Source organism: Oryctolagus cuniculus, chromosome 15 (assembly GCF_051225735.1).
Source record: "Oryctolagus cuniculus isolate XC-2025 breed Fujian yellow rabbit chromosome 15, ASM5122573v1, whole genome shotgun sequence".
Classification (NCBI taxonomy): domain Eukaryota; kingdom Metazoa; phylum Chordata; class Mammalia; order Lagomorpha; family Leporidae; genus Oryctolagus; species Oryctolagus cuniculus.
The window spans coordinates 86,945,379-87,048,856 of NC_142881.1; the positions used below are offsets into that span (position 1 = coordinate 86,945,379).

At 45.7% G+C, this 103,478-nt stretch overlaps 2 long non-coding RNA genes and 1 other non-coding gene across 5 annotated transcripts; 2 read left to right on the forward strand and 1 right to left on the reverse strand.

Annotated features, from left to right (window-relative positions):
- Positions 1–13,673: 13,673 nt before the first annotated feature.
- On the reverse strand, positions 13,674–29,652 carry LOC149122153 (uncharacterized). The gene is made up of 3 exons (XR_016221375.1): positions 28,513–29,652; positions 14,931–15,140; positions 13,674–13,949 (listed from the first exon to the last, which is right to left on the reverse strand). It is a non-coding gene; the product is annotated as an uncharacterized LOC149122153 (long non-coding RNA).
- Positions 29,653–35,415: 5,763 nt separating this feature from the next.
- LOC149122154 (uncharacterized) lies at positions 35,416–78,068 on the forward strand. Of its 3 annotated transcripts, none has more exons than XR_016221815.1 (5): positions 35,416–35,935; positions 56,834–56,952; positions 61,081–61,202; positions 76,799–77,005; positions 77,991–78,068. It is a non-coding gene; the product is annotated as an uncharacterized LOC149122154 (long non-coding RNA). The 3 variants fall into 3 exon arrangements; XR_016221814.1 differs by having other exon boundaries at positions 61,085–61,202; XR_016221816.1 differs by lacking the exon at positions 56,834–56,952.
- Positions 55,429–55,554, forward strand: LOC149122155 (U6atac minor spliceosomal RNA). Its single transcript, XR_016222251.1, has one exon. It is a non-coding gene; the product is annotated as a U6atac minor spliceosomal RNA (small nuclear RNA).
- Positions 78,069–103,478: the final 25,410 nt, after the last annotated feature.

Below are 103,478 nucleotides of genomic sequence, written 5' to 3' on the forward strand. Positions count from 1 at the left end.
ATCATTTCAGCGCGGTGCGCCGGCCACAGTGCACTGGCTGGGGCGGCCATTGGAGGGTGAACCAACGGCAAAGGAAGACCTTTCTCTCTGTTTCTCTCTCACTGTCCACTCTGCCTGTCAAAAATAAATAAATAAATAAAAAAAATAAAAAAAAGAAACAAATATACATGTAAGTTAAAGGGCACATTCCATATGGAAAATAAAGAGTCATACATACTAATAAGGCAAACAAATCTGAATTTTCTTAAAATAGAGATTCAAAAATAGAAACGAAAAAAGCCATCAACGTTGCGGAAACAGAGGCTAAAGAAATAAACACAATTCACAGGAAAAGAAACACAAATGAATTGTAATCATATGAAAAGATGCTCAAGCTTGTTTATACAGTGAGGGAAATGTAAATTAAAATTATAATGAGATATTATTTTCAACCACCAAAATGGCAAAAAAAAATCCTCCTAGTTGCCCAATATAGCCTGGTACGAATCTGTGTGGAGTAGGCACTCTCCTACAGCACCAGCAGAAAGCAAAGGGCTCATTCTCTTTGGAGGGGGACTTTGGCGATACCTGGAAAATTACATAGGGCCATTTACCCTCGGACCCAGCAATTCTACTTCTAGACTCTCTCCTGAAGGTACACACACTACAGTAATTACAATTTTATAGCTTAAAGACTTGATCTTGTTATTGAATGCCCAAATAAAAAAGCAATCTACCATAATCTCACAAATTAGCTTTTTAAAAATATTTTAATACTATCTTTCCTCATTATTTCAAATTCAGAATAAACCAAGTATCACTCCTAAGGGTGTATGTAGCTAGTGTACTTCTTAATATCTCTGTCCCACATCAACCCACACAGACAGACATTTTGAGAATTCTTAGACTGCACGTGGGAATCTATCATCGTAGGGCAAGAGAAGGAATGATCTGGGTTATGCACCACAGAAAAGTACTGTAACCAGTGAGCTGAGGACCATGGGTAGAACTGAGGTTACAGGGTGGCTGGAGAACATCCACACAGCCTTTCTGAAGTGGAAGGAAAAGGCAGTATGTCCTTCTGTTAAAAGAAAAATGTATTTTTGGTCTCCATTATCAAACATGGCTCTTATCCAAAATCAACTGAATACATTTAAATCTTATTTTGCTTGTGTGTTGTCCTAAGCATTAGTTTGGGTCATAAAAAGTTAATACTAGGAAAGATTATGGAACCTACCTCCTTACTATATAGATGACTACAACCTGAACTTGGGCAAGTGAAGCCCTGGGGGGCAGCACTTAAGGAACCGGTGCTCACAGTATTATGAAGGTGCAGGGCCAGCCCCAAGGTGAGTGCCTTCTGTACTTCTGCGCCTTGAGCACTTTATTCATCTTGCCTTAGGGTGAGCTCTAAAATGGATGCCCACAGAGACAAAAGGCTTGCTCAGCTCATAGCTCATATTGTTAATTGGCGATAGCAGAATTAACACAAGTTCTCTGAAGAAGTCTGGAGTCTGCCACCTCCACCCTTGCCCCTGTTCCAAGGAAAAGCCTGTAAGACAGAGTGGTCAGCCCCTCAGTCTGCATCAGACCAAGGGCTCCTACTGGGTATTGGCAGAGTGACCAACAAGAGCACACCGAGACTTCATCTGCAGCAAGACTGTCACTCCATTCCCGTAGTAGGACAATGTCCATCAGGTGAGTCAAGTCAGCCAAAAGAATATGTGTCATCTACATTGACAGCCAAGACACTTTTTAAAGTGCTAATGAAATTATTATGAACAGTGACTTTGCTAGTGAACAAACCATTCCTCTCACTGATCGAAACACATGGAAAAGTCTCCTGGGAAGAAAGTACTTTCATTTTGAATACGGCCTTTGTTATGAATTTAAAAGAAATAGTTGTGCATTTTCAAGAATGTGCTAAAACTTGGAGTTTTCAAGCAAATAGATGCAGCAATCCTTATTTACCCAAGAGAAATGAAAACTTGTGTTCACACACACACAAAATCTGTATATGAATATTTATAGGGTCTTTATTCTTAATCACAAAAAAAGTCTGCCCTTCAGGGAATGAACAGACAAACAGATTCTGGCACAATGATATACTGAATACTACACAGAAACAAAAAGGATTGAACTACTGATGCTATATGAGACAATCTGGATGAATCTCAAGTGCAACACACAGAGTAGAAGAAAACTGAGCCAAAAGATGACATTGCAGAACAGAAAAAAATTCATAGGAGAGAAGATAGACCAGTGATCACCAGGATTGGAAGCGGAGGGAAGGACTGACCACAAAGAGACTGGGCAAGTTCTTGCATTGATAGAACCGTTTCTTACATCTTGTCTATAGTGTTAGTCGATGGGCTGAATGTATTTGTCAAACATCACAGAATAACAAGGATACCTTTCATTGTAGGGCACATTTTGATAACTTCGTTAGTATAACTGCTTTCTTTTGTAGTTCTGCATATGTCATTTCAGACATCTAAAACAAAATACTTGGAATGCCTACATTCCATCTTGAAGTGTGCGGGTTTGGGTCCTGGCTCCATGGGCCATTCCAGCTTCCTGCCATTTCAGACCCTGGGAGGCAGTAGTGGTGGTTCAAGGACTTCGGTCCCTGAAACCCATGTGGGAGATCTGGGTTGCGTTCCTAGCTCCTGGCTTCAGTCTAGACCAGCACTGGTTTTTGTGGATATTTGCACAGTGAAACAATAGGTTCTCTGTCTTTTGAACAAATAAATTTTTTTAAAAATAAAAATTTATTGTGAAAAGAGCTCCATGAAATTCACCAGACTTCCAAAAGGGTCCATGAGGGGAAAAAAAAAACAGTAAGAATCTCTGTAAAATGAGGCATTGTCCTTGGCTGCTACCTTTGCTGGTGCTGAGCTCCACCTTCCACTCCTGTCAACTTTGCTCAACCTGAGTCATTTCTTAAGAGATGCACAGAGGAGGAACATGACGTGTACGTGTGTGTGTGCATGCATGTTGAGGTGGATTTGTTCTGAGAGGAGAAGTGTGGTGGGGGCAAGAGGCACGGAGTCACCACATAGACCCTGGGAGTCGGGTGAAAGCAGGCCAGAGGAGAGCAGCTTGCACACTCGTTTATTTCACTTGGCACAGCAGCTTATATAGCCAAGCCAGCCAATCAATCCAGTCAAGGGGTGGTTTATGCCCTAACCAATCACTGCCTGTTGCCAGGCAGGCTCCTTTGCCTGGTGGGTTTCAAAGCCATTCCTAAATAACTGACGCTCACCTGCCAGTGGCCACCTTGGCATGGCCTTCTCATTCCACCACATTTCCCCCATTTCGTTTACTTTTGAGCAACGGGAGGCATGATTCTTGGCCATACCATTGTTGACCCCGTTTCCATGTGGTCTCCATATGCGGCTGTGCCTGTCTTAGGTTGTCCCCCAGGGGATCTTACCCGTCACTGACTAACCAGCGCTCAAAACAGGAGACCACAGGAGTGCTTGCTCAGATGGGGGTAGGAATGAGGAACAGTGGTAATCAGGAGTAGCATGACTGCACACAGGCTACTGGCTGTTTGAATGACTGACCAGAGCTAAGTGGGGTATAAAGCAGTAGTGGATGTGGCTATGGGCAGTCCCTCAGGGTAGGATGATAGGGCAGCAGCTTCACAGTCGGTACAGGTGTGTCCACTAATAAAGCAGACTCTCGGTCTTGTTCAGCTGGTTCTGGCTGACTGTCAGTTGCAGGCTTGATGTTTCTGGCTGGGACCCAAATGGGCTGCCCCACATTCTCTGGAAAGACACAAGCATATCCTCAGCCCTTGGTTAGCAGAAGCCTTTTTACAGGTGTTGGAATCCAGGGCCTGAATTCTGCATCCGCCCCTACATTAACGGCAAACATGTGGGTGGGATGGGGTCTAGCAGCTGCCCTGAGAGCCTGGGGTGCCTGGGGACTGCCACAAACGTGGGAATCCTCACTGCGTGCAGATGGGATGACCTCGCATGAATTATCGTCTTGAGGTCGTCTAAGTTCACGCAACAGTTTTGGAGGTGCTCAAGGCACTGTGCTGTTGACTTTTTGGGGAATAAAGCGGGGTAACATCTGCTTCTTACGAGGCTGTTTCGAGAAAGTCACCCAAATGGTTAGCAGAAAAATGCCCAGGAAGCTTTATAAGAGAATCTTCCACGATGACAAAGCTCCTACTCATTGCTCTCATCAAAGAAGGTGATTTTGTGAGAGGTTCAGTGGAAAATAGCCCTGATTTGGCTCCTTTTTGGTTTCCTAATCTAAAGAAAAAAAAATTACAGAGACGGCGCTATGGTGTAGTGGGTAAAGCCACTGCCTGCAGTGCCAGCATCCCACATGGGCGCCAATTGAAGTCCCAGCTGCTCCACTTCTGATCCATCTCTGCTGGTCCAAATCCTTGTGCCCCTGCACCCATGTGGGAGACCCAGAAGAAGCTCTTGGTTCCTTGCTACAGACTGGGGCAACTCCAGCTGTTGCGGCCATCTGGGAGTGAACCAGTGGATGTAAAGCCTCATTCTCATTCTCTCTCTCTCTCTCTCTCTCTACTTCTCTGTAACTCTGGCTTTCAAGTAAAGAAATAAATCTTAAGAGTGGGAATGTGAGAGGGAGGAGGAGGAAGGGTTGGAGCACGGGCAAGACTTGGAAGGTAGGGGGCGAAGTGTCACTATTTTCCTAAATCTCTATCTAGGACATACACAAAATTTGTATAACCTGAATAATTTTTTAGAAGATTTATTTATTTATTTGAAAGAATTACAGATAGAAATCGTCCATGCTGGTTCACTCCCTAAACAGCCAAGACAGCCAGGGCTGAGCCAGGCTGAAGCCAGGAGCCAGGGGCTTCTTCAGGGTCTCCCACATGCGTGCAGTGGTGCAAGCGTTTGGGCCATCCCCTCTGCCTTTCCAGGCACATTAGCAGGGAGCTGGATAGAAGGAGGAACAGCCGGGACTCAAACTGCCCTTATGGGATACTGGCACTGCAGAAGGTGGTTTAAACCCCGGTGCCACGATGCCAGCCTTCTGTGCTTCTTACACCACACTATAAAGTCCAGTCTGCTAGTCCTCAAGGCCCAGATCAGTGCTGGCACACACAGATAATCAATGAATGTAAAGTTCCTTTGACCTCCTGTTATCAGCCCCCAGCCTCTCTCACGACTACAGCATCTCATTTCAGAAGATGTGAAATTCGGAGTTGAGTTTTCCTAACTGAAGGAGCCACACCACTCCATGCTTCCTTTGCCTACTAACCCTGCATCAGGAGTGCATGGCCTGTCCGTTCTCTTCTCCATTTCCTTACTGCCTGGAGCTTCCTGCGCTCTGCAGCCACTTCCCTTGCTAGGAGGAAGCTGGAAGGAACTAATTGCTCTCCCAAATTGCCATTCTGTCTTTGCGGCTCCAGGTCCAGCCCCCCAGTAAGTGTCTGTGTGTATGGCAGCCAATGGCTGGGAAACTCGAGGGCACCTATTGAGTCTTATGAGCCTTTATGACACTCAATACATAATAAATAATAATACAGTCATGCTGCCAGGGGATCACTCTATGACTGCCACTATGATGAACCACTCGGAAGGAAGTAATAACTGTGAGCAAACAGAAACACAAACAAAGAAACAATCCGTTGTGCTGCACCTAAAAATAAATCTAGGAACACAGAGAGATTCATCAGGGTTTGAAATATTTTGTTGACAAAGCCGCAGGGATAATAGGTGTGTTTAAATGGGCCCTTTCTGGCACAGCTTCACTCGGTGGTGCCAGCATATTGTTTTCTGATCCTCACACGGAGGCAGACAGGGACTGTGCTGGGGCCAAGGAGGAGGCACCTAGTCCCCTTGCCATCGTTTGTGACCTGGAGCCACGACTCGTCCAGGGGAAGCTGACTTCACTCTTTCTGCCACAGGCCAGCAGTCTGGCTCTTGGAAGCGGACAACAATGGGGCGGGGGAGGCCTTTAGCACCATCAGTTCATACACCCTGGACACAACGCCTCTTTTTAAAATATATGCATTTGCGGGCCAGTGCCATGGCTCATTTGGATAATCCTCCGCATGTGGCACTGGCATCCCATATGGGCGCCGGGTTCTAGTCCCAGTTGCTCCTCTTCCAGTCCAGCTCTCTGTTGTGGCCCGGGAGCGCAGTGGAGGATGGCCCAAGTGCTTGGGCCCCTGCACCTGCAGGGGAGACCGGGAGGAGGCACTTGGCTTCTGGCCATGGATCCCCAAAGTGCGCGGGCCGTGGCGGCCATTTGGGGGATGGACCAACAACGGAAGGAAGACCTTTCTCTCTGTCACTCTCTCTCCCTAACTCTGTCAAATAAAAAAAAAATTAAAATGTATGCATTTGTTCAAAGAACTAGAAGGGAGGGACAGCATTTCACAGTTTTTGTTCTAGCAAAGACATGTTGGCTAGGTGTCTGAATGCCATACAACAACAAAACGCATGAGGCCAAAACCTGGGTTCTGTTCAAATTAATGGATCTACTGCGCAATTCCATTTTTAGAACAAACTTGAAATGACAAAATTTTGATGATGGAGAACAGCCCAGTGGTTGCCAGAGTTAGGGTCAGGGGGAAGGTGTCATTATACAGAGGTTGACTGAAAGAGTTCCTTTGCAGTGATGGAGAGTTTGTGTCTTGATTGTGGAGGTCTCAATGCTGATTTACACGTGTGGAGAAACCCCACAGCATCACACACCAGCAGCAGCAACAACAAAAACTGATGAAAACCAAACAAGTGCTACAGTTTAACCAACAGTATTGTACCACTCCCCATTTCCTGACTTTAAAAATACGCTCAGGGATATAAGGTGTTGCTGGGAAAAGTTGCGTGAGGCACACATGCAAATTTTTGCCACTTTTATGGGTTTTAAATTAGCTCAAAATTTTAAAAAGTTTTAGAAATGCAAAACGGAAGTGCACTATTGGTACAAAGGTGAAGATGCTGCTTGGGATGTCCACACCCCTAGTCAGAGTGCCTGGGTCTGAGTGCGAGTTCTACTCCAATTCCAGTTCCTCCCTGATGCACATCCTGAAGGGAGCGGGCGGTGGCTCAAAGCAGCTGGGTCCCTGCCACCCATGTGGCTACCTGGATGGGGTTCCCGGCCCCCAGCTTCAGGCTGGCACAGCCCTGGCTGCTGTGGACATTTGGGGAGTGAAGCAGCTGACGGGAGCTTTTTCTCTGTATGTCTGCCTGTTTCTCTCCTCTCTCTCTCTCTCCCTCCCTCTCTCACAAATAAATAAAATAAATGAATTTAAAAATGTATATACTGTATCTGACAGACCATGAATTGAGCAGAAAGGAAGAAAAAAAACTCCATAAAATTATTCAACAACTCATGGACTCACCTTCAAGCTGGTCAGGAAGGGATCCGATTCTGCCGAGTGTACAAGAGATTTAGAACTAAATCAATCAACGAATCATTGCCCAAGTCTCAGACTGACCACAAGGTGGCACACATGTGGGCCAAGTTTGATCACAGTCCAAAGAAAATGAGTTGAAGCTTGTGGTAGAAATGCAGCCTGGTCATCCGCCTTTAAAAACGACCCAGAGTACAAGATATAATATTCACACTATTCAGGAAACAATCCTGGATTATGCAGCACTGGAGAATCAGGAAACTCTCAACCTGAGTGGGAAAAGACGATTATTAACAGGCACAGACGCCAAGATAACACAGATGTTAAAATGACTTGGTAGAGACAGTGGCACAGCTATTGTGCAAATGGCCCAACAAGCAATAGTAAACACTCTTGAAAAAAATGACAAATCAGAAGGTTAGCAAACAAGAATGTGTAGGAAGAATCAAATAGGAATTTTGGAACTGAAAAAAAAAATAACACACAAAATGTAAAATTCGTTGGATGAAGAAGAGAATAACAACAGAGAGAAAAGAAAAAAAAAAGAGTAGGATGAATAGCTGAACAATTTTGGTGATCTGTGTGACCACAATGAAGAATTCATGTCACAAGAATTCTAGGAATAGAGACAACTGATAAATATAACAGGTTTTTATTTTACAAGATCTATTTATTTATTTGAGAGTTAGAGTTACAGACAGTGAGATGAAGAGTCAGAGAGAAAGGTCTTCCATCCTCTGGTTAATTCCTCTAATGGCCACACTAGCCAGAGCTGTACTGATCTGAAGCCAGGAGCCAGGAGCTTCTTCTGACCCAGCCCCAGCCCTGGCTGTTGTAGAAATTTAGGAAAGTGAACCAGCAGATGGAAAATCTACACTTTTAACATTTAATAGAAGAAAGAGGGCACTAAGAAATATCTCTCTTCAGTAGAGTTCACTGGATGTGAAATTATGGGAACCAAAACCACACTGGAGTGGTTGAGGAATGAATGGGGGATGAATAAATGAGAACATTTTGAGAAGTTCAACGAACGAAGCAGGGAGACATCGCAATAGCTAGAAGGAATTTGTGGCTAGGATTTGTCTTGTACTTAATGGGAGAGCTTGAACACAATTTTAAAAGCCAATGGGAAAATCTAGTTAACAGGATGAAGCTGTGGATGAGAGAGAGTACATATAATTAATGTGTTCCAATGCTCCCAGGGAAGCAGAACTGAACAGAATCTATTATTCAATATGAGCTGTGGCTTTAGCTCCTGCGAGAGACGTCTCCTATATTACAAGGAAATTGAGACACACACACACACACACACACAGAGAGAGAGAGAGAGAGACAGAGAGAGAGACAGAGAGAGAGACAGAGAGAGAGAGAGAGAGAGAGAGAGAATGCAGATGCAAGTCACTGGCAGATCTGGGAAGACAAGCAAATTATACGGAAGCTATAATTTCAATGTGGTTTATTTCTGTGTAATGGATCTGGAATAAAACGACTTGAGCCAGGACTTCGGCTTCTACATGGCAGAGCAGATGTGCCTTCCCGCCCCCCAATGACAACTTGGAGCCCTGGATATCACATAGGGAAAACAGAAGACTCTGGAAGGTGGAGAGATGGAAGCAGACTGGCTGGACCTTGGGCTGTGAGGAACACATGTCAGATGAACCCCCCAGGTTTTCTATTTCTCTCTTATATCCTGGACTCGGAGCTGAAGAAGCACACAACTGGGCAACACCAAGGGGCACAGAGCAGCCCCTCCAGCACAGTCCTATTCTCTGTCTCCAAAGTACTAGGAAACATGCAGTCTTGCAAGACAGAAAACTGGGTAATAACTGTTTCACTACAACAAAAAATGACAGAGAAAGGACCATGGCCCACCCTCACCTGCACCAACAAAAACCAAGAGGCAAGCTTAGACGGTCCACCTTTGTGGCACTCGAGTGAGGCTTGTCTCCAACAAGGGCGCTCACAGAGAAGGGAAGGGTGAAAATCAGCCCTCTCCATCCATAACTGCCAGGGCAGTGTCAGAGGCATCGTGGTGGGAAACCAGACTTTCATGACTACCCATCAGGGGTAATGAGCAACCCCCCTCCCCCTGCCCCACATCGTGGTGTCCGTTAGGACCCAGGGAGGAACTGGAACTTCCATGTCCAAGCAGAAGTAACAAAGAATTCACCAGTTTTGGATATCAATGGAGGCTGAGCAGGGAAATATGGACCTCTACTCCTTATGCAGCAGTAACCAGGCAGCATCTACACCTTTTCCTACCAGAGAAGAGAGGTCAACCACACAGAGGATTTCATAATCCAGGGCATGTTTGTCGCACAGTGGGTTAAGGCGCTGCTAGGGATGTAGCCATTCCATATTAGAGGGCAGGCTTGCGTTCTGCCACCTGCACCTCCAGTCCAGCTTCCTAATGCAGCCTGGCTCAGGATGCAGTGCCTGCATCCCGTATGGGCACCAGTTCATGTCTCAGCTGCTCCACTTCTGACCCAGCTCCCTGCTGATGACCTAGGAAAGCAGTAGAAGATATCCCAGGTGTTTGGGTCCCTACACCCACATGGGAGACCCAGAGGAAGCTCCTGGCTTCTGCCTTCTGATCAGCCCAGCTCCACCCATTGAGGCCATTTGGGGAGTGAACCAGCAGATGGAGGACCTCTCTGTCTGCAACTCTGCCTCTCAAATAAATCTTTCAAAATAAATACTTAAATAAATAAATCTGGTTTCAAGAAATAGCTAAAGTAAGAAAACTGTGTGGTGTATGTAGATGGGTACGTGGATAGACGATGAGAAGAGAATAGGGAACTAAGAAATAAAGCAAAGATGTTCAACTTATTTTGACAAAAGTGAAGAGCAAGTCGACAGCGGAAAGGTAGACTTTTTACACTTGATCTCAGCGAAAAGGCCAAGAAGCGATAAAGGTAAGATTTTTAACAAATAGTCCTGCAGCAACAGGCTACCCAGAGGAAAACAATTAAACTCAACCTAAGTCTCACAGCTTGTTTAAAACGGAGCTCAAAATGAATCACAAACTTAAATATAAAATGACAAAATGTCTAGAAAAATGTAAAGCAGTAAAGAATGAGGTAGGGGCCAGCACCATTTTGCAGGCATCCTATATATGGGCGCCAGGTTCTGTCCCAGGTGCTCCTCTTCCAGTCCAGCTCTCTGCTGTGGCCCGGTAGGGTGTGGAGGATGGCCTAAGTGTTTGGGCCCTGCACCCGCATGGGAGACCGGGAGGAAGCACCTGGCTCCTGGCTTTGGATCGGCGCAGCGCCGGCCATAGTGGCCATTTGGGGAGTGAACCAACAGAAGGAGGATCTTCTCTCTGTCTGTCTCACTCACTGTCTAAAACTCTACCCATCAAATAAATTTAAAAAAATTTAAAAAAAAGAATGAGGTAAATACTTTAAGACATGTATTTACAAACACCACAGATGACAAAGGACTAGTATCTAGAAAATGTAAAAGACTCTCACAACTGAGCAGTAAAATAGCAATCCAGTTAGAAAATACACATTCCACCTAAGAAGTATGCAGTTGGCTAATAAGCCCATGAAAAGATGTTCCATGTCATTACCCATGAGGGAAATGCAAGTACAAACCACCCTGGGACATCAGTATACACTTATCAAATTGCCTCAAATAAAAATCACTTAAAATATGCAATGCTAGCAAGGATGTGGAGAAACTGGATCAACCCTACCTTGCTAATGAGACTATGAAATGGTACAGCTACACAGGCAAGCAGCTTGCTAGTCTCTCAACACTAAATTAATAAATTAAATTAGAATGCCAGAGGTTTTTATCCTTGAAAAAATAATTCCTACATGCATGTAAAATACTTCATGTCTACAGCAGCTTAATTTTTAATAGGCAAGAACTGGAATAAACCCTGATGGACCTTAGTGGGTAATGCCAGACCATCCATCCCACGGAGGTTAATACAAAGAATGGAACTATGGGTACGCACAGTGACCTACAGGAACTATGGGTACGCACACTGGCCTATAGGAACTATGGGTATGCACACTGACCCATAGGAACTATGGGTACACACAGTAACCTATAGAACTATGGGTACGTACAGTGACCTATAGGAACTATGGGTACGCACAGTGACCTATAGGAATCTCCAGAGAACCATGCTGACTGATAAAACCCAGTCCCTGGGGCACCTACTCTGTGTGACTGCACACAAATGACATTCAGGATGTGACTCAGTCATGGAGCTGTGGGACAGACTGGAGCCTGTCAGAGGGAATGGGTGTGGCTCTACGAGGGTGACGTGAAGTCTTGTGAGGTCCAAAACATTCTCTCCCTTGGCTGTGCCCATTGTGGTCTCCTGGCTTTGGAACTGTACTGTAACTCTGCAAGAGGCTGGTTCTGCAGGAGACTGGATACAGGGTCCAGGGACCCTCTCTGTACTGTGTCTCACCCCATTACGTGAATTTATAGATACTGCAAAATAAACAGGAAAGTTTGACTTTAGAATTACTGAGTGAGGGAGAAGAGGCATGCTTCCGCACATTAAAAGTGTGAAAACTTTCTAGCGACAGTAAAGGAAAAGTCAGCCCACAAGTTCTGGTAGGACCCCTGCTGTCTTGGAGATTGGTGATCAGGAATTTAGAATGCGGCAATCTGCTCTGTTGTGCGAGCTTTCATCACCTGTATTGTGCTGTCTGGGTATAGAAACAGAGAAAACAGGTGGTGGGGTTTGTTCAGGACAGGGCCATGACAACAAGGTGCAAGAACAATGAACAATCAAGGACAATTTTTCTCAAATCTCTCCCTGTTCTCTCCATGCTGCTTGGGCTCAGAATCCTGTTGGCATTTCTTATATGAACCGAGAGTGTGCTCAGGGCCACAAGGGTCCTTGGACTCTGCCACACTGCACTGTCTGCCCTCAGTGACCGGAAACTAGCCTGGGCTCAGTCCTCCCACCCTGCACTGTTGCAGGTTCTGTGGTTAAGGATGAAGATGAAGGGGGTCACAGCGACCCGGGTTGCAATGTGGACTTAAGCAGGGAACAGAAAATCTCCTAGTCTCTACTGTCTGATTTCATGGTGTAGTGAGAACTAAATGATAACACACACACACACACACACACACACGCACACAAATGAACACAGAGCCAACCATTATTAGGTCAGCACCCAGTATCTACTGACCCAAAGGGCTTGAATCTGGCCCCAGCCCCACTGCCACACATCCCTCCTGGGTGGCCGTTCCCTGATTCAAGTTTTACAACCAGCATCTGCATAGAACAAAGCCCTGGTTTATAGTGCCTGTGGATCTCCACGGTGTACGTGGCCCATACAATGTACTAAAGTGACCACACAACGTTCTAAAGTGACCACACATATACACACCATAGGCTCTTAGAAGTTGTTAGGAGCAAGTTCCAGCTCTGACACTGGAACTACCCTGGGCCACAGGTTAAGCCCTGCCTTGGCCCTTTCCTAAGAATTCCTTACTAGCCCATGCCCAAGAGGCCACCTGACCATGATCTGTTAGCAAGCTGCCCCCTTTTCTCTCCCAGGGGTGACTCTGGGTAAAGGATGCAGTAGTGTCATCTCTAGACACAAGAGAATGCCAACAATTGTGATGGACAGAGAAACACAACCTCAATTATAGCCAGGGGTCATCTCATTACTTGGATGGCCAACACTGCCCTCTGGGCTCTTTATACCACTTCTGTTTATCTCACAGTTGCTAGGAGCACCTGTCTGCAACTTTACTTCTCATAAGTAAGTTGCCCCAGGTCTTCCCTTTCTACTAAGACCAAAACTTCCAAGAACAACAACTGAAAACGCCGCATAAATCAAAAGCAGCTGGTTGCAAGTTATTTGGGAGCTACTGAAAGATCCAGAGGTTGAGGGCCACAGTCGTGTGTAGAATGGTGTGAGGTGCTTCCCGCTGGCAGTAGCCACTTCAGTCTGCAGCAAGGAGCTGAGAAGCCAGCCAGAGAATGGACCAGAAGCCAAGGGAAGAGCATTACCCAGGCAGAGCTTTCCACATATCACAGAACCAGGGGAACAAAAGGTGGAGTTTGGGCCAATGAAAACATCCAGATCTTTTCAATGGTGATGTTTACTTATTTCAGGGAGCTGGGAGAACTCCCATCCATTGGTTTACTCGCCAAAGGTCCACAGCAGCCAAGGATGAAGCTGGGAACCAGTATCCCCATCCAAGTCTCCCTTGAGAGCTGACAAAAAAGCAATTATTTGAGCCATTATCACTGCCTCCCTGGGTCTGTCTTGATAGGAAGCTGAAGCCAGGAGCCAGAGCCAGCAATCAAAACTAGATACCGTGACATGGGATGTGGGCATCTGAGCCACTAGGCTAACTGCCAGTTTCCAGCATCTGGACCTTGAGGGACCAAAATCCCAGAGAACAGCAGGTCACAGTAAAAACAAGCAGACCAGATGCCAGTTTTCCTACTACAACATTAGGTTAAAAAGACTAAGAGGTAGAGGGGAAGAAAGAATGGGAAAGAGGAGTGCAGGTTTTGGTCATTTTAGTAAGAGGCCAACTTACGGTTCTGAGAATCAGCCATCAGGAGGCGTTGGTAAACGTCGCTGATTTTCACTTGGGATCCCTGGAGGTCCACAGCCTAGGGGTGGAGACGAAGCCAGACTCTTCTAAGAAAGGAAATGCAGACTCGAGCCAGGGCCACCCCGAAAGATTGAGTGATGACCCTCATGCTATTCGCCTGGTCTATGATAGAGTGAATTATCTCTGGGCAATGAGATTATCATTCTGAGCCTTCATGATTTTTTAATACAATGTCCAACTTTCAACAAGATATTACCAGGCATGAAAATAAAATAACCTCGCTGGCATCTAGTCCAGCACATTAAGGAGCTTGTATGCCATCAGTTCATACTCATAACAAGTAAAAACACAGCACAAACTCAAAAAACAGAAAAACTCTTCCTAGCCTGGTCGGAGAAAGGAGCTCACAGGGTAGAACACACCGAACAAAATTATAGACAAAGCAGCAGGGGCAGAGAATCCCAACCCCCATTAGGGGCTCTGGAGAGGAGCGGGACAGGGAAAGTCTCCTCACTCTTCATGAGCTTACTTCCCAGAGTTCTACAGATGTGGGCCATGAACACATGAATGATTTTGAAGATTTATTTATTTACTTATTTGAAAGTCGTGGTTAGAGAGGGAGAGACAGAGAAAGGTCTTCCACCTGCTGGTTCACTCCGCAGATGGCCAGAATGACCAGGTCAGGGCCACGGGTGAAGCCAGGAGCCTCGAACTCCATCCTGGGGTCCCATGTGGGTGCAGCGGCCCAAGTACCAGGGCCAGCCTCCGCTGCTTTCCCAGGGGCACTAGCAGGGAGCTGGATAGGAAGTGGAGCAGCCAAGGCTCCAACCAGAACCCAGAATAGATTAATTTTGTTGCAGGATCCATTCGAGACAGAAATACAAAGCGCAGACTGGTCCCACGCGCAAAAAGGTTATGTAGCACCCAGGAAACAAACACACATTCAGGCCCGAGCCTGGGCTGCCCCACACAGAGAAATGCTCAACAAGAGCGGGCCAAAGAACTGCCTGTGGACAAGAGAAGGAAATGAAAATGGTACCTCCGGTTGAGGTGGTCCGTGCATGCGTCAGAGATAAAGAGAGCGGGAAAGCGCCAAGGTGGATGGCTCTGCGCAGGGAAAAGCACGCACAAGCGGTCCGTGGCTCCGCACGTGCAGCGCTCCGTGGAGAAGAGAGAAAACAGCAGCCTTCATCCGCGCTGGAGGTGGAGCTCCTTCCGGCTGGTGCGCCTTCTGAGGGGCTCCACAATCCTGTTAGGGTGCAAGCATGCATCCATGACCCGGATGTGACAGGTGCATTCTGGGAAGGCAGGTGTCATCACACTGACAGTTAAAGACACAGCCTTCCACTGCAGGAGAGGAAGAGTTCCAGGCCCCTAACCATGACTAGTGACACCTCAGACTTAACCCACTGCACCACAGTGCCGGCCCCAATAGGTTTTAAAAATGGATTCAATGGGGGCCGGTGCTGTGGCATAGCAGGTAAAGCTGCCTCCTGCAGTGTCAGCATCCCATATGGGCACCGGTTTGAGACCCGGTAACTCCACTTCCAACCACCTCTATACTATGACCTGGGAAAGCAGTAGAAGATGACCCAAGTTCTTGGGCTCCTGCACCCACATGGATGACCTGGAAGAAGCTCCTGGCTCCTGGCTTCAGATTGGGGCAGTTCTGGCCATTGCAGCCCTTGGGGAGTGAACCAGGGGATGGAAGGATGGAAAACCTCTCTCTCTCTCTCTCTCTCTCTCTCTCTCTCTCTCTGTGCCTCTCCTTCTCTCCCTCTGTGTAACTGTGACTTTCAAGTAAAATAAATAAATATTTTAAAACAAAATGGATTCAGTGATTGAACCAAAAATTATAACATGCATCTGATGAATTTTTAATGTGGGTTCTTGGGATATGTGGAATATGTAAAAAAACTATGACATAAAAGAGAAGAGAAAGAACCTACCTGATGGCAAGATTTCTCCCTGATAAGGCAAAATTGTAGGAGCCTATGAAAAGTGAAGTGTGTGTTGCAATTCTGAGGGCAGTCAATAACAATCTACAGAAACAGATACTGTATACATCACAACTGATAAATTAAAATGGAATGAAGAGCCATGCACATCACCTGACAGCAAGAAAGGAGAAACTGAAATAAAGGAGTTCGATGTCAAAAACCAGATGATGAAATCCAGCTAAATGAAAAACTATCAGTGAGTATGTTGAATGCAGCTGGCCTAAACACAGCAAGTGAAGGAGAAATTTTCAGAAAGGATTTTATTTCAAATGAGGCCTCCTGATGCTGTCTGTGACAAACATTGAAATACATAAGATTTATTTATTTTATTTGAAAGGCAGAGCTACACAGAGAGAGAAGTAGAGGCAGGGAGAGAAGAGAGGGGAGAGGGGAGAGGGGAGAGGGGAGAGGGGAGAGGGGAGAGGGGACAGGGGAGAGGTCTGCCATCCACTGGTTCACTCCCCAGTTGGCAGCAACGGCCCTTAGAGCTGAGCCCATCCGAAGCCAGGAGCCAGGAGCTTCTTCCAGGTCTCCCATGCAGGTTCAGGGGCCCAAGGACTTCGGACATCTTTTACTGCTTTCCCAGACCAGGAAGCTGGATAGGAAAAGGAGCAGTCAGGACTCAAAGCAGTGCCCATATAGGATGCTGGCATTGCCGGTGGCAGCTTTACCTGCTATTCCACAGCGCTGGCCCCACAATACACTTCTAAATCCATTTGTCAAAGAGGAAGTCTCAAGATAAATTAGAAAAGGATATAACTTTAACAAATTTAAAATGCAGATGTATCAGAGTTTTACAGATGCAACTTAAACATAATTAGAGTAAAATTCATAGCAATAAAAGCATTTATTAGAAGAGAAGAAAGCTATCTATTCAACAATAATTCTTAGTTTAAAAAAATAAAAAAAAACAGCAAAATAAACTAAGCCAGGCATGAGGGAGCAACTAATAATTCAAAGAGTGAAACAGAATAAAATTGAAAACAAAACAAAAAACCAGTGAACACAAAAACTGCGTCTGAAAACTGATATATCTTTATTGAGATGGTAAAGAAAAAAGAGAGAAGACAAATTATGGAGGTGCCACACACACATCAGAAGGATAATAAGTGGGGCCAGTGCTGTGGTGTAGCAGGTAAAGCTGCCTGCAACACGGCATCCCATATAGGTGATGGTTTGGGTCCCAGCTGCTCCTCTTCACACCCAGCTCTCTGCTATGGCCTGGGAAAGCAGTGGAAGATGGCCCAAGTGCTTGCACCTCTGCACCCACGTGGGAGACCCAGAGGAAGCTCCTGGCTCAAGCCTGGTCCAGCCCTGGCCGTTGTGGCCATCAGGTGAGTAAACCAGCAGATGGAAGATCTCTCTGTAACTCTGACTTGCTAATAAATAAATAAATATTTTTAAGAAGAGCTAGTAAGCTAAAATTCTGCGGAGCTTTATGTACTCAACACTTTATCTGAAATCATGCATTTCCCTAAAAGCTATAAACTATAAGTTCAAACAAGATGAAATAAATCAATGATTCTTATAAACTCTTCAAAAGCAAGGCAGAGAGGAAAACGTCCTCAGTATGATAAAACACATCTACCAATATAACCTACAACCATTATTATATGTAACAATGCAAGAGTCAATGCTTTCTTAAGATTAGGATAAATAAAAATTCCATTCTCAATACTCCTAGTCAACATGATACTGCAAGCTTCAGCAATGCAATAGGTAAGAAACAGAAATTATTTTTAAAAAATAGACTAGTAATGAATGATAAAATTGTCCATATGTTTATTGGCAACATGACTGCCTGCATAGATATTATTGGGCAATAAAAAACAAAACAAACATTCAGAACTTCTAAAAACAGTAAAGTAAAGCCGGCGCCACGGCTCAGTAGGCTAATCCTCTGCCTTGCGGCGCCGGCACACTGGGTTCTAGTCCCGGTTGGGGCTCCGGATTCTGTTCCGGTTGCCCCTCTTCCAGGCCAGCTCTCTGCTGTGGCCAGGGAGTGCAGTGGAGGATGGCCCAAGTGCTTGGGCCCTGCACCCCATGGGAGACCAGGAGAAGCACCTGGATCCTGCCTTTGGATCAGTGCGGTGCGCCAGCCGCAGCACGCCGGCCATGGCGGCCATTGGAGGGTGAACCAATGGCAAAGGAAACCTTTCTCTCTGTCTTTCTCACTGTCCACTCTGCCTGTCAAAAACAAAACAAAACAAAACAAAACAAAACAAAACAAAACAAAACAGTAAAGTAAGCAAGGTTGTAAAACACAATACAGAAAAACAAACTGTTTTCTACATAAAATTAGAAGTTAAAACAAGCCAAAAAACATTCACAATAGTGCCAATGAAAATTGTCTAAACAAAGGTCAAGGGTGCTGAAAACTACAAAGTGCTGATGCAAGGAAAACAGGACACTCGTCTCTGGCAACCAACCTCAAATGGTTACATGTCATATAGTTTCACTCACATGGCACCCCTCAAAAGGCAACCTTACAGTGTCGGGAAACATTATCAGTAGCTGGAGGTTGTGTCTGAGTGGGAGGTACAAGTATACAGAGACAGAGTGAGGGAGTTTTGGGGTGCTGGAATTCTGTAGGCTGGTTATGGTGGTAGCCACATAAAGCCATACGTGCATTACAGTTCATAGATTTGACAGTAATAAAGACCCATCTGACACTGGCAGAAAGACAGAAAATCAATGGAGCAAGATAGAGAGTCCAAAATAACACCCATGAATCTAGTTTACTGACCTTTGACAAAGGAGCAGAGGCAACTCAGTGAACAAAGGAATGGCTCTCCATTAAAGGGTGCAGAAATAACCTGGATACACACACACACACACACACACACAGACGAATCTTGATGTAGACTTTACACTTTTCACAAACACTAAGTAGAAATGGATCATAAACCTAAACCTAACACAAAGCTACAAAATTCCTGGAAGATAGCACAGGAGAAATTCTAGGGAGCTGTGAGTTTTTGGTGATGCCTTTTTTAGCTATAACACGTAAGCACAATCCATGGAAGAAAAATGGATAAGCTGGATTTCATTAAAACAATTTCTGCTCTGTGAAAGACCTGTTAAGAGGATGGAAAGATGAGCCATAAAGTGAGAGAAAACATCCAAAAGCTAATAGTCAGAGCATACAGAGGACTCTTAAAACTCACAAAGCAAACGATTAAAGTGGAAAAGATCTGAAGATAACATTCACCAAAGACATACAGGGGACAAGTGAGCATTTAAAAAATACTCAGGAAAGTATAGATAATTTCAGATTAAAATAACAAAAGCAACACCTGATAAAACAAATCTGTTAAAAATCTGTTAGCTAAAATCCAAAGCTCTGACAACATCAAATGCTGATGAGGATGTGGAGCAACAGGAACTGCACTCATGGACATTGGGAATGTAAAATGGTTTGGACATTTTGAAGACAGTCTGACAACTTCTTACAGAGAAGAACATAGTCTTATCATACAATCCATCAATCACCAAATGAATTTACCCAAATGAACTGAAAACTAATGTTCCACTCAAATCTGCACATCAATGTTTATAGCAGCTTGGTTCATAACTGTCAAATTTTGGAATCAACTAAGACATTCTTCAATAGGTAAACTGATGTATCTATAAAATGGATGTTATTCATACTAAACACATATGAACTATCAAACCAAAAAAACATAGAGGAAGCTTAAATGCAAATTACTAAGTAGAGTTTTTTTTTTAAAGAGTTAAAAAATAGGCTTTATTTTGGTGCTAAGAATTTAAAAATGCATGCATAGCTTTTCTACAATATGCATTTTCAATGAATTTTTGAATATCTCCTCCTATTATTTCAACTATGAATGTAGTAATTAGGCAAAACTATAGAGACAATGAAAAGATAAATAGTTGCTAGGGAATGAGGAGGAGGAGGCAGAGATGGATGGATGGAGCACAGGGGATTTTTAAGGCATGACATGATGGGGCTGGAGCTGTGGTGTAGTGGGTAAAGCTGCCACATGCAGTACCAGCATCCATATGGTTTGAGTCCTGGCTGCTCCACTTCTGATTCAGCTCTCTGCTATGGCCTGGGAAAGCAATGGAAGATGGCCCAAATCCTTGGGCCCCTGCACCTGCCTGGGAGACCTGGAAGAATCTCCTGGATCCTGGCTTCGGATCAGCACAGCTCCAGCTGCTGCAGCCAATTAGGGAGTGAGCCAGCGGATGGAAGATCTCTCTCTCTCTCTCTCTCTCTGTCTCTCTTTCTTTCTCTTTCCCTCCCTCCCTCCTTCTCTCTCTGTGTAATTCCCTCCTTCTCTCTCTGTGTAATTCCAACTTACAAATAAATAAATAAATCTTTTTTTTAAAAAGAGGCATGAAATGCTCTGTATGATATCACTATGATGGCAGGTATAGAATATTGGCATTTGCTGAAATCCATAAAACTGTATAACACACAGTGAGTCCTTTGGGAAGTATGAAATTTAATTGATGATGATACACCGATATTGATTCATCAATATAACAAATGCACATTAACGTGAGGTGTTAGCCGTGTGCAGGGTTTAGAAAACAATGATGGAAACATTCTACTTTTTGCTCTGTCTGTGAAGCAAAGCTGCTCTGGAAAGTAGCCCATTAATTTAAAAAGGGATAGAACTGTACACTGTCAGACAAAAATCTATTCTACTGTATTGATGATTTCAAAAACACACTGAAAATAAAAGCAATCTGTGTGGGCAACAGGACAAAGTTTATGTGTACTTATGGGCACGTGCACTCACGCATCATTAAACAGATATGGACTCTTTATGACATACTAGCATAAACACTTGGGGCTGGTGTTGTAGCCTAACAGGCTCAACCACCACATGTTGACACCAGCATCCCATATTGGAGTGCTCATTAAGTCCCAGCTGCTCTGATTCCGATCCAGCTTCCTGCTAAGGCACCTGGGAAGGCAGTGGTGATCACCCCAATGCCACCCACATGGGAGACCTGGAAGGAGTTCCTGGTTCCTGGCTTCAACTTGGCCAAGACCCGGCTGTTGTAGCCATTTTGGTGGTGAACCAGTGCATGGAAGATCTCTCTCTCTCTCTCCCTCTGTCTGTCCCCACCCGCCCCGGTCACTCTGCCTTCCAAATAACTACAATAACAAATCTTTTAAAAATAATAAAGTAAAACATTCACTCTCCAAGAGGTCACCTTTCTTTCTTCTCCTGTCACTCAGTGTCACTTAATCTCCATCTCCTGTGACTCCACTCCTGTTGGAGTATTTTTCCTTCCCCCACAGCCAGCTGGGTTTCCTGGTTGATCATTTTCTCCACTCTCTTGCCTCTCTTGTCCCTATTTGCACATCATCTGACAAGTGTGCAGCCATTCAGCTGTCTTCCTGCTGCACCATCACACACAAGCATAAGCAGGTCCTTGGGGGATGGTCACTCATTCTCTAGTTTCAAGGAGTTGAAGGCACTACTCAATATCGGTGCTATATCTTCGTGGGAGATCTCCACGGCCATGACTTTCAACCTTCTCCAGTTTTCTTAAATATCTGTCCCTACCACCTGCTTGTTCTCAACAGTTGAGACTTAACCACTAATGAAATAGGAGGTGTTGTGGGAGAGCTACCAGAACTTGCCCTTGCTCTGCCTGCAGACAACGTAGCTCCACCTGGCATCATTGTTCTCTGCTGGGATTCTTCTCTTCAGGCCTGCTCCGGCTCCCTCAGGACCTCATCCTACCCACTGCTTCTCTCCTTGTTATCACTTTATCACTTTTAGAGTATTTCTCTCTGCCAGTTTCTCCCATACAGCATTTACACGTCATCAATCTTTCTCAATTTGGTGGAGGGGCTGGGGAGACTCCTCTTCAAATAAACACTGGAGTTCTCTGCTTTCCTCCCTTACGGGTGGTTATCTGCTAGTATTATCTCTGGATTCTTGCTTTCTATGTCCTTCTCCACCCGTGTCATCTGATGCTTTTTCATGTCTCCATAAGTCACATTCCAAAAAGGAATGAATGAACTATTCGACGAAAACTCTAATGAGCTCTTTCTTTTCCATGTTTGAGTTTTATCTTCTCAGCACTTAAAATCTCCATTCCATTGGCTCCTGTGACTTCGTATTCATGTTCCAGTTTTCATTCCTTTCTTGGTTGTGCCTCCGCAGACTCCACTGTCAGCTCCTATTGTTTCACCCTTCATTGCAGCATTGGTCTTCCTACTCTATACAGTCTCTGAGCAGCTTGTTCACTCCTGAAGACCCAATTAAGAATCGCTAACTCCAGGGTAAGTCTCTCTCCTGAATTTCAGTTTTAGAACCAACTTCCTCCCAGTCTCCTGTACTTACATTTTCAAAAATGTCTTATAATAAAAATATGAATGCTTCTCTGCTATTCTTCTCCAACAGTTTCTGTTTTAATTATCTATGCAGTTATCCAAGCCAGAACCCAGGAGCCACCTCCATTTCACACTCTGCCAGTTAGTAAACTCTTTTTTCCACCCAACTCCCTGGAACACTACACTACTCTCCAATGTCAGTCACAACCTACATCTCATGCGGTTAGGATTCTCACCCCTTGACTCTCTCTTGGCTTCAGTATTCACTGCCCCTTGCAGGATTTTCCACACAGTAATCATGATTATTTGTCTTGCCCAGGGGTCCCACCATACCTCTCCGCTCCTCTAAATACATTCATCGCTCCTTTTGTGTTTGAGCCAAAATTCTATCTCCATGCCAGAGCTGAGGGTCTCCCCCAACTGGACCCCCTGACAACTCTGACTCAGTGCTCAGCACCTCCCATTCCCTCTCTGTTCCCCAGCAAAGCTGAACTAGGAACCGCAGCAGAGCTGCAGAACTGGCTGTTCATTCCACCGCCTCTCAGCCTTGAGAAGGGCGCCCCAACCTCCCCGAGTGCTCTTGAACTCTATCTGGAAAGCATGCTCGCTTCTGTCTACGCTTTCATGCACAGTTCGGATACCACCTGCACTTTTTTTCAGTTGAGGGCTGCTTCAACACTGTGCTTACTCTTCTCTCACAGCCCTTGTCACACTATGCTGTAATGGCTGGTCCCTTGTCTGCTCTCACATTAGTGGAACTTCTTCAGGGCCACTTTAAAATGTTGTCTTATTGATCTCTGTGTTCCTGTTTACCCCAGTAGACAAGCAAGAAACTGACTGAAGAAGGAAGCTATACAATCATGAAGGAAGGAAGGGCAGAGGGGAGAGGAGGAAGCTTTGCATATTGCAAATATCTTTCCTGTAGGTTACCTGTTCAATTTGCTTATGTTAATTAAAAATTTAAAATCCACCTTTTCTTTTTCGTTCACATTTTTTTTCTTGAAGTACTTATGAATTCTCCAATATCAAAGTCATAAGAATTGGCTGTATTTCGTGCTAAATATGTTAAAAGTTACATTTCACATTCACAGATCTTTAATTCCGTGGAACTGATTTCTTTTTATAGTATGAACATGGGGTCCAATATTTATTTTTCATATGAATAAAGCATTTCTCCAGAAACTTTCATGGAATAATCCTCTCTTCCCAACTGTGATGGCAATGCTGTCTCATATCACTTTTTCACTCATTCAACGTGTTTTAACTCTCTATCACATAGTCAACTCTGTTCTAAGAATTGTTTATATGTCAATGATAAAATACTATTCTTGAATCTCACTTTGGGTCTCCATTGTGTTCCTCTATTTATGTTGATATCTCTGTGACTAACAAACTCAAACCTACAAATGCCATGTTTACTTGGTCATGGTATCAAAAAACTCAATGCGGGCATTTGGACTAGCAGATAAGATACTTATCACAACACCCACATCCCAAGTCTAAAGCACGTGGGTTCAAGTCCTAGCTCCAGCTCCTGATTCAAGCTTCCTGCTAACAAGGATCCTAGCAAGGCAAAGGTGGTGGTTAACATTGGCTTCTGGCCCATGTGGGAGACCTGGACTGAGTTCCTGGCTGGGGTCATTGCAGTCATTTGGGGAGTAAACCAGCAGATGGGAGCTTCCTCCCACCTCTCAAATAACTAAATATTTTTAAAAAGAAGTTATCCTCCCCTTAATCCTCTTTTTTCAAATTATTCTGACTATCCTTTACCATTTTATCATTCACATATATGAGTCAATTTGTTAATTTTTATAACAAACTTGTGTCTTTGTTTGCATTCTCTGAAAGGACAGCCTGACAGAAGGTTTCTTGGAAGAGAGTTTTTTATTTTTCAAAAAAAATGAGCAAAGCAGCAACCAAGGTAGGGCAGGGGAGGGGTCCCCACTGCAGACAAGAGAAGGGACAAAGGCAGTGTCACTGGCCAGCATACAAGGAAGTTTAGATAGGGGACAAGGCATCAATATTAACCACTGTGGTGTGTAAAATTTTCTTTTTAAGAATATCTAGATATTCAAACCATGTAGATTTTACACATTGTGGTCACTGTCATGGGAGAACAAGACAGAATTAGGGATGGGTAGGTAAAAAGGACTAAAAGGATTTGTACTGGATGGTTGAATGGTGAAATTCTATTAAGGCACATGTCTATACCTGGGATTCAATAAAAGATCAATATAAATAAACACACAGTACTAATCAATAAATACGCACTCTCATCCCCAAACACACACTTATCCTTTAAAAACATTGACTCACTAACACAGAAGAGGCCTTGTGAACAGCTGAGGTCTATAATTTAGGTGATTTTAGTTGAGCTTTTTCAACTCCCTTCTAATGAGTCAGTGTTCAGCCACTGTTCAGCGGTAGCTTTTAATTGCAAACTTTGAGACACTCTAAATTATGGGTAGGTGAAGCCAAATGCACTAAAATCCAGTAAGTGCTGATGGGCTTGATTTCCCCCACCCCCCAGAGTGGACTTATTTTCAACCTCCGCTCTCACATGCATTTGCATCACCAAAAAGAATAATTTCACGTTCTAATTTATTTATGTTCAATGCCACAGGCACATTTTTGTTACGACTTCCTTGATAGCCATGCTGTCTCAGGAGTAGTATTTTTCTATGCCATCCATTTTGCAAAGAGAATAAAATTTATGTTCATGGTTGATCCATTTCACCTTATTTCCTGATCATCCAAAAGCATTGTTACATTACTCCAGATAAACTCTGGGTCGTGAACCAAGGTTCAATCAAGAGAATACGACTGACGCATGCAGAATACATTCCCCACTGCAAGTTTCAAATTAGAAATCAATAACATCCAAACACATAGAAAATCCCCCAATATTGGCCAAGTTAGTAATAACCTTTTAAATAACCCAGTCCAGAAGACAATCTAAACGTATTTCAAACTGAGGAATGATGAAAACATAAAACATCTAAATGTGTGGGTTGTAGCTAGAGAAGTTCTTTGAAGGAATTAAACGCCTTCAAACAATTTTATCAGAAGTAATACATTAACAAAGAAGGAAGAACTGAAGCCACTTGTCTTTGCTTTCACCTTAAGAAGAAGGCACTGTGACACAGCAGGTAAAGCCACCACCTGCAGTTCCGGTTCTAGTCCCAGCTGCTCTGCTTCCCATCCAGGTCCCTACTAATGCCTCTGGGAAAGCGGTAAAGGATGGCCCAAGTCCTGTGGGCCCCTGCACCCACGTGCGAGACCTGGAAGAAGCTCTTGGCTCCTGACTTCTAATCAGTCCAGCTCCAGCTGTTGGGGCCTTTTGGAGAGTGAACCAGTGGATGGAAGACAGACCTCTCTCTCTCTGCCTCTGCATCTCTAACTCTGCCTTTCAAATAAATAACTCTTAAAAGGGGGGGCACTGTGGCTCAGTGACGAAGATGCTGCTTGAGACACCCACACCCACAGTCACAGTGCCTGGGTTCAAGTCCATGTTTTGCTTCCGACTACCTGTTCCTGCTAATGTGCATCCTGGGAGGCAGCAGTTGAAGGCTGAAGTGCTTGGTCCCCTGCCACCCACACAGGAAGCCTGGATGGAGGTCTGGGCTCCTGGCTTTGTCTTGACCCAGTCCAGGCTGTTGCAAGAATTTAGGGAGTAAACCAGTGTCTCTCTTTCTCACTCACTCTCACTCTTTCAACTAAATAAAAATTTCATTAAAAAATTTCAAAGAATGTTTTAAAATCCACATATCTATTGAAAATTTAATTCATGGTAATAAAGTGCTTTTTTTTTTGTGGAAGCACACAGAAAATTCCAGGCCCAGATGAATTCATAACAATTCATTGAACTTTAACAGAGGAAAACACAAATCCTACACAATCCTTCCAGAATTAAAAAGAAGGATTCTACACAAACATTTTAAGAATAAAAAAAGGGAACTATTCCTAACATAGTTTATGAAACAGACAAAATGCTGATATGATCTCATAAAGATTTTTTTAAGAGAAAAACACTCACAAATCAATATCCCTCATGAACATGGAAATAAAACCCTTAATAAAATATTACTGAATATTTCTCAGCAATGTATAAAAAGGATGATAAATCATGACCAAATACAATTTATCTCAGGAATCAAGATTACATTAATATTTGAATACTGGGCATTTGGGAGCCACATCCTGGCACAGTGGATTAAGCCACCGCCTGTGATGCCAGCATCTCATACAGGCATAGGTTTGAGTCCCTGCTCCTCCACTTCTGATGCAGCTCTCTGCTAATGGGCCTGGGCAAGTAGCAAAAATGGTCCAAATTCTTGGGTCCCTACCATCCATGTGGGAGACCAGGATGCATTCTAGGCTCTTAACTTTAGCCCCAGCCTTCACAGCTGTTTGGAGAGTGAACCAGGGGATGGAACATCTTTGTCTCTCCCTTTGTCCTTTTCCCTCTCTTTGCCTCTGTAATGCTGCTTCCTAAATAAATAAATTGTTCTTAAAAATCAAGCAAGGTAACACCCCACATCAACAGAATGAAAGATAAAAGCATCATCTTGGTTAAAGCAGAAAGCATTTGATTAACCTTACAACCTCTTTATGCCAATAGTCTCATGGTTCTCAGTTTCCGGGGAAACACAAGAAAAATCCCTTATTCTGTAAAAGGACATTTGTAAAACACAGAAACAAAAACGCTATAGTTAACATCATGCTTAATGGCGAAATAGTGAAGGCTTTTCCACTAACAGCAAGAAGAAGGTAAACCTATCTACTCTCCTAATTTGTAATGAACAGTGTATTAGTGAAAAAAAGAGGGCTTGAGGAGAAGGAAGGGAGAGAAAACATGAACCTGTTAAGTGTTACAGTTTGTTGATAAGGATTGTGTATGTAGAAACCCTGATGGAATCTGCCAAAAATTATCAGAAATAAAATACATATTTAGTAGGTTCACAGGAGGCAATGCTAATCTACAGGAACCAAGTATATTTCCAACGTTAACAAGGAAGAACTGGCAAGTGAAATGCAGAAAACAATAATGCTATCCACAATCTACCAGAAAATGCCTAAGATGAACAAATAACATGCAAGACTTATGCATTGAAAACCACAAAAATATTCCTTTTAGTGGCTGTTATAGGAATTACAGAAAACATCTTCCAAAGGAAAAGTTCATATTATACTACTTTACCATGAGTATAAGAACCTTGCCACGGGAGTTTCATTTGTCCTCGTACTTCTCACTGTATTACTGCATGAGAAGTTGCAACTCTTATAGAAATTCAGAGAAGAAAAATTACATAGGCTTTTATATTTCCCCTATGTTGCATTACTTCCTGGGCTTTTCATTTTTTCCTGTTAATCTGAATCTCCATGTGTTGCCAATTCCTTGCAGTCAGAAGCAAAATCTTTAGCTTTTTGTAGTAAAGAAATGTGGAGACAGATCCTCTCAATTTGTTTTCCCTAAAATACTGTTATACCCTTCTTATTTTGAAGAATAGCTTCTCTGGATATCATTGTGTGTGCACATGTGTAGAAACGTTTGTGTATGTACATGTAGAAACACATGTGCGTGTTTCCCAGCACTTCTTTAGAGATGATATTTTACCATCTTACAGCCTCTTTGCAGGCAAGAAATATGAAGGGGTATCGACAACCATTAGCATTTTGGCGGCTTTAAACATTCTCTTGGTGCATTTTTTGACAGATATTTTAATTTATTTATTTACTTATTTTTATTAATGTATTTATTTTTTTGACAGGCAGAGGTAGACAGTGAGAGAGAGAGAAAGCATGTTTTTTTTTGACAGAGATTTTTTAAACACATGGTAGACACTTTGCCACTTTCCCTGTCTTCATGTATTTCCTCTGAATAAAGACCTTCATTGATACAACTGGAATGCAATCCTTCCATCCAAAATTTATAATGGTTACACAGTAAATTCTAACAGCAGTTCCATACTGAAAAGCAATTATTTGAGCAGTGACTGCTGCCTCCCTGGGTCTGTCTTGAAAGGAAGCTGAAGCCAGGAGCCAGAGCCAGCAATCAAAACTAGATACCGTGACGTGGGATGTGGGCATCTGAGCTACTAGGCTAACTGCCAGTTTCCAGCATCTGGACCTTGAGGGACCAAAATCCCGGAGAACAGCAGGTCACAGTAAAACACAAGCAGACCAGATGCCAGTTTTCCTACTACAACATTAGGTTAAAAAGACTAAGAGGTAGAGGGGAAGAAAGAATGGGAAAGAGGAGTGCAGGTTTTGGTCATTTTAGTAAGAGGCCAACTTACGGTTCTGAGAATCAGCCATCAGGAGGCGTTGGTAAACGTCGCTGATTTTCACTTGGGATCCCTGGAGGTCCACAGCCTAGGGGTGGAGACGAAGCCAGACTCTTCTAAGAAAGGAAATGCAGACTCGAGCCAGGGCCACCCCGAAAGATTGAGTGATGACCCTCATGCTATTCGCCTGGTCTATGATAGAGTGAATTATCTCTGGGCAATGAGATTATCATTCTGAGCCTTCATGATTTTTTAATACAATGTCCAACTTTCAACAAGATATTACCAGGCATGAAAATAAAATAACCTCGCTGGCATCTAGTCCAGCACATTAAGGAGCTTGTAGGTCATCAGTACATACACATAACAAGTAAAAAACACAGCACAAACTCAAAATAAAAACATAAATTCTTCCTAGCCTGGTCGGAGAAAGGAGCTCACAGGGTAGAACACACCGAACAAAATTCTAGACAAAGCAGCAGGGGCAGAGAATCCCAACTGTGGGGAGCAACTCGGACTACACTAAGTTACTCGAATTAAGACTTATTCTATGCATCTGCTCTCCCACAATATGGCGCTGAGAAGGGAGTAAACAGCTTCTACACAGCTGCCTCTCGCCAATTTGATTGAGCTGCAGGAGCTGTTCTTGCTCCTGATTGGAGGAGAGCAGCGTACTCGGCGTGTGGGTAGCAGAGTTGGGATTGGAGGAAGAGGACTATAAAGGAGGAGAGAGACAACATGCACCAGGAACATCTATCTGAAGGAACACCTGTGCTGCCCCCGAGAGAGCCCGCCAGCGGTGTGCCGCTCCCCCGCGGAAGTGGGGAAAGTGGCAGGGGGGCCCGCCCCTCCACGGAGGTGGAGGGACGGCAGCCAACCCGGGAAGAACCAGCAGCAAACCCGGGGAGGGCCGAGCAGACAAAACAACAGCACAGGGTCCTGTGTCGTTCCTCCACGAAGAGGGGGAGCGACACCCAACCCCCATTAGGGGCTCTGGACAGGAGCAGGACAGGAAAAGTCTCCTCACTCTTCATGAGCTTACTTCCCAGAGTTCTACAGATGTGGGCCATGAACACATTAATGATTTTGAAGATTTATTTATTTACTTATTTGAAAGTCGTGGTTAGAGAGGGAGAGACAGAGAATGGTCTTCCACCTGCTGGTTTACTCCCCAGATGGCCAGAATGTCCAGGTCAGGGCCACGGGTGAAGCCAGGAGCCTCGAACTCCATCCTGGGGTCCCATGTGGGTGCAGCAGCCCAGGTACCGGGGCCAGCCTCTGCTGCTTTCCCAGGGGCACTAGCCTTTGCCCCAACATCAACTATGGCAAGACACATGGTGGCCTACACCACCAACCTGCTCCTCCCTTTGGTGCCCCAGATCGTGCCGTCAGCCAATTCTGGGAGGCCCAGGACCTCCAATCATGCAGAAGAGCCAACACCAGAACAAGTGAGTGTGGGGTGTGGAGGGTGAAGCAGGAGGCGAGGGGATGGAGCAGCAGGCAGATCTAGAGCACAAGTTGAACCCCCTCCACTCTCCTCCTTCCAGGCCTCATCCCACAGGATGCTTAAATACAAAAAAAATGGGACTATTCCAAAGGAGATAGGAGCTGACTCAAAGAGCTCCTACTGGCCAGAAGTGAAACCGTAAGAGCAATAAAGTGAATATGTTAGGATTGGGTTATAATTCGAAGATAAAATATTCATGAACCTGTATTAATATAAATTAAGACTCAATAACTAAGTGACCAGGAGAGTTGATATAAAGCTCCCTTAGAGAAGAATTCCAGATCACCTGGTAGATGCTTCCAACTCCAGGAAGTGAAAATTAATATCCCCTCAATCCTGAGTGTGGGCAGTGCCTAATGACTTGCTTCCATAGAGTAGAATATTTGTTTCCACAAATACAAAAATGTAAATTCACTTTGGAGAAACCTGCCAGGCACGACCTTGGCCAGGAGAACAAGATTAACGTCACCAGTTGTGGGTAACGTGCATGGCATACAAACATGTCTTCATGGAGAGAACAGCTCTCCTTTGCAGTCTTCTTCCCCTAAACCCGCGAATCCAATCTAACCAGGAAACACACACACCAGCAAAAGACAACTTAAGGGACCTTACAAAATATGATTCAAGATTGCCAAGGTCATGAAAAGCAAAGAAAGAGGAGCCACAGGAGAAATAATGGCACACAAAGACCAAATACATAATGTGCTGTCCTGGATGGGATCATTTTAACTGGGCAGAAGTAGAGAAATCCATATAAACTATGGCATTCAGTTAATAATCCGACACCAATGTTGGATTTTAGCCAAAGGCAAATGTACCACAGCAATGTAAAAACATTAACAACAGAGGAAAGTAGAAACTTGGTACTATCTGTGTAATTTTCAACAAATATAAATTATTATAGAATAAAATCTTTACTTAAACAAATCATGGCAGAAAGACAGACTCTTTGATTAATACTTCTGTAAAAAGTGTTTATCTTACGGGTTCAATGGCAATCTCCAAAATAAATTCCAAATGGATAAAAGACACACATGTGAAAATCAATACTGTATAATTTCTAAAATAAATTCTATGACCTGGCATTAAAGATGATGTTTTTTAAGAGTGTACAAATAGAACAACCCCTAAAAGGAATAACTTAGCAAGTTAATTATATTAGTATTAGAATCTTCTCACAATAAAGATGCTATAAATAAAATTAAATGAAAGCCACGGGGTAGAAGAAAAGTTTAGCACACAGGTAACATATAAATGTAAGATGAATAGAATGCAGTCTTTAAAAAGAACAAAAATCTGTATAGGATATGTGTCAAAGAAGCCCAAATAGAAATAAGCTTATGAAAACATGCTTGGCCTCCTCTGTAATCAGAAAAATCCAAATTAATATAGTCACCAGATAGCATGTGATATCCATCAGATTTTCAAAAATGAAAAGTGTGAAATCAAGCATTCATAACATTGATAGACAATGTGTACTCTCAGACACAGCTACTGACAATGTAAATTTGCAAAACCACATTAGAGAGTAATTTGCAAATGTCTAATAAAATTAAGCAGGCCCATACCAATGAGCCAGCAATTCCAGTTCAAGGTATGTACCCAAAGGAACACATCCATCTGCTCACAAGATATATACCATAATGCCCACTGCAGGGCTGTCAATGCTAGCATGCTGGCAACATTCTGAAACAACCCAAATGTCTGCAGGCAGTCAGCAAGGCACAGGATGGGTGCAAAGTTAACATATATCTCATGATATGGAATCTAAATAAGTAGAGTAGACCTAAATGTACCAGATATTGATTGCCAAGGCAATGACATCGATTTTCCATTATATACTGATTATATAAAACCTAATACTGTATATTTCTGAAAACATATTAATAAAGATATGTTAAAATAATTAAAATAATATTACATGTTATCTTCCGATCCATTTATATGTTAATATATATTTCCATATATGAACTTGCTGAACTCTGAGTGGATGTCAGTAAGTGCCTATATGTGGAATAGAAAAACATGAAACTAGCTCTAAGTTCAATTTGTATTCAAAAGCATTTTATATAATTTTTATTTCAAAAAACATGAAGTGCAAATGAGTATTTTTCCTCCCTACTCCCTTTTTTTTTTCAGTGGTTAAGATTCCTGCCTACTACATCAGGGTGCCTGGGTTCCAGTGCTGGCTCCAGCCCCTGGAAGGCACTGGTGATGGCGCAAATGACTGGGTTCCTGCCCCCCTGATGGCAGACCTGGGTTCAGTTTACAGCTCCTGTCTGTGTAATAATATAGGTCTTGGCTACTAACATAAACATGAAGGGGACAACCTGTCACACCATCACTCAAACAATTACCACTCTAAAATGGCAAATGTGTCATTTCTTCGCAATCATTTTTGTATCTGGTACAGAAAGCCTAAGAAGAAAACATTTAGATGTGAAAAGTCAATTGCCTAGCCCAAGCAACTGTGGGGATCCCAACAGTGGGGCCTTTGTCTGTCTGTCTGCCTATCTCCATCACCTCCTTGTCTAACGACGGATCTATCTGTATCTACCTACTCTATCATCTCTCTCTCTCTCTGCCTTTCAGAAAGAAGGAAAAAGAAATAAATAAAATTTAGAAAAGCAAACTGATGAAGTAATATTGATTACATTTGGGAAGTGGGGTATAAGTATGTGTTCTACCAGTATATATAATATATCTTATTTTTCGCCTGTTTAAATATTTTTTACAAATACAAGATAGTTTAATGAGATGTGAGCTATGATAAAAATACAGTTAGTGATCAAGTCCTGAGTTCACTTACACGCAGAACTAATATGTAGCAACTATGGATAATTGTAGTATAGAAAGAAATAAAAATTCATAATTTTGCAGTGTAAATATCATAGATCAGAAAAATGCTTAAGGAAATGGGAGACTATTTGTGTATGAGAAGTCCCTTATTTTCCAGAGTAGAAATTCAGAGTTGAAGAAAGGAACTCAACAGGCACCAACTTATTTACGTTTCCCTGTCTGACCTTATCACTAGAGGAGGATAATTTAGGAACTAATATTCTTTGATTTAAAAAGTCTATCAAAGTTCAGCAATATCGTTAGTTTTGCTTGTAGTCATTTTTCCTCAAAGTCAAGTAAAAACAAAAGTAGTAATTTTTGAAAAGGAGGCTTATTATATGATCCCATATTTTCCTGTATTCCTCTGCCTCTGCGTATCCATAAGTATGCAGATCCAGATACCTAAAATAATTTTCTCCAAGTAGAAGTGTTGATGGTTTGGGGAAAGGGAAAATGTTTGACTGACTTATTTTTCAGGGTTTGAAATTTTGGTAAGAATAAGAAATGTAAAATACAACATGACCACTACTACTTTAAAACATAAAAGGCTGTGAGAATGAAGCACAAAGTTCTAGAAACAGTGGGTGACAAGGGATGTTAATGAAGATAGCACCAACTAACCCGGGGAAGTTAAAGGAGAATTTTCGGAGGAGCAGAGCCCACTGGGTTTGGGGTAAGGGAGGATGTGAAGTTTCAAAAAGAACTGAAGGAGTGAGTGTTTGGGAAAGGAAGTTGGGGGAGGTGAATTAATGGGAAAAAACTCGTTTACTGACAGCAGAATGGCTGTACTTACATATATACGGATACTGAACATAAATGATGCCGTTTCAAAGAGGGAATCGGCCATGCATGCAAGTCTGTGAGGAGTCCAGGGAAAGCACTGAGAAATGGATTGTTCAGAATTCATGGAGGATGCACCTAGGATGGAACTTGAGTGCATTCCCAAAAGGAAAATGAGCTTTTCAGGAAGGTGTGGGGAGCAAAGCATTCCAGGAAAGAGAGAAAACATTTCTGACTGCAAAAGCAGAGGAGCGAGACAACTGGCTGTGACCCACATGTCACAAAAATGCAAGGGTCAGGAGCCCTACGCAGACTTTTTCTTGGGGGTGGGCATGGAGCAGTTCGGAAGGCATTGAGCAATGATGTGATCAAACGTGGTTTGTGTTTTTAAAAAATACTGAGATGGTATTAGATTAAAAAAAAAGCATAAAGGATGGATTTAAACATGCAAAGACAGGGAGGAAGCCATCCAGGCCCTGAGCACCTGCTCCAAGATCTGGAGGAATATTTATGAGGCAGGCCGAATCTCTGGGAGGCAAATGGTTTCCTGTGGGAGATGAAGACAGGCTGGGGGTCAAGAGTGGCCGAGTAATCAGGTGGGTGCACTTCAGGCGCTGGGCAGTGTTGGCAGAAAGGCTGAGTCAAGCTAATGAGCTCACTGTGGCACAATGTTGCATTTAGGTGCCTGGCCTGGCCCAGGGCCCTAGGTGTTAACATCTTCAGCATCTGGCAGTAATTGCAGACTTCAAGGGTAGGTGACATTGCTCAGAAACGGCAAGGAGTGAACTCAGCAGTAAACAGGATGTGCAATCCTGGAAATACACAAGTCAGGACCCCCTCTCCTGCCATTAACTGACATTCTTTTCAGGCAGCCTGTCAGATTCCATTTATCCATCTTGTTGGTTCTAACACTTTGTTCCTTCCTGCTGGCATCATTTATAATCCTGATTCCATCAGTCAACATATTAGGCTTAGGCATCCCAGGCTTTCCAGTTGAAAATGGCTCCTGTAGAACACTCACTATTCTCCCCCATTGGCTAATAAGATAAAAATAATAAGATAAAGAGAATATTAAGTCACACCATCACTCGGAAATTACAGCTTTGTAAAATGGGAAATGTGCCCTGCCTTTGCAAGCATTTTTGAGTCTGGAACAGAAAGCCTGAGAAGAAAACATCCAGATGTGAAAAGTGAACAGGATAAGATGTAAAGGGAAACAATTAGCAAAATAAAAAGTAACAGGGGGATTGAAATTGGTGCAATGAAATCCACACAACAGAAAAAGAACAGTATAATCTGTGAAGGATGTGCTCCAAAAGTTGGCTCTGAATCCAGAGTGTAAGGCAATAAAGAAATGGAAGGAAACTGAACAGAAAAAGACAGTGTTAATGGAGCCTAAGGACCAGACCAGCACCCTCAGAATACAGGAACTGCTGAGACCCCTGCAGACAACCACAGAAGAAGTAGTAACCGCAGATATAACTGAAGAAAAAGATCCTCAAATACAACGAAATAAGTATGAACATGAGAGAGTTCACATTCCAAAGAAATCCAATGAGGAGGAACAAATACTAACACAAATCTGTTTAAAATATCCTATGTAGGGGATGAGTGCTTGACTCAGCGGTTAAGACACCAGTTAGGGCACCCACAGCATACACTGGAGGACAGGGGCTTGAGTCCTGGTTCCAATTCCTGGTTCCAGCTTCCTGCTAATGAGGGCCCTGAGAGGCAGCATGACTCAAGTAATTGGATTCCTGCCACCCACCTGTGGGACTTGCAGTGACTTGCGAACTCCCGCTTCGACCCCTGGCTGCTGTGGGTATTTGGGGAGCAGATGAGCAGATGCGTCCTCACCTACCTCTGCTTCCTCGCAGACCGCCGACCTCTCGGACAGCTGCCGCTCCCTCCTTCCTCATCGCTGCCGCCGATGAACTTAGCCGCCCCGCCCACGACGCCGAACGCGACCCCGACGCTACTCACGCCGACGCCGACGCTGACGCCGACGCTACTCACGCCGACGCCGACGCTGACGCCGACGCTACGCATGCTGACTGCGACGCCGACGCTGACGCCGTCGCCGTACAGGACGCTTTGACGCTGACGCTCACTGACTCTGAATCTGTGTCAGCGTCTGCTTTGTAACGTCGTGTACGGCCTCAGCGTCGGCGTCGGCGTCGGTGTCAGCGTGCGTAGCGTTGGGGTCGCGTTCGGCGTCGTGGGCGGGGCGGCTAAGTTCATCAGCGGCAGCGGTGAGGAAGGAAGTGGCGGCGGCGGTCTGAGAAGTCGGCGGTCGGCGAGGAAGCAGAGGTAGGTGGGGACGGTTTGAGTGTAGCCCTGGGAAGTGCGGCGGCGGCAGCAGCGGTGAGGGGTGGCAGGGATAGAGGCGGCGGTGGCGGCTCCGTGCCGGGCGTCCTGGGCGGGGAAGTGCGGCTGTGCCTCGGCCTCACTGAAGCCTGGGACTTCCTAGGCCGGAAGCCTCAGTGTTCGCTGGCGGCGGTAGCATCGGCAGTGAACCAGGAGGCCAGGAAGCGGCTGCTGTCGTGTGGGCGTCCCGTGGGACGTGGTGCTCTGGACGGCGCAGGTCGGTGGCGGGCGGGGCGGAGCGGAAAGATACCGCGGGGCGGCTCTGGTGCAGAGTCCGGGGTCAGCAGCGTCGGGCTGCCCGGAAGGAAGCAGCAGGTAGGGGCCGCGGAGCTGACGCGATGGGCAGCCGCGGCGAAGGCGGCGGGGCCTCAGTGACGCTGGGGCGGCAGTGAAGCAGGCGGCTGTGGCTCTGCGTTGGGCAGCAGAAGAGAGAGAGGGCGCGGTGGCGGCTTGAGTTGGCCGTGGCGTGGGCATCAGGTGGGCAGTACGGATTAACAGGTTGGGTCCGGACACGTCACAGCAGTCGTAATCTACTAAATGAAGGGGAAGGAAGCTAGGCAGGCAGTTGCGAGGGGGTTTTCTCTAGCTTGGAGAGTGCCCCTCACCCTGACTTCAGGCTCACAGCCTGTGGGCGTCATTTGTCAGATGCTTGGGGGCGCACGTTTGATGTGGGAGTTCAATTTCTGCTTGGGATGTCTGTGGCCTGTGTTCCAGCGTCTGGATTGGAACTCTGGATCGTTTCCAATTCCAGCTTTCCTGCTGAGGTGTGTCCTGGGGAGACAGCAGGTGATGGCAAGTGTCTGGGTACTTGTCAGCCCCATGGGAGACTGAGTTCCTGGCTCTTAACTTTAGCCTGACCCAGTCCTAGCTGCTGCAGGCATTTAAGGAGTGAGGGAGTAAATGGGAGAGCTCCGTCTCTTTGCCTCTTAACCAACTAAAGTTAAATTCTTCAAAGTGGGTGGTTTCTATGTATTCTTAAGATTTATGTCAGAGGCAGATACTCATACCTATGCATGTACATGCACACACGCACACACACACACACACACACACACACACATAGGGCAAGAAACAGCCATAAAGAGGATTCTCATCTGCTGGTTGACTTCCCAATTCCCACAACTGCTGGGCCTGAGCCTGGCTGAGTTGAGGACTGGAGAACTCATTCCGTGTTCCCAGCAAGGGTGACGGGTACCCAAATGCCTGAGTCCTATCCACTGCCCTCCAGGTCCACATTACAGGAAGGTAGACGCAGGAGCCAGAAACAGGTCCCGATTTCTTGAGCCATCACAACTGCCTTCCCCATCCACCTTAACAGGAAGCCAGAGTCAGGAGCCGGAGGTGGATACTGAACCCCGGGTACTTCAGGGATGGGATGCAGGTGACCTTAATTGACTTGGTAACCAAGATTTCAAATCCTTTTCCCTCTGAATTCTAAAAACCATGACAGTTTAGTGACAGTTTTAAAAGGAAATTAAGAACTTACAATGTGTTTTAATTTCATTTCCTTCATATATTTATTTCTCTGCAAATAATCTTCATCTTTTCCATGTGTACACACATTTTATGTAAATGCTTTGGTACTATGTGAAGTTTCATGATATTATGTGTAGTTTTCTTTAACATATTGTGTTTACAGTTAATACATTTCAGTAGTTATTTATTGAATGTACCTTATTTTCTTAGTTCTGTACTGCGTTTTTGCAGTTTGTTTGGCAAATGTGTAAGCGGTGATGTGGGGAACAAATTATTGTGCATCCGTTTTCTTTGTATTTCTTTTCTTTTTTTTTCTTTTAATTAGTGTTTAGCAGACTCAGTGTGCTTTGTAGACACAGCTGTAAGAACACAGTGGAATTGCCTTACTCCCTCCCCCTTTCTCCTTTCCACTGTTTTTCCTTCTCCTTTTTCTTTCTGTCTTTGGTTTAGACTTTGAGCCAATTTTCAAATTACATTACAGTAAAAAGGCTTAATACTTTACTAGATAAGTTTAGCGAGTAAAAAACAAAATTATACCAGTTTAGTGAGACTATAGACACTGAGTGTAAACAGTAATTGAACGGAGAAATGAGCGTTTCATCCCTCTGTGGTAAATGTTTAAGTAGTTGTAGATCATTGAAACTGTGGTAGGATAACATTCTTAACCACTGGTTTCACGAAGCATAAAACAAAGTTTTACAAACTGTGTTTGCAGCAATACTGATACACACAAACATTTCTTTCTGCTTGATTCCTTGAGATTCCTCCCAGCAGTGCCTAAGTGTTCCCCTTTCCCCACATCCATGCCAGCACTTGTTCCTCTGTTGTTTGGATTTTAGCCATTCTAATAGGGGTAAGGAGCTGTCTCATTGTGGTTTTGATTTGAGTTTCCCTGAAGCCTGGAGATGTTGAACATTTTTTCATATGGTTGTTTGCCATTTGTATTTGTATTTCTTCTTTCTGAGAATTGTCTCTTGAAGTCCTTTTCCATTTCCGAACTGGATTTATTTTGTTGTTGTTGAAATTTTTAAGTTGCATGTGTATTTGGGATATTAATCCTTTGCAGATAGAGGGTTTGCAACTATTTTTTTCCGTTCTGCTGGATGTCTCCCCACTCTAATTGTCATGTGCTTTGTTTCTGAGTTTGATATAGTCCTGTTTCCTTAGTTTTGCTTTTGCTGCCTGTGCTTCGGGGTTCCCATCCAAGAAGTTGTTCCTTCACCAGTGTCTTTGAGTGCTTCCCCTACGTTTTCTTCCAGCAACCTCATAACGTCCATAATGTCAGGTCTTAAATTGGGTCCTTGATGTATCTTCAGTTGATTTTTGTATGTGAAGAGAGATATGGATCTACTTTCGTTCTTTTTTGTATATGCATCCAGTTTTGCCAGCGCCATTTTGAGAATATTATCCTTAACGCCCCTGTGTGGTCTGAGCACTTTTGTCAGTAGTCAACTGGCTATCTGTATGTGGATTAAATTCTGGGCTCTCTCTTCTGTTCCATTGAGCTACACGTTGGATTTTATGCCATTACTAAGCTGCTTTAGCTACTATAACTTTGTAGGATGCTTTGAAATCGAGTATTATGATTCATCCAGGTTGGGTTTTCTTGTTCCAGATCACTCCAACTATTTGTGGCCTTTTGTGATTTCCATATGAACTTTCTTTAAAGATTTTCTTTATTTGAGAGGTAGAGTTACAGATAGTGAGAGGGAGAGACAGAGAGAAAGGTCCTCCCTTTCCCGGGTTCACTCCCCAAGTGGCCGCAACGTGTTATTGTTGCTATACCCTATTCAGCCATGTTGGATCTGTTCTGTATTTTCTTGGAAATGAGGTTATTTTTTCAAAGTGTATGAGTATTTGTATACTTTCAGTATTAATGCCTATATGTAACTTACAAATCCCTTTGTCTATACCTTAGTCCTTGACAGTGAAAAATGGGAGAGAAATACAGAGGATATACAAGTAGCATTTGAAAAATTAAAAACAAAAACTGATTTACCTTCGGCTATTCTTCAAACTAGCTGTGTGTTTTATTTCATTTAAAAAGGGGAAGCCAGCACTGCCTACACTTAATTTAATCAGATAAAGCTTTTCTTTCATTGTGTGAACTCACAGGCTCGTTATCGTTTATTCAGCAAATCTTTGAGGGCCTAAGTACCCCACTTCCACTAGTAGCTCTTCAGAAATTCACATTTTTGGAGGTGAATCACACAAAACGTTGTTTTTGGTATAGTCTTGTGAGTAAGTAAGAGATTCTCTGTATAAATTCTCTTGGGTGGCAGATAACTATGTGGGAGTGTGGAGCAGAGAGAATCAATTCTTTTTCAGTTTCTTGTGGGCACATTTCCTTTTATTAAAATATAATCAGTCAGAATTTTATTAAATTATAATCAGTCAGAAACATGGGGACGTGAGAAACTGCTTGCTTTAGTTTTGAGTAATGCATCTCTGTAGAATCAACAGGTGCAGTGGCATACAGGAAAGGACTTTGGAGACCAGAACAGCTTTTTCTTCTAAATGAGTTCATTGTTTGTATCAGCACAGTATTCTTGTGCACTAAGTTTACACTAATTTTGTCATATGCTGTTTTTCCTATTCATGCTACATTTTAAATCGAAATGTTTCTTGTATTTTTTTTTAGTATTCTTTAAGTTCCTTATTTTGGTAAAATTATTAAGTGGACACCTTTAGATTTTCCTAACATCTTGTGGCTCAGTAGACACTCTATGGTATTTTAATTGATTTTCAGTCTTTTTTTTTCTACTGAAGCTGGCTGTTTTGCACAGACACTATGATACGTTCTTGGTGCATTAATAAGTTGGTTTGAAAGTCCATGATGCATCAGTTGGTCTTGCACAGATTTGCATTTTTAAAAACAAGCGTTCACAGTAGAACTGGATTGTTATTTTTAATTTGTTATCTTCTGTGGAATAGAAACTCCACCAAAACAGGAAATGAAATTTATTTTTGCATTTTTTATCCACCTTGCGTTCTTGTTGTCTAGAATTGTCATGACCCCTTGTAGCATTTTAATAAATAGATAAATTAAAGAAAAGTGAGATTGTTACGCTTAGGGAAAATACAGGTTTTCCTTAACAGTGCCTCTCAGTATTCAATGTGTATATTGAACAAACGGGGGTCTTGTTAAAATGCATAGTCTGCTTAGCACTTTGGGGCTGGGGCCCAAAGATCTGCCTTTGAACAAGATCCCAGGTGATGGCCATGCTGCTGGCTTTGTTTGAGTAATCTGGCCCTAGAGCGGCACTTTACAGTGAAAATACGAATTAGTGTAAACTGTGTGTTCATTTCTGGTAGCCTCATTTGACAATGATGTGAAATCAACTTCAGTGTTTTTGTAGCCTAATATACCCAAAGTACTATCATTTCCACATTTAATTGCTATGTTGAAAACTATTAAGGGGTTTCTTTACTTTTTTGGACCCAAGTGTGTAAAATCCAATGTATATTTTGCGTTTATAGCCCATTTCAGCTTAGACTAGTCATAGGTAGCGTGTCCAGCATGTCACCCATGACTGGTAATAGCCACTTGCTGGGCCAGTACAGTGCTGGAGTATACTATCTAGATCAGCCACTCCCTTGTAGTTCTATAAAAAAAAGTTTCATGTGCCTCATTTCTGCTCTACTCTATTTATGCAAGCAAGGTCGGGATTGATGGGACCTTGAGCTATAGGGTGCAGCTCGTTTTAATTTTATTCTTTGTAAGTGCACATTCACTATAGAAGACTTGGACAATACAGGGAATGGAGGAAAAATCAAATTACATCAAATCTGGCCATTGAGTCAGTTGCTACTTTTCCATAGGAGGAAGTTTTTATGCCATGAAGTACTAGGGTTGCATGAAACCTTTCCAGATCACTTTATAAAACTTGTTTTATACACTTGTATTTAGTATTTACATAGTGGATGCAGCAGAGAGTTGATGTCGACAGTGTCAGTTTGAGAGGACTGACCAGGAGTACTTTTAGTGTTCAGGCACTAGGGATATTTACTTTTACCCTTAACTAATATGTGAAGTAATCTTTTAGTTAGGCTGAAGTCCGAATAGATGTACTTGGATGACACTGGGCACACTCCTGAGTTTTTGTATATATTTTCTTGTGAGTGTTACAAATTTGACTGACATCCTGTATATGCAGTACTTTTAAAGCAGTTAGTTAAATGCCTGATCATTAATGCCATAAATTATTAGATGTACTCTTATTCAACTGGATGTACAGTGTCAAGGAACAGTCATTTGTCATTATTTGGGACACTGGCACCCAATATTGGAATGCCTGTTTTGCAAGATCTGGTTCCACTCCCATATGCTGGGTGAGGTTGGCTCACTGCCATACATGTGGTATACCTGGCTTGAATTCCTATCTTAGTTTTCCTCACCATCATCTCCCTAGACCCACAAGAAGTGTGATTTGCATATACATTAAGTAGTCGAGTTAACATCCTGGGGCCCAGCCATCTAATGCCCAGCAGTAGAACTAACGCTTGACAGCAGAGACGGTTCTACCTGCTGTTAGCAAGACATTCAGTGTGTGTATATTTGACAAAGGTACGTAGTGATGGAACAAGGACAGGCGCCTCAGCCACTTTAGGTTTCTGTGACCCTTACCTTCTCTCAAGGGGCCAATTGAGTCTCACAACCTGGTGTTCTCCACCCCACCCCCTGCATTCTTCCCCATGTTTGGAAGCCAGGGGGCCAAAACTTGAAAAACTTGTATGGAGAAGTTTACCTCTATTTACTGCTCCCTCCACCCCTAGTGCGCCTAAGATATAAAAAGGTCCAGCCTATTGGGGTCTGGGCACTCTGCTGTGTATTGTGTGTGTGTGTGTGTGTGTACACGTGTGCACGTGTGTGTGCGTGCGTGCGTGCATGATGGCAGTTGGTCACCCATCTCTGCGGATTTCTTTTCTTTGGATAAGCTTTGGCTGTGAGTTCATATTCTGTCTTTGATCTGCACCATTTTGCTTATATTTGGTGCCCCATGTGAGAAATAGAGGGAGGGGCCAGCATCTTGCCCCAATCTGCCAATCTCGTATTCTCTGGGTGAGAGCTGTGACCCACCCCCCAACCCTTCATCTGGACAAATCCTTCCCCTTTTTAGTGTCTCCACCCGCCCCTAACCTTCTCTTTCCTACAATCTCCTTTTTCCCTTCTGACCTGGAAGGCCCTGAGAGATGCCTCTCCAGAACATTTTCTCACTCCCGCTTGCACTTCTCATTTGGAGCGAATTCACAGCCAGAGCCTTTGCCTGATCTCATCGCTACATGCCCACATCGGACCTAGTTCTCAGCCCATCAGATTGGTAAGAGAGGTCAGTCTCACCTCAGGCATGCTGGGGCGATGCTCGTGACCAGTTCATCCCCCCTTGGAGGGCCTGGGTGTTTAGTTGGTTTCTATTGCTGTCTCCTCTTGGAGGACTCAGAACTTAGGTTCTTGGTTGAGGTGCTTCTTTCCCAGGGAAGCCCTGCTAGAAGAACCTCTTCCCTCAGACTGTAGTTTGCTTAATCCATGGGTTCCAAATTTCAACTCCCCTCTGGCCTGCCTCTGCAAAGACTTGCACAAGCTGAGCCTGAAGGGGGAAGACAAAGCCAAAGCGATTATTCCACCTCAGCACGAATTCGGTGTTTTTTTTTTTGTCTCAAAATTCTCCAAGATTTTAATAACTTCACACAGAGAAAAGGCAAATGGCCAGAAGCCCCTATTCCAAGCCCTTTTCCTCCATTGGGGTCAGCTTTCCTCACTCTTGATTTCTCACGGAGGAAGAAGGCCTGGAGCCACCCCTTAAATCGTCAGCCTGCCCACCCCTCCTTTCTCCCACACCTGACAAGCTGGCCTTTCAGGAACACAACCCTTTACGCACTCCATTCCCCCTCTTTCTCTGGTGCCTCCTTTTCCCTCTCCACTGGCAACAAGGAAAGTTAGCACCCTTCCAGCCTCTTCTCCCCGGAATTCTCTTTATCCTGCTCTTCCTGAGGGAGATCAAACTCTCTGTAAGCTCTCCGCCCCTCCCTCATATCATCCTCTCTCAGATCCAGGCCCAGGAGTGTGACCTTCCTCCCTGCCCACCCCAGGGTCCTCCCATGCGTCCATCTGGTGATTCCTGTCTGGCCAGCCCACCTGATTCCCCTTCATTAAGCCTCCCCTGAGGTCAGCTTTTCTCATTCCAAGCCCCAAAACCAGAGAAACACTTGGAATCTCCCCTAGAAGCCTCAACTTTCCCTTCCACTGTTCTCTCAGGGATGCTGCAGCCTCTGGACCATGACCCTCTCCTTACCCTTCCCCCTGTCTGGCTCTTCCCCACTCCTGTCACTGGCAGCCAAAACTGCCTCTTTCCTCTCTTTCTGACCTCTCATCTCCAGTCTCCTCTGCCAGTCCCTCCCCCTGGATGTAGAAAGATAGTGTAAAGGCTAGCGGAATGCGTATTGGCTCTGGAAAGCTCTGCACCTGAGACATGCCAAGCTCCAAAGACAATGCACTGTAAACTTCAACTAGGAGCCTTTCTCACTTGTGCCCACCTTCTCAGGGTCCATGTGGTGCTCAGCACCTCCCCCAACAAGAGCTTAAGAAAGGACTCTGCCTGCTGCTCAGATGCAGTGAAGCCTGACTTCAGCACCACCACCCACACTCCCACACCCCGCCCTCTGTCCCACAAGCTAAGCCCCTGCTCTCTTTACGGTCCCCCCATTTCTGTCCTAATTAAAATAGTCCTCTCTACCCGTCGCTTCCCTCCTCCTATGAACCCGAAAATCCTAAAACTTAATGTAATGGAGCTGCATCTCACACTGCTCCTCTCACATCTAAATTCTCTCCTGCCCAAAGACAGAACCTCTGTTCCAGCCATCGCTAATATATATTTTGGAGAGCTATCAAAGAAAAACTGAGGAGCAGGGGTAAGTCCTGAGCAACTTTGTTCCAAAGAATGCTCCATGCCTAGTTGTCTTCCGTCTTTTCCCTTCCCTTGTCTCTCTGCTAGTAACAAACTATTTTGTCATTCTCTCCTGTACTGTGTCATATGTGTGCACATATTGTATGTCTACATGGGAAAATTTATTAACAGCTCCCTGTTTCAATTGGGTTACACTTGTGTTAGATATTTGAGAAGTATTTCCAACTATATGTACTCTTAACATTGGTTGAAGGCATTGGACCTTTCGGTAAATGTTTTCATTAGTTATTTGACAGCTAAAAATGTTTGCCAAGTTTTCACTGGAATTTAAGTTATTGACTGTAAGCGATCTGGAAAGCCTGACTTGTTCCCTCACTTCTCTAGTCTCTTCAAGATGGGGAACTGATTCCATTCTGCAGGACTCCCCATCAGGGTGTACAGTTTGATCTTCAGACCTTATATTAGACAGTTTGGATAGGGTGGTCTCAAGGTTTTGATCTTACATAGAAGAACATAGCTCTCCTCATTGGCATCATCTTACCTCACAGGAAGAATATTGTCATAACATGCCTGTGACCGTAGATTGCTAGCTCAGGCCACCAAAGATTAGCGACGGGATTGAGCGCCCCCTTGGCTGCCATTCCTAAAGGCTGCTTCTGGGTTCTACTTTAACAGAGACCAGGAGAAAGAGGAGCGATTGAGGCAGCAGGAGCAACGTAAAGATAGGTGGCAGGCCAATTAATGGCCGCTTTACGCCGTGATCTGCCATCAAGGAGACCCAGCCAGGCCAGTCCACCCTTGAATGGCACCTGTTTAGGAAATGAGGGGTCAGGGCATTGGGCAAGTAGCTGTCATGAAGAGCCCTGTCGGTTGTGACAAGAGCCAGGCCACTGGAAACGGGAACTGCCCTCGGGGTTGAAGGACTCCTGGGTCAGAACCACAGACCCTGTTGGCCCAGGCTAAAAAGCGTTTCCCCCTGCCCAGCTCCCAAAGTAACCATCGCCATCAGGAGGACAGCCTCGGGTCAGCACCAATCAAGGCAGATACCACCTATTCGATACTAACCTCCTATTCAGGCCAGCCCTGCTCCCCGGCCAGCAAGGTAATGGAAGTCAACGGGGTGTCTTCCCCAAGGAGGTTCATACCTCCTTTGCTATGTCTCATCCAGGGCTACATGTGAAGAGACCGACGGGTCTGGACCTCACAGATTCCTTGCCCATGCCTTAAAGCACACCTGCTTATTACTGAACCCCTTCTGTCAGTTTCCGTTTACATCTCAGTGGGAAAACTCCCTCCTTTCTTAGATCCTGTAACAATGACTGTGTCCTGTGGTTTACACCCTGTGTTTCTAATCTGCCTGTTAGATACCCTACACAAATGGAGCGGTCAGGCATAAACCTGTGTTCGCATTAACTGGACAGGACTCTTGCTTTCCTGTATCCCCTCATTGTCCTTGTTTCAGCATCGTTCCCACCATGGGTAACGTTTCTGATCTGTCTTTATATCCTCGTAATCATTAGCTGCTATTCCTACCATGTAGAACATGTACATGTTTCAAAAGCCCTTACAGGAGGCTGTGACTGCTGTATCTCGAGCCGTCCTGCAGGAGCAATACAAGGCTGCTTGCTCTCTCCTTCTCCAATCAGTCCGATCCAGCGTATAGATACCCTGCCCCACGTCTACGCCCGGTATCAGCAGGAAGTAGCCAGAAAGAAACCAGCGCCCCACTTCCTTATCTATACTCAAAATCAGGATTGATGGAACAAGGACAGATGTCTCAGCCATTTTTAAAAAAGTTTGGTTACTCATGCCTTCTTTCAAGAGACCAGTTTCATCTCACATCCTGTTGCTCTCCCCACCCCGCCCCCACCGCCTGCATTCTCCCCCAGTTTGGAAGCCAGGAGGCCAAACTTGAAGAACCTGTATAGAGATGCTCATCTCCACCTTTGCCACCCACGCCCACTGTTAGCCCACCTAAGATTGAAAAAGGCCCTTTCTGCTGGGGTCTGGGCCGTCTGCCATGTGTTCAGTCTGTGTGCTCGCTGGCAGTTGGTCCAACTCTGGGAGTTTCTTTTCTTTGACTAAGTTTGATCTGGCTGTGAGTTTGTATTGTGACTGCTGTCGATCTGCACCCTTTCCCCTGCATTTGGTGCCCAGTGTGAGGAGGCACTGCTCTGTTTAGTCTTTACTTCAATGTTTGTATGACAATATGTCAGAAACAACCTGACGCTTGGCAGCTTCTGCAAGGTTCTGGCCTGTTCTGCAGTCTGCTTGGGGGGGGGGGCGGGAGACGGTGCTGATAGTCAAAAAGCAGACTAATACTAGTAAACATATGTTTCTCTGGGGTGTTTTGGATAGGATGCAAAGTGATGAAAAAATTTTTGCACTTAATGGTTGACTTTTGAAAAATGGTTTTTTGCTTTTATTTATTTAAAAGACATAAAGGCACAGTACAGATAGTGACAGAGTGTCGGGGGCCTGGGGGTTCTTCCATCCACTGGTTTGCTCCCTAAATGATTGCCAATGCCAGGGCTCACCAGAGCAAAAACCTTGAGCCTGGAATTCCATTGAGGTCTTCCGTGTTGGTGGGAGAGCTCGACTATTGAGACATCTGCTGCCTTGCTGGGCGCATTAGCTGGAGGCTAGATCAGCAGTGGAACAGCTGGGACTCGAACCAGTGCCCGTATGGGATGCTGGCCTCACGGGCGGCGCTTCATCTGCTGTGCCTCAGTGCTAGCCCAAGTGAGGAGCAGTTTTGCAGACAGTTTCCGGGTTCATGGAAGTATCTACCTGTTGATTGTGAAGAGATGCATTCTGGTTTGGGATGGCTAGGGAAGTAGGAATGTAGAGTGAGGTAAGTTGAAAGGAGTAGGGTTCTCTGTGACCTTCTGCCTTCTCTTTAGGTTTGCTGCTGGTTTCTGTTCCTGCTGTCTCTTGGTCCTTGGATAATCAAAAGCATTTGTGTTTAAGGCTGAATACACAAGTACCTGAATCTGTTATCATGAGACACTGAAGTGACAAAGGCTACCGAGTGTTCATTCACGCAATTTCCCTTTTTAAAGCTCTAGGGTTATTGATTTAGGTTTCACATGGTTTTTAAATAGAGTGTACATGACTGAAGTTAATATTTTAGCCCTCCAAATGTCCCATTTAATTGGATCTGGACTAGTTTTATATATGCCAGGATGTAAAATTTTAAGCTTTGCTATTTTGTTCACGGTGCATAGATTCTCATGCAGAGTTGTCATTTTTTTAACCAAGCCTGAATGTCATTTAGGTTTTAATTTGTCTCCTATTTAGCCCAGGTCTACTTTTCGTTAACTCTAATTTTATGGCTTTTTGCAATTACCATTTTCTTTTTATCTCTGATAAATTAAATTTAATTTTGAAAACTGAAAGGTTTTGAAAGACAGTCACATCTTTAGATGGCACAGAGATCTCTGCCCATTGGTCAAAGTCTCTATATAATAAATATGTATATAAAGCTTTTGTACTGACTTTTACTTGATCTGCATTTTTCTTACAAGTATAATAAACTTTCTAATGTACTTGGTTTCATTTCTCACTTACAAAGCTTTATGAGTCGTGTCTTTGTGTTTGCATAAGTGTTTGTAACTGTTTTTGTCATTCATTGACTGAGACTATATGTGGGGACATGCCTGAAGAATGGCTTCTTTGTTGTTGTTAAAGATTTATTTATTTGAAAGGGAGGGTTACAGAGAGGCAGAGAGAGTGAGAACGCTGGTTCATTCCCCAAAGGGCTGCAGTGGCCAGAGCTGTGCCGGCCCAAAGCCAGGATCCAGGGTTTCTTCTGGTCTCCCGTGTGGATGCAGGGGCCCAAGGATTTTGGCCATCTTCTGCTGCTTTCCCAGGTCATAGCATAGAGCTTGACTGGCAGTGGGGCAGCCCGGACTCAAACCAGCACCCATGTGGATTGCCAGCACTGCAGGCGGTGGCTTTACCAGTTTTGCCACAGCGTGGGCCCGGGAATGGTTTCTTGAATTGTGTGTTTGTGTGTGTGTGTGTGTGTGTGTGTGCATGAATAATAGAGCAAGGTTTTTATCCACTGATTCACTTGCTGGATGACCACAATGGCCAGGCCAAAGCTAGGAGCCAAGAACCCAATCCAGATCTCCCACATGGATGGCAGGAGTCCAAGCACTGGGGTTGTCTTCTGCCCTCCCAGGTGCATTAGCAGGGAGCTGAATCAGAAGCCAAAGAGCCAGGATTCAAAACCTTAAGTCCCATATGGGAAGCTGGTGTCCCAAATGCAGCTTAACCCTCTGAACCACACCACCAGATCCACTCAGATTTATCCAGTATCAGACAGAATCTACTTTGTATTACTGATCATTAATCTCCTTTTCACACAACATTTGCACTAGTAATGTCTCAGTGAATGCTGATAAATTGGTGTTTGGAAAGCAATATGGAAATAGACCTCAAGAATGCAAGGTTCAAAAGGAAGATTGAGCCAAGGGATCAGAAGATTGTTTCTCAGGTCCATAATTTATATCCTCCAAGAAAGTAGAATTAGCAGGCAGCAGGTATGCCCATGTGTTACGGAGTGACCCTTCCATGTTGTCTGTTGGCAAGGGTTTTTCATGAGGGGATTTCCATGAGCTTTCTGAAGTTCACATGCATGGATTTGCAAACTGTTGAACTCTATACTTAATATATACTAAATTGATCTTCTGTATATAAAGAGTATTGAAAATGAATCTTGATGTGAATGGAATGGGAGAGGGAGCGGGAGATGGCAGGGTTGCGGTTGGGAGGGAAGTTATGGGGGCGGGGACCAATGTAATCCAAAAGCTGTACTTTGGAAATTTATATTTGTTAAATAAAAGTTTAAAAAAATAAATAAATAAATTGCACCTGCAAGTGGCCCCAAGTGATGACCTGATTGGGAACAACCAGGAGAGTCAAGATGTAAGTTTGAATCAAAATGTCATCACCAACAGCAGTACATCAACTCCCAAGAGAATCAAGTTAAGAAAAAGACTTAATTTAAGCTCAAGTCATATTCCAAAACTGGTTATCAAAAAGGTGAATTGCTCAGGAACGAAGCCACAAGCATGTGATATATTTCAAAATGTGAAAAAAATTTCACCAAAGTAAATATGTAAATGTCATTTTCCACAAACTTCAGGAAGTGCTCTTGTATTTCTAATTGTTTTAATCTTTGTTGGAACATAAGCTCTCTGAGAAGGCAGAACATTTTGTTTTGTTCAACAGGGTATTAGAAGTGCCTAGCACGTAGTGTGTGCTCATAAACATCTGTCAGCTTTATTGAATCACAGAATTAGCACCAAGCCTAGCATTAAACACAGTTAGTTAGATGGTTCTATATTGAAAAACAGTGCAGTCCTAGGTGCAGAAAGAAATTTGTTCCAATTTTCTAATCTCGTGTAACAAGTCATCCCAGACGTTGTGGTTTAAATGGTACTTATTAATTTCCCAGTATTTGGGGGATGGCTGGGTGGTTCTTACTTGGAGTTCTTGTGTGTATAGTCTGGTGGTGGCTGGGCTGATGGTTCCTTCATCATGAAGCTGTTGAAAGCTGGCAGAAAGTAACCATTTCTTCCTCCAGGTGGTGTCTCCACTTGGCTCACTTCTGCTTCCTCACAACATGGGCAGTAGGAGTGATTTCTTACACCATAGCTGGATCCCCATAGAGCCAGTGTTAGGAGAGGCCCAGGTGGCAGCTGTCTTGCTGCCTTAGAAGCCTTAAGATCATTTATGCATGTTCCAGGAAGGAAAGGATTCATCTGCTCACAGGATGTTAAACTCATGATGTTATTGACAAAGTGACCTTCTGAACAGAATGCCATGGAAAATATGGAGCAAATAGTGTTGAACGGTAATTAAGAGTGAAACGGTGTGTCTGGTTAGGTTGCCTTGGGCAGGCCCTGCTTTCACCAGTTATCCTCGACACATCTTGGCCATTTAAGGTTCAATTTCTCACCCATAATAATGAATAAGCCCATTCAAATTGCATCGTTAGATTCTTCTGCCATTAGGCATGTTTTGGTGGGACATTGAGACTCTGTAAAAGGAACATGAAAACTGATATAATCAAACTAATTAATTGTATTTAGAATATTGTACTTCTAGTCATTTTGGCCATTAGTTGGCTCTTTAAAAGCGGAATGAACAGCGATTGGTTGGTCGTAAGCCTTAGGAATGTAAGGAGATGATCCTTCTTGTCTTTGGCCTTGGGTGCATGCATTATGGTGTAAAACTGCTGCAAAATCAACCCATTACTGACTAGCTTGAAGTTTACTATTCGATAGAAATCAGTCCTTCCTGATGTTTAGATCTCTGTTCTTTAACGCTAGAAGTGTACTCCTCAGTGAGCCTGAAGAAAATTCTACTTCTTTGCAATGAATTCTGCTACCACTCCAGATTCATCCTGTTAGCCATCTGATGCAACGTTGAATGAGTTTTCTGAATCAATGCTGGTTTCTTGGAAGCCAAACCACGTAAAGGCTTTCAAAGTTAGAACCTGTACCTGTTGTTCTTATGAAGCCAGGGTCCATTGGTTGGCTTCTGGATAAGTGAAAGTGAAGAATTTGGAGATTGCTTTTGGGACCATTTCCTAATCTTATGCTGAAGCATCAGTTCTGTTTGTCCTAAGGTTATTTCAGGTAGTAATAGATCTGCCTTCTCTTCATTTCCCTTGATCTTGGCCAGCAAGGCATTCTGATTGTTGAGCATTATTTTTTTTCTTTTTTCTTGTTATCTCTGCATTCTTCTGTAATGATGGAGTGTCAGAAGAGGCTCACCGAAATAAGAATCAAAGGACTGTTTTCATTTTCTAGTACTACCTTGTAGATCGTCTGTTCACATAACCATCAGTATTCCACCTTCTTCTTGGCATATTATGAGGGGACCATGAAAGGTTTTAAAAACTCATAAGAGCATTCAAGTACAAGTCATTCTTAACAGTGGCAAGGAGATAGATGTTGTTGTTGTCCAGTTTTGAAGAAGGTAGACTTCCAAAATGTTTAAGGGGTGCTGGGAATATTATAGGAGATGTAGACCGACTTTTCTGCACCTGGTCGTGAATGTTTTTCAGACCAAGGATGTGATTTCTATTCCTCTTGCTTCATTCTTTTAAATGCTGTAGTTGTTTTCCATTTTTCTCAGTGAATGTTCTTATTCCCATCTCCCCATACGTTCCACCCAGTATCCATGTTGACCCACATTTTTTGCCTTTAAAGAGAGTTACCATCAAGGAGGACGAGCAGACCAGAGTCATTGTTGTGGCCAGGTTCATGAGGAGGGGTAGGAATCTAAATGATAATTGTGTACACACAGGTCACCATGGGTGCCTTGTGAATAGTATTTCCAATGTGGAATGAAGAGCATTACAGTCTTTTGATAGAACACAACCAGAGTACTCAGATACAGTTGTCTCTAGAGATTCACATGTGGGAACTCACCACAGGAAGTGGTCGAAAAATCTGACTGCAGGGTCTTAGTGTAGGCTTTGAAAGTAACGTTCACAGTCATTTCAGTGTTGCTGATGGGAAAAGTACTCGTGAGAATACGCATCATTTAGAATCAGTATTTTATAAAACCTAGTAACTCAAATTTCGAGACAATTCGTGATGCTGGAGTCATTCCAAGTATTATATTGTCATTGTCCATTCATGGAGACGTGCATGGAATCAGGAGCCTGAAAAGAGTGATGGTCTCTTTAAGATCCTTCAGTGGGGCAACCAAACCTTGCTTTCATTATGGAAACAGTTAACTGCAAAGGACAGCTTCTGACTTCCCAAATTTCATGTCATGGGGCTTCTTATTCATGTCAGTCATGAACTCTGGGAAGTGACAACAATCCCAGTCGTGCGTAAAAGGCCCATGGAAGTAACACAGATGTGGGAAAGCTGAGAATTTGTTTGGAAGTTGAGATAAAGAATCGACTCTGTGTGTATCCGATGTTTCATGCTTTCTTTTTAAAAACCGAATAGTTAATGTGTTTGTAGGAATAGATAGCATGCGAGGATTCAAACTTGACAATATACGTTAGATGTTTTTGTAAAAGCTGCTTTGGTTTTCAGTCGTTTACTGTGTTTCACTGCCTTTCCACTCTTGTAAATTAACTATTCAACTGCTGGACAGTCTTTATAACTTTATGTTTTACATAATTATCGTCTGTTCTGCTTCAAAGTAAAATTGTACTCCACACAAACTAGAAGCAGTCAAAGAAATTAAAGCCAATAGCAGTCAACTTCACATAAGTGAATGCTAGAGGCTCAAGGATTTGTAAGTACTGATTTGGCAACATCTAAGTTGCTGCTGGCACAAAACTTCTCTTTATTTGTATTATTAGAAGGATATAACATAAGTCTTTGTTAATGAAATTCTCGGAAAGGAGGTGATTAAATAGAACAAAATACTTCAACATACATACCACTTACTTGCTGATCGGTATTGGGAAATACTGAAACTGGCCTATCGTAACACTTTTCGTCCCAGGGAACAAGGTCTTGTAGGTCCGTCTCATTAAAGATTTGTTTATTTGAAAGGCAGAGTTGACAGGGAGATCTTCCATCTGCTATTTCACTCCCCAAATGTCCACAATGGAAGGGGTTAGGCCAGGCCAAAGGCAGAAGCCTGGAACTGCATCCGGGTCTCCCAAAGTGGTGCATGGACCCAAGCACTTGGGCCTTCATCAGCTGCTTTCACAGGCAGATTAGCAGGGAGATGGAATGAAGTGGAGCACTGGGACTCGCACCTGTGCTCACATGAGATGCTGGCATTGTGGGCTGCGGCTTAACCCACCATGCTGTAGTGCCAGCTCCTATCAGGCGCATTTCTAAAACATTGGAGATCTTTTGGGAAAGTCACTTCGGTCAGACCTGCTCGGTAAAGCAATCCGAACAGAGTTCCTTTCCTCTGCTGCTTCACTGCTCGACTGCCTGCAACTGCTGGGGCTGAGCCAGGCCAAAGCTAGGAGCCGGGAACTCAGTCCAAGCCTCCCACGTTGGAGGAAGGGAACCAGATGATTGAGTCAACATCTACTGCCTCCGTGTGTGTGCATTAGCAGGAAACTGAATCGAAAGTGGTGCTTGGTCATGTATGGAATTTGGATTTCAAACCAGGGTTTGGTTCCCAACTGCATCACGTACTCTAATCTGTCATTAAAAATGTTGTAATCTGCGTATGCCTTCATTCTTCTTCTGTTTTATCCATTGCAGCCTTACACTTCCAGTCATCTACGAGACCCTCATCCACCCAGTTTCCACCATTGCACCACCATCCCTCCTACTCTATGTTAGCTTCAACCTACTTGAGGGCCTACATACTTGCCTCCCACTCCGTCCTCTCTGTATATCCTCCCATTCCTTGTGGCCCACCACATTGGACTCACTTTCCTCCCCGCCTCCATACCAGCCTCATCATCTAGGTTGGTCCTGCACACCAGCCTCACCCCCTTGTCAAGGCCAGCCTCACTCTACCTCTGGTCCACAAAAACAACCACACCTTATCCTCATCTTACACCTCCGTTGCATTTCCCTTGTTTCCCCACCACAACTTCACCCTTCTTCTAGACTTCCACATCCGTTTCATCCTTCCAGTTTTCTACCATATCCTCAACCTGTCTGTGTTACTCTACACCAGCCTCGACCTCTTTGTGGGGCCTACATCCTGGCCTCCCACCCTTTGTAATTCACACTGGGTTCAGCTTCCTTCTGGCTACCATACCAGAATCACTTTCCTTCTGACCCTCCAGCCAGATCTCACTCTCCTGGCCCTGAAAACCAGCCTCACCCTCCCCTGGTCCACAGTGCCAGCCTCACCTTCCCCCTGGTCCTCCATGCCACTCCAATTTTACTCTCCTTCTGTTGGTCCACTATAGCCTCACTCTTCTAGCCCTTCACATGGGTTTCGTCCACCAGATCTGCCATAACTTCACCTTTCTGTGGTACTCTACACCAGCTTCATCTTCCTTGTGGGCCTCCATCCTGGCTGTGCGCTGCTTATACGCCGCTGTGACTTCCAGCTTCCTTCTCATCTTCAGTGCCAGCCTCTCCCTCCTTCTCATTGTCAATGCCACCCCCACCCTCCTCGTTCTCTAGGCCAGCCTCACATTCTTTCTATTCCTTGACACTGTCCTCACCTTCCTTTTGTGGCTCATCCCTGGGATAACCCTTCTGGTGATCCCCCACCTAAGGATCGCTTTCTCTCTGGTCTTCCGTCCAGTTTCTACCCTCTCTATAGTCATCCACCTAAGCCTAGCCTTCATCTGGTTCTCAACCCAAGCCTTTCCTTTGGACCTCAGTAATAGCCTCACGTCCCTCTTAGTCCTCCACACCAGTCTTCTTGTCCTGTTTCTCCACTGCAGCCTTACCCTCCTTTGAGTCCTCCACCTGTGCCTCACCTGCCAACTCTTCACCATGGCCTCACCTTCCCTGCTGGGCAGTACATCAGACTCAACCACCTTGGAGGCTTCGATCTTGGCCTCCTTCTCCTTGGACTCCCTATTGCCCTCACTTTACGCCTGTTCCACCTCATTAGACATACTTTCCTTCAGACTCTGCAGCCCAGCCTTGGCCTCGGCCTCGGCCTCATCCTCACCAGCAGATGGACGAACCAGCAATAGAGAGATCAGATCAGGAGCTGTGGGCCAGGATTAAACTCAGGTATTCAGGATGCTCGTGTCTCAACCACTGGACTATATGCCTGCTCCATTTTGTAACATTTTAAATGTTGTTTGTTTAGTAGTTGCCATGGAGTTTGCAACATGCATTTACAGTTAATCTCAGTCCATTTTCAAATATTCTGCTTCCTAGATGCTGTGAGTGTCCCATAATAACAAAATGTTCCCCATATCCTCCCATTTCTTCGACCCTCAGGCATATTTTCCTTGCAGTGACAGAAAAATATATACACATGCAATATGTAAATATGAATATATATTAATATTATGTATGACATGTTTGTGTATGTGTTGCATATATATAGCTTAAATCATATAGAACCTAATGTGTTGCTATCATTATTTTCAGCAATCCTATTAGTAAATTGAGAATAAGAAAAATAGTGTTGTATGAAAGGAGAGAAGGTTAGCACTCCCCTTGACAAGGATGGAAGAGGCCCTCGGGCCTTACAACACACATACAGTTAAGGCATTGCCACCTACTTCGTGGCATCCAACCACTGTTTTTATGAGAAACGGTGACTTGATCAGCCCTTGCCCTGGCTGTTAATGAACAACTTAGTAAGAACATATTATTTTTTTTTGTTTGTTCTACTTAATACTTTTGGTTGAATACTGTAATCAATACACAGTTATTCTCAAGTGTTGAAACTTCACTGAAAAGTGATCACTGTTAAATGTAAGAGTGGGAATAAGAGAGGGAAGAGATGTGCAATTCGGGACATGCACAAGCTGACTTACCTCAAACGGTAGAGTTAGAAACATACCAGGGGATTCCAATTCAATCCCATCAAGGTGGCATGTACCAATGCCATCTCACTAGTCCCGGTGATCAATTTCTGTTCACAATTATTGATCATAATGATAGGACTAAGAGCCAAAGGGAGCACATAAACAAGACTAGTGTCTGCAAATACTAGCTGATAGAATAAAAAAGGGAGAGAAGGATCCAACATGGGAAGTGAGAAACACGGCAGACCCATAGAATGGCAGATGTCCTAAACAGCACTCTGGTCTCAGAATCAGCCCTTAAGGCACGCGGATCTGGCTGAAAAGCCCATGAGAGTATTACACGCGTGGAAAGCCAAAACACTCTGGCAAAAAAAAAAAAAAATCTAAATGAAAGATCTCTGCGAGTAAGATCCCAGTGAAAAGAACAGGCCATCAAAGAAGGAGGTACCTTTCTCTGAAGGGAGGAGAGAACTTACACTTTGACTGCGACCTTGTCTAAATATGATCAGAGTTGGTGAACTCAAAAGGCTTCCATAGCCTTGGCAACTCATGACTGGTGCATAGGGAGGTTACTGATGCCATAAACAAGAGTGTCAATTTGTTAAGTCAACAACAGGAGTCACTGTGCACTTACTCCTCATGTAGGATCTCTGTCCTTAATGTGCTGTACATTGTGATTTGATGCTATAACTAGTACTCAAACAATATTTTTCACTTTGTGTTTCTATGTGGGTGCAGACTGTTGAAATCTTTACTTAATATATGCTAAACTGATCATCTGTATATAAAGAGAATTGAAAATGAATCTTGATGTGAATGGAAGGGGGGAGGGAGAGGGAAAGGGGAGGGTTGCGGGTGGGAGGGAAGTTATGGGGAGGGGGAAGCCATTGTAATCCATAAGCTGTTCTTTGGAAATTTATATTCATTAATAAAACTTAAAAAAAGAATAAGAAAAATAAAATTTATATTTTACTGCTATTTTTCTTTTCTTCTCTCATATTTTTCCTTTTTATGTAGATCCAAGTTTCTGACCTGTATGATTTTCTTCCTCTCCAGAAAACTGCTAGCAGTTCTTGCGAGATAGTCTTCTGGCAACAAAATGTAACATTTTTGCCTGCCAAACATTTATTTCTTCTTCACTTTAGAAAGACAAGCTTCAGGATACCAGATTTCAGGTTGGTAGTTTTTTCTCTCCATGCTTAAAATATTTTTCTCCACTCAGTTTTTCCTTGTGTGGTTTCTGAGGAGTAGTCAGATATATTTGCTCCCCCATGGATTGTTTTGTCTGCACAAGTTGCATTCAGGACTTGTTTATGGGATACTGCTGTATATAATGAATATCAGGAAGCCTTTGAGAAGGTTTTTTTTTTTAAGGAAGTATGGGAGGAGATATGGATCATTTTTTTAAAAACTCGGGACAGACACACCTGTTTGCATACTTCTAAGTAATGAAACTAAGCATGGGTGTTGGTGAGCTACATCATGAATGAGATTTAAAATAGCACTCTTAATTAAAAACACAATTTTCAAGAGCATCGGTTAACAGAGATTATTGAATTTGCCTCTACGCTTTTTCAGTGTACTGCAGAGTAAGCATTTTGGGCAAGGACCACGTGTCAGATTTATCTTTGAATCTCTCTTGCCTGCCAAAGGTAGTGACGTGATAGGCCTGAATATGAATCAGTTAAGGAATGCGGTCATGCATTAAATTCAAATCAAACTTCATGGTGTTTGATGTCAGAATTGTGTAACTAAATAACGTTAGGTTCTAAAATGTCAACATGGTATTTCACTTAGAGAAAACGTAGATTAATGGCTCTGATTTTGAAACTGCTTCCTTCTTTCTCACAAAGTGCAGTAAACCTTGGGTGACAGTCACGAAGCCTCTTCCTACTGCAGCTAAGTAACGTAGACCCACTATGGCTCATTTTCCTCATTTGTAGCACTGAGTTTAGGTTGTCTGAAAAAGAACCAAGAGTTTTGCCATACCATTCTCGTTCATTCTGAGTTGTCTGGTCTGCATTGATATCTGTCACTGATTTCCAGTCACTACTGGCAAACATTTAGTTCCCTTACTGTATACAGAACAGTTCCAGACTCCGCTGCTGGGAAAGAAAATATATCTCATGTGGAGTTTTACCCTGGAGATACAATTTGAAATAGAATGAAAACCATTGGCATAGAGTCCCTTTTAAAGATTTATCTGTTGTGCAAAAACAAAGCCGGAGGCATCACAATACCAGATTTCAGGACATACTACAGGGCAGTTGTAATCAAAACAGCATGCTACTGGTACAGAAACAGATGGATAGACCAATGGAACAGAATTGAAACACCAGAAATCAACCCAAACATCTACAGCCAACTTATATTTGATCAAGGATCTAAAACCAATTCCTGGAGCAAGGACAGTCTATTCAATAAATGGTGCTGGGAAAACTGGATTTCCACATGCAGAAGCATGAAGCAAGACCCCTACCTTACACCTTACACAAAAATCCACTCAACGTGGATTAAAGACCTAAATCTACGTCCTGACACCATTAAGTTATTAGAGAACATTGGAGAAACCCTTCAAGATATTGGCGCAGGCAAAGAATTTCTGGAAAAGACCCGGGAGGCACAGGCAGTCAAAGCCAAAATCAACTATTGGGATTGCATCAAATTGAGAAGTTTCTGTACTGCAAAAGAAACAGTCAGGAGAGTGAAGAGACAACCGACAGAATGGGAAAAAATATTTGCAAACTATGCAACAGATAAAGGGTTAATAACCAGAATCTACAAAGAGATCAAGAAACTCCACAAAAACAAAACCAACAACCCAATTAAGAGATGGGCCAAGGACCTCAATAGACATTTTTCAAAAGAGGAAATCCAAATGGCCAACAGGCACATGAAAAAATGTTCAAGGTCTCTAGCAATCAGGGAAATGCAAATCAAAACCACAATGAGGTTTCACCTCACCCCGGTTAGAATGGCTCACATACAGAAATCTACCAACAACAGATGCTGGCGAGGATGTGGGGAAAAAGGGACACTAACCCATTGTTGGTGGGAATGCAAACTGGCAAGCCACTATGGAAGTCAGTCTGGAGATTCCTCAGAAACCTGAATATAACCCTACCGTTCGACCCAGCCATCCCACTCCTTGGAATTTACCCAAAGGAGTTTAAATTGACAAACAAAAAAGCGGTCTGCACCCTAATGTTTATTGCAGCACAATTCACAATAGCCAAGACCTGGAACCAACCTAAATGCCCATCAACAGTAGACTGGATAAAGAAATTATGGGATATGTATTCTTTAGAATACTATACCGCAGTAAGAAACAACGAAATCCAGTCATTTGCAACAAAATGGAGGAATCTGGAACACATCATGCTGAGTGAAATCAGCCAGTCCCAAAGGGACAAATACCATATGTTCTCCCTGATTGGTGACAACTGACTGAACACCAAAAAGGAAACCTGTTGAAGTGAAATGGACACTATGAGAAATGGTGACTTGATCAGCATAGCCCTGACTGTTAATGAACAACTTAATACATTATCCCTCTTAGTATTTTTTTTTGTCTGTTCTACTTAATATGACTGGTTTAATTCTGTAATTAATACACAGTTATTCTTAAGTGTTGAAAATTAACTGAAATGTGATCCCTGTTAAACATAAGAGTGGGAATAAGAGAGGGAAGAGATGTATAATTTGGGACATGCTCAAGCTGACTTGCCCCAATGGGTAGAGTTAGAAACATACCAGGGGACTCCAATTCAATCCCATCAAGGTGGCATGTACCAATGCCATCTCACTATTCCAAGTGATCAATTTCAGTTCACGGTTGATCATAATGAAAGGACTAAGAGTCAAAGGGAGCACATAAACAAGTCTAGTACCTGCTAACACTAACTGATAGAATAAATAAAGGGGAGAGTGATCCAACATGGGAAGTGAGATACTCAGCAGACTCATAGAATGGCAGATGTCCTAAATAGCACTCTGGCCTCAGAATCAGCCCTAAAGGCACTCGGATCTGGCTGAAAAGCCCATGAGAGTATTTCAGGCATGGAAAGCCAAAACACTCTGGCAAAAAGATCTCTGTGAGTGAGATCCCAGTGGAAAGAACAGGTCTTCAAAGAAGGAGGTACCTTTCTCTGAAGGGAGGAGAGAACCTCCACTTTGACTATGACCGTGTCTAAACAAGATAAGAGTCGGAGAACTCAAGGGGCTTCCATAGCCTTGGAATCTCATGACTGGTGCATAGGGAGATTACTGATGCCATAAACAGGAGTGTCAATTTGTAAAGTCAACAACAGGAGTCACGGTGCACGTACTCCTCATGTAGGATCTCTGTCCTTAATGTGCTGTACATTGAGGCTTAATGCTATAACGAGTACTCAAACAGTATATTTCACTTTGTATTTCTATGGGGGTGCAAACGGTTGAAATCTTTACTTAATATATACTAAACTGATCTTCTGTAAAAAAAAAAAAGAAATTATCAATTCCCAACTTGACTCTCACTGGGATTAAACATGACAATAGGTCTGATCTGATTTCATCATCATTTAAAAAAATCATCTATTACTTTTCACTTTATGTTTCTGTGTGGGAGCAAACTGTTGAAATCCTTACTTAATGTATACTAAGCTGATCTTCTGTATATTAAGATAATCGAAAATGAATCTTGATGTGAATGGAAGGGGAGAGGGAGTGGGAAAGGGGAGGGTTGTGGGTGGGAGGGACGGTATGGGGGGGAAGCCATTGTAATCCATAAGCTGTTCTTTGGAAATTTATATTCATTAAATAAAAGATAAAAAAAAAAGAAAAGATTTACCTGTTGTGGAAGCATTTGAAAGAAAGCATATTAAGGGCAAAGATAAATATTTACTTAAATGATTAAAACATCTTGAGATTTTTCTTTTTTTGCTGTGGCCCTGATGTTATAAAATTATATTTAAGCTATTGTGATAACTTTGAAATCATAGATACGGAGGTTAGTGTGCATTGAGAGGTACGTAATGTATGTACTGTTAGCTTGCTTGAATTAAGGGTAGCCATTGTATATTTTAAATTACTTTAATGTTGAAATTTGTATGTGGTTTAGAAAATGGAAGGTGTGGTCTGTTGAGAGTTGGCCTTAATCCTCAAGTAGGTTGGCTTACACTCAATTTCAGGGAGATGACACACATATGCATAGTAGGATAACTCAAACAGTAGGCTTTGTGAGGCAAAAAGTCTATGAGTATCATGGAGAATAAGAATTCCAGGCTTTGTTTTTAATATTTATTAATTTATTTATTTGGAAGGCAGAGTTACAAGAGAGGCAGAGAAAGAGAGAAGTCTTGCATCTGCTGGTTCACTCTCCACATGGCCACAACAGCTGGAACTGCATCTATCTGGAGCCAGGAGCTTCCCTCAGGTCTCCCAGGTGGGTGTAGGGGCCCAAGGACTTGGACCATCCTCTTCTGCTTTCCCAGGCCATTGCAGAGAGCTGGATCAGAAGTGAAGCAACCAGGACTCAAACCAGCGCCCATATGGGATGCCGGCACTGCAGGTGGTGGCCCTACCAACCATGCCACATCGCTGGCCCCAGAATTTCCATTTTAACATTTTTTCCTACTTGCATTTCCATCAAAGCAGGGGTTGATGATGACATGTTAGGAATCTATTATTAAATGAAGGCATGAGAAATCTATTCAAGCCCTCCTGCATTACTCCTTCTTTCCAGCTCATGCAGACTGAATGTACAAATGGTCTTGGTGCTTCTATCACACAGTAAGTGGTTTTTCCAATGTAAGCCATATTCATTCCTATTTCACTCAATTTTAGCATTAAGACTTAATGATAATGCTAACTAAAATTTTTTAAAAAATTTAGTTAAAATTACATTTGTGTATGAAAGTGGAGACAATATTACCTAATTTATTCTACTTCTAAATATACGTAAAATATTCTTGAGGAAACAGGATGGCAGTCAGGTTAGAGAGGGCTAGTTCTTGAAAAGGAAGTTGTAATATTTAATCATTTAGGAGCGGCCATCTGGAGGTATTGATGCTCTTCACTCTTCACAATTATTTAATTATGTTCTAGGTGGCATTTCATTGCTTGATGCCTTTTCTGGATATATCATACTCTATACCTCCAGTTGCTGAATCACAGTAATAGGCTGATTCCATATTTCAGCTGTTGTGAGTAGCGCTGCCATCAACATGGAATGGAGATATCCTTTTGACACACTGATGTCGCATCCTTTGGACATCGACCCAGTAGTGGAATTGCGGGATTTTACTTAGTTCTGTTTTGCTAGAGAGACTCCCATACTATTTTCCATAATGGTTGTGCTAATTTGTCAATCTATTTTCAGATTTCTGAGCTATGAGTTGTGTATATTAAATCAGACTTCCCATGCTTGAGACAAATTTCACTTGGCCATGACATGTAGTCTTTTTGCTGAGTTGTTGGATTGGTTTGGTAATATTTTATTGAGGCTTTTTACATAAATATTCATCAGTGAGATTGGCTGTAGTTTTACTTCTTTGTGATGTCCTTGGCCTACGTATCAAGCTGATGCTGCCATAAAATGTGTTAGAAATTATTCCATCCAGTTCAGTCTTGGAAGAAGTACAAAATGTATTGGTATAATTATTTTTTTCAGTTTAAACAAGAAGTGTATTTAAACAAGACGCTCAAAGAGAAAACTAAGATTCATTTTGTAAGAGTAATTTGCCCCTCATAAAGGCAGATTATTCTACATTTAACAGCTACGTACAAAATGTTATTAAAATATTCTTGGTTTTTGATGATAAATGAAAAACATGAAAATTCTCCAATCAAGCAAGGAATTGGGTGGGGGTGGGGCTTGTTTGCTTTTGTTAAGACAAGGAGAGCAAAATAACTTACTGGAATGGGAGCCGAATGAGCATGCCACTCCCAGAGAAGGGGATATTTTCGCACAGAAACAGTATTTCCCCCCATTTCATCTCCATTGGGTGTCCATTAAAGCATACCACCACTGGCCATTTAGAAAAAGAAAGAGAGAGGGAGGGAGGAGGGAAAGAGAGAAAGTATGTTTGCGCACCTACACCAGTGACTTGGTGTGCAATAAAGGAATGGGAAGGGGAAAATGAAAGAACAGAGAAAACTATACTGCAGTACTCAGGTTGTGATGGAACCAAATTGCAGCTTTCTCCTTGAGAATGTAGTCTGGGTCTGTAAGGACAGAGTTCTAGAGTAAAACAGCAGGTTCCCTTGTTGGTAGACACCTCCTGTCTGCTGTTGGAACATGTCTATCCATGTCCAGCTGTGCATGTATGTCTGATTCATGGGTTGGCTGCCCATCAAATGGGACACTAACCTGCCTCACTGACAAACCCTGTGGTCCACAAGAGGCTCTCATTAGTCTACTAAGTGGTGTAGGCCTCTTAATCTTAACCCTCACCACAGAACCATCCTACTCCACCACCTTCAAATTAATAGGATCCTTGTTCTCAGCCTAGACTGCCCCCATTGGCCTTTTGTTGGCCAGGGCAAGCGACGGAGTCTCTTCAGCTGCAGAAGCACAGCTGTGGAACGAGGTCGGCACCAAAGGAGCACACACACAACACCAGGAGTGGTGGAGGATGGTGAGAGCATGCACATGGCAATATGAATTTTTTTTCTTTTGACTCTTTGGTAGAAGTTAACTGGGAGGTGACTGGTCCTGGACTTTTCTGTATTGGAAACTTTATATTGTTTCTTCGATCTCTTTTTAAATATGTAATTAATTAATTTAGGAAGTAAGGAGGGGGAGAGAAAGAGAGAGCTCCCCTATCCATTAATTCAACCCCCCCCCCGCCCCAGATACCTGCAACAGTCAATGCTGGGGATGGGGACGGGGGATGAAAGCCAGAAGCTGGAAACTCAACCCAGGCCTCTCATGTGGGAGGCCGATACAGTTACCTTGGGTATCACCACTTCTTCCCAGGGTCCAAAAATCAGTCAGGAGCCAGAACCAGGTATTGAACCCAGGTATTCTGATATGAGACACATGTGTCTTAACCAGCATCATCTCCACTGGGCCATATGCTCACCTCCTTCTTCCCTCCATTTATTCAGTCTCTTTATTTGTTATTCATGTTTTCACTCTTTTCTATTTCTTGCTAACCCAGTCGTGGCCAGTTGCATTTTCCTAGCAAATCCATTGCCTTTAGATTTGCTAATACATTGGCAGTTAATTGTTCATAACAATCACTATGCTCCTTTTTAATTCTGAGGTAATTGTCACAATTTCTTCAAATTCCATCTTTGTTCTGCATCTTCCTTTTCTCCCTAGACTAGCTAATATTTGCCCATTTTGTTTTTTTTTCTTTTTTCCAGAAAACCACCTCAGGTTTTTTTTAAACTTTTATTTAATATAAATTTCTAAAATACAACATTTGGATTACAGCAGCCACCTCACAGTTTGATTTATCTTATTATTTCTTATTATCTAGGATTTCTGCTCTGATTATCATTATATTCTTCCCGCTGCTAATTTTGTCTTTAGTTTGTTCAAAAACTCAACCTAGCTCTCCAACATGGGTGGGACCATTCCTTGAGCTATCCATCACCTGCTGCCTCCCATGGTCTACATTAGGAAACTTGAGCCAGGAGTGGACCCAGGTTCTCTAATTAACCACTATGCCAAACACTTGCCCCTCTTTCTCCTTTAAAAAAAAAAGATTTATTTTACTTATTTGAAAGCTAGAGTTACAGAGATAAAGTGAAAGAGGGAGAGAGGGAGAGGGGAGAGAGAGAGAGCGCTTCCATCTTCTGGTTCACTCCCCTGAATGACCACAGTGACCAGGGCTAGGCCAGGCTGAAACCAGAAACTAGGAGCCCCATCCGGGTCTCCCATATGGGTGCAAGGGCCCAGACCTTCCAGCACTTTCCCAGGCACATTGGCAGGAAGCTAGATTGACAGTGGAGCAGCCAGGACTCAAACCAGCACCCACATGGGATGCTGGTGTTGCTGGCGGCAGTTTAACCCCTTATGCCACAATAGCAGCCCTCTCTTGCTGCTTTTTAAATACTCATTGACTTTTGACAGTTTGATTATAATATGTATTGGAGAAGATTGCTGTCTTCTTTTTTCCTGTACCTGGGGAACTTTGAATTTCCTGGATCTGGATGTTGACATCTGTTCCAACTTGGGAAGTTTTCAGAAATTATTTCCTGTCGCTCCCCCTCTTCATGGAGGAACGACACAGGACCCTGCGCTGTTCTTTCGTCTGCTCGGCCCTCCCCGGGTTTGCTGCTGGTTCTTCCCGGGTTGGCTACTGTCCCTTCCACCTCCGTGGAAGGGCAGTTCCCCCTGGCCACATTCCCCACTTCCGCAGGGGAGCGGCACACCGCCGGCCGGCTTTCTCGGGGGCTGCACAGGTGTTCCTTCAGCTAGATGTTCCCCTTAGATGTTCCTGGTGCATGCCGTCTCTCTCCTCCTTTATAGTCCTCCTCCGCCAATCCCAACTCGGCTGCCCACACGCCGAGTACGCTGCTCTCCTCCAATCAGTAGCAAGTCCTACAGTTTATTGGTTGAACTGGAGGCAGCTGTGCGGAAGCTGTTTACTTCTCTCCCAGCGCCATATTGTGGGAGAGCAGATGCATAGAATAAGTCTTAATTCCAGTAACTCAGTCTAGTCCGGTTTGCTCCCCACAGATCCCCCTTTCTTTTTATTTTTGGCGTTGATACGCGCCTGTCTTCGGTGTCCCGCGGCACACACTCTGCTCTACTTGCTAGAGTTGCCACAGGTTCTTACAAGTCCTATCAATCAGGCAAACCAAATCCGGGTCCTCTCTTCGCCATGTTGTGAGGAGGTTTTTAGGCGCTGATGCGTGCCTGTGTTCGGTGACCTGCGGCTCACACTCTGGTCGAGCCGCTTGCTGGTGCTTACCGCCTTACTAATCAGGCAGACCGAATCCAAGCCTCCTAATTGTTGTATTGTGGGGAGGCCTTACTGATGTTAATTCGTGCCTGTCTTCGGTGACCTGCGGTGCATAAGCTGCTAGCCGCCCGCAGGTGCTCATCGCCTCACTTAATCAGGCAGACCGAATCCAAGCTCTCTCATTGCCATGTTGAGGGGAGGCCTTTCTATTTCTCTATTTCTCTATCTCCGGGCATTCCTATTTCTCCCATTTTACTTCTATCTTCCAGCATTCCTATTTCTCTCACTTTACTTCTAAACTTCTATTTCTCTTATCCCTGCAGCTTCCCGGCGCCTCGCCCTGCCGGCAGCTTCACGGCTCCGCGCGGCTTCCCGGCGCCTCGCCCCGCCAGCGGGCTCCGCCCCAAGGCTGCTTCTCGGCGCCTCGCCGGCTCTGAGCCGCTTCAGCCCGCGCCTCTCTCATCTGCGTGGCTCGGCTTTGCGCGCACACTCCGCGGTCTCCGCGCTAGCCCCGCGTTCCCTATGTACTTGAGCCCCGCACGCTCTGTCTGTGCGCGGCAGCCTCCGCGAGTCACACAGCGTAGCTTACGTGTCCGCCACTAGCATTCAATCTAAGTTCCCCGGGCTAGCCTGGCGAATTCAACCCAGCTTACGTCTCCGCCCCACGATTTGGCTTCCTGTCCTTTGCTCCCCGGGCTAATCAGACCGATCCCAACCAGGCTTACGTTTCAGCTTCTGGTTTCAACTTTTCGCCCCCTATTCCCGGGCTAACTTGAGAATCCCAAAGTGGCTTTCGTCTCCGCCTTGGCCTGCCCCCCGCGGCTTCAATTTCCCTAACACTTTTCTCTACCCGGTATATTTCCCTAAGTTTTCTTCCAACAATATTCCTCCCTCATTTCTCCTGGCCTCTCCCCACAGTCCCCATCGGAGCCTGTTTGTTCTAGCTTTCACTTTCGCTTTCGACCTTAGAGATTTCTCCCAGCTTCCCCCCGTAGTCCGTATCTGAGTCTATGCCTAGGCTTTCCATAGCTTCTTCCGGCACCTTTTTTCGGCCGGCTTTTCCCTAGGCTGTTTGCTAGTCTCTCTCTCCAATATTTTCCCAGTTCTTCCTGTTTCTTCCCTCCTAAGTTTCATATCCGTCCTAGGTTTCCTATCCGAGTCACGGCACCATTATGTCGCTCCCCCTCTTCGTGGAGGAACGACACAGGACCCTGCGCTGTTCTTTCGTCTGCTTGGCCCTCCCTGGGTTTGCTGCTGGTTCTTCCCGGGTTGGCTACTGTCCCTTCCACCTCCGTGGAAGGGCGGTTCCCCCTGGCCACATTCCCCACTTCCGCAGGGGAGCGGCACACCGCTGGCCGGCTTTCTCGGGGGCTGCACAGGTGTTCCTTCAGCTAGATGTTCCCCTTAGATGTTCCTGGTGCATGCCGTCTCTCTCCTCCTTTATAGTCCTCCTCCGCCAATCCCAACTCGGCTGCCCACACGCCGAGTACGCTGCTCTCCTCCAATCAGTAGCAAGTCCTACAGTTTATTGGTTGAAGTGGAGGCTGCTGTGCGGAAGCTGTTTACTTCTCTCCCAGCGCCATATTGTGGGAGAGCAGATGCATAGAATAAGTCTTAATTCCAGTAACTCAGTCTAGTCCGGTTTGCTCCCCACAATTTCCTTAAATACACTTTTCCTTTCTGTGTTTTTAATCTTTCTAGGAAGCTGATAATGCAAAAAAATTTTTGAATGATACCCCATAGCATCACTATCCATTTTCATTCCTTTTGTTCCTATCTGATGGAATCATTTTAAAAGGCCTGCCTTCAAATTCCCAAGTTCTTTCTTCTGCTTATTCTAGTCTGCTAATGAATTCTCTGTTGTATTTTTTAGTTTATTGATTGAATTGTTCAGCTCTAATTTTTAATAATCTCTTTGTTACATTTCTCATTCACATAAATTGTTTTCTTGATTTTTATTTAATTGTTCATTTTTATTCTCTCATATCATTGAATTCCTGGATATTATTTCCAGTTCTTTTCCTGAAATTCATAAATTTGCATCTCTCTAGGGTCAGTTACTGGAAGATAATTTGCCTCCTTTTGTGGTGTCGTGTTTCCTTGCTTCTCATGTTTTTGTATCTTTGGGGTGATGTCAACAGATCTGTTGATGCAGTCACCGTGAAGCTTACAGAAGGCTCTTTTAGGGGAAGACTGTCACCTGCATAATAGCTAAGATGAAAACAAATCAAGGATATAGGACAAATACTAAAATTCAAAGAAAATTTTCTGAAACTTAGATGAAAACCAGTTTGTAATTGCTTCTTGGAAGAGTGAACTTCAGTTGATTATTTCCTCTGCTGTGCAGAAGCGTGTTAGTCTGATGAAATCCTGCTTGTTTGTCTGTGCTTCTGTTTCCTGTTCTTTTGGGGGCCTGGTCTGCAGCATCCTTGCTCCAGTGTCCGGTGTCCTGAAGTGTTTCACATATTTTTCCTCTAATGGTTTCAAAGCTTCAGGCCTCACACTTAGGTCTGATCCATTTTGAGTAGATTGTTGTACAGGGTGAGAGATAGGGATCCAGTTTCATTTTCTGCATTTGGATATCCAATTTTACCTACATCATTTATTGAAAAAGACTGTCCTTTTCTATTGCAAGTTCTCGGCAGCATTATCAAAAACCAGTTGGCTGCAGCTGTGTGGGTTTCCTTTTAGGGCGTTCTGTTCTGTTCTGTTGGTCTGTAGATCTGTTTTTATGTCAGTACTATGCTGTAGCATTGTAATATGAATTTCTATTTTTAACCATTTTTATTGATTTTAGAAAGGGAACAGATTTCATCTATTTCATATATATAGTGTTAAGAATATATTATACTTGCCATCCTCCCTCCTCCAGCCTCTCTTATCTTTCTTTTAATTTTACAATAATATACATTCAATTTATTTCATAATCACAGGCTTAGTCCTTAGTGACTTAATATCCTCTTTATCGTATTATCTTTATCTTATTAGCCAATGGGGAGAATAGTGAGTGTTCTACAGGAGCCATTTTCAACTGGAAAGCCTGGGATGCCTAAGCCTAATATGTTGACTGATGGAATCAGGATTATAAATGATGCCAGCAGGAAGGAACAAAGTGTCAGAACCAACAAGATGGATAAATGGAATCTGACAGGCTGCCTGAAAAGAATGTCAGTTAATGGCAGGAGAGGGGGTCCTGACTTGTGTATTTCCAGGATTACACATCCTGTTTACTGCTGAGTTCACTGCTTGCTGTTTCTGAGCAATGTCACCTACCCTGAGGACTTCAATTACCGCCAGATGCTGAAGATGTTAACACCTAGGGCCCTGGGCCAGGCCAGGCACCTAAATGCAGTGTGTCCCACAGTGAGCTCATTAGCTTGACTCTGAGCCTTTCTGCCAACCCTGCCCAGTGCCTGAAGTACACCCACCTGATTACTGGGCCACACTTGACCCCCAGCCTGTCTTCATCTCCCACAGGAAACCATTTGCCTCCCAGAGATTCGGCCTGCCTCATAAATATTCCTCCAGATCTTGGAGCAGGTGCTCAGGGCCTGGAGGGCTTCTTCCCTGTCTTTGCATGTTTAAATCCATCCTTTATGCTTTTTTTTTTAAATCTAATACCATCTCAGTATTTTTTAAAAACACAAACCACGTTTGATCACATCATTGCTCAATGCCTTCCCAACTGCTCCACGCCCACCCCCAAGAAAAAGTCTGCGTAGGGCTCCTGACCCTTGCATTTTTGTGACATGTGGGTCACAGCCAGTTGTCTCGCTCCTCTGCTTTTGCAGTCAGCAATGTTTTCTCTCTTTCCTGGAATGCTTTGCTCCCCACACCTTCCTGAAAAGCTCATTTTCCTTTTGGGAATGCACTCAAGTTCCATCCTAGGTGCATCCTCCATGAATTCTGAACAATCCATTTCTCAGTGCTTTCCCTGGACTCCTCACAGACTTGCATGCATGGCCGATTCCCTCTTTGAAATGGCATCATTAATATTCAGTATCCCTACGTATGTAAGTACAGCCATTTTGCTCTCAGTAAACGAGTTTTTTCCCATTAATTCACCTCCCCCAACTTCCTCTCCCAAACACTCACTCCTTCAGTTCTTTTTGAAACTTCACATCCTCTCTTACCCCAAACCCAGTGGGCTCTGCTCCTCCGAAAATTCTCCTTTAACTTCCCCGGGTTAGTTGGTGCTATCTTCATTAACATCCCTTGTCACCCACTGTTTCTAGAACTTTGTGCTTCATTCTCACAGCCTTTTATGTTTTAAAGTAGTAGTGGTCACGTTGTATTTTACATTTCTTATTCTTACCAAAATTTCAAACCCTGAAAAATAAGTCAGTCATCAAACATTTTTCCCTTTCCCCAAATCATCAACACTTCTACTTGGAGAAAATTATTTTAGGTATCTGGATCTGCATACTTATGGATACGCAGAGGCAGAGGAATACAGGAAAATATGGGATCATATAATAAACCTCCTTTTCAAAAATTACTACTTTTGTTTTTACTTGACTTTGAGGAAAAATGACTACAAGCAAAACTAACGATATTGCTGAACTTTGATAGACTTTTTAAATTAAAGAATATTAGTTCCTAAATTATCCTCCTGTAGTGATATAAGGTCAGACAGGGAAACGTAAATAAGTTGGTGCCTGTTGAGTTCCTTTCTTCAACTCTGAATTTCTACTCTGGAAAATAAGGGACTTCTCATACACAAATAGTCTCCCATTTCTCTACTTCTGCCCAATTAAAATGATCCCATCCAGGGCAGCACATTATGTATTTGGTCTTTGTGCGCCATTATTTCTCCTATGGCTTCTCTTTCTTTGCTTTTCATGACCTTGGCAATCTTGAATCATATTTTGTAAGGTCCCTTAAGTTGTCTTTTGCTGGTGTGTGTGTTTCCTGGTTAGATTGGGTTCGTGGGTTTAGGGGAAGAAGACTGCAAAGGAGAGCTGTTCTCCCCCATGAAGTCATGTTTGTATGCCATGCACGTTACCCACCACTGGTGATGTTAATCTTGTTCTCCTGGCCAAGGTCGTGCCTGGCAGGTTTCTCCAAAGTGAATTTACATTTTTGTATTTGTGGAAACAAATATTCTACTCTATGGAAGCAAGTCATTAGGCACTGCCCACACTCAGGATTGAGGGGATATTAATTTTCACTTCCTGGAGTTGGAAGCATCTACCAAGTGATCTGGAATTCTTCTCTAAGGGAGCTTTATATCAACTCTCCCGGTCACTTAGTTATTGAGTCTTAATTTATTTTAATACAGGTTCATGCATATTTTATCTTCAAATTATAACCCAGTCTTAACATATTCACTTTATTGCTCTTACGGTTTCATTTATGGCCAGTAGGAGCTCTTTGAGTCAGCTCCCATGTCCTTTGGAATATACCCATTTTTTTTTATTTAAGCATCCTGTGGGATGAGGCCTGGAAGGAGGAGAGTGGAGGGGGTTCAACTTGTGCTCTAGATCTGCCTGCTGCTCCATCCCCTCGCCTCCTGCTTCACCCTCCACACCCCACACTCACTTGTTCTGGTGTTGGCTCTTCTGCATGATTGGAGGTCCTGGGCCTCCCAGAATTGGCTGACGGCACCATCTGGGGCACCAAAGGGAGGAGCAGGTTGGTGGTGTAGGCCACCATGTGTCTTGCCATGGTTCATGTTGAGGCACAGGCTTGGAAGCCTGGTCTGCCCTTTCTAGGGCCACAGGACCCCTCCTGTGACCACCCAAGCTGACCCACTACCTTCTCTTGGCCCACCAAGGTCAAGGCCATCATGCAATGGCACACAGACACTGGACTGTGTCCCTGTTACCACAGTGCCCCTTATGGGTGGTTTGTCAGCAGGTCTCCATGCTCATTCATGGTCACTTTCTCCCCTGGTTATGGGACTCAGTCCTCTTGTACCTTCTCCTGAGCCAGCAGGGTGGCGTTTCCTCTGGACACGTTCTTGCCTTGTCCATTTCCATACCGTGCGGATCATGTTTACCCAACAGACCAGGGTCGCACCAATTTCTGCTGTCTGGAATTCCTGCTCCCATGATCTCTTTCAGACTCAATTCAGTTATCCCTTCCTCTGGAAGGGTCGCTTTCGCTCCCCCTCTTCATGGAGGAACGACACAGGACCCTGCGCTGTTCTTTCGTCTGCTCGGCCCTCCCCGGGTTTGCTGCTGGTTCTTCCCGGGTTGGCTACTATCCCTTCCACCTCCGTGGAAGGGCAGTTCCCCCTGCCACATTCCCCACTTCCGCGGGGGAGCGGCACACCGCCGGCCGGTTCTCTCGGGGGCTGCACAGGTGTTCCTTCAGATAGATGTTCCCTCAGATGTTCCTGGTGCATGCCGTCTCTCTCCTCCTTTATAGTCCTCCTCCGCCAATCCCAACTCGGCTGCCCACACGCCGAGTACGCTGCTCTCCTCCAATCAGGAGCAAGTCCTACAGTTTATTGGCTGAACTGGAGGCAGCTGTGTAGAAGCCTCTTTCTTCTCTCCCAGCACCATATTGTGGGAGAGCAGATGCTTAGAATACGTCTTAATTCCAGTAACAGTATAGTCCGAGTTGCTCCCCACAGATCCCCCTTTCTTTTTATTTTTTGGCGTTGATACGCGCCTGTCTTCGGTGTCCCGCGGCACACACTCTGCTCTACTTGCTAGAGTTGCCGCAGGTTCTTACAAGTCCTATCAATCAGGCAAACCGAATCCGGGTCCTCTCTTTGCCATGTTGTGAGGAGGTTTTTAGGCGCTGATGCGTGCCTGTGTTCGGTGACCTGTGGCTCATACTCTGGTCGAGCCGCCTGCTGGTGCTTACCGCCTTACTAATCAGGCAGACCGAATCCAAGCTCTCTCATTGCCATGTTGTGGGGAGGGTTATTGGTGTTGATTCGTGCCTATCTTCGGTGACCTGCAGCTCATACTCTGGTCGAGCTGCCCGCTGGTGCTTACCGCCTTACTAATCAGGCAGACCGAATCCAAGCTCTCTCATTGCTGTGTTGTGGGGAGGCCTTATTGATGTTAATTCGTGCCTGTCTTCGGTGACCTGCGGCGCATAAGCTGCTAGCCGCCCGCAGGTGCTCATCGCCTCACTAATCAGGCAGACCGAATCCAAGCTCTCTCATTGCTGTGTTGTGGGGAGGCCTTTCCCTATTTCTCTATCTCCGGGCATTCCTATTTCTCCTATATTACTTCTATCTACCAGCATTCCTATTTCTCTCATTTTACTTCTAAACTTCTGTTTCTCTTATCCCTGCGGCTTCCCGGCACCCGCCCCAAGGCTGCTTCTCGGCGGCTTTCCGGCTCTGAGCCGCTTCAGCCCGCGCCTCTCTCATCTGCGCGGCTTCGCACTAGCCCAGCGTTCCCTATCTACTTGAGCCCCGCACGCTCTGTCTGCGCGCGGCAGCCTCCGCGAGTCACACAGCGTAGCTTACGTCTCCGCCACTAGCATTCAATCTAAGTTCCCCGGGCTAACCTCGCGAAATCAACCCAGCTCACGTCTCCGCCCCACGATTTGGCTTCCCGTCCTTTGCTCCCTGGGCTAATCAGACGGATCCCAATCTGGCTTACGTTTCAGCTTCTGGTTTCAACTTTTCGCCCCCTATTCCCGGGCTAACTTGAGAATCCCAAAGTGGCTTTCGTCTCCGCCTTGGCCTGCCCCCCGCGGCTTCAATTTCCCTAACATTTTTCTCTACCCGGTATATTTCCCCAAGCTTTCCTCCAACAACACTCCTCCCTCATTTCTCCTGGCCTCTCCCCACAGTCCGCATCCGAGTCTGTTTGTTCTAGCTTTCACTTTCGCTTTCGACCTTAGAGATTTCTCCCAGCTTCCCCCTGTAGTCCGTATCCGAGTCTATGCCTAGGCTTTCAATAGCTTCTTCCGGCACCCTTTTCGTCCGGCTTTTCCCTAGGCTGTTTGCTAGTCTCTCTCTCCGGTATTTTCCCACTTCTTCCCGTTTCTTCTCTCCTAGGTTTTCTATCTGTCCTAAGTTTCCTATCCGAGTCACGGCACCATTATGTCGCTCCCCCTCTTCCTGGAGGAACGACACAAGACCCTGCGCTGTTCTTTCGTCTGCTCGGCCCTTCCTGGGTTTGCTGCTGGTTCTTTCCGGGTTGGCTACTGTCCCTTCCACCTCCGTGGAAGGGCGGTTCCCCCTGCCACATTCCCCACTTCCGCAGGGGAGCGGCACACCGCCGGCCGGCTCTCTCGGGGGCTGCACAGGTGTTCCCCTTAGATGTTCCCCTTAGATGTTCCTGGTGCATGCCGTCTCTCTCCTCCTTTATAGTCCTCCTCTGCCAATCCCAACTCGGCTGCCCACACGCCGAGTACGCTGCTCTCCAATCAGGAGCAAGTCCTACAGTTTATTGGCTGAACTGGAGGCAGCTGTGTAGAAGCCTCTTTCTTCTCTCCCAGCGCCATATTGTGGGAGAGCAGATGCATAGAATAAGTCTTAATTCCAGTAACAGTATAGTCCGAGTTGCTCCCCACAGTCGCTGCACACCTCTCCAGGCTGGGTTGAAGAACAGCTGGAAGCATTCCCCTTCCGGTCTGGGAGGAGTCATGGCTGCTAAATCCAGCAACTTCAGAGTCTCCTGAGAAGATAAAGCACCTCTGTGGCTGTGAACAGATTCCCAATGGAGACACTACTGCAACTGGAAAGCCAGGGCACTTGGACAGAGCTGGGTTGGGGGTCGCTTGTAGGGCATAGCAGAGGAAGAGGCAAGCCTGTGAGCAGAGAGGTGGGGAGAGCCTGGGGAACACAGGAAGATGCCACAGTGCTCCAGGGGGCAGCAGAGGAGCAGGTGCAGTCCGGAGTAGGTCCCAGAATGCCCCAGGGGAAGGGGACATTGAAACTCTGCCTCCACCATCACAGCCTCTGTGGTTTCCACAGGGGAATTCCAAGGCCTTGCTGTGATGGGCTTGTGGGCTGGAAAGAAGACTGGATTAAGTAACCCATTAAGCCATTGGCATTCTTTGAGAGCCTGTTTCCTCTTATGTCAGGTGCAGAGTAACTCTAATGACGCATGCTAGGCAGCAGCGTGGGACTCAGCTGAGTGTCGCTCCCTCTCCTTTATCCATGGAGGGAGAAAGTTTGTTGCTAAGGGTGTCATCTGAATGTGAAGGAATATAAAGCACGGTTGAAGAGGAGAGGCTCTATTGTTATTGAGACGTCAGTGGTGAGAGGAAGGGAAGAGGTGACCAGGAGCATGCAGCACGGTGGTGGCACCATTGGGCAGGGGAAGGTGTTGGGGGATTGCATGTTGGAGTCATCATTTTAGGATGAGGCAAATCGGATCAAGCTTTTAGACTGAGTAGATGGGACAAGCGTTTGGTACAGCAGTTAAAGTAGCTACTTGAGATGTCTGCATCCCATATCTGTATCCATATCTGCTTCTGATCCAGTTTCTGGCTAATGCCCATTTTTGGAGGCCACAGGTGATGGCTCAAGTAGTTGGATCCCTGTCACCCACCTGGAGACCCAGATGGAGTTCCAGGTTCCTGGCTTTGGCCCAGCCTAGCCCTGCCTGTTGTACCTGTTTGGGGAGTGAACCAGCAGATGGAAGATCGCTCTTTCTGTCTCTCTCTCTGTCTCCCTGTCTTTCCAAGGAACATAAATAAAAATAATATTGTAGGCCAGCGCCGCGGCTCACTAGGCTAATTCTCCACCTAGCGGTGCTGGCACACTGGGTTCTAGTCCCGGTCGGGGTGCCGGATTCTTTCCCGGTTGCCCCTCTTCCAGGCCAGCTCTCTGCTGTGGCCAGGGAGTACAGTGGGGGATGGCTCAAGTACTTGGGCCCTGAACCCCATGGGAGACCAGGAGAAGCACCTGGCTCCTGCCTTCAAATCAGCGCAGTGTTCCGGCCACAGCCCGCCACCCATGGCGGCCATTGGAGGGTGAACTAACGGCAAAAGGAAGACCTTTTTCTCTCTGTCTGTCTCTCTCACTATCTACTCTGCCTGTCAAAAAATAAATAAATAAATAAATAAATAATAAATATTGAGAGGAGCCAGGGGAGCTGCTGAACAAGGCTGAGTCTCTAAGGGAGACTGAAGAAAATGAAAATAAAGTTGAGATCCAGATGGAGACAGGCAGCAGGGAGGATGGAGCCACTTGTAGTGAGAACACTTATGAGGCCTCCGTTTGGGGAAGGACTCAAGCCATCGGCGGGTATTGAGTCTTCTTGAAGTCAGCTCTTCTGAGTTGCTAATGTCTGCTTCTGGGTATGAGAAAGGGCCTGAGGACACCACAATTCACTTTGAGTGTGTGTGGATGGGATAAATGAGGGTATTGGGCCAAGCCTTTTTCCTTAGGGACATCACCAAGAAGAAGCACTTCTCTGCCCACATCACAGACAAGGTTATCTCCTGGTGTGCCCTGACCAGTAGAAGGGTGATCCTTCCTCTTGGCACCCAGCAGGGCTCTGAGACCTCCACTGAAAGGCTCATGATGACTTGACATTTTCCCAGGAAGCCAAACCCAGGCCCTGCTTCAACTTGGGCCAACATAGAGTTTGGGTGTCAGAGTGGGGTGCACAGTGCTAAGAGTAAGGAAATGGGGTTCTTGGCCTGCTGATGGCCTGGGAAAGCAGTGGAAGGTGGCCCAAGTCCCCTGCACCCACGTGGGAGACCCAGAAGGACCTCCTGGCTCCTGGCTTCAGCCTGGCCCAGCTCCGGCTTTGCGGCCATGTGGGGAGTGAACCAGTGGATGGAAGACCTCTCTCTCTGTCTCTCTAACTCTGCCTCTTGAGTACATATGTAATTTTAAAAATATATATGGCGAGAGGTGAGCTAGAACTGGATATTTCCTTTACCCCAGGTGAGTTAGGCTTTGAGGGGGAAAAACAACCCACAATAGCTTGGGCTTGCAAAGTACAAAATGCTCTGTGGGGTTTGAAACGGTTACTTTCCCCCTCCCACTGCCAGAACCATTTGGGGAGTTTTCTCCAAGACTCACTTGGAGAACGCGGCAGTGAGAGGGTGTCACTAGTCAGGGTTAGGGGCCTGGAACTCTTCCTCTCCTGCAGTGGAGGGCTATGTCTTTAACTGTCAGTGTGATGACACCTGCCTTCGCAGAATGCACCTGTCACATCCGGGTCATGGATGTGTGCTTGCACCCTAACAGGTTTGTGGAGCCCCTTGGAGGGCGCACCAGCCGGAAGGAGCTGCACCTCCAGCGCGGATGAAGGCTGCTGTTTTCTCTCTTTCTCTGCGGAGCGCTGCACGCGCAGAGCCAGGGACTGCTTGTGCGTGCTTTTCCCCGTGCAGAGCCGTCCACCTTGGCGCTTTCCCGCTCTCTTTATCTCCGTCGCGTGCACGGACCACCTCAACCGTAGGTACCATTTTCGTTTCTTTCTCTTGTCCACAGGCAGTTCTTTGGCCCGCTCTTGTTGAGCATTTCTCTGTGTGGGGCAGCCCAGGCTCGGGCCTGAATATGTGTTTGTTTCCTGGGTGCTACATAACCTTTTTGCACGTGGGACCAGTCTGCATTTTGTATTTCTGTCTCAAACGGATCCTGCAACAAAATTAATATATTCTGGGTTCTGCTTTGAGCCTTGGCTGCTCCACTTCCTATCCAGCTCCCTGCTAGTGCCCCTGGGAAAGCAGCGGAGGCTGGCCCCGGTACCTGGACCGCTGCACCCACATGGGACCCCAGGATGGAGTTCAAGGCTCCTGGCTTTGCCCTTGGCCCTGGCCAGGACATTCTGGCCATCTGAGGAGTGAATCAGCAGGAGGAAGACCTTTCTCTGTCTCTCCCTCCCTAACCATGACTTTCAAATAAGTAAATAAATAAATCTTCAAAATCATTAATGTGTTCATGGCCCACATCTGTAGAACTCTGGGAAGTAAGCTCATGAAGAGTGAGGAGACTTTCCCTGTCCCGCTCCTCTCCAGAGCCCCTAATGGGGTTGGGATTCTCTGCCCCTGCTGCTTTGTCTAGAATTTTGTTCGGTGTGTTCTACCCTGTGAGCTCCTTTCTCCGACCAGGCTAGGAAGAGTTTTTCTGTTTTTTTGAGTTTGTCCAATGTTTTTACTTGTTATGAGTATGAACTGATGACTTACAAACTCCTTAATGTGGTGGACTAGATACCAGCGAGGTTATTTTATTTTCATGCCTGGTAATATCTTGTTGAAAGTTGGACATTGTAGTAAAAAACCATGAAGGCTCAGAATGATAATCTCATTGCCCAGAGATAATTCACTCTATCATAGACCAGGCGAATAGCATGAGGGTCATAACTCAATCTTTCGGGGTGGCCCTGGCTGGAGTCTGCATTTCCTTTCTTAGAAGAGTCTGGCTTCGTCTCCACCCCTAGGCTGTGGACCTCCAGGGATCCCAAGTGAAAATCAGCGACGTTTACCAACGCCTCCTGATGGCTGAATCTCAGAACCGTAAGTTGGCCTCTTACTAAAATGACCAAAACCTGCACTCCTCTTTCCCATTCTTTCTTCCCCTCTACCTCTTAGTCTTTTTAACCTAATGTTGTAGTAGGAAAACTGGCATCTGGTCTGCTTGTGTTTTACTGTGACTTGCTGTTCTCTGGGATTTTGGTCCCTCAAGGTCCAGATGCTGGAAACTGGCAGTTAGCCTAGTGGCTCAGATGCCCACATCCCACGTCACGGTATCTAGTTTTGATTGCTGGCTCTGGCTCCTGGATTCAACTTCCTATCAAGACAGACCCAGGGAGGCAGTGATAATGGCTCAAATAATTGCTTTTTTGTCAGCTCTCAAGGGAGACTTGGATGGGGATACTGGTTCCCAGCTTCATCCTTGGCTGCTGTGGACCTTTGGCGAGTAAACCAATGGATGGGAGTTCTCCCAGCTCCCTGAAATAAGTAAACATCACCATTGAAAAGATCTGGATGTTTTCATTGGCCCAAACTCCACCTTTTGTTCCCCTGGTTCTGATATGTGGAAAGCTCTGCCTGGGTAATGCTCTTCCCTTGGCTTCTGGTCCATTCTCTGGCTGGCTTCTCAGCCCCTTGCTTCAGACCAAAATGGCTACTGCCAGCGGGAAGCACCTCACACCATTCTACACACGACTGTGGCCCTCAACCTCTGGATCTTTCAGTAGCTCCCAAATAACTTGCAACCAGCTGCTTATGTTTTATGCGGCGTTATCAGTTGTTGTTCTTGGAAGTTTTGGTCTTAGTAGAAAGGGAAGACCTGGGGCAACTTACTTATGAGAAGTAAAGTTGCAGACAGGTGCTCCTAGCAACTGTGAGATAAACAGAAGTGGTATAAAGAGCCCAGAGGGCAGTGTTGGCCATCCAAGTAATGAGATGACCCCTGGCTATAATTGAGGTTGTGTTTCTCTGTCCATCAGAATTGTTGGCATTCTCTTGTGTGTGGAGATGACACTACTGCCTCCTTTACCCAGAGTCATCCCTGGGAGAGAAAAGGGGGCAGCTTGCTAACAGATCATGGTCAGGTGGCCTCTTGGGCATGGGCTAGTAAGGAATTCTTAGGAGAGGGCCAAGGCAGGGCTTAACCTGTGGCCCAGGGTAGCTCCAGTGTCAGTGCTGGAACCTGCTCCTAACAACTTCTAAGAGCCTATGGTGTGTATATGTGTGGTCACTTTAGTACATTGTACGGGCCACGTACACCATGGAGATCCACAGGCACTATAAACCAGGGCTTTGTTCTATGCAGATGCTGGTTGTAAAACTTGAATCAGGGAACGGCCACCCAGGAGGGATGTGTGGCAGTAGGGGTGGGGCCAGATTCAAGCCCTTTGGGTCAGTAGATACTGGGTGCTGACCTAATAATGGTTGGCTCTGTGTTCATTTGTGTGCGTGCGTGCGTGCGTGCGTGTGTGTTATCATTTAGTTCTCACTACACCATGAAATCAGATAGTAGAGACTAGGAGATTTTCTGTTCCCTGCTTAAGTCCACATTGCAACTCGGGTCGCTGTGACCCCCTTCATCTTCATCCTTAACCACAGAACCTGCAACAGTGCAGGGTGGGAGGACTGAGCCCAGGCTAGTTTCCGGTCGCTGAGGGCAGACAGTGCAGTGTGGCAGAGTCCAAGGACCCTTGTGGCCCTGAGCACACTCTTGGTTCATATAAGAAATGCAAACAGGATTTTGAGCCCAAGCAGCATGGAGAGAACAGGGAGAGATTTGAGAAAAATTGTCCTTGGTTGCTCATTGTTCTTATACCTTGTTGTTATGGCCCTGTCCTGAACAAACCCCACGACCTGTTTTCTCTGTTTCTATACCCAGACAGCACAATACAGGTGATGAAAGCTTGCACAATAGAGCAGATAGCTGCATTCTAAATTCCTGATCACCAATCTCCAAGACAGCAGGGGTCCTACCAGAACTTGTGGGCTGACTTTTCCTTTACTGTCCCTAGAAAGTTTTCACACTTTTAATGTGCGGAAGCATGCCTCTTCTCCCTCACTCAGTAATTCTAAAGTCGAACTTTCCTGTTTATTTTGCAGTATCTATAAATTCACGTAATGGGGTGAGACACAGTACAGAGAGGGTCCCTGGACCCTGTATCCAGTCTCCTGCAGAACCAGCCTCTTGCAGAGTTACAGTACAGTTCCAAAGCCAGGAGACCACAATGGGCACAGCCAAGGGAGAGAATGTTTTGGACCTCACAAGACTTCACGTCACCCTCGTAGAGCCACACCCATTCCCTCTGACAGGCTGCAGTCTGTCCCACAGCTCCATGACTGAATCACATCCTGAATGTCATTTGTGTGCAGTCACACAGAGTAGGTGCCCCGGGGACTGGGTTTTATCAGTCAGCATGGTTCTCTGGAGATTCCTATAGGTCACTGTGTGTACCCATAGTTCCTATAGATCAGTGTGCATGTCCATAGTTCCTGCAGGTCACTGTGCATAACCATAGTACCTATAGGTCACTGTACATACCCATAGTCCCTGTATGTCACCGTGCATATCCATAGTTCCTATTGATCAGTGTGCGTACCCATACTTCCTATAGGTCACTGTGCGTACCCATAGTTCCTGTAGGTCACTGTGCGTATCCATAGTCCCTGTAGGTCACCGTGCATACCCATAGTTCCTGTAGGTCACCATGCGTATCCATAGTCCCTGTAGGATACTGTGCATACCCTTAGCTCCTATAGGTCACTGTGCGTACCCATAGTTCCATCCTTTGTATTAACCTCTGTGGGATGGATGGTCTGGCATTACCCACTAAGGTCTATCAGGGTTGATTCCAGTTCTTGCCTATTAAAAATTAAGCTGCTATAGACATGAAGTATTTTACATGAATATAGGAATTAATTTTTCAGGGATAAAAACCTCTGGCATTTGAATTTAATTTATTATGAATTTAGTGTTGAGAGACTACCAAGCTGCTTGCCTATGTAGCTGTACCATTTCATAGTCTCATTAGCAAGGTAGGGTTGATCCAGTTTCTCCACATCCTTGCTAGCATTGCATATTTTAAGTGATTTTTATTTGAGCCAATTTGATAGGTATATACTGATGTCCCAGGGTGGTTTGTACTTGCATTTCCCTCATGAGTAATGACATGGAACATCTTTTCATGGGCATATATGCTGACTGCATACTTCTAAGGTGGAATGTGTGTTTTCTAACTGGATTGCTATTTTACTGTTCAGCTGTGAGAGTCTTTTACATTTTCTAGATACTAGTCTTTTGTCATCCGTGGTGTTTGTAAATACATGTCTTAAAGTATTTACCTCATTCTTTTTTTAAATTTTTTTAAACTTATTTGACGGGTAGAGTTTTAGACAGTGAGTGAGAAAGACAGAGAGAAAGATCCTCCTTCCGCTGGTTCACTCCCCAAATGGCCACTACGGCCGGTGCTGTGCCGATCCGAAGCCAGGAGCCAGGTGCTTCCTCCTGGTCTCCCATGCGGGTGCAGGGCCCAAGCACTTAGGCCATCCTTCACTGCACTCCCGGGCCACAGCAGAGAGCTGGACTGGAAGAGGAGCAACTGGGACAGAACCTGGCACCCATATATAGGATGCCGGCACTGCAGGCAGAGGATTAACCAAGTGAGCCACAGTGCTGGCCCCTACCTCATTCTTTACTGCTTTATAGTTTTCTGGACATTTTTTCATTTTATATTTAAGTTTGTGATTCATTTTGAGCTCCATTTTAAACAATCTGTGAGACTTAGGTTGAGTTTAATTGTTTTCCTCTGGGTAGCCTGTTGCTCCAGGACTATTTGTTAAAAATCTTACCTTTATCGCTTCTTGGCCTTTTCACTGAGATCAAGTGTAAAAAGTCTACCTTTCTGCTGTCGACTTGCTCTTCACTTTTGTCAAAATAAGTTGAACATCTTTGCTTTATTTCTTAGTTCCCTATTCTCTTCTCATCGTCTATCCATGTACCCATCTACATACACCACACAGTTTTCTTACTTTAGCTATTTCTTGAAACCAGATTTATTTATTTAAGTATTTATTTTGAAAGATTTATTTGAGAGGCAGAGTTGCAGACAGAGAGGTCCTCCATCTGCTGGTTCACTCCCCAAATGGCCTCAATGGGTGGAGCTGGGCTGATCAGAAGGCAGAAGCCAGGAGCTTCCTCTGGGTCTCCCATGTGGGTGTAGGGACCCAAACACCTGGGATATCTTCTACTGCTTTCCTAGGTCATCAGCAGGGAGCTGGGTCAGAAGTGGAGCAGCTGAGACACGAACTGGTGCCCATATGGGATGCGGGCACTGCATCCTGAGCCAGGCTGCATTAGGAAGCTGGACTGGAGGTGCAGGTGGCAGAACGCAAGCCTGCCCTCTTATATGGGGTGGCTGCGTCCCTAGCAGCGCCTTAACCCACTGTGCGACAAACGTGCCCTGGATTATGAAATCCTCTGTGTGGTTGACCTCTCTGCTCTGGTAGGAAAAGGTGTAGATGCTGCCTGGTTACTGCTGCATAAGGGGTAGAGATCCGTATTTCCCTGCTCAGCCTCCATTGAGATCCAAAACTGGTGAATTCTTTGTTACTTCTGCTTGGACATGGAAGTTCCAGTTCCTCTCTGGGTCCTAACGGACACCACGATGTGGGGCAGGGTTGGGGGTTGCTCATTACCCCTGATGGGTAGTCATAAAAGTCTGGTTTCCCACCACGATGCCTCTGACGCTGCCCTGGCAGTTATGGATGGAGAGGGCTGATTTTCACCCTTCCCTTCTCTGTGAGCGCCCTCGTTGGAGACAAGCCTCACTCGAGTGCCACAAAGGTGGACGTCTAAGCTTGCCTCTTGGTTTTTGTTGGTGCAGGTGAGGGTGGGCCATGGTCCTTTCTCTGTCATTTTTTGTTGTAGTGAAACAGTTATTACCCAGTTTTCTGTCTTGCAAAACTGCATGTTTCCTAGTACTTTGGAGACAGAGAATAGGACTGTGCTGGAGGGGCTGCTCTGTGCCCCTTGGTGTTGCCCAGTTGTGTGCTTCTTCAGCTCCGAGTCCAGGATATTAAAGAGAAATAGAAAACCTGGGGGGTTCATCTGACATGTGTTCCTCACAGCCCAAGGTCCAGCCAGTCTGCTTCCATCTCTCCACCTTCCAGAGTCTTCTATTTTCCCTATGTGATATCCAGGGCTCCAAGTTGTCATTGAGGGGTCGGGAAGGCACATCTACTCTGCCATGTAAAAGCAGAAGTCCTGGCTCAAGTCGTTTTATTCCAGATCCATTTCACAGAAATAAACCGCATTGAAATTATAGCTTTCGTATAATAATTTGCTTGTCTTCCCAGATCTGCCAGTGACTTGCATCTGCATTCTCTCTCTCTCTCCCTCTCTCTCTCTCTCTGTGTCTCTCTCTCTCTCTCTCTCTCTGTGTGTGTGTGTGTATGTGTCAATTTCCTTGTACTATAGGAGACATCTCTCGCAGGAGCTAAAGCCACAGCTCATATTGAATAATAGATTCTATTCAGTTCTGCTTCCCTGGGAGCATTGGGACACATTAATTATATGTACTCTCTCTTATCCATAGCTTCATCCTGTTAACTAGATTTTCCCATTGGCTTTTTAAATTGTGTTCAAGCTCTCCCATTAAGTACAAGTCAAATCCTAGCCACAAATTCCTTCTAGCTATTGTGATGTCTCCCTGCTTCGTTCGTTGAACTTCTCAAAATGTTCTCATTATTCATCCCCCGTTCATTCCTCAACGACTCCAGTGTGGTTTTGGTTCCCATAATTTCACATCCAGTGAACTCTATGAAGAGAGATATTTCTTAGTGCCCTCTTTCTTCTATTAAATATTAAAAATGTAGATTTTCCATCTGCTGGTTCACTTTCCTAATTTCTACAACAGCCAGGGCTGAGGCTGGGTCAGGCCAAGTCCAGGATCCAGGGACTCCCTCCGGGTCTCCCTTGCAGGGGGTAGCAGGGACTCAAGTACTTGACCCATCATGTGCCACATCCCAGGGTGTGTGTTAGCAGGGAGCTGGGTGGGACGTGGTATCGTCAGACTTGAAGTGGATCGTCAGACAGGCACTCGGATACGGCACACAGGAGCCTGAAGAAGTGCCTTGACCCGCCCATCAAACGCCCACTCGCTCTGCTTCTCAATTTCTCAGCAACATCTTTGTTATCATGGTCACTCCTGGTTCTTGAAGCACTCTTCCCTTGGCTTCCACACGACAGCATTTTCCTGGCGTTTCCTCTACTTCTCTGGACACGTTTTCTCTGTTTGTTCCCTAAACTCCTTCTTTCTACGCAGCAAGCAGACGTTGGCGTTCTCAGAATTCAGTCACAGGCTCTCATTTCTCAACTCGCTCAGATTTTTCTTCCTGGACATTCTCTTACACAACATGACTTTTGGTTATCATCGATATGCAGACAGCATACATCTCTCCTCTGAGTTTCAGACTTGTAATACGTATCTCCTCTTAGAAGCCTGCAAGTCCCTGCAAACCAATCTGTCCAGAACTGAGATCGAAATCTCCTGAGAGCAGACCTCCACCCTCTTCTCCATGACATACCCTTCCCCTGCTCTCTGAGTCAGTGAATGGCCGCATCACCCACTGAATTACAAGAGGAGGAATCTGTGTGGGGATCTGATTCGAGGTCCTTCTCTCCATTGTCTCCCGTGGTCAACACATCAGCACACGGCTGACTTTATCTTCTAAATAACTTACCGTCCTGTTGCCTTGTCTCTCGTCCCAGCACACTGACTCAAGAGCTCATCCCCCTCTCCTACCATGGACATTGGCATAGCTGCCTCAGCCTCCCCTGCCCCTGCCCTTGCTCCTCGCCAAGCTGGCTGCCACTCTGCAGCCAAAATATTTTTTTTTTTCAGAATTCAGATCTCTCTCTCTCTCCTCTTTCCCTCTCTTTCTGCCTTGCCAATATTCTTAGAACAGAGGCAGTTCCTTCGGTGTTTGGCTCTAAATTCCCAGTCTCATTTTGTACAGTTTCACTGCAGTTTCTGCTTTAACCACTCTGGCCTTTCAGTGACCATGGTACCCTGTGATACTCCTGCTCCAGGGCAGGGTTCTCTGTGTGAGACCCGAGTCTCAAACCGGTGCCCATATGGGATGCCGGCACTACAGGTGGCAACTTTACCTGCTGTGCCATGGCTCCAGCCCCCATTGAATCCATTTTAAAAACCTCTTTGGGGCCGGCACTGTGGTGGAATGGGTTAAGTCTCTGCCTGAGGTCCTGGCATCCCATATGGGTGCCAGTTTGAGTCCTGGCTGCTCCACTTCCGATCCAGCTCTCTGCTGTGTCCTGGGAAAGCAGTAGAAGATGGCCCAGGTGCCTTGGGAGACCTGGAAGAAGCTCCTGGCTCCTGGCTTCAGATCAGCACAGCTCTGGCTATTGTGGCCATTTGAGGAGTTAACCAGAGGATGGAAGACCTTTCTCTCTGTCTCTTCATCTCACTGTCTGTAACTCTAACTCTCAAATAAATAAATAGATCTTGTAAAGTAAAAACCTGTTATATTTATCAGTTGTCTCTATTCCTAGAATTCTAGTGGCCTGAATTCTTCATTGTGGTCACACAGATCACCAAAATTGTTCATCTTTTCCTCCTACTCTTTTTTTTTCTTTCCTCTCTGTTATCATTCTCTGCTTCATCCAACGGATTTTACATTTTGGTTGTTATTTTTTTTTTCAGTTCCAAAATTCCTATTTGGTTCTTCCTATACATTCTTGTTTGCTAACTTTCTGATTTGTCTACTATTGCTTGTTGGGCCATTTGCACAATAGCTGTGCCACTGTCTCTACCAAGTCATTTTAACATCTGTGTTATCTTGGCGTCTGTGCCTGTTAATAATAGTCTTCCCACTCAGGTTGAGAGTTTCCTGATTCTCCAGTGCTGCATAATCCAGGATTGTTTCCTGAATAGTATGAATATTATATCTTGTACTCTGGGTCGTTTTTAAAGGCGGATGACCAGGCTGCATTTCTACCACAAGCTTCAACTCATTTTCTTTGGACTGTGATCAAACTTGGCCCACATGTGTGCCACCTTGTGGTCAGTCTGAGACTTGGGCAATGATTCGTTGGTTGATTTAGTTCTAAATCTCTTGTACACTCAGCAGAATCAGATCCCTTCATGGCCAGCTTAAAGGTGAGTCCATGAGTTGTTGAATAATTTTATGGAGTTTTTTTCTTCCTATCTGCTCAATTCATGGTCTGTCTGATACAGTATATACATTTTTAAATTCATTTATTTTATTTATTTGTGAGAGGGGGAGGGAGGGAGGGAGAGAGGAGAGAAACAGGCAGACACAGAGAAAAAGCTCCCGTCTGCTGCTTCACTCCCCAAATGTCCACAGCAGCCAGGGCTGTGCCAGCCTGAAGCTGGGGCCGGGAACCCCATCCAGGTAGCCACATGGGTGGCAGGGACCCAGCTGCTTTGAGCCACCGCCCGCTCCCTTCAGGATGTGCATCAGGGAGGAACTGGAATTGGAGTAGAACTCGCACTCAGACCCAGGCACTCTGACTAGGGGTGTGGACATCCCAAGCAGCATCTTCACCTTTGTAGCAATAGTGCACTTCCGTTTTGCATTTCTAAAACTTTTTAAAATTTTGAGCTAATTTAAAACCCATAAAAGTGGCAAAAATTTGCATGTGTGCCTCACGCAACTTTTCCCAGCAACACCTTATATCCCCGAGCGTATTTTCGAAGTCAGGAAATGGGCAGTGGTACAATACTGTTGGTTAAACTGTAGCACTTGTTTGGTTTTCATCAGTTTTTGTTGTTGCTGCTGCTGGTGTGTGATGCTGTGGGGTTTCTCCACACGTGTAAATCAGTGTTGAGACCTCCACAATCAAGACACAAAACTCTCCATCACTGCAAAGGAACTCTTTCAGTCAACCTCTGTATAATGACACCTTCCCCCTGACCCTCACTCTGGCAACCACTGGTCTGTTCTCCATCATCAAAATTTTGTCATTTCAAGTTTGTTCTAAAAATGGAATTGTGCAATAGATCCATTAGTTTTGAACAGAACCCAGGTTTTGGCCTCATGCGTTTTGTTGTTGTATGGCATTGAGACACGTAGCCAACATGCCTTTGCTGGAACAAAAACTGTGAAATGCTGTCCCTCCCTCCCAGGTCTGTGAACAAATGCATACATTTTAATTTTTTTTATTTGACAGAGTTAGGGAGAGAGAGTGACAGAGAGAAAGGTCTTCCTTCCGTTGTTGGTCCATCCCCCAAATGGCCGCCACGGCCCGCGCACTTTGGGGATCCATGGCCAGAAGCCAAGTGCCTCCTCCCGGTCTCCCCTGCAGGTGCAGGGGCCCAAGCACTTGGGCCATCCTCCACTGCCCTCCCGGGCCACAGCAGAGAGCTGGACTGGAAGAGGGGCAACCGGGACAGAACCCGGCACCCATATGGGATGCCAGCGCCACATGCGGAGGATTATCCAAATGAGCCATGGCGCTGGCCCGCAAATGCATCTATTTTAAAAAGAGGCGTTGTATCCAGGGTGTATGAACTGATGGTGCTAAAGGCCTCCCCCGCCCCATTGTTGTCCGCTTCCAAGAGCCAGACTGCTGGCCTGCGGCAGAAAGAGTGAAGTCAGCTTCCCCTGGACGAGTTGTGGCTCCAGGTCGCAAACGATGGCAAGGGGACTAGGTGCCTCCTCCTTGGCCCCAGCACGGTCCCTGTCTGCCTCCGTGTGAGGATCGGAAAACAATATGCTGGCACCACCGAGTGAAGCTGTGCCAGAAAGGGCCCATTTAAACACACCTATTATCCCTGCGGCTTTGTCAACAAAATATTTCAAACCCTGATGAATCTCTCTGTGTTCCTAGATTTATTTTTAGGTGCAGCACAACAGATTGTTTCTTTGTTTGTGTTTCTGTTTGCTCACGGTTATTCCTTCCTTCCGAGTGGTTCATCATAGTGGCAGTCATAGAGGGATCCCCTGGCAGCATGACTGTATTATTATTTATCATGTATTGAGTGTCATAAAGGCTCATAAGAATCAATAGGTGCCCTCGAGTTTCCCAGCCATTGGCTGCCATACACACAGACACTTACTGAGGGGCTGGACCTGGAGCCGCAAAGACAGAATGGCAGTTTGGGAGAGCAATTAGTTCCTTCCAGCTTCCTCCTAGCAAGGGAAGTGGCTGCAGAGTGCAGGAAGCTCCAGGCAGTAAGGAAATGGAGAAGAGAACGGACAGGCCATGCACTCCTGATGCAGGGTTAGTAGGCAAAGGAAGCATGGAGTGGTGTGGCTCCTTCAGTTAGGAAAACTCAACTCTGAATTTCACATCTTCTGAAATGAGATGCTGTAGTCGTGAGAGAGGCTGGGGGCTGATAACAGGAGGTCAAAGGAACTTTACATTCATTGATTATCTGTGTGTGCCAGCACTGATCTGGGCCTTGAGGACTAGCAGACTGGACTTTACAGTGTGGTGTAAGAAGCACAGAAGGCTGGCATCGTGGCACCGGGGTTTAAACCACCTTCTGCAGTGCCAGTATCCCATAAGGGCGCCGATTTGAGTCCCGGCTGCTCTACCTCCTATCCAGCTCCCTGCTAGTGTGCCTGGAAAGGCAGAGGGGATGGCCCAAACGCTTGCACCACTGCACGCATGTGGGAGACCCTGAAGAAGCCCCTGGCTCCTGGCTTCAGCCTGGCTCAGCCCTGGCTGTCTTGGCTGTTTAGGGAGTGAACCAGCAGATGGACAATCTCTCTCTGTCATTCCCCCTCTCTCTGTAATTCTTTCAAATAAATAAATAAATCTTTTTAAAAAATTATTCAGGTTATACAAATTTTGTGTATGTCCTAGATAGAGATTTAGGAAAATAGTGACACTTCACCCCCTACCTTCCCAGTCTTGCCCGTGCTCCAACCCTTCCTCCTCCTCCCTCTCACATTCCCAGTCTTAATTTTTACAAAGGTGTATTTCCAGTTTACTTAATTATTAAACAAAGAAAAATTGGTGTCTTTTAATTATTTAAAAAAGATTTGTTTACTTGAAAGCCAGAGTTACAGAGAAGTAGAGAGAGAGAGAGAGAGAGAATGAGAATGAGGTTTTACATCCACTGGTTCACTCCCCAGATGGCCGCAACAGCCGGAGTTGCCCCAGTCTGTAGCAAGGAACCAGGAGCTTCTTCTGGGTCTCCCACATGGGTACAGGGGCACAAGGATTTGGACCAGCAGAGATGGATCAGAAGTGGAGCAGCTGGGACTTCAACTGGCGCCCATGTGGGATGCTGGCACTGCAGGCAGTGGCTTTACCCACTACACCATAGCGCCGGCTCCATAATTTTTTTTCCTTTAGATTAGGAAACCAAAAAGGAGCCAAATCAGGGCTATTTTCCATTGAACCTCTCACAAAATCGCCTTCTTTGATGAGAGCAATGAGTAGGAGGTTTGTCATCGTGGAAGATTCTCTTGTAAAGCTTCCTGGGCATTTTTCTGCTAACCATTTGGGTGACTTTCTCAAAAAACAGCCTCGTAAGAAGCAGATGTTACCCCGCTTTATTCCCCAAAACGTCAACTAACAGTGCCTTGAGCACCTCCAAAACTGTTGCGTGAACTTAGACGACCTCAAGACGATAATTCATGCGAGGTCATCCCATCTGCACGCAGTGAGGATTCCCACGTTTGTGGCAGTCCCCAGGCACCCCAGGCTCTCAGGGCAGCTGCTAGACCCCATCCCGCCCACATGTTTGCCGTTAATGTAGGGGCGGATGCAGAATTCAGGCCCTGGATTCCAACACCTGTAAAAAGGCTTCTGCTAACCAAGGGCCGAGGATATGCTTGTGTCTTTCCAGAGAATGTGGGATAGCCCATTTGGGTCCCAGCCAGAAACATCAAGCCTGCAACTGACAGTCAGCCAGAACCAGCTGAACAAGACCGAGAGTCTGCTTTATTAGTGGACACACCTGTACCGACTGTGAAGCTGCTGCCCTATCATCCTACCCTGAGGGACTGCCCATAGCCACATCCACTACTGCTTTATACCCCACTTAGCTCTGGTCAGTCATTCAAACAGCCAGTAGCCTGTGTGCAGTCATGCTATTCCTGATTACCACTGTTCCTCATTCCTACCCCCATCTGAGCAAGCACTCCTGTGGTCTCCTGTTTTGAGCGCTGGTTAGTCAGTGAAGGGTAAGATCCCCTGGGGGACAACCTAAGACAGGCACAGCCGCATATGGAGACCACATGGAAACGGGGTCAACAATGGTATGGCCAAGAATCATGCCTCCCGTTGCTCAAAAGTAAACGAAATGGGGGAAATGTGGTGGAATGAGAAGGCCATGCCAAGGTGGCCACTGGCAGGTGAGCGTCAGTTATTCAGGAATGGCTTTGAAACCCACCAGGCAAAGGAGCCTGCCTGGCAACAGGCAGTGATTGGTTAGGGCATAAACCACCCCTTGACTGCATTGATTGGCTGCGTTGGCTATATAAGCTGCTGTGCCAAGTGAAATAAACGAGTGTGCAAGCTGCTCTCCTCTGGCCTGCTTTCACCCGACTCCCAGGGTCTATGTGGTGACTCCGTGCCTCTTGCCCCCACCACACTTCTCCTCTCAGAACGAATCCACCTCAACATGCATGCACACACACACACGTACACGTCATGTTCCTCCTCTGTGCATGTCTTAAGAAATGGCTCAGGTTGAGCAAAGTTGACAGGAGTGGAAGGTGGAGCTCAGCACCACCAAAGTAGCAGCCAAGGACAATGCCTCATTTTACTGAGATTCTTACTGTTTTTTTTTTTTTTTCCTCATGTACCCTTTTGAAAGTCTGGTGAATTTCATGGAGCTCTTTTCACAGTAAATTTTTATTTTTTAAAAAATTTATTTGTTCAAAAGACAGAGAACCTATTGTTTCACTGTGCAAATATCCACAAAAACCAGTGCTGGTCTAGACTGAAGCCAGGAGCTAGGAACGCAACCCAGATCTCCCACATGGGTTTCAGGGACCGAAGTCCTTGAACCACCACTACTGCCTCCCAGGGTCTGAAATGGCAGGAAGCTGGAATGGCCCATGGAGCCAGGACCCAAACCCGCACACTTCAAGATGGAATGTAGGCATTCCAAGTATTTTGTTTTAGATGTCTGAAATGACATATGCAGAACTACAAAAGAAAGCAGTTATACTAAAGAAGTTAACAAAATGTGCCCTACAATGAAAGGTATCCTTGTTATTCTGTGATGTTTGACAAATACATTCAGCCCATCGACTAACACTATAGACAAGATGTAAGAAACGGTTCTATCAATGCAAGAACTTGCCCAGTCTCTTTGTGGTCAGTCCTTCCCTCCGCTTCCAATCCTGGTGATCACTGGTCTATCTTCTCTCCTATGAATTTTTTTCTGTTCTGCAATGTCATCTTTTGGCTCAGTTTTCTTCTACTCTGTGTGTTGCACTTGAGATTCATCCAGATTGTCTCATATAGCATCAGTAGTTCAATCCTTTTTGTTTCTGTGTAGTATTCAGTATATCATTGTGCCAGGATCTGTTTGTCTGTTCATTCCCTGAAGGGCAGACTTTTTTTGTGATTAAGAATAAAGACCCTATAAATATTCATATACAGATTTTGTGTGTGTGTGAACACAAGTTTTCATTTCTCTTGGGTAAATAAGGATTGCTGCATCTATTTGCTTGAAAACTCCAAGTTTTAGCACATTCTTGAAAATGCACAACTATTTCTTTTAAATTCATAACAAAGGCCGTATTCAAAATGAAAGTACTTTCTTCCCAGGAGATTTTTCCATGTGTTTCGATCAGTGAGAGGAATGGTTTGTTCACTAGCAAAGTCACTGTTCATAATAATTTCATTAGCACTTTAAAAAGTGTCTTGGCTGTCAATGTAGATGACACATATTCTTTTGGCTGACTTGACTCACCTGATGGACATTGTCCTACTACGGGAATGGAGTGACAGTCTTGCTGCAGATGAAGTCTCGGTGTGCTCTTGTTGGTCACTCTGCCAATACCCAGTAGGAGCCCTTGGTCTGATGCAGACTGAGGGGCTGACCACTCTGTCTTACAGGCTTTTCCTTGGAACAGGGGCAAGGGTGGAGGTGGCAGACTCCAGACTTCTTCAGAGAGCTTGTGTTAATTCTGCTGTCACCAGTGAACCATATGAGCTATGAGCTGAGCAAGCCTTTTGTCTCTGTGGGCATCCATTTTAGAGCTCACCCTAAGGCAAGATGAATAAAGTGCTCAAGGCGCAGAAGTACAGAAGGCACTCACCTTGGGGCTGGCCCTGCACCTTCATAATACTGTGAGCACCGGTTCCTTAAGTGCTGCCCCCCAGGGCTTCACTTGCCCAAGTTCAGGTTGTAGTCATCTATATAGTAAGGAGGTAGGTTCCATAATCTTTCCTAGTATTAACTTTTTATGACCCAAACTAATGCTTAGGACAACACACAACTAAAATAAGATTTAAATGTATTCAGTTGATTTTGGATAAGAGCCATGTTTGATAATGGAGACCAAAAATACATTTTTCTTTTAACAGGAGGACATACTGCCTTTTCCTTCCACTTCAGAAAGGCTGTGTGGATGTTCTCCAGCCACCCTGTAACCTCAGTTCTACCCATGGTCCTCAGCTCACTGGTTACAGTACTTTTCTGTGGTGCATAACCCAGATCATTCCTTCTCTTGCCCTACGATGATAGATTCCCACGTGCAGTCTAAGAATTCTCAAAATGTCTGTCTGTGTGGGTTGATGTGGGGCAGAGATATTAAGAAGTACACTAGCTACATACACTCTTAGGAGTGATACTTGCTTTATTCTGAATTTGAAATAATGAGGAAAGACGGTATTAAAATATTTTTAAAAAGCTAATTTGTGAGATTATGGTAGATTGCTTTTTTATTTGGGCATTCAATGACAAGATCAAGTCTTTAAGTTATAAAATTGTAATTACTGTAGTGTGTGTACCTTCAGGAGAGAGTCTAGAAGTAGAATTGCTGGGTCTGAGGGTAAATGGCCCTATGTAATTTTCCAGGTATTGCCAAAGTCCCCCTCCAAAGGGAATGAGCCCTTTGCTTTCTGCTGGTGCTGTAGGAGTGCCTACACCACACAGATTCGTACCAGTCTACATTGGGCAACTAGGAGGATTTTTTTTTTTTTTGCCATTTTGGTGGTTGAAAATAATATCTCATTATAATTTTAATTTACATTTCCCTCACTGTATAAACAAGCTTGAGCATCTTTTCATATGATTACAATTCATTTGTGTTTCTTTTTCTGTGAATTCTGTTTATTTCTTTAGCCTCTGTTTCTGCAACGTTGATGGCTTTTTTCTTTTCTATTTTTGAATCTCTATTTTAAGAAAATTCAGATTTGTTTGCCTTATTAGTATGTATGACTCTTTATTTTCCATATGGAATGTGCCCTTTAACTTACATGTATATTTGTTTCTTTTTTTATTTTTTTTTTTATTTTTTTTTTGACAGGCAGAGTGGACAGTGAGAGAGAAACAGAGAGAAAGGTCTTCCTTTGCCATTGGTTCACCCTCCAATGGCCGCCCCAGCCGGTGCACTGTGGCCGGTGCACCGCGCTGAAATGATGGCAGGAGCCAGGTACTTCTCCTGGTCTCCCATGGGGTACAGGGCCCAAGGACTTGGGCCATCCTTCACTACACTCCCGGGCCACAGCAGGGAGCTGGCCTGGAAGAGGGGCACCGGGACAGAATCCGGTGCCCCGACCGGGAATAGAACCCGGTGTGCTGGTGCCGCATGGCGGAGGATTAGCCTAGTGAGCCACGGCGCCGGCCAGTATTTGTTTCTTATCACACATGTTTTAAAAATATAAAAATGTGTCTATCTTTATTCCTTATTTGCTCCTTCTGGATTTTGAGTAACATAATAAGATTTCCCAACTCGCAGATTATGATGGATTTCTTCATGTGTTCTTCTGGTAGGTGCATGATTTCATTTAAAATTTGAGATACATTTGAAAACCTGATATGCATTACAAAGAACGATCGATTTTATCATTCTCCAGCTGTACCAAAGCTGCTAATTTCAGTTTTAATCTTTTGTCTGTATTTTGGAAATTATTCCTGTATCATATACTTGATTTCCATGTGCAGTTGTTTCTACTTAGAGATTTCCTATTGTTTCATTGGCCTGCCAGTACCTCACTATTTTAATCACAGAAGTTTTAGGACACGTTTTACTGTCTGATTAGGCTGGAATTCACTCATTGCTCCTTTTTCCACGTGTATAAAATTGGAGAAAGAGAGAGGGAGAGGGAAAGGGAGAAAGAGAGGGAGAGGGAGAGAGAGAGAGATCTCCCATTTTGCTGGTTCACTCCTGAAATGTCCCAAATATCAGGGAGTGACGCAGCCAAAGCCAGTAGGCAGGAAATCAGTTCAAGGCTCTCACGTAGGTGGCAGTGAACCAAACTCTTGAGCCGTTCGTTACCTGCTGCCTTCCATGGTGTGCATCAAGAGTGGAGCTGTGACTGCATCACAGACACTCGTATGTGGGATGAGGGCATGCAGTGACTTACCAGCTAGGCCAAATGCCTGTCCCACATGCTTCCTTCGGAAGAAGAATGAAATGGGAAGCATCAGTCTGCTTGGTTTTAGAATTTGTTATATAGCCATGGAAATCAAGACAGCATGGAATAGTATTGGCAAAGGGAGACACACAGATGAAGGGAACAGAGTGGAGATCCAAGAAATAGCTCCACACAAACACGGCTAGCTGATTTTTGACAAAGGAGAAACAATAATTCAGGGCAGAAAGACATCCTTTTAACAAATGGTGCTGGAACAATTGGATAGACATAGGCAAAAAAAAGAAAGAAAAGAAAAGAAAAAGAAAGAAAGAAAAACAACCTTAACCTAAACTCACATCTTATATACAAATTAAATCAAATGGATCACAAATTTAAATAGAAAACCCCACCTGTTAAGTCTGTGACCTGAGACCAGATAGCCTAGGGCTGCCCGGAGAGGTTTCACATGACATGGATTACAATGGCCCCCCCCCCCATAATTTCTCTCCCACTCGCACCCCTCCCATCTCCTGCTTCCTCTCCCATTCCATTCACATCAAGATTCATTTTCAATGATCTTAATATACAGAAGATCGATTTAGTATATATTAAGTAAAGATTTCATCAGTTTGCACCCACACAGAAACACAAAGTGTAAAGTACTGTTTCAGTACTAGTTGTAGCATTATTTCACATTGGACAACACATTAAGGACAGATCCCACATGAGAAGTAAGTACACAGTGACCCCTGTTGTTGACTTAACAATTTGACACTCTTGTTTATGGCGTCAGTAATCTCCCTAGGCTCTAGTCATGAGTTGCCAAGGCTATGGAAGCCTTTTGAGTGCGCCGACTTCGATATTATTCCGACAGGGGCATAGTCAAAGTGGAAGTTTTCTTAAATAACTAGTAGGCCACATGTAAATGATCTTTCAAGCATTCACATTTCATTTTGTAAGAGTAAAACCACAGGACAGATTGCTTGACGCATTAGGTTGAACGCGGCCCATGGCTCCCTTGTGCTGTCTTAGGGAAATGGAAAACCCTGCTGACCACCTCAGCCGAATGCCCATACAAACCCAGAGGGGCCAACATTCCTGCACTTGGAAATATTAGCACATTGTGAGAAGAGCAGCAGATCTGCAATGTAAATTGTGAAACATGTTGATTCTGTTTTTCCTGTAACTGTAAACTCAGCATTCTTTTAAGCTCAGAAACAAAAATCATAACATCTAGCACTACCTGTACACGGGATGGGGGCTGGGGCCAGTGCTGCCTGCAGTGCGGGCATCCCATATAGGTACCAGTTCGAGTCCTGGATGCTTCATTTCTGATCCAGCTCTCTGCTAGGGCCTGGGAAAGCAGTAGAAAGATGGCCCAAGTCCTTGGGCCCCTGTACCCGTGTGGGAGACCAGGAAGCTGCTCCTGGATCCTGGCTTTAGATTGGCATAGCTCTGGCCATTGAAGCCATCTGGGGAGTGAATCAGCAGATGGAAGACCTCTCTCTCTTCTCTGTCTCTCTCTCTGCCTCTGCCTCTTTGTAACTCTGCTTCTCAAATATAGATACATCTTAAAAAACTAAGGGGGGATGGGTGCCTTTTTCCATTTCACTCTCATAAAGGTCCTACAATTAATCTGTTTATTATCCCATTTTATAAACCCAGGCAGGTAACATTCAGTTTCCCAGTGTCACGAACACCTAGTGTGGTAGCCACTAGGGGCACTTGGTGAACATTTCCTATTTCCTATTCATCTAAGTGGGATTGGCCAGCAGTCTCCTTTGGTGGTCATAGCTTAAAACAACGAATTACCCAGGCTGGAACTGTGGTGCACAGGGTTAAGCTGCAACCTGTGGTGCCAGCATCCCATGTGGGAGCCGGTTTGTATACCAGCTGCTCCACTTCTGATCCAGCTCCCTACTAATGCACCTGGGAAGGCAGCAGCAGATGGCCCAAGTCCCTGGGCCCCTGCGCCCACATGGGAGACTAGAAGAAGCTCCAGGCTCTTGGCTTCAGATTGGCCCAGCTCTGACCGTTGCAGCCACCGGGGGAGTGAACCAGTGGATGGAAGGTCTCTCTCAGTCTCTCTCCATCTCTTAAAAACATTACCCCACTTCTTGCTTGTTGAGCATCTGGGCTCAGCATCTGTAGAAGACAGAAGATTCATTCTTCAGCACACCTGGAAAACATCTTCTGTAATCTTGCTTGGCATCGTGTGTATTGAAACAGATGTATTAGTCTGCTCAGGAGACAGGAGGGTGTGTTTTTGACTTTTGTGGTTGTTTTGTTTTGTTTTATTTATGATGCAGGGAGGCACCATGGTGAATCTAGAGGAAGGAAAGAGGGTGTGTGTGTGTGTGTGTGTGTGTCTAGAAAAAGATGAGCAAGTGCATGAGCAGGACCAAGTCAGGACTGAGATGTGTAGAGCAGCACATGAGAAAAGAACTGCACTACATATGAGGGCTCTTGGAAAATGAATCTAATGAGAAAACTATGCATGGAAATAAAAAAAAGGTTCTGTAGCAAAACAAAAGAAACATCTAGGTATACTTCCAACAAAATATGCAAAATCTCTATGAGGTCACCACAAAGCTCCTAAAAAGGTCTCAAGGAAGAACTAAACATTTGGAGACACATTCTATGGTCATGGATTGGAAGACTCAATCTAGCCCAGATATCTGTATTTCTTCACTTGATAGACCAACACAGTCTTAATCAAAATCCTATCAATGGGGCCAGCGCTGTGGTGTAGGTAGCGGGTGCCTGCATTCCATATAGGCGCTGCTTCGAGTCTCAGCTGCTCCTCTTCCAATCTAGCTCTCTACTATGGCATAGGAAAGCAGTAGAAGATGGCCCAAGTGCTTGGGCCCCTGTCATCCGTATGGAGAATCGGATGAAGTTCGGGGCTCCTGGCTTCGGATCAGCACAGTTCCAGCTGTTGTGGGCAATTGGGGAGTGAACCAGCAGATGGAAGACCTCTCTCTCTCTCTTTCTCTGCCTCTCCTTCTCTGTGTAACTCTTTGAAATAAATAAATCTTTAAAAAATCCTATCAAGATGTTTTCCAATTACCAAACTGATTTTAAAATGTATGTGGGGATGAAGACACCCAGAAGATCCCACCGCCCTTAATTGAAGATGAACACACTGGAGGACTGATGTGTCACAGCTGCCCTAACTTATGAGACAGCCTGGGACTGGTGAGAGTCAGAATGGTAACCCCAGAAGAGACCTTCACGAATACAGGTATCAGATCTTTGACAAGAAAGCAAACTGATACAATGGAAGAAGTCTTCTTAAGAAAGAGCACCAGGTTTGTGAAATCTCCATTGCAGGAGAGGGCAAAGGACTGTCACCAAAGGCAGGTGGCTTTCAGTGGAGACGGATGCCTGCAGGTCACCCTACACATGGCTGGCCAGGGGAGGATGGTTCGAGGCCATAGGCACCAGGAAAGTCTCTAGGTGTGCGTTCCCATTAGTAACAGTGTTTAGGGCTTGCACCTGGACAGGTGGACTGCCTGCACGTCTCTGAGTACACTGCGGTCCACCCAGGAAGCCAGGGCAGAGCAGGGAGCACAGCACAGGCTTGACCTGGACAGGGGCCTTCCCATCACTTTGCCTGCCCTGTAGCAACCTTGCCTGTAAGCTCATCATCGGGCTCACATCTTCCCCCAGATAAGGAGCAGAAGAAGCAGGTGAAGAGTCCAAAATATGGCCTTATGGTTCCCAGGAACAAGAGGACCAGCCTTGAGTACTGGAGAACAGGAGCAGGCTCAGGACTGGCCCATGGCTGTGGCTCTCCAGCCTGGAGAGATGAGTCATCAGCACAGTAGCCACTTGTCACCCTCTGTCTCGTCAGCTTCTGGCCTCAGCGTGATTCTGCAAAAAGCACCCTGTGGGGACCAGCAATTCTGAGCCCTTGGGGTCCTGCCACTGACACAGCCATGGCTCATTCAAGAACGGAGTACAGAGTGGTCAACTCCAAACCAGACTCAACAGCTAGAGAATCCTGGGCCTTCCAGACCCAGGGGAAAATGGCTATGGCCTAACCTGCCCCATTGGGATGACCCAGGTGGCTTCTGATGAACAGGGCCTAGTCGCCTTTTGGAGGTCGTGTGGGTTGAGGAAGAGGCTACAAGTGTCAGGGACCCTTGGAGAACTGGGGTGCTCTTTCTGCCCAAGGCAGGGTTCCAGACTCCTTCCTTATGGAATCACCAGGCCAGGAGCCTCTGAGCCAGGAGTCTCTTCTCCCAACATCAGGGGACACATTCTCCATGCAAATGACCCCTAGTGACAGCATGACCTGGAGAAGCTGAACCCACTGTGACAGCAGCCCAGGAGGCCTGAGCTGCAAGAAGGCATGTGGGCATCTGGCCAGCCAGGTGTGCCACCAGGGCCACCTGGACATTCTGGGCTGTCTCCACCCACTGGCATCCTGGTCTGTGGTCAGAAGTGCCCTGGGGTCCTCTCGCGGGCTCAGGCCATGAGATGCTGGATTTTGAGATGGGGCAGGGGAGGATGGAAGGCAAAGAAAGAGGGAAGAAGAGCAGGAACCTGGTGCCCACACACCCAGGACAGTGCACAGAGGTGATCGTGGGCCTGGTCCCTTGGCTGGGCCCACACTCCTCAACTGTCCCAGAGGCCACATGTACCCAGCCACTGCTGCTCCTCCAGTCCTCCCCTGGTCCACACTGGGCACAGGGCAATCTCAGGAAGTGATGGAGCACCCTGAGCCAGGTCTCTGGCTGCAGCTGGCGGCTGTGGCACCTCCAGCCCCTTGCAAGGGACTCAGGGACCCTGTGTGGCAGCTCGGCTCCAGGGGTCACAAAATCAAAGGCATTCTGAAACCATTTAATACAGAATCAACAAGGGGCAGAAGTTCCAGGGTTCCCTCAAGAAGGCAGGAGGGGTATGTGGCAGCCCAGAGGTGCCTGGGTTCGTGTCCTACATCATCTCCTGCTCTGAGGGTGCCCATAGCAACTGTGGCAGTGGGCTGGCTCCGTGGCTGAGATGAGCCAGGGTGAGGCCGCTCAGGGAGGGGGAGAGGAGCTCCAGAGAGGAGCCTTGTCAATCAGGGAGGCCGCTGGGCATAGAGAAGCTAGATGCTGGCCTGTCTGAGCTAGGGTGCGGCTGCTCAGGGAGGGGAGACGAACTCCAGAGAGGAGCCTTGTCAATCGGGGAGGCCACCAGGCACAGAGAAGCTAGATTCTGGCCAAGCTGAGGCCTCAGGTAGGGGGAGAGGAACTCCAGAGAGGAGCCTAGTCAATCGGGAGGCCACCAGGCATAGAGAAGCTAGATGCTGGCCGAGATGAGCTAGGGTGAGCTCAGGGAGTGGGGAAGGAGCTCCAGAGAGGAGCCTTGTCAATCAGGGAGGCCGCTGGGCATAGAGAAGGTAGATTCTGGCTGAGTTGAGCTAGGGTGAGGCCTCATGATGGGGGAGAGGAGCTCCAGAGAGGAGCTTTGTCAATCGGGAAGGCCCTGAGAATAGAGAAGCTAGATGCTGGCCGAGTGGAGCTAGGGTGGGCTCAGGGAGGGGGAGAGGAGCTCCAGAGAGGAGCCTTGTCAATCGAGGAGGCCACCAGGCATAGAGAAGCTAGACTCTGGCCAAGTTGAGCTAGGGTGAGGCCTCAGCATGGGGGAGAGGCGCTCTAGAGAGGAGCCTTGTCCATCGGGGTGGCCGCTGTGCTTAGACAGGCTAGGCTTCTGGCCCGTCTGAGCTGGACACCTGGTGGGCTGTTCTTCCCCTCCAGGTGCCCACGCACATCCAGCTGCTCCATGGAGTGGGCAGCAAGGAGGCCTCGAGCCAGGGCGAGGACACGGGCCTGGTCTCCCAGCACAGGGCTGGCTCCTGCAGGCTCCAGCCCGTGAGTGTCCCCAGAGTGCATGGGGCTCCCATGCAGGGAGGGTGTCTTCAGCCCTGCTCCCAGGGCTGGCACAGCCTGCATGGGCTCGGGATCCAGGGGCTCTGAGGCAGGTGGGGGAGGGGCCCTGAGACCCTGCTGGCCACCCAGCTCCAGGGGCCAGAAATCAGCGCCTTTGACAGGCGGGCTGAGATTTGGGAGGCCCGCCCATCGGGACAGGTCTCCCCTGCTCTGCAAGCTCTGTGGGGCTGAAAGGCCCGGGCCATGCAGAGACTCTGAGGACTTCACAGACAGGGCTGGGGACGAGGGCTCCGGGGAGGCACCCTCTTCACAGCCTCCCTCCTCGTCCTCTTCAAAAATTGTCTCGGGCAGGACGAATCTCAGGTCCCGAAGCAGCTTTGGCCAGGGAGACGCAGGACACTCAGCAGCCTGGTCTTCCTCCCCTTCCTCCTCCTCTTCGTCCTCTTCCTGCTTCTCCAGGCCGCTGTAGTACTCCTCGTCCTCAGAGTCGGAGTCATCTTGGAAGGTCACGTTGAGTTTGGTCAGGGAAGTCCAGCGCCGGAGGGGGCCTGGCTCGTCCAGCCAGGAGCACTGTGGGCCCGAGAGGTGGGCGGCGCCCCCTGACCCTGAGGCCCCCGTGGAGGAGCCCTGGCCGCGGGGCTGGGTGCTGCTCTCGCCACGACTGCCCTTCTCCTCCTTGGTGTGTTGCTTGGAGTCGGGCTGGACGGCAGATCCGAGAGGACCGGTCTCCCCGGGGACAGAAACTGAAGCCCCCGCTGGCTCCTGGGGAGCTGCAGCAGCAGGGTGACAGCCTTTGCGCTCAACGATGGTCTTGATGGACACTGGTGGGGGAGCGTGCTCCTGAGAGCCAGGCGGCACCTGCAGGGCCGGGCTGCCATCTTCGGTTGGCTTTTCTGGAAAAAGAAGAGATGGGTTTTGTTTCTCCACGGCCACTATCTGGCCTGCAGGGTGCCTGCCCTGACCTGACCCTTGGGGTCCCCATCACTCGGTGTGATGCTCAGGACACCTCCAGCCTGCTGGCCGCAGAAGGAATGGGCCATGCAGCCTGGGCCATGGGAATGACAGGGACACCTCAGAACTGCTGAGCCCGGGGAGGACAAGGAGGACTAGGAAGAGGGGAGGCCCTGGGCGGGCTGCCAGGGCCTGGGTCTCCCACTGCTTACTCCCCCAAGGGAGCATGGGACGGGGCCGTGTGCTGGACTCACCTTCGGGAGGCAGGAGGCACTGGAGCTTCCCCAGCTCACGCATGGAGGCCCGCAGCTGCCTGATGACCGCATCCTCGCTCAGTGACCAGGCCTGCTTCAGGGTCACCTGCAGGAACTCCCGGATGTGGTCTCTGGACATCTTCAGCAGACGCTCTAGACATGGGGGTGGGCATCGGGCTAGGAGGAGCCCTAGGGATGGTGCAGCCACCATGGCTGCTCCAACCCTTGTTCCTGCTGCAACCCCTGACTCTGGCCCTGTCCCCCACTTGCTGGCCCTGAGGCTCAGCCTCAGCTTGGACCACCCTCAGCAGGACAGGGCCTGCCTGGTCTGCACAGCAGGCTCCCTCCTGTGTCTGCTGGGGCTGGGGGAGCTCAGCCCTGCTCAGAGTCACAGGACACAAGAGAGCCAGGCAGTGGGGAAGGAGCACATGCAGGAACTCCTGGATGTGGTCCCGGGGCATCTTCAACATGGGCTCTAGACATGGGGGTGGGTGTCAGGCTGGGAGGCACCATTTTTTGGGGTTGGGGATGAAACGGGATTCGCAATGCCCCTAAGCTGGCCAAGAACTCAGAAAACTTGTCCCTCCCCTAGGTTCTGCTCACCCGGGCCAAGCATGGGACCCCCCCCAACTCCTCCATCCCCAGCACCCAGGCCTCTGTGGGCCCTGAGGACTTACTTCGGTGGACCTTGAGGACGGTGTACACCATGCCGGTGAGTACATGTGCGCCCTCAAGGATGTAAATATCCCACATCCGAAGTGCCAGGGGGAACGGCACCTGGGGGACAGAGGCATTGGAGGACCCCGCGCGTCAGGGCCTCAGCAGGGCCCACCGTGGGTGGGTGTGCAGTGTCATAGGGCATCCTAGCTGTGTCCTAGAAGCCCAGAGAGAAAGAGCACCAAGGCCTATCCAGGACCCTGGGGCCACGCGGACTGCTCTGCACACTTTGGAAGCCACCCTGGAGATGCCAGACAGCCCAGGGACCTGAGGGAGGGGTCAGCCCTTGGGCTGTGCTGAAAGCAGCCTGTGGCACCCAGGGTCTGTGGATCTCCTGCCTCTCACTGTAGGGCTCTGGCCTTTGCCAGGCTCTCAGGATGGGTCCTGGTGGGACCTGTCCCCTCCTTGCTGGCCCTGAGGCTCAGCCTCAGCTTGGACCACCCTCAGCAGGACAGGGCCTGCCTGGTCTGTACAGCAGACTCCCTCCTGTGTCTGCTGGGGCTGGGGGAGCTCAGAGTCAGAGGCCACCACGACAGGAGAGCCAGGCACTGGGGCAGGAGCTTCCCTGGGCAAGGGGTCCCCGGGGCACTTACCCCATCCAGGAAGCACTGGATGTACCAGTGTGCGGTGTAGTCCTCAAGGTACACACCCTCCTCCTCCTAAGAAGAGGCAGAGGGGGATCAGGGCCCAGGGCCCAGGCCTGACTCGCTCTAATCTGAGCCCTGTGGCAGAGCCCCTGGGTGCAGGAAGCCCAAGAGCAGGTGCATCCCCTCTCCCAGCCATGCAGATTCCTGAAGGGACACAGGTCCCTCAGTCCACTCTGCCCTGGGGACAGCATCTCCCTGCAATCTACACAAACTCTGGGGGACCAAGTGCTGGAAATCAAACCAGCACCCAAGCTGCCGCGGCCCCCAGTAACCAAGAAAAGCCTTGGTGAGGACGTAGCCTCCCCTGGCCCAGGAAGCAGTCAGGACCCCTCTCTGTCCTCCCCTCCCTCAGCACAGAGCCCCCGAGGGGAGAAAGGGGATGTTTACTTACCAGGTGTTTCTCCAGGGAGGGCAGCACGCGATGCATGATGTCCCCCAGGTGGTGCTGGAATCGCTCCAGTTTTGGGGAGTCTGGTGT